This window comes from Atractosteus spatula, chromosome 17, assembly GCF_055471065.1.
Source record: "Atractosteus spatula isolate fAtrSpa1 chromosome 17, fAtrSpa1.hap1, whole genome shotgun sequence".
Lineage (NCBI taxonomy): Eukaryota > Metazoa > Chordata > Actinopteri > Semionotiformes > Lepisosteidae > Atractosteus > Atractosteus spatula.
In genome coordinates, this window is record NC_142722.1 from 10,276,677 (window position 1) to 10,386,664 (window position 109,988).

General features: G+C 40.1%; 3 protein-coding genes and 1 long non-coding RNA gene across 11 annotated transcripts; 3 read left to right on the plus strand and 1 right to left on the minus strand.

Annotated features, from left to right (window-relative positions):
* The first annotated feature begins 7,341 nt into the window (after positions 1 to 7,341).
* LOC148819066 (glutathione hydrolase 5 proenzyme-like) lies at positions 7,342 to 27,967 on the plus strand. 3 transcript variants are annotated; one of them, XM_088936008.1, is made up of 13 exons: positions 7,506 to 7,568; positions 9,720 to 14,717; positions 15,850 to 15,977; positions 17,009 to 17,104; positions 19,321 to 19,510; positions 20,004 to 20,161; positions 20,821 to 20,967; positions 21,222 to 21,352; positions 22,920 to 23,101; positions 23,544 to 23,635; positions 24,088 to 24,200; positions 24,331 to 24,441; positions 24,685 to 27,967. In XM_088936008.1, exons 3-13 carry the CDS (start codon positions 15,932 to 15,934, stop codon positions 24,829 to 24,831), a joined length of 1,413 nt encoding a protein of 470 aa, XP_088792134.1. In that variant the 5' UTR covers positions 7,506 to 7,568; positions 9,720 to 14,717; positions 15,850 to 15,931; the 3' UTR covers positions 24,832 to 27,967. The 3 variants fall into 3 exon arrangements, with proteins under 3 accessions (XP_088792132.1, XP_088792134.1, XP_088792133.1); XM_088936007.1 differs by having other exon boundaries at positions 9,720 to 13,574; positions 14,639 to 15,977; XM_088936006.1 differs by lacking the exon at positions 9,720 to 14,717 and having other exon boundaries at positions 7,342 to 7,568.
* A 358-nt stretch (positions 27,968 to 28,325) lies between these two features.
* LOC148819067 (glutathione hydrolase 1 proenzyme-like) lies at positions 28,326 to 47,235 on the minus strand. The gene is made up of 13 exons (XM_088936005.1): positions 47,118 to 47,235; positions 44,767 to 44,937; positions 42,939 to 43,069; positions 42,756 to 42,845; positions 41,853 to 42,045; positions 40,728 to 40,888; positions 39,853 to 40,002; positions 36,979 to 37,115; positions 34,538 to 34,725; positions 34,299 to 34,426; positions 33,903 to 34,015; positions 33,027 to 33,140; positions 28,326 to 31,129 (listed from the first exon to the last, which is right to left on the minus strand). Exons 2-13 carry the CDS (start codon positions 44,931 to 44,933, stop codon positions 30,983 to 30,985), a joined length of 1,719 nt encoding a protein of 572 aa, XP_088792131.1. The 5' UTR covers positions 44,934 to 44,937; positions 47,118 to 47,235; the 3' UTR covers positions 28,326 to 30,982.
* LOC148819068 (uncharacterized) lies at positions 43,103 to 44,665 on the plus strand. The gene is made up of 3 exons (XR_016094354.1): positions 43,103 to 43,132; positions 43,632 to 43,896; positions 44,579 to 44,665. It is a non-coding gene; the product is annotated as an uncharacterized LOC148819068 (long non-coding RNA).
* Positions 47,236 to 49,690: 2,455 nt separating the features above from the next.
* lrrc75bb (leucine rich repeat containing 75Bb) lies at positions 49,691 to 101,887 on the plus strand. 6 transcript variants are annotated; one of them, XM_088936011.1, is made up of 6 exons: positions 49,691 to 49,774; positions 50,259 to 50,358; positions 54,039 to 54,351; positions 65,032 to 65,160; positions 69,994 to 70,106; positions 98,082 to 101,887. In XM_088936011.1, the coding sequence occupies exons 3-6, from the start codon at positions 54,061 to 54,063 to the stop codon at positions 98,668 to 98,670; spliced, it is 1,122 nt and encodes a 373-aa protein (XP_088792137.1). In that variant the 5' UTR covers positions 49,691 to 49,774; positions 50,259 to 50,358; positions 54,039 to 54,060; the 3' UTR covers positions 98,671 to 101,887. The 6 variants fall into 6 exon arrangements, with proteins under 6 accessions (XP_088792137.1, XP_088792139.1, XP_088792138.1 ...); XM_088936013.1 differs by having other exon boundaries at positions 49,719 to 49,774; positions 50,264 to 50,358; XM_088936012.1 differs by lacking the exon at positions 49,691 to 49,774 and having other exon boundaries at positions 50,232 to 50,358.
* The last annotated feature ends 8,101 nt before the right edge of the window (positions 101,888 to 109,988 follow it).

Here is a 109,988-nt window from a genome sequence, read left to right on the forward strand (position 1 = left end):
AGAATCCTGACCTGGCTGTGCACAAGTGATCACATTACTCCCACCCTGGAGTCTTTGCACTGGCTTCCAGTCGGATTTTGTGTCGACTTGAAAATCCTCACGTTCTCTGCAAGGCTGCGCATGGCTTGGTACCTCAGTACTGCTCTTACTTCCTACTTCCCACCTCGCAATTGTCAGAATCTGGTCTCCTCTCTGTCCCCCAAGCCCGTCTACACTCTGTGGGTGGCAGGGTCTTCTCCTGCTGTGGCCCAGAGCTCTGGGAGTCTGGGGTTTTTATTTAACTGGTTCCGAGTCTGCCCCTTTACACTCCTACTGCATTCCAAATCATTGTTGAAATTCTGTTAATCCTGCTGTTTCCTCTCCTTGTGTGTGGTTTTGTTCTGTTACTGTAAAGTGCTTTGAGAAGCCACTTTTTAAAGACGCTATATAAATAAAGCAATTTTATTATTATAACAACAGTATCTGCAGTAGGGACTTAAACCCACAACCTGTCAGTCATGAATCCAAATACTTACCCAGTGTGCTAAACTGCCCCCTGATTTGAATAGAACACAGAATTATATAACTATATAAATTATATAAATTATAGAAGTCCATCACCAGAAAACGACTTCTGCCAAAGCCTATCTCAGAAGACCAGGATGTTCTACAGTTTATCATTTTATTTTTATTTATTTGTTTTATTCTTATTATTGTTATAGCAATAATTGTATTATTTACAATTAGTAGTGGTGGTGATTCTTGATACAGTAAAAGACCAATAATAAGCAGGCATCTGGGAAAACGAGTCTAAACCTGCAGTGCACATTGTTATTTTATTCCTCATTACTGCCACTAGATGTCAGCTCTCTCACGCATAAGGCTTGCTTTGTAAAATCCATTTGACACTTCTGTTGCCCTTGAAAAAGCAGCTAAATCGGTGGTGTCAGTATTTAGAAGTACTGTACTTTTTTACTTTACAGTCATGACCACTTTTTTGTCTTCAACATTTACACACACAGTTGATAGATTGACATTTTTTAATGACTGATATTTTTTTTTCTTTCTTTGAGATGATATCCTTGGGTGGCGATGTTGAAAGATCGGCAGTAAGACATCTTCAAAGGTAACTATTACTCAGCCCAGATCCATCAGTAGCATGACACTATTATTTGAATGTTTTGCTGTATTTTGAAGCCATCAGCTTGAAATGGTTTCTTGTTAGTAGTAAGAAGAAAACTAATTAGTCAGGCAGTAAGTCATTCATTTGGTGATGAAAATTAAAATTAAGAGTACTGTGCTGTTTAAGAAAACAAAAGTAGTTTTATTCACAAAACACAGGATTGAAGAATATAATAAAATTCTTTTCGTGTTTACTAGACTCCCTATAGCTTTTGACAACACCTCAAATGCAAGGACACAGCATTAATTTAAATTTTCAGCATTGCATTTAAGAGACATTACCTGTACTGATCTGGTGTGCTCTTTTAAAAAATATCAGTGACACATCTGACTTTCTCCAAGGTACCAAATGGCTTTTTTGTCAAACAACATCTTTTCGTGACTTCACTCAATTTTCTGTTTATTGACTTATGTTCATATTTTGTGTAATATTTCTGTGTTTTAAAAACTGAGCCCGAATCTAAAATTAAAAAACTGAAACCCCAGCCGACTTATTTTAAAATATCAGAAATAAACCTGCACTTGCACTTTGAACTGACATTAAAAATGGAACAATAGTGTTCCAGTAAATCCTGGCATTTTCCCACTTCATCACTTTCACAAGATAAAAGACTGTGACGAGATCTTATCTTGAAAAGATAAACATTAAGTTTTGGTTTTGTTCACCAAGCTTGTTATTGGAAAAGGGTTTATTTCCAATCACCTGCAACTCAAAGATCAAAGCAGGGACATATATACATGTAAGCACAGTATCTCTCCCCCTGATCTGAATGCTAGTGGCTGTTGCTACTAATCTGAACCAGCAATAAGGTGATAATAATAATTGCTTATATAGCACTTTTCTGGACACTCCATTCAAAGCACTTTCCAGGAAATGGGGCTGTCCTGCATCACCACCAGTGTGCAGCCCCACCTGGATGATGTGACGGCAGCCATAGTGCACCAGTACGCTCCCCACACGCCAGCTCTCAGTGGGGAGGAGAGTAGAGATTGCAGAATTTTATCACACTTGAGAAAAAGAGGCCCACCTTCTTCTGTCAATTAAATCTTTTCTGAAAATAACAGGATATTCTGGCCTGCACTATCACATTTCTTTCATCCGTGAAAGGATGGAAATTCTAGCACGTATAGAGTGATCCTTTGTGGTTTTCTCAGGGAGTTCTCGTTTTTATTCATCAAGTGATGCTTCTTCAAATACAACATTAGCATCCAACATGATTTCATAACAGACCAGCACTCCTATAGTCCTATCTTGGTTGATTGGTGGTTTTCTTGGCCTTCCATGACTGTGTTTCAGAAATAAAAAAAAAGAGTTCTGAGAAAATGCTGAGCACATACAGTATGTGCTAAAAAAAACAATATTGAGTGGGAGTTGAAAAAGAATCATATAGATTATGAGAGATTAGTGCTTAAAAAGAGCTGTGAATTTCAGCCATTGCTTGAAACGCGCAATTCATTTAGTCTCTTTCATCTCGTTTTCAAATGCCCTGTCTAAGCTAGGGCAAATTTCCACATCTATTCATTAAACAAACCCGCACTGTGACTGAAAGTGTTGTGAAATTAATTTCCCAGAGATTAATGGCACAAATGCTAGACCCTCATTTTGTGGGGTCTGGTGTGTGTTTACTGTATGTGTGGAATCAGATGGGTCCATGTGGGTGTGGGAGTGTGGGAAAGATTGAACAACAGAGGAAAAATACCAGAGAAATAACACAACGGAGACATAAAATGAATCAACAGTCCCTCAGGGTAGTGACTTGTTTTTGTATTTCTTTTACACTTTGAAGAGAAAACAAATCACAGTTTTACATCAGTGTAGTAATTGTGCAATGCAGTGCAGTAATACCCCTGCGGAACTGGTATCAGTTTTGTTTGCTTTCTTCTAAAACACGTGGTTTGTCCAGTGTCCTTATGATTTTCCTTAATCAAATTTTATTTTCAGGCTGTGAGTCTTGATGCTCAAACCTTTATTCTGTATGAAATGCAGCATATGATGACGCATCTTGCAGAGATTCTTTTGAGGAGACTGTTCTGCTACCACCATTCACACAGCTTATGTGAACTCTCAGCTTTCTTGCCATTAACTTTTTTAACTAGTTACTATTCCTGCCACTACTGTCACATTCTTTAAAACATGCAAGCTTTATCTTTCCAATGCTGCTTTTTTACTATATTGTTAGTTGTTATGTTCTTTTGCCTGTAAAAATCGGATTCAACCCAAACTACTCAGTGCATGTTTAAAGTTTTATTTGCTGTGACCCACGGGCATAAACTGAGCCATAAAAAGTTCTCAGTAGATTTGTGTGTCTGTGAGAGAAGAGGGTAATGCATTTTAATTACAAATTAAATCACGGGATTTTCTGAATCTGGTATTTTGTGGTACTATGCGTGCTATGGTTGACCTTGATTTGCAAATTCCTGGCCAAAGATCTGAATGTGTATTTTTGTCCAAAAAAGTCTGCTTTGGAAGTTGTTTTCAACGCTAGGTTAAAATATGTTGAAAATGCTGTGCTCCAGCTTAATGGAAAGACTTGAATTTGACAGCTTTGGGGAAAATTTTTCAGGAACATACTATTTATTCTTCTCACTATGTCTTCTCAAACACGTCTGCAGAGCTTGCAGTTCTATTTGATAGTCATCCTGCAGAGTTGTCCTTACTGGGTATTTAGATCACTAGATTTCAAGACCCCAAAGGTGGGTCTTTTTTAAATATTAATTTTCCTGCAAAAGCAATGAGAAAAAAATGATAAAAAAATGAAGCGCTTTCACATGAAAATGTAAAATTAACATGATATGAACCACATTTCGAACCTTAATAACTGCTAAAAAAGAACATAGCACAGTGAATGCACACTGTAAGGAAGTTGAAACTGATAATCATCAATTTTCAGGAGAATTAACTTTTAAGCAAATTCTAGGTATTAAGTGGTACCTCTTTTCACTATGGTAAAAGGTCTACTCATTGCCAGTAAGTAAGAAATAGATATTTTTCTGTCTTATAAAATATACTACAGGCAAAACAGTAAACCTGAACTTAACATGGGCTAGTCAATGCAGGACTGACCACAAAGCAAGTTTTGAAGCCCAAAAATAAAACAAACATTCTTTCTTGCCGTTGGCTGTCACCCCTTGTGATTTTCAATGGAATACTGTAATGATTGCAATCTAAGCACATAGAAAATGTTAATCGTTATCTTGCTTATCCTTGCTGCATGCGAGTATCCCTGGGTTTGGATTCGTCTGGTAACTCAATTTTCTTCTATAAAGATATGGAGCACAGCATTTTTTGGAGTAATTTTCTAAAGGCTTTTCTACGATGACCTGTCAGATGTTCTGCATGACTGACTTGTATAATATAGCCTATTTCTGGACTCATAAGTCAAAGCCTCTCAAGGTCCTCATTTTCCTTCTCCAAGAAAGTGGGTTGAAATGGGTTGTTGTGGAGGTTCTAGGAAGTTTTTAGCAGCAGTGTTTTCGCAACACATGCACTGTAATAAAAATTGTCAAGAGACAATTGTACAGACATGTGTTTCCTATCTGCTAAAAGACTACTCTGACATCTTGGAATTAACACAAGAGAATCTGAGAAGGCTCTTTAGTTCACTGAACTCAATATACAGTAGGAGCATTTTCTGTAGGAGCTTAAGTGGTTCAAAGCAATCATTTTATTAATACAAATATCAAGGCAGCACATGAGTTGAGGTTGTGAAATCTGATCAACCCTGAGAGCTGCAACGCTTTGTGGTTTTGTACGCAGCGACGTCCTCAGCCATAACATAGTATTAGAGAAATAATTTTAAGACCTCTCTACTCCTGAGAATAGTTTATTGATATCCTTCCTTGAAATGAGTGCATCGGAAAACCATCAGCTTTAAAAGACTGTGGTAAATGCTAAACATGTTATGTTGTGCCAATTATTACATCACTTAAATCAATTTCAAAGTCAAAAACAAAAAAACAAACCTGAATCTTTTATGTCTGAACAGAGAATACTATATAGTATGCTAGGGGCACTGATTCAAGTATTCAAAAGTCTCAAAAGCCAACTCAGCATGCTGCTTCAGAATCCAGATAGAAACACAGACCAGAAGACACAAGTGGAAATGAAGTGGTAGTGTATTTAAAACTAAAAACAAGGGACAATTCTTTACACGAAGGGTTGTGGAAACATAAACAGACAGATGCCTTGTATATTTCAGAAATGGCTAGATGAGATCTTTGGATCAGTAAGCTACCAGCAGCTAAACAAATAAGATGGTCAGAAAGACCTTCTTTTGTACCTTTTAAATGTTCTTAAAACCCAGCTGGTCTCGAGACTACAGTGACATATCACAAACAATATCTTTACAATGTTGAAATATTACAAAAGCTTATAATATGCCAATTCTCCTGTACATCGCCACACATCACCTAAGCAGCATAATTGTTGAACCTGTGTCATGCCTTCTTTTTATCCCTCCTTTCGTTATGTTGTTGTTTCCCAAAAAGAATTACAACACCAGGCTAAAGGGCTGGAAGATGAGAAAAATGCTATTTGAAACTCTCAAGTCTGCATTACTTTTTTAATTGTACTTGATTTAAGGTCGCCAACATGTTGAAACTGCGTTTGCACAATGCATAATACATTATACGGTATGTCAGACAAATTCATATTAACATGTTGTGATGTTAATCAGGAAATTCCCATTAAAAGGTATCTTTTGATGTTATGATTGCATCAGCTGATGATAAGATGAGATCATTTTATCAGCCATATACAATTTCTAGCATTAGGAATTTGTCTTTTCGCATACCCCAACTTGCTCTCCATGAGACACACAGACAGGGAGAGAAGCCTGGGGTCAGAGCACAGGGTCAGCCATTTATACAGCACCCCTGGAGCAGCTGGGGTTAAGGGTCTTGCTCAGGGGCCCAACGGAGTAGGATTCCTCTGCCGGCCGCAGGATACAAACCGGCAACCTTCCAGCCACAGGCGCAGATCCCTAGCCACAGAGCCACCACTCCGCCCCTGTGATGCTGTGTCTGATTAAAATTTCTAGCCAAATACTATTTTTAACGCCTCGTAAGGTTAGCTCTTTTTTCCGCATTGCCATGACAGGGAATGGTGACCCCTAAATTCAGGAACTACTTCTGCTTTGTGATATCTACGCCACCTAGCATTTACAGAGGTGCTAGGACCCTTATTCTCCTACCACAGGTTATTTTACTTCCCCGAACCACCAACACACCCACGGACCAGCCAAGACAGTATTGCAAAAATGTCCTGTTTATGCTCTAGCAGTTAAAACACCTTGTCTACCAAGTCCATGACACTTAGCTCTCACCAAAGGGAAAGCAATCCAGACCACAAGTGTCCCACAGCCCCCAGTTACCATAACAAATGCCCCCCAAACAGTGCAGTCCAGCCGTTCTGTGTTTCCTTTGGTGGTTCTTAAAAAACAAAGTGTCACTGGTGTTCCCCCCTCTACCCTGTTTGACAATGTTGGAGTTTTCCTCCTTTGCTCTCAGTCCCTGGTGCTCGAGTCAAATCTGCTCCTGGGTCCTGCTGCTGCAGTCTCCCTGCAAACCTCCATTCTTCTCCAAAGCCCGGAGTCCTCTGACTTTAATCAGATTTCTTATGTCCTTTTTCGGCTTGCTAACCCCACTCAGTGTCTCAGTCGGGGGCAGGTGTGTCACGTTCATTACAGGAGGAAGCCTGGGAAAACAATATGGGTCATCTGGGAGCTGTCTGCAGCCAGTGGTGCCCTACAACTCGTTTCGTTCCCTGCCTCCCTCTGCCCAAGGTCTGGTCCAAACTGGCACAGCACCAACAGACGTTTCCACTTTAAATTTTGGAAACTGACCAGACCTTGTGTTCCTCCATCCTTATCAATTGCCTCCTACCCCACCTTTTCCCTTCTTCATTGTTGGCACTCTGTGGCACGTGTACTGGAAATCCCAAACATATCGTACCTTGCAAAAGCTATATAAAGCTCTCGCAACACGGTGTTAAATTGAGCACAAGAACAGTTACGCATGATTTCGTAGAACAGGAATCGAAGATTTCATATCCTATAGCTATAGTTTTTTTTTTGAATGCCTCTGTAAATGTGTGTCCTGTAGATAATGCTTTAAATGCATTGCCGAGAAGGGGAGGAGTGTGTTTTTCTCCTCCTCTTTCCCTGACTGGACAGAAAATCCTCTCTAACGACTCGTATGCTTAATCAAACCTTCAAAGCAGGAGACTCCTCTCTCCCTTAAACTATGGCTAAGTCAAAGAAGCGAGTGCGCGGCTGCGTGTGTTTCGCCCTTATTTGTGTCATTGTGATTTCCATTTTACTCATTGTTTTGTTAGTGAAGAGCAACAGATGTGAATACACGCAGGCTGCTGTAGCTGCAGATTCAGAGATTTGCTCTGACGTCGGCAGGTAAAACCATGCTTAACATTGCCCTGAAACAAGTTGTTATTGTAACGTAGATTGATAATATGAGTATCCTATTGTTTTGTTAATAACATTAACGATGTTAAAGTATATATAGCACAGCACTTTTAAAGTATGTTGTTCTTGAACGTAGTGTATTAGAGGTATTTCATTTGTTTTAGCTTGTAAGATTTAATGATGCACTCTAGAATGTGGAATGTTGTTCTTGAACGTAGCTTATTAGTTATTTCATTAGTTTTAGCTTGTAAGATTTAATGATGCACTCTAGAATTAATAAACAGATAAAAAAATTGACCTGTTAATTGCAGCAGCAGGTCTGCAGAAGTCTGCATTGCGTAGCAGAATCCACGTCGAGTTTCACGTTCACCTCACACACTGTAGTCAACAACGATACTGAAAAAGCAGTTTAAGAGTTTAGCCATTTAGCCAAGTCAGGAGGCTATCGTGCCTGTACAGTAGTTAGGATTTTTAGAAATATAGTTTCTATGTGCAGACAGTACTTTGCACTGCAATTTGAACTGAACTTGAGAACTGTATGCATTTGCATTTTTAGAAGAATGAATGCATACAGTGTTCTGTTTCATCGCTCGCCGCGGTTGTAGCAAGCTGCAGCTTTTTCATTACCTTGAAGATGCTGTGGTAGACGTGCACATTATACACGAGCTCTTTTACTGTAATCAGAAGGAGATTATGTCGTTTTCCTTTGCGATCTGTTCTGGATGCAGCTGTTCCTATGATTTGTGTCTAAGAATTCTTCCTATGACTAGCTGTAGGTTTTGGTAGAAAAAGCGGTGTTCATTTTTTTTGGCAGATGTCTGTACAACATACTGTATGCACGCATTAAAGTATACCGCTACATTATCTTAAACCTGTTCCAGCATGATTTGTGAAAATGGGAAACGGGATAATACGTTTGCCATACTATCCTGGAAACCCCCATCCATTAATGTTACTTTGTAACAATTCTCTTTGGTCCAATATGTGTTGTGGGTATTCGCAGTTAAAATAACTGTAAGCCTTCCCGTCTTCAACATGCACTTAATGTAATGTATTGTGAACTTTACTGGAGGTTCAAATCTTAAGAGTCGCGTCTTGGAGAGGGGGTTGAGTACAATTACTAGAGAATTTACAGAATTACAGAGAATGAGAGCGTTGTGAACTTCGGATATCTCTGCAACAACACTGTGCCTGAAGACCGCAAGAGACAGTACCTTACCGCACGAAGAAAACTTGTACTAATGCCAGAATGACCAGGAAGAGAAATACTCAAAGCAGTTAAACAAATGTTTCGATATTGACTGTGTATTGTCATTTCATTGTGTTATCTTTTAGTGTTGAGTCCTAGATACAGGACCTTCTTGAAAACCGAAGCATAAATAGAACTTTTTTTTCCAGTTGGCTACTTTATACAAGTATATAATCTATTGCAAAGGAATCTTGTATCTGTGTCAAGAAAAAAAATGAATATAGTTTTATATAGTTGTATACAGGTATATACTGTATATAATATTGTAAGGAACTACTGTGCTGTGATATATGACATAAATTTATTTAAAAGACAAATCATTATTTAATTTCAGAGTTATATTAGCTCTTATTTTAACTATTTTAAACAGTCCCAGATGATTATTCATCTGTTCCACATCCCAGGAAAGTTTACAAAAGCCCTGCAAAACATGATCTTAAATATTTTCACTTCGCATTAGTCAGAAAAATGAAAAAAAACTCCCCTAAGTTTGTACATGACTGTACTGACCTGTACTACAGTATGTTCAGGTTTTTCAGTTGCCTATAGTAGAGACACCTGTTTGCTAGTCTTTTGCTGAGTAGGTTAAAGGCTGACTGGGCAAACATGCACAGTGGCACAGATCCAACCAGGAAAGAAACCAGGAAGGTTTCTTGACTGGACTGGTTTCTAGGCTCCCATGCCCTGGATAATTAATTTAAATATCTGTGTGTATCATTGTACTTTCCAGGTTAAATGAATGAAACAATAGCTTGGTTATTGAATTTGTGACAAATTGTGAACTGCCAAGTATCATTCATTGTTCGTGCCATGATAGCTTTATGGTCCAATTGATTTGGAAATGACAACGCGGTGTATAAATTTAACGGTCCTTGTTTTTTTTTTATCAGGTTTGGACAGAGATGTTACCTAATCCCAGAGAATGGATGTGTCAGTTTGCAGCTCAGTATTTATCACATTCTGTTCTCCCTGTCCTGATGGCTTGACTTCCAGTTTACATTCCTGTTGGCATCTTAGTGATTCCTCACCCATTGCATTTTAGACAAATGTTTTCTCATATGATTGCATAGACCAGGAGTAATCAAATACTGAACACTTCAGCCCATTCCTCTGGGGGACTGTGGGGAAAAAAAAGGTATTTATTTGTTTGATCTTGTGCCTAAAAAGGTCAGCTGGAATGGATTAGAAGGCCTTGATCACCCTGAAGAACAGAATGGGTCTGACACCGTGTCCTCAGATAAGATTTTAAGATGAATGGCTTGGGGGATAGTGTGGGCACTTTGGGATGTCTAGTGTTACACAAATACAAACACTAAAAATGATTTATTTCTCCCCCATGATTAGTCAGTCAGGTTATTCCTGTTCTGTTTTCACTTGAAACTTGTTTGAATTACCAACACCTAAAAGTCTACTCTTTGGCAAGAAATCCTCTTATCCCAAAGAGGAGCTGAGCTACTGTATAATACTTTTTATCTCAGAGGCCTCTGGAGAGAGCGCTCACTTCTCACTACAGTGAGCCACCATTACCCTGTATGAATAGATGAAAGAACAGCTCTCTACCTGCATTCTTTGTATCCCATCATGTCCCTGTTTCAAACAGCCAATCACCAGCTGCACCACACAGAGCATTGCCAAAGCATACTCTTCTTGTGTGCTCAAATCTCAACTGTGACGGCCATTACTCGGGCGAATACTACACAAGGCTAGATGGCTAGTTTAAAGGTTCAAATACAGGAGAAAAAGAGAAGGAGAAAACTTAGCTGAATGACAATGTTATCAGAAAAGAAGAGCAAGATACGGTACATCTAGGTTTGCAAGTGCGCTGTCTTACACAGAAAAGTGATTGTTCAACCAAGGCCATGGTTGATAACAGAATATATTAAGTTTCACCACTTAATGTAAATGGACAGAGTCCTGTTTAATCAATAGAGTCCCACTACAGCCCTTCAGTTTTAAGAGCCTCAGTCAGTGGTATCCTCATGTCTGAAACCCTATGTGAATCCTCGTAGCCTGAATGTTAAGCTTGCAGGTGCTGTATTGCAGGACCTCCCTGCAGAAAGCATGTGCATATTTCAGGTACAGTGCAGCCTAGGTTGTCCACTGGCAGTATGGGCACTGGTTATTTCCTTGTCTCCTTTACCAGTTGTTTTTGCTTTTACAGTAGTTCATTGTGTGATGTACTCGTGCGAGCGGAGTGGCTGCAGGCATGTGCGAGTGGATTGTGAACAGATACATTTCATGCACAAAATGAACTCTGCCGTACTAGATTTCATTCCTGTTTAGTTTTGCCTTTTGTCAAGATCTGCCAATATTGCAGATTCTTATCATTCTCCTTTTACAGTGAGATGGCCCGAAACCAGCCTAGTCCCCACTGTGTCTTACCTGCTCCCTACTCTTGCACACTCCCACCTTGTTGTCATTTTTCTTTAACCTCAGATTGCTTGAGGGGAACATTCTAGAATAGAAAAGTGGCAGAAAAGATCAGGCTTAGAAGGAGAGGTTTTGTCTGAAAAGCATCTCGAATGACCAGTAAAGTCCAAATAAAAGAGAAAAGCTGCAGTGAACTGCAAGACTGACTGGTATTCCAGGCAGAAAGAGTTGTGTTATTCGTCCTGACAGAGGTCACTTCCTGAGCCAGTTCATGTTGGAAGGCTTCTCTGGGTTTTCCAAAACAATATCGTTTTAATTTACTGCTTCTCTTTTTCTTTCCTTGTTCGCACGTGCATTGAAAGTCACGCTGGTGCATTGAGAATGGTATTTTTTTTAAAACCTAAACTGAAAATCACTTCTCTTACCAACCATACTGATGTTCTTGGTTCATTGTGTGAGCTGTTGGAGCAGGGGTGAGGGGCAGGTGGCGGCAGTGAAAAGAAAGATCTGACCACTGGTCATTTCCTGTTATGCTGGATAAGGTTTCAATAAGGTATTCATTTTGGTACTTACATCTTCCAGGGCCTGTGTTTTCTTGTGAGCATGCTTCAGTTACCTTCCAGTGTAGTAATGTGGTAATAGGGTTGTTTGCACATAGTGTGCCAAAAAAGAACAATGCTTCAGCCAGGGTTTATTTCTGATAAAATCCTTTTTCAAGGAGTTAAAACAAACAAGCTTATGAAAACAACTTTATAGTATGTTGTTCTACTGGCTTCCTCTGATTCTGTGAAAATGTTCTTTCATCAGGTTTTCTGGACATTTTCCTGCAACAATAGAAAAACTTGTCAGGTAATTGGCCTCAAGCAAGACAGTTATATTGGATTAATTCCAATAAAACAATCTGTTCATTCTGGTAAGATTTTCCAATATGTGAACAGAAGAATGTTCCACAAAGAATTCTCAAATTGTCAAGTAAAGTGACACAAGGGAGTCAAGTAATCATCAGGCTTCCGTTCTGTATTCAGATGTTTTCCCCATACAATTATCACTTACAGGTAATTCAATTATTACCTGTTAGCACCCTGTATTTTCAGATCTTGATTTTGGAATTGTCTTTTGCATTGCCTTTCTGGTTTTTGGACTTTATACTTTTTCCTTTGACTACAGCTCCTGGCTTCCTGATATTCGGCTGCCTTGTCATCTTGTCACCCGCATAGGGTCCATCTTTTGTCATTTGCGGATATCTAGCGTGACACGAGGGATCTGGGTAGCTTGTTTCAGACTCTCACAGCCCTAAACAAATAGTGACGTGCTTCTTGCCCAGTGTTGTTTCCTTCACACTGTATGAAAATGGCAGACATGTTTGGGTACTCCACACATGCCTCATCTGTTCCCAGTTTGTCTTTGGGACTGAAAGAGACTTGTTGTCCAGTCTTGTTGACTCTTCATTGACTGTCAGTCCCCACCTTGAGACAGTTGAGGCCTGCCCTCACCCAGTTTGCCTACTTGATTAGAAATAACAAGTCATCCCAAGGATTAACTTCCAGTATTCACCATCACCAGAGCCACTATCAGGATTCCTCTTGACTCTGATTTCACTGTGCTTCCTGAATTAGGAGCTTATTCAATTCCTTTCTATAAGCAATCCGTAGGGACTTTACCCAGGACTGTACTGTATACGCTTTCCCAAGAGCATCTCTCTTCATGTAGCTGAAACGATTATAGAATGTTGAGGTGTTTATTTTCTGCTTGTGAGTAACGTTCAGATGCCTGTTTTTTTTTTACCATGTATGGCTGAGATTTTCTTGTGTTACTGCTCTAGATGGAATAAAGTTATCAACCTTTAATGGGGGTTCATGAGTGAAGTTTGCGAGGGATAAACAACAGACAAGCCAGTCTCACCCAGCTGTCTGACATCCCAGTCACTACGCTATAGAAGTAACTGTTGCACAGCCTCTTCTTACATTTTTTGCAGTCATTCCACCTCCTTGCCTTGGTTATCTCCTCTCTCTGAAGGGGGAGTTGAGCCTCCTATCCTATGGCCAGGAGGCAACCAAGAGGGTTAAGCCAAAACTTATTATACTCACAGAAAGCATGTGATTCTTGGATGTTGGTATTCATCATGAAACTAAATTAAAAACTTTTTTTTCTTTTTAGCCACAGGGGTTGGATTTCCTACAAATCTGAACTTCAGAATGGATAGATAGTCCCAACACATCTGCGTAGTACTGCAAGCACACAGTTAGTTTTAAACAAGTGGCTTTTGGTTAATGTGGAGGTAATTGAAGCATACCTGTGTGTATTTGCAGTCTAACCACATATTATCCAGCAATTGCAGTATATCTGCCTGGCATATTCTGAAGCAATGTACGAAGGTGTGTATTATTATTGTAAGAGCACGGTGTGGTTAAGAAATAGAACAGATTCAAGTGTTCATAAGCCTGTAAAAGCATGACATGTAGATGGGATGCCACAGCTTGTTTCTGTAATGCTTCACGTGTTGGGGAAAAGTGCGTTGCTTTCTGAAGAATCTCTGCTCATCTTTAATCAGCTTGTCCCCCTTTCATCCTCTTCTTCTATTACCGAATATGAAATAAGATACAGAGGGTAGGCTTGGTAATAATGGCACTTTGAGGGAAATTAAAGTTTTAGTATGTTTTTATGTAGACGGAAAGTTCCTAGAAGAGGAGTGTGAATTTCAAATTGTAGAGTATTGTAGAGTAAAACAACAGCAGTTCATTTGGCTCATCTAGCCTGTTTGCCAGAAAGAGAATATCAGCTTCAACAACATTAATGCATAACTTGTTCAAGACTCCCCAATTTCAGTTTCTGAAATTTCAGTATCTGCTGGCCTTAGATTTAAACTCAACATACACCTTTTCCTGTATTTTTGAGGCTACAAATATTCCACTTAATAATAATAATTGCTTGCACTTATATAGCGCTTTTCTGGACAATTCACTCAAAGCGCTTTACAGGTAATGGGGATCCCCTCCACCAGCACCAGTGTGCAGCCCCACCTGGATGATTTAAAAAATAATCCAAAACCACTTATTTAAAAAAAAAGCTGTTGTCTTGCTTAACTTCATCCACAAGTTAAGCTCTGACTAATTTGGTGCTGTTTTTTTTAAAGATTACTTATTTTTTATTTCTGGCCTTTTTCGTCCGGGCTAAAGCTGAAAAAAACAATTGTGGCAGTGACGCATAGTGCCCTGTTTTGCTCTAGGATAGATGTAAAAGACTCTAAACTGAAAGCCAATTTTTCTGTGTGAACGTTAAGCCGTCACATTGATGTAACGTTTGGACCTGACTTGCTCTTTGTCTCTGCTCCTGCTTCAGAGTGCTGCAGGATTGTGTTTTCCTGAACTCCTTCCTCCTTCCCCTGTGTGGAACTTTGCTGGGTTTTGTGGTTATAGCCTTTGTTTACATTTGACTGCAGGAAGCTGGCATTTGAAAAAGGGCGATGAATGAAATGTTCTTGCAACGTTGCATTAGCAGAAAGCAATACAACAGTGAAGGTATGAAACTATACCTGTGACTCTACATATTACCCCAGCAAGCTTTTCTGCCTGGCACTGGTCTGCACTGTCTTTTAACCTAATATAAAAACATTATAAAGTCTCATGGCCACTGACAAGGCCAAGCACACTTGTGATTGGAGTGGATCCTTGCGCAATGGACAGGCATCTCTAAACTTCACACTAAATGAGCACAACAGATGTCATAAAGAGATAACAGACTGATACATCCTAGACCACCTTATCTGTGGTCAGCTGTAGTGCTTACTCATAGGGGTGTGCCTAAATATTTTTTTAAACGCATACAGGGAGCATTAAAACGTGCTGCATAACCTATGCTATTAGGGACTCAATTTTAACTGGCTTGCCACTAGAAGCCACTGCTTAGGGCATAGGCATTTGTAATGTAGTTCATTTGGGTGTAAATCACAGATGGGTTAATTGGTTAGATGTAACTCACATTCTCACATGGGGTTCAGGTATGTAAGGGTGTGTCACTGAGAGTTGGGCGTTTAGTAAGAGTGTGTGCATGTGTGTATTTGAGTGAATTTCCTAAGATAAAGATTCCTTCACTGTACTTTTGGAGTTTTGTAATGTGGTCAGATTACAAAACTCCTTATAATAGGTTGGGGAGGGTCTCACAAGTCCAATTTCTGATTTAGAAGAAAACTGGACTGTAAATGTGTGACATTGATGTTGGTATTAAGAGAGTAGTTAAGAAGTTAATCCTTTCATATTCCCTTGTATGTGTATGGGGGTGGGGAATACTATGGAACAAGGTCTTAATTCTGTGTTCTTTAATTAAGCAGTTAATTAAGGTCAGTGGTTCCCAGTCCTGGTCCGGGAGCTTCTTAGATCAAGCAAGGCTTAAATTATCTAATGAAGGTGGGGTGGAATGAAAACCAGTAAATGTTTGAGGAACCAGGACCACCAGGATAGGGAACCACTAATTCAGGCAATTCAGGGTCAGGTCCTCGTTTTATAACCTTTATAATCAAAGGTTGTTTATGTCAAGTGTTGTGTCTCTACTGTCTAACTGTACACCTCTCCAGTTGTGGTGCAGTTCAGTATTAACATTTGTATTCCAGACATCTGTTCCTCTGCAGGATACGTTTCTTTTATCTTCTTTCAGGAACATACTGCAGGAGGGAGGCTCAGCAGTAGATGGCGCCATTGCAGCACTGCTGTGCACATCATTGGTCAACCCACAGAGCATGGGGCTTGGTGGCGGTGCAATATTCACTGTTTTTGTAGATCCAGGTAAAGACGCAGTCAGTGCTTAAGCAACTGTATTTTTCTTGTCAAGGGCTGGAAGTACCCATTTAGGTTTAACTTTAAACCAAAAAAAATGTTTTTCTGGAACTTCAAATGAAAGATGATACCTACATGACTGTGTGACATAGTTATGCATGTCTGTAATGGCGTGCTGTGTTCTTAATGAATGAAAGGTTTTACCTTATCGGTATTATTAGCACAAATCATTTTTCATGCATGTAGGACAGCACAGGGGAGGCTGGTACTAACATATATTGTCGTGAAATTAAGTTGTGAAATAGAATAAGCAGAAGAGACTCATTGATGTATGAATATTCTAATGGACAGCCAGTTGCCATATCACCCTGCAGCTCACAACTGGCAACCCACTGCAGCTCAGCAGGTGTGAGCCTGGTCTGTACCTGGATGGGAGACCTCCTGGGAAAACTAAGGTTGCTGCTGGAAGAGGGGTTAGTGGGGCCAGCAGGGGGTGCTCACCTGATGCCCCAGTATAGTGATGGGACACTATACTGTTGCAACACTCCGTGGATAGTGAAGGGCATGACAATGCACAGAAAGGTGTCATGGCCATCCACTGCGACCAAGGAAGTCTCCAGTCGTGACGACTACTTGTACCACTGGACCCAGGCTTCTGAGGTCGAGAGAGTGGGACTGCCCCAGTGCCATGGCTTTCCCATTTCAAAAAGCTCTCCCGCACTGGTTTCTTCATGCAGCTCATTCTTCAGACAGATCATTCTGGACAACCGTCAACCATTCTGATGCACAATGGTGAAGAAAAAGAGAGCTTTAAATTCCAGTAATAAGTAAAACTGCATGCTGTTTCTGCCTGACTGCGGGTATGGTGAGGAATGTTTCAGGGTGGGGAGTGGCGGTCTGAAGAGAGATTGTCCTGCACTGCTCGTGAGATGAGCACGAGAACTCGCAGCTGCAGCACCTGCAGCACAAAAGAGTCTGGGAATCGGACCTTGCACCTCGGGGGCTCTCTAATGTTTCTGCTCTGTTTCGCTCTTCATCAGGCCACGTCAAAGTAATCAACGGCAGAGAGAGGGTCCCCAAGGTGTTTAAACGGGATTTGCTGAATGACTGCCCTCAAAATACCATACTTCTTCCAGGTACAGAGATGGCCTTCCCTTTTCACATCGGCAGATTTCACTGCTTTCAATTGATCAGATTAATACCAGTAGTGAAAGTAATAGGGACCATTCAATATGGGAAGCACTTTGGGATGAAAGGTGCTATATAAATTCATTTTGAATAGTGAGCAAGTAGATTTGAGTAGTGTTATTCTTTATTCTTTCTTATTCTTCTCAGAAATACACCAGATGTTCAGAGTTTTATATGTTAAAAATCTGTGTAAATATCCATTCAAAAAGCACTGTTAATAGTAGAGGTGAAAGTTGAAAGATGACCATGCCCTTTTTCAGTAATGAACATCACCTGGTTGCTAATGGCATGATCCAAAGCGGTCTATGAGAAAGTCGCTCAAAGAACAAAGATGTGGCTCAGTCATCGGCAGGCTGGTTTAGAGAAATCAGAGAACCCCCTCTTTGAAGGACAGGTCACGTCTGTAGAGGGGTAACTAAACTGTCCCAGAACTCTCACATCCATGTTCCATCTTTGCCAGCAGCTATATCACCCTTCAGCTCACAACTGGAAACCCACTGAAGCTTTGCAGGTATGAGCCTGGCCAGTACCTGGATGGGAGACCTCCTGGGAAAGCTAAGGTTGCTGCTGGAAGAGGTGTTAGTAGGGCCAGTAGGGGATGCTCCCCGTGTGGTCAGTGTGCATTCTAATGCCCCAATATATCAATGGGGACACTATATTGCAAAAAAGGTGCCAACCTTCAGATGAGATGTAAAACCAAGGTCCTGACGCTCTGAGGTCATTAAAAATCCCAGGGCATTTCTCGAAAAGAATAGGGGTGATAACCCCACATCCTGGCCAAATTTCCCATTGGTCTTTACCAATCTTGGCCTCCCAATAAGCCCCATGTATGAACTATCATCACTCCGATAGCTGGTGTGTGGGGAGCATACTGACGCATTTTGGCAGCCTTTGCTTCATCCAGTGGGTGCTGCACATTGGTGGTGGTGGAGGGGAGTCCCCATTACCTGTAAAGCAGTTGGAGTGGACTGTCAGGAAAAGTGTCGTACAAGTGTAAGGAATTATTATTATCATCTGCATAATTGTTTTAATAATTGCCAGGCTGCACTGGCATTAAACCTGGAAGATCCAGGAAGGAAATAACCTGATGAGCTAATCATTCTGCAGATTCTCCACCTGCTTGGAGGCTGTTCAGTGCTTACATGCTGAGAGATGAGCGCGCCATCTTCTGTTGGCCAGAGAACTCCTGCAGTGGCAGCAGAGACAAGGGTGGAGGGTTTAATTCACAGATGAATGCTCTTTTGGCACTGCAAGAATGGTGTGTGGGGATGTTGTGTCAAGCGCAGTGTTTAACCTTGTGTTGGGTCTGAACAACCAGTCTTCGCCCACTGACTAGCGCTGCACCAGAAGACTGGCAGAACACCTGTTTGCCCAGAGGCTGGCTGGGTCTGTACAGCCAGGAATGTGCTATTGCCCATGGAGGTCATACCCAGAGCTAATTTTGTAATGTTTTCACTTTGACCCCTACACCTTTCATACCGAGAATGAGCCGTTTTAAAATTTTACATAAAATCTTTTGTGTTGCGTTTCTACTGTGCACCAGCTTGTATTGATTATTATTGATTGTTGGCATGTATCCCAGTATCCCTTCTTAAGCCATTCTGGTCGATTTTCTTTTCTTTTTTCTCTGAGATTGAGTCGTCTTAAGTTAAATTTGGACATTTGAATTAATTCAGCCTTTTTCCCTTTATTGTGGAGTACCATTCATAAAAAAAAAAATTACATATACGTTTGGAGACTTCAAATTTATGTCGGTGCTAACTAATCAAGAGTGATATACTCTGTTCCTGGTCGGGTGTTTTTACTGTGATATTATGGTAATACTGGTAGGTCAAGATGGCGGCATAGTGGTACAGTGGTTAGCATTTCTGAGGCCCTGGGTTCGATTCCGGAACTGGGGTGCTGTCAGGGGTCTGTGTGTTCTCTGCTGCTGCCTTGCACCTCTAGTTTGCTGGGGACAGGCTCCAGCTCCCTCATGACCCTGCATTGGAATAAGTGGTTAGGAAACGGATAGATGGATGGTAGGAAAAGTGATTTGAGCCTCCCCCCCTTAGAATTATGAGTTGTAATGGGTTCCTCATTTTATGCTTAATTCCTCTTCATGTCCAATGGTAAGTGTTTCTTTAAATCCTGTATTTTCTTTGCTTTCCTGTTCCTTCCCAAGGGAGCCAATGGATAGGTGTACCAGGTGAGATTCAAGCCTACAAGACAGTACATGACTTGTATGGCAAATTGCCCTGGAAGACACTCTTCAAGCCTGCAATTAAACTGGCCAGAGAAGGGTTCCCACTCCCCTCCGTTCTGGATAAATACCTTTACTTCTTTCAAAAAGCTATGGTAAACTCATCGCTATGGTAAGTGATAACTGTGTGTTGACCACAATGTAATACCAAAGCCTTTTTTCTCTTTAGCCTCTGTCATACAAATAAAAGAAAATGCTTTCACAGTGTGACAGTATGCTCTTTTATTTCAGGACTATTCTATACCCATATAACACCAGTGAGGATCTGATTTTACTGATTTTCTTTTCTTTTCCTTTTTTGAGTTAAATGGTATACAAAGGCTCAATTAAAAAGAAAGAGACAGAATTCCATCAGTCGAAGGGTAGTGACACAATTTGTGACTGTGATTCCAGCTGTCATTGTAAACAAGCTTTCTGACTGCATTTATGTAGCAATTAAAAGAGTCTACATCTTCCTCAGCCACACAGAGGTTTTAAACTGTACGACCAGCATAGGGTTTGATGCCTTGTTTTATAAGAGGTTTGTTACATCTCCAAATTCAATGATAGTGTTTCTTCTCTTGTGTATATTTAAGCATTCGTTTTTTTCCTGTTTTCTTTAATAGTTCAGTGTTTTGTAAAGATAATAAGGTGTTAAAAAAAGGGGATATACTCCAGTACCCAGAACTGGCCAAAACCATGGAGATCATAGCAGACAAAGGGCCTAATGCCTTTTATGAGGGAAAACTGGCTGAAGATTTAATCCAGGACATAAAAAGTGCAGGTACTGAATTGGCTCTCTGATCTTGTCTCATGTCTAAGTTTGATTAACTTTCACCTTACCCTGAGCGAAGCCAGCTTTACTATTACTGGGAATTAATTTGTTTACCAGTAGAATAGACCAGTGCTTAGGGCAGACTTTGCTTTGGCACAAGTCAGGCTTATGTTTATTTGGATGAGGTCTTTATGTGGAAGACGCTGTCCCTAAGCCATTGTTGAACTTGTGTACACTTAACAGTGTAAACTGTGGCATCTCAATCTGCAGCTTCACCAATCCACGCCTTTGCACAGAGCCAATGCCACCATTTTTAATTGATGGATAATTGGCAATTAAGGAGCTGGTTGCACCAAGGTATTGCATTGGAGCTGATCGGAAAAAAAGGCTCCAAGACCAGTAGCCTGAACGCAAACATATTTCCTAAAACTTCAAAACTTTAAAACGTTACTTGTAGTGACTTGTAGTACACAGTATTGCCACATTCATCTCTCTTTAAGCTATCTGCTATTCAGCAACATAATTTATTGCTTTGGTCAGGTTTCTTATTAATATCTGATGTCCAAGATTTAAAATCTATCTTGCATGTGGTGTGTATCTGTAATCTTTAGGAATTTAGAACACTTCCTGGGTTTTCCATAGGCAACGGTCTTTCTTTTGTGTTGCAGGTGGAAGTTTGTCTCTTGAAGATCTGAGATCTATGCAGGCTGAGGTGAAAGATGCGTTGCCTGTTCAATTGGGTGACTACACCATGTATATACCCCCCCTGCCAGCTTCCGGTCCGCTTCTCAGCTTTATACTCAACGTCATGAAAGGTCAGGGCTTTTCAGATATTCTGTTCCACTTTCCAGTAAATTACCTTTTGGAAAGACGGGACTCTTTTACACTGTTTAATAATCATTTTCTGTTGAACCCTACAAATCAGATCTCTGTGTGTGCAGTAGAGTACATGTCCATGATTGTGGCAGAAATTGTACTGCTGAGCAGAACTGGGCTTGTGATGGGTTTAAGTGGAAAGCTGATGATACGGCTCACTCTTACCGTATGTGATCTTTTTTCTTCTGCTTAGGTTACAGTTTGCGTCCCGAGTCCATGAAAGGAGAAGAAGAAATTTGGACCTACCATCACATTATAGAGACTTTAAAATTTGCAAACGGGCTGAAGAAATATGTCAAAGACCCAGCCTTCAGTGATGGGAATGTGAGTGACATGTAATGCAAGAGTAGTTCAAATTGGGGTTGATCTCTCCCTGCCCGTAGTGAGTAGTGAAGAAGGCAGCTGGGTCTCCTTTAGACTTTTTTAGAAGGAGCTGTATGGTGGCTTGTGAGTGCTTCTCTAGTGGCTGATAGAAGATATATTAGTTTGTCTGTTGCTAACAGTATCTCTTTTTGCAATGGAGATAACGTATCTATTTTGGGACCTGGTGATCATGATTCGGTCTCCTTTAATACAAAGTTAAAAACGCAAAATGAGCTGTAGTGCCATTTAAAAAGGGGGCATTCAGATGGAAGCTCAAAGTCAAAATGCCTTTGGAGCAGGCTCTTCGTGCTCAGTACTGGCAGTGATGATGGGGTGCCAGACGTTTTCAGAGCTTCAGTCAGCGTCGTAACAAGTGGGCTGTAATTGATGTGATGTACTGCACGATTCAAGGGTGTGAGGATTCATCCTGACTTAATGAAAGCCGGCATGGATATTTATCTTGACTTCATGAAAACATTCGCGCTAATTTATTGTGGCATATAACTTGGCATGCATTGGATGCACGACGTGCTGTAACGCTTTTATAATGAAAATGGCATTGAGAAGTAAATTGTGTCACTTACCATGCAGGTTCATTCTATTAGAATTCAGTGCTGATAATCTGCGATACTCTGACCAAACCTTGCGGGAACGCAACAATAATATTTTGATTCCCTCAGTACTTAAAGACGCAACTCTTGTCAGCCCACTTTCTGTTTAATGTTATTTGTCTCCTACGCAAAGCCATTAGGTTCTCTAAAACTTTATGTCTGGTCCCAGGTTGAATAAAATTAATGCTATCACTTAAAGCAAGCTTCATTAGTTTTGTATTATGTGCCACTGAGTAACGCACAAACTGCTGCTGAGCAGAATGCCATTTTAATAACTGCTTTCAGCACAAATGAGGTCATCAGCGATATACTTGGAAATACATTTGTCCTTTGTAGTGTTGCATATTCATCAGTGTTGCACAAACACCATGGGAATTTAAGTGTTTCATGAGCTGAGGCAATTGGGTTTCATTAATTAAATCTTAAGGCTTTGGTTTAAGGGGTGTTGGGGAAATAAGTTTATTTTTTTCTAACTGGAGGTACTGCTGAAAATCTGCTCTTGATTTGTTTATGAGAAACAATGAAGACTTTAAAGGAAACCATAATAACTGAGCCCCTTAGAAGCTACAGAGCTCCTAGTTCTAGTTTTGTAAGTGTGTTCAGTGAGGCGTGGCGTACAATAATGCAGTGGTTGTGAGTGCTTTTCATTTTGAGTTAAGCCTGAATTAAGGTTAGGTCTTGGGTTAGGATAAGTCTAGGCATGGGATTAACATTAGTCCGTGTTGTTATATTCATAATGAACATAAAGAAATAAATGAGTTAGACATGAAACCTCCACGATCCTATATTGGATGCTATTCACTTTGACTCTCATCCTATAACTGTGAAGTTTGTAATGACATTTTTATGTTGACATTTGTTTCAGTGGTGTTCACCATCGTTGCCCACCATTTTGTAAATTGAATTTTGTTTTAAAGGACACATCCCATTTGGTTAGTTTGGATTTTGCTAACCAAGTCAGAGCCATGATAAAGGATGAGCCCCAGCCACTCCAGTACTACAACGTGATGCCTTCTGCAGACAGCATGGGCACCTCCCACCTGTCAGTCATAGACAAAAATGGAATGGCCGTTTCTGTGACCAGCACCATCAATCAAATGTAAGTGGCTACAGCAGTGCTCACTGCATATGTTTGGTGTGCTTTACAACATGCAGTTGCATCTAGTTTTTATTTTCTGTGCATACAAGATCAGATCACTGTACCCAAAGATCCTGGAAGATTGATGATACATTTGATAAATGATTTAACGATGACTGTAAAATTTGCAACTACATGACTTTAAAATAGTTGTAAAAAAAAGATGTCTTGGACACCACTGAGGAAAAACGTGGCTCTTTTTGGAGGTTTGATGTACAGTAGGTCATCTTCTAAAACTAATTGTAATCGTGAATTATTTTTGTAAGTACCAGAGGATTGCATTCCACTGTGCTCAGTTGTAGATGAAGCTGACTCAGCTGGACACTGGAGTTATTGGTAAAAAGAGCTTGAAAATCTTAGTTTCGTTAATTTCACACACACAAATTATTTTTTCTTCTCCTAGGTTTGGTTCAACAGTGTACTCCCCCAGAACGGGAGTGATACTCAATAATGAGCTAGCAGATTTCTGTGGGAGAGCAACTAAAATCTCTGCAGGTACTAAAAAATCGATATTTTCCTTTTCTCTTCAAACTAATTGTTCTGATTTCTGAGCTGATGGTCTGACCTGGGGAAGTTGCATGTGACTAATGGCTCTGCTGTACAAAAGGAGTATCAGATGACAGGAGGCTCAGCCCATCTACTCAGTTTGGGAGTTTGGTTGCTACTGTACAGTAGTTAAAGTTTTGACTAGCCATTTTCCTGAACGAAAAGGAAGGAAGGATACTATTTGTGTACCACCTTTTGCAGCATGACTGGATACCTGTCTCCAGACTCCGACAATCCTTTGTGTAAGGAAATGCCTTCTATTCTCAGGAGTTTCTGCTTGTGTCCTGTGGTTCATGATTCCTTGTTGTTCTTGTCTACTGGGTTGCTTTTATCAATATCTTTGGAGATCCTGAATATCTGAATCTAGTTTTCTGGTATCTGGCTGTGTCTTTGTTATTCAGGGGAGCAACCTCCTTCATCAATGGTTCCAACAGTGCTGTACTCTAAACCAGAGAAAACGGTGCTGGTGGTAGGGGGTGCTGGAGGAAGCATGATTGTCAGTAGTGTTGCATTGGTAAGTTCCCAAATCGTCCCCTGAAGTCTCAACCAGAGACGGGTGCCTCTCACATTCTCACCAATATGCCCGACACCTTTGGCACTCTGCATTACAGAAAGGTGGTTTCTGTCTGTCATCCTTCTTGCAGGCCATCATGAATCATATTTGGATGGGAAAAGACTTGAAAGATGCAATAAGTGCTCCTGTGGTGTTTGTAGACTCCTCTAACGGAGTGAACTTTGAGAAGACTTTTGACCAGGTAAATCCCCACAGACTAGAGCCTGTCCTGCTTGCTCAGTGGCAGGAAAGCAGTGCTAGTGGTACATTGCAATCCATACGGCCTCCTGCATGGTCATAATTCATTTCTAGCATAATTAGCTTCCTTGCTTGTTCTTATAAAAATGACATGTTTCCTGAAAGATTCAGTACTGTGTATTGCTTGTTGAATTTACAGTGTATGTTCAAGTATATGATGCCAGGCGGATGTTCCTTCTTTCTTTAGGCTGTGAAGGAGAAGTTGAAAGCCATGGGTCACAAAGAGGGAAAGTTACAACATTTCTTCAATGTGGTGAATGCTATATCTAAACAAGGGAGCTGCATCACAGCGGTGTCAGATGCCAGGAAGGAGGGGAAAGCAGCAGGATATTGAGACATTCCCCGCAAGAGCTGTGGTTATTGAAAATGAGCTGTGGCTATGATGTGGCCACATTGCCATCATGTTATCATTTCTGTACAAGACTGGAACAACAGTGGAGGTTGGATTTCCCCCAAAAACCACTTGAGTGTTCAGTAATGAACTTGCTGAACTTAACTGAACTTAATGACACTTTGGCCAGTATGCAGTAGCGGGCTCCACATTGCTCATTTGCCACCATGATCTTCTTCGTGAGTTGGCCTTACAACCTGCCCTAGTTTGTGGCGTATCCAGTTTCCATCACAATGCATCCACACCTTTAAAGATCTGGATGTTCCAGCTGAGCCTTTCGTTCTGTTTTAATATCTGAGTTTTATGTACAAAGCTGCAGGGCGCAGTCGTCTTCTCTTTTTTTTTTCTTTCTGTGCAACGTATCCACATTGCAGTGTTGGCTCAGTGCAGAAGTGATCTGTGCAAGACAAGCTGGAGGCATTTTCCTGTCTTGAGTGAGACGGGGGGTGTGGTAGCCGTACCGCCACCTGTTTGCTGACTTGGTATCCATTGCCTGCACCATGCCTGCTCCTCCTTCACTTCATTCTCCATCGGTGCTCCTGCTGAACATTGCATATCCCCATCTACTGGGTCAAACAAAGCTCTCCCCTTGGTGAGTTAGACACACTCGTCTTTCCCTCTGTACTACGGCACACATTCTCGGATGAGTTCCTGCAAATCTTTGTAGACAACCTTACCTGCTTCTACAGCCTCATGCTCACAGAAATCTGCATCAGCGCTCTGGGGATCCTTGGGGGGGTTGTGACGTCCTTTCGGCCAACACTATTATTTCCACAGCCAGCCATGTTAATTCCAAAGTATTAAATACACTATCTCATTATATATATATTATATATCAGCATTTTGCCAGATTGTAGAATTTGTCTGAACTACTGAAAACTTATCTAGAGCTGTCATTAAATACACGAATGGAGTGAATCCATTCCTCCTTAGCTTTTTTTTAAACTTTGCTTTTTTTTTGTTGCGCCAGCATGAGTCTGGATTAGCCAGTTGTGTGTTTTTCATCTCTTTGGCTCTCCACTAATTTCCCCATGAGTACAGAAGGGGCAGAAGGAGGAAGTGTGGGCGGACTCCTCCAACTCCTTTCCTCTCGAGCCCCTCAAGTCTTTTAACCCATCGCAGGCAGCAAAGCCCCAGCTGATTGGAGCAGGACTGCGTACCTCACTCGTAATACCTTATAGAGGTGTTTTTCATCTCTTTGGCTCTCCACTAATTTCCCCATGAGTACAGAAGGGGCAGAAGGAGGAAGTGTGGGCGGACTCCTCCAACTCCTTTCCTCTCGAGCCCCTCAAGTCTTTTAACCCATCGCAGGCAGCAAAGCCCCAGCTGATTGGAGCAGGACTGCGTACCTCACTCGTAATACCTTATAGAGGTCACTGTGAGCCAAGGTAGCCATGACCTACTGTTCCCACCTTACCAAAGATAGCCAATTGTGCTGTGTGACATGGGGAATTCCAGTCCGTCGGCTAGAAACTTAACCCAGGCTCAAACCCATGATCGCCAAGCTTGACCTGCGCTCATCTTCACTGGTTGAGCCAGTTAGATTTTTATATAATTCTTTAAATTCTTTAATTGATAGGGTGAATACACAGCCTCTAAGGCTATGCAATAGCAAAGCTCCCTACAGTCAATCTTCCCGTCTGTGGAGACTTTAGCTAGAACATCAGTATCTCAAAGTTTACATTATTGCTGTAGCATTCTGCACAGCTGGTAACTGCCTTCTGTAGTTTTATTCCTGCGGTTGTTTATACAGTAGTTTCATCTTGAAAAGATCTGCTTTAGTTTTGTACTCTTGCGTGTAGCCAGGCAACACTTCACCCTGCAGTTGTATTACCTCTCACCTGCTGGAGCTGCACAAAGAAAGTGAACTGCCCTTTACTGGAGAGGAATGATACAGTATATTCAGTCTTGGGTTGTGTCAAGGAATTTGAAGTTTAGCCATTGTAGGGAAGTGTTGATACCTGGTATCCATTTCTGTGCAGCATGAACATTAGTCTAAAACGTGTCAGTTGTGTGGTGTGTTGATTGAGCACTGAGTGAGCAGCGTGTGAAAAGGTTTCATTCTGAACGTTATGGATGGGTATTTTTATGTCTGCCACTTGTGAAATATTTGATTGTGTAAGCAACTCCCTGCATGTCTGTTGCTCTGGACCAATTAATTTGTCTTTTTGTTGTGTGTGCAAATTTACAGAATGTGAAATAATTCCACCACTTTTAGCAAGCTGTTGCAAAGCTCTACATCTGTTATTTTTATGCTTTAGAGTTGGAATCCAAAGAGCTCCTCAGAACGGGTCGGATCTTCTGCTTCTGTATAGTTCTTAAATTCGTGGCTGTTTTTATTTTTTTACATTTACGGTAGTTTCATGTGAATTAACTTTTTTCATAGAACAATGACATTTTATTCTCCAATGTTTTATTTCTGTTTTTTACATTTTTTAAACTTCGGGTTTTTAAGCCTTTACATTTATTTTTGTTTTACTATAAACACATCTCTTTTCAGTTATTATTCTTCATCAATAAGTAGTTACTCCAAGATTGCCACAAGCTATTGTAATGATCACACAGTAAGAATTTCTTCATGCGAGTACAGTATCTCTGTGTGGATGGAGATGGATATATATATATATTTTGAAGATCTAAATATGTTGATAACCTTCCAGTCTTTACACATTTTACATTTTACAGCCTTTACATCAAATTATGCAGTGAAGAACATTTACAGTACCATTTCATGTTACAGAGAGTAACTATGCTGGACAATTCACAACTCCAAGAAATATGAATAATTTACGATTGACATTTGGACATGGTCAGGCTGATCAATACCATGCTTATTTTATTTTTAAACTCTTAGAATATATCCAGATATAGAAATAAAAAATACAAATTCCCATTATCTCAGAAACCAATAATTTGCTCTCCGTCTTTCAAAGCATTGATTTGTTATCCCAGTCTTCTTGTCCAATGCAATGTTTTTCCAGCTGAATGTAATGCAGTTCCATCCACATTTACAATTTTCAACATACTGTATGCCTTGGAGAAATAAAACTTTTTTTAAAATAAAATGTGATTTATTGCATATTGCCATGTGTGGGCAGGTTCATTTTTCTCAATACTGTTTTTCTACCCACACACACAAGTGAAAATCACAATATCTAAATTGCAAAGGAACAATTAAGGGTTTATTCAATGCTGTGGAATAAACCACTGTGTTTCGGCTGTGGAGACACCAGAAGAAGGTTCCACAGCCAAAACATTGTGCTTTTTTTCTTCTCTTTTCAGCATGGAATAAACCCTTACTTGGTCCTTTGCAGCCTACGCATGCTGATGCAGCTACCTACTTGAACAATATCTAAATTGGATCTGTTGAAATACTCTTCTAAATATGGTCATACTGTATGTCTGGACAGAGCAGAGATAGACAGGCCACAGTCATGTCTGGAACATTTCAATTCAATTCAAGCTTTATTGTCCAATTTGGGTAAATTTGTTTTACAGCACACTCTCAACATAACAACACAATGACAGACAAACTACCAACCAATAGTACAGTGAGGTAGAGGGCATCACTATGACAATGAAAGAAAATTTTTTGAAATTTTGACAATGAAATAAAAGTTTATTTCTGTCTAATTACGAATGCATAGTGAAAGAAGCTTAATGATGTGAAGAGTTTGTCTTTTTGACTAAATCCCTCACATCCCTATATTCAAATTAATTCTCATAATCTTGACCACAGCAGTTAACAGGCAGGAAAAATACAAGAAGTTAAAATGGTTTGAAGTGGAGAGCAAGGGGCCAAAGAGACATACTGCTATGCCGTTAAAATGTTTTTATTTTTTATCCAGACGTGGAGGTAGTTGTCTGTGTGAAACCACTACCCCTCTGTGGAAAACAGTGTTGGTTTGTGTGAAACATTTCCCACTCGATGTGTATTTCTACAAACTCTGTTTGTTACCATTCCCAGAAGGATGCAGGTCTCAGCCTAGATAGGCTTTGAGTGCAGGAGGATGCTTCACACCATTAAAGGGTCCAAACAATGTTCCAGTTTTTACTTCAGAGCTGTGCCGTAAGAATACCTTCTTCTTAAGCTTGCAGAGGTTAAATCAAGGTTATTCCAAAGCACATACATTTTTAAACATGCACATTATTTATAGCCGAACTGTATAGTATGCTGAGCACCAAAATAAATATCCCCCTATGTATATATGTATTTTGCCGACATGTATGGATTCTGGATTATTGATTAATTGAGAATACCGGACAGACCATGATGCACTCGTGTGCGCTGGTGAGGTGATTGAACTTGTTGAGTGTTGAAGCCTGATGAGAATCAAGGAGGAGAAACAGAAAACAACTGACTTTCTGTGGCGGACTGGCCAGCTGTATAGCCAAGTCCTGTCTAGGGATGAACCAGGGAATTCCGATGTTTTATAAAACAGTCCAATCAATGGGCAATGCCAGTGTTCCCTTAAAGGAAGACATTGTATGTCCTCATATTATTTGAGAACGTGACAGTTGTGGTGTAGATGTGCTGTCCTCCTGGCAGCTTCCCAACAGGAGAGTGTAAACTCCTGGGAAATAACCTTCAGCAACTTACAAAGTTAAACTGTGGATTTACAAAATGGGTCAGAATTGTGAGTTTATTCAAGCCTTGGATGCCAATACATTCAAACTACTGTATATTTACCTTTAACAAAACAGCACTGTTCCCAACAGATCCCATTGATCCTGAGAATTGTTATAACTTACAAAAACGTAAGTATGAATTGATGAAGTATGTAAAAAATATATTAAATCTTTTTAATACTGTTAATGCATCTGTTAAATAGTTTGATGATAAAGACTAGGGTTTAAATATAAACAAAATACCTCCTCTATATGTGATTCAATAAACATGGTAGCAAAGGTATGGAAAGGGTTTAAATTCTCCCAATAGGAGCTGTTGGGAAGGGGAGAGAAATGCAACACAGGACCTTTATTTGGAAATTAAAACAATGCTAAAATCTCAAGGAAAGGCTAGGAATTGAGCCTGATTACAAATTTGAGGTATGAATTAACCATTCAGACAGTTCTGTAAAAAAATATGACACTGGAAAGCTCTGATTCAGAAGACATAAGAATTATGAAACATTATTGATCAAGTATGATTATGTGTATCATTAAATATACTGTACTGTATAAATGGCTGTTTTAAAAACCTTATTTACAGTTTTTATAAATGTCTATTTGTAAATAAAGAGAAAATAGCACACATGTAAAATACACTTTATACACAGAGCCCTGATTTTTGCACTACTTTAGAAACCTTTAAAACAAAAATGCAGCTGTATGGTTTAAATGCACACTGTACTATAAAAGATTAAAAGCCTGACTAAAAAATAGGACAGTACCTAGAAAACACTAGCGAGACATCATTGCTCAATATTAAGGTCTGTTTCCCTCATTTGAGGACGTTTGTCTGCTTCAAGATGTAGCAAATTTCAATGGTTGATACTTAAAAATTCATAAGGCATTCAGTTCTGAAACTGAACAAAACACTTGGTAAGCGCTAGAAAAGAACCAAGAGACCTGATCCAGGTAGATCTTATCAGCCTCTCAGGTACATGGATGGACAGGTCTGTTTTCTTCTCAGGAAGAAAAGGCTGGCTCAAGCAGCTCAGTAAGAGACTCAGCCTGTGGTCTATAACCCGTAACTTTTACTGTAACCTATAAAATTCTATTCTTAATCGCAGAGTGGCGTTTAGCTTTACTAGGAAGGTGGTATATTCTGAGGCAGCTGCTGATGAGGTACAGTAATGCCATGTTAGACGGCGAAGACATTACCGTGGCTACGTTTGGGCGTTCAGACATAGGGTCTAAGCGTAAATCATAATGCTACTTAGGAGTCATTGTCTTTAAAAACAAAAGCAAAAATAAATATTGAAGAATTCCCTTATACAGAAATATGTTGGACTGTTACAGATCAGAGTGTGGCAGCTTCTTAAGCGTTCTGCTTGCTCACGTTGGGAGCCGAGCTAAGACGTCCTACACAGAGGAAGACTAGAATCCAGTCAGTGCGGGAGCTTGGTATGACCATTGAGTTGTTATTTCTTCAGTACCCTGCAGGAGAGCCTCCTTTTCTGTAGTCTGATTCTGCATACAGCTTCTCTCCTTGGCGCACAATGGCCTGGACCACTGCCCCTCTGGACTTCTGCAGCTTCACCTCATGGTTCTTCTGCTCCAGTCCAGCCTGGATACTCTGGGCAAATGGAGGAATGAAAGCAATTTGATACTGTATGGTACTGATTTTTTTATATTCTGTTTTACACTTCACTGCTAGTCTTGAATGAAAAGCTTTCCTGGCAAGGGATAGAAGGTGTAAAAGAAACCTGAGAGTGTGTTCAGATAGCAGACTGTGTGAAAGCAAGGAGCAAGATGGTATTTTTTAAAGTGCTAATGAGTAAGAGCTGACATGTAGGTCCTATTGTGAGAATTAAGGCACGTTTTATGTATGTGCAGACATATATTTAGCTTTCTGTTTTCTATCATGAACAACTCAACATTTGAGTAAACATTATGAAAGCATCCCAGTTACTGTATATACAGTAGTTATTCTTACTATTTTTACTAGATTATCAGATAGATTTTCAAGTTTTTTTTAAAATGTCTTTGCATACGGAAGAATTTGCTTAAAACATTTTCACCAACTTTCAACACTGAGGTGACTTAGTACTGTTACTTTCAGTGCCTCACATTAACAAATGCTTACAGCAGTCTATAGGCTCTGTTCAATTATTTGATCTAAGAGTCTTAAAAACAGAGGTCAGACAAAAAAATGTTTAAAAATTTTAAAAAAGCATTCAGTTTATTCCATAGGAATAAACATGGATTGAAGTACTTTTTTTATTTGTATTATTTATTTGTTGTTTATCAAGTGTTTAGTTTAATAAAAAATAAGAGAATACAGAAACAAAAGAACTAGAGCATTTTAACTACTGTATTTACAACCTCGACAATAAATTTCTAAATTGTTTCGAATATGGCCCTAGATTTCTAGCAAATAGAAAATGTATCAACAATTCAAATTATTTATAAGCTTTTCCAAGCGCCGTTAATTGGTTTTATGTTCTTTATATTAATTTATACTATTTATGTGGTTGTGGAAGTTGTTCCAATAAATCTCATGGTTCTAACAGAGATGTTCTAATATTTAAGGGGACTTTTTGCTGTAACATCATCATCTCAAGAGCGCATGAGAGAATGTTGCCTGTCCAAGGTAATCCCATGGGCCAGCTGAAAGAAGGTGGGAGTTGAGCAGGCGTGGTGAAACACTGAGATGATTCAGTGCAGCGTGATTCAATTTCTGCGTGCAAAGGGCACAGCACCAGCTGAAATCCCTGGAGCCTATAGTATATCACGGCCCAGAAGCTGGTGCGCGTGGGGTGCACGTGGGCTTTGGCGCTGTGGATGGTCGAGACGAGCAGGCCCAAAAGCCTCCTACACAGATGAGAGGGCTTTCTGCATTGAAGGAGTGATCAGAGCGGGCAAAAGCACAAACCTGGCTGGGAATCTCAACCTGGGTATGATCCGTGAGCAGCTGAGGTACTGGAAAGCGTGCACACCTACTGGGTCACTACTGTAAAATGCCGAACAGCTCAGACAAGCAAACTCGCAACTTGGCCTCAGTGAGGCTCGCTCTCTCAGACGAATGTCTGAATTGTACATGTTACAGTGCAGAAGAGGTGCACTTCCAAGCCATGCAGCATCAAGTGCACAGCAACCTGAACTGCCTGACTTCCATCTCTTCAGTCCCTTGGGAAAGCGCCTGTCCTGCAGACAGTGTGCCTCCTATGGCAAAATGCAGCATGCAGTAAATTCCTGGCTGCAGGATCATCATACAGAAATTGTGCTTTGCTAGGTTCAATGCATTGGTGTTACCATGGGACGTATATCTTACTAGGCACATACTGTATAATAACATCTTTATACTGTATATGTGAGTAGAGCACTACTGCTGTACTTCTCAACAGCTGGTGAAATTGCTCCAGTAAAATGCCTGGTTTATAAATAGGTACAAAAGCAAGTCACTTTGGATAAAAGCATCAGTCAAATGAATAATGGAAGAAAAAAAGCTTTTTTTTCTCTTTGAGGATCACCTTTTCAAAGTCCTTCTCCACTTCTGTTACGTTAGGCCATAGCTGGTTGTGTGCCCTGGGCTCAGTGACTGCCTTCTTCACATCGTAGTTAAAAAACAAGGAGTTGAGGATCACCTGCACAAGAAATTAATTTCTCTCATTACTGCACGCCAAGAGTGAAATACACACAAAAACAGATTTCTGCTTTTATGCCCTAAAATACAAAGCAGCAGCTGTGCCGCTTACTTTACAGAAAGTTTCAATGATTAGGTTGCTTGTATCTGTGAAGGAAGCCTCATCATTCTTCATTTAATTGAGTGAAAAGTCTACAACTCCTATTGACATTTTTTCTTTAGTTCTGTGCAAGATGTACTGTAGACTCCACATTGCTTTATACAGTACATAACGCGCACAAAAATCTGGATTATGTGATTTCTTGGTTTTTAATTTTCATATACCGCATATTTTATTCTTTTACAGATAAAAGTATCAATTAAAAAGGAGGAGGTATAGGATAAAACTCACATCCAGGGTATATATTTCAAAATTACTATCTACTTGCAGGCTTCTCTACATTTAAACACAGGATCCTGCATGAGTTGAAACCGGTGTATATTCAATGCTTTTAGCCACTAAAGCTTCCTTTTAAAAAAATGTACTGTAGCTGGCAACGTGAGTGTAAAAGGTATTAAGATTGCCATCAATCCCCTTCCTAAATAAGTTAATGACACGGCTGGGGAGTGCTTGGTAAAAATTGGGGTCATTTCAGAAATATCTGTAATTAGGAAGAACCTCAGAACAAACAGACACTCCAAATCTTTTTTCCATGTTGCAGTATTCAGGGGCGGCGGCCTGCCTGTTTTTGTCTCACAACGCTTCAGGAGTAAACAAACTCACCAGTGCGGTTGCGGTGGTGATTTTTGTGCCCCCAGACGCACCCACCACCATTTTGACTTTGTTGTTTTGGTCAAACAGAATAGCGGGACACATGGACGACAAAGGCCGTTTACCTGTTGAAATATTTTTTTTATGAGACCCGAGCTTTTTGGGGGCAAATTTGCATATTAATTTCAAAAGGGAAGTCAACTTTTTAATCTGAAAGCCTGTTGCCTTCATTTTATTTGTTGGGAGTTAAATTTCTAAGCTTTTAGAAATTTTGTCTTTTGAAAAAAACACGGCTAAAAAAACACCTCAGCTGAAATAGAAAACCACATCTATTTAATTTATTATTACAATAGGTATCACATGGTGTTAATACAATACAATTATATCAATAGTAAGGTGCTCACTTACCTGGTCGAATGAAGTTATTTGGTGAAGGAGGAACCCCAAAGCCATTAATTATAAATGGAGAGCTGAAGTCATCCATCTCATTATTGAAGATTATGCCAGTGGACAGAGAACGAACCTTCGACCCAAAGCTATTGGAACCAAATGTAAGAAAAGCAAATTAGAAGGCTCCGTGCTACTTGTCTGTCTGTCATTGTCCAATGCCACATGAGTTGTAGAGAAAAGGAGACCTGGATCCTCACTATTGGTTAATGGTGCTGGTTGCAGACACTGCACTTCCATCTTCGGCAATAACGGAGAGATGGGCCGTGCCGTGGTCATCGGGATTGTAATATTCCGGTTCGTAATAGGGGACAGGGTGAGTGGTGTTGTCTGTGATCTTTTCCCTGATTGCTTGGGCAGTGTAATCAGAGGTCATGTTCTGGATGAGCTGCCGATAAAGAAAAGAGAGACTGGTTACAGTTAAAAGCAATCTTCAGAAGATGGAGTTTTACATGAAATGTCTCTCTCTGACAAGCAGGGAGAAGACAATCAAGCGACAACATTATCCTTATCTGCTCTAGTGAACTATCTGATTCTGCATGGGACTGTGGATATCTTGAGGCCATCAATGTCTAAGGGGGTCTATAAGCCTAATGGATGTTTACTAGGTACAGCTCCACAGTACCTGTCAAGTTTCCTCCTTTGTCATCATGCTCAAACCCTTTGTTTTTCCAATTCTTTTAGCACTGGGCTACAATCTCAAATGATTCCTGGTCCTTTAGGAATCGCCAGAGAAGCTAACAACACACAGTGCTCTCCAAAGTTATCCATATCCCCGATAAAAGGGGAATAATAAACATCAGATTTACAGATAGCGGGACGACAAAAGATTTACAGATTAGGTAATGTTTCTTGCTTAAAACTAAATGTATAATCATAATCTTAATAGTTGTATTTGTTATAATTAAGTTAAGAAAACATGAGGGTCACATTTAATTCGCTCCCCCTGTAGTATTTTGTAAATCTTCCTCTGGCAGGGATCACACGCCTCCTATAGTGCACTGTGAGGTTCCTCTACTTCAGAGGGAAATGTTGTTAACCATCCTCCATGTAAAATTGCTTCAACGCCTCAGTCTGTTTAGTTTTCGTGGGGTGAACAGCTATCTTGAGTTAAATCACAAATACGCAATTTGATTCAGGTCTGGAGATTGAGACGGCCAGGGGAGAACATCTTTTGTGTGTGCTCTTAACCAGTTCCATGTTGATTTTGGTGATGTGCTGGAATGGCAATTTTCATCCAGCGTCTTGGAACGAAGAGCTCCTGTAGGTATGATGCTAAAATGTCTTGGAATATTGGAGTTCGTCATCCCCCATGTTAACAATGGCTTCTGGGCCACAAATGCAAAACAACCGCAAATCACAGACTCCCCACCATATTGTACAGTGGGCAAGAGTGTTTTCTCATTTCTTACAGTATAAAATTAGAATTAAGTGAAACATCCAATCCATAACTCATTCTGTTATATGATGTTTCCGTGTCTATTGCATCGGGGGATATGAATAAATTTGGTTGGCACTATATTTTGCTTTAAAATGTTTTTTTCTCTCATTGTCCATTTGGTACTGTATATCAGTTGCACACTGTTGCAGATCAAATTAATCTTAATGGCAGTCCTTTGTACTAGCTATATAGCACTCGTACTTTCATTTCTTAGTTAAAGGCTAGGCCTTTAATGGCTTATAATTCTTATCTTTAAATTATCTCTAAACAGGCACTATTTTAGTCAGGGATGTTGCAGTAAGGTGGATGTTTTTTGTTTAAAGCAGTGCGTAATGTGTTATGTGTAATGTTCTCTAGCAATCCCTAAAAAGACAGTACAGAGAAGCATGTCAAAGGTGATAAAACCAATGTTTTTTGTAGAACAAGTTAGGACAAGATGTACAACATCACCTTCACAGACCTCTCCCTGCCTCTCAGATTACATAATGCTGAGATGGTGTCATAAGAAGCAAAAATATGCAGTAACACTAACAATATTTGTAGAGGTTTTTAAGGCTTTTAAAAAAATACAGAAGACAAGTGATGGTAGCCCAACCGCGGCAAAAACAACAGTGATGCTGGGTTTGCAGGTTATCATAAAAACAACATGCACACCATTACAAGCAAGAGGCCGGCGAGCCCATCTGCCCTGTTTTGTAGTTAGTAACTAACTGATCCAATGATGTCATCCAACTACTTTTTGAAGCAACCCAGGATATTGGCTTCAACAACAAGGCTAAGTAGCTTGTTCCAGGCTCCAGCAACCCTTTGAATAAAAAGGTGCCCATTATTTTTAGTTTTAAATGCACTTGAATACATGTATTTTCCACTTATGTATTTTGCTTTAAGTGTTACTGTCAATTCTGAAGAAGTCCACTGTATGGACTTTGTCAATATCTTTGAAAACGGTAAATACTTACAGTAGTCCCCTCATTAAAAAACCATTCAGTCCTTTCAGCCTGTCACTGTGGAGATTCCCTAAAGTCTAGTTACTCTTCCTTGGACTGATCCTAGAGCAGCAATATCTTCTCTATAACATGGCAACCACAGTTGTACGCAATATTCTAAACAAGGCCATAACTAGTGCATTATGTCATTGTAATATAATATCTCTTGATTTCAATTTAACTTTAAATTTTAGGAAGAGGGCTGTGTTCTTACGTCGGAAATATTGAGGTAGCGGGGATCTCCCAGTCGGCTCCTCTTGGCGTAGGCAAACCGGAAGGCTTCTAAAATGCGATGATATGTGAGAGTTTTCGTCTCTGAGGTAGAAACACTTGTACTGGTGAAGTTGTACCCTGCAAACACACAGTTACATGTTTAATTAACGTATATATATTTCCATTGGGAACTTTAAGACAGCTGAATTGTTTTTTAAACATTGGACAAAATGTTAGATGCTACTCAGAGTAGTGTTGTAGAGAACAGCCACCTCTGTAGTACTAGATTCTATCTATTTGCCCTAACATATATTACCTCTTGTAGTTACAACTACTTTTTTCTTCCCAAACAAATATCTTCAAGTTCTGGTAAAAGAAATTTAACCTAACAGCAGCTTTGGATATTTAGAACTATCTCAAATCATTTAATTGCATTACCTTAGCACTTTTCAAACCAAAAGACCCTAAAGAGTTTACTCGTAGGAGCCAACCCACTTCAATCACCTGTGTGATGTTGCGGCAGCTGGTATTAGCCAGGAGATGAGGTTAAAAAAGGTGAGCCAGAGTGAAAATTTGCCAGCACACCAGGGTTAATACAGCTCCTTCTTATGAAAAGTGAAACAGGATATTTAATAACAAAGCAGGACCTCAGTTTTTAATGTCTCATTTGAAGAATACAATCATATACAATCGTGGTCACCAACTCGGTCTTTGGTTTAGAAATTATAGTCCAGAGTGAAAAGCACCACTGCCTGATCCACTAACACTACTAACAGAGGCAACACGATCGTCTGCAGCTCATCCCTTCCGGTTGTCAGGGATAGTTCTTTCCGGACCCTATGCAGATGACACAATCCAGGGTAGAGTGAGGAAACACTGGGAAAAAGGCATGCAGGATACGGGAATGAAAAGGGGGGGGGGCGTGTCCATGGAGTGCTGGTGGTCGGGGGAGGTGTGGTCAAGGCAAACAATCCAGGGATGAGTCAAAAGGGAAATCCAAAACAGGGCAAAAGTCCAAGGCCAGGCGATCCATCCGAGACAGACAATTAAAAAGCCAGAACCGGGTCGGGACCGGCAGGGGAAATGGGAACAGGAACAGAAACTAAAAGCTTAACGGGGCCAGGCACATCCAGGTCCCGGGCTCGCATGATGCGGGAACCAAAGCAGAGCCCGGAATAGCGTCAGCGTCTGGCTTTTAAGGGGGAACTGAAAAGGAGCTGGAACAAGTAACAGGTGCGGGAGATGAAACAAACAAGGGAGGGCTGGAGAGCGCTTAAGAGGAGGGGTTGCGATCGTGACACCGGTACAGTGCTGATCAGGTCCAGGCTTGCTCACATTCAGAGATCTGGTAAAACTGGATTTAGCCTAGATTAAATCTTAAACTAAATAAACTGGGTTTCCTTCACAAAATACATCACTCATACATCAGATTTTCCAGCTGATTCTCATTTTGTGGCGCTGATATTAAGTACTGCACAGTTTCACTGCAGCAAGACACTGTCATTTTTTTTGCTCTGTGTTTTAATATTTGCTCGGTGTTTTAATATTAGAAATGTGCAAAAAAAAACATTTATGTGCCCAGCTCTTTCCTATTAGTACATCTTAATATGCAGCACTCAGAAGTGGATTAGAAAAGATGTTCCAGTGATTAATTTCTTAGACTTCGGTTCTGACTGAAACTCATGATGTCAGTCCCTGGATGTGAAGCCATGACAGGAGGTGGGGGGACTTATTGCCAATTAGTGCAAAAATCAAACCGTTCGAGCTGCAAAAGCTTCATTAGTGATGTCTTTTACAGCCGGTCTCTTCGTAAACAGCAAATTAGGAGGATTAAGCTTTTGTGTCTGAGATGTGAGGAAGGGCTGAGTGGGAGGCAGCCAAGGGAGGTCAATTAATCATTTCCAAAGGGATTCGTTTAATCCTCAGCGCCAGACACCTTGCTTCAGGGAAGACGAATGAAAGAGTTAAGCTTCAGATGCCCCACAGCTGGCATTCCCTGCTAAATAACAGGCTGCTGTGACATATGTACAGTATTGCCGGAGAAAATCAAGAACGCTTGGGAAAATACCTCATTTCCAGATCATGACTGCTCGTCCAACTAAAAGCACACGCAAACATTGGATTTCTGATAATGAATTCAATTGGTGTTACAATGTGGAGATCAACAATTTAGCCGCAGCTAGGCCATGAATCCCATCATACTAGTATGGAAACTAGTATGAAGCATGATTTTCCCAACAAACTATCAAAGTCAATGACACCAGATCCATTTTTGATCATGCTGACAGTGCTGACTGGAAGATCTGGAAACGATTTACAACAATTAGGTTTGGACTGGATTCCGACCGCTTGCAATTGAAGTAGACCAGGATTGAATTAAAAGAATGGAGTCCTTTTTGTTCTTGCACCTTAATGAGTGAAATACATTAAGGGCAGTGACAGTCACAGTTAGGTCACAGTTTCACTACAGTACGACACTGTCGTTTTTTTGTGTCATGATGCAAAAGACCTGTTTGGTGGCCACTGAATGAATTGATCAGTACAACAGGATCCAACTCAATAACAGACCAACAGACCAAAAAAAATTCTAGTAAAGGTACCAGGGCAGACACTTTTTTCAGAGTCATCTCAGCTAATTTTTTTTTTCAAAATGCAAAATATAAATTGAGGTTTATATGGGCATCCCATTGGAAATAACGGTTTTCAATTGTTGTGATCAAACAGCAGCCCAGGGAAGGAGAAGAAAGCTCTTGTATCCCAGAAAGAAGAGTGAAATGAAAGGCTGTAAAGGCTCTAAGTGACAAAGGAGTATGTTTTAAAGAAAGCTGGTTAGATACAGACAGCTCCACCTTGTCACATGGAGGTTCGTATGTACCTTGAAGTATGTTTAGTATGAGCCCTAGAACCGGGCCACTGGAGGGAGCGTTCGGGACATACATGGTGTATTCTCCCACTTTGATCTTCAGCGGTTCGAGGTTCAACTCAGGCTTGTAATTCCGGAGATCCTCCAGAGTAATGATTCCCCCTGTAACACAGCCAGGAAATCCAAGGAGCTGAATAGGATTTATGTCTGGCAGTAAGATTCCAGCTGCATGTCAGTCTCCCTAAGACCGCCCTGGTCCAAGCAGCCAGTTCTGCAATTTGCACTCGTAATAGTAGCTTATAAAATGACCAGTTAAACAGTTGTACATTTTGATTTTGTGTGCTCTGTGCTCGTTTGTGTGTGTTTCTGCTTGTTTTGATAGGCTGATCTGAATTGTTCCCTCCTGGGGTGGAGGGACTCATCCCACAGGGCTTTCAAGAGACAGAACAAAATACGCGAATGACCTCCTCTTATTTGTGACCTTTCTCATGTCCTGACGAACTAAAAGGGGACAGACGTTTTAACTAAGCTGTATCTTTTTTTGGGGGCCCAAAGCCATGTGTTCCAAATGATTTTATCACAACATGTTAATTTTAGGTCTTTTTTCATTTCTGGTTCACAAACGTGCCTAGATTTGTTCATGCACACATAAAAATGTGAATGACCACCCCATTTTTATTACTGAAGGTATTAAACATTCTCTAGTTGTGAGAGATTTCTTTGTATGTGTTGAAAAAAACATTAAGACTAGTTTTTAAAACTGAGATAAAGAAACCATAAAATCCCGTTTATTTCCCATCATCTGCCATCAGAGCAGTTTCTTACTGTGTGGGATCCTCACCACCATTTCAGTTTTCTTCCAGAAAATGAGGAGATATTTACTGTACCCGCTGAATGGATGTCCTTTACAATGTCCTTTGCCAGGGATCCATTGTAAAAAACATCAGGTCCTTCATCAGCTATTTTCTGGTAGGTGTCAGCTAATCTGGGAAATTTAATGGTGTCATTTTCCTTCAGGATGCTTTTCTCCGAGTTGCAAAATACCTCGCTGCAGGGGAAAAAAAGGAAAATAATAAAAGTCATCTTCGCAACATGCAAGACTTCCTTCTATTCTGGGAACTGCAAAGCCACTCTCCTCTCCATTTAAATAAGCACTGTACATAAAGCCATAATGCCATGTGAAAGGGAGATGCATAACGAAATCACTGCAATTCAGAAGGCTTCAAGGTCACGAGAAATTTTCAAAAGGGCAGTAAGAGGTCATCAGATTTCCCAAGGTACCTGTTACATGAAGAGGAATAAAGACGCAAATGTGCTTCCAATTCTGGCCTCAAATTCAAAAACACCAGAACATGTGGTGAAACCTGGAAATGCTGAGATAATTGCATAGTCTGTCCAGTAGACTTCTTAGGTTGAGATTAAAGAAAGTTACAAGAAGCATTAAAATTTAAACTTGAACAGAGGGTGGCACAGGGTTGCAGCATTGAACTTTGCTGCCTCGCAGTGCTGGGGCCCTGGGTTCAATTCCTGGGGTGTTATCTCTGTGGAGCTTGTATGTTCTCCCTGTGTTAGTGTGGGTTTCCTCCAGGTGCTCCTGTTTCCTCCCACAGTCCTAAGACGCACTGGTAGGTTAATTGGCTTCTGGGACAATTGGCCCTGATGTGAATGTGTGTGTGTTTCAGTCTGCGTCTGTGTGTGCCCTGTGATGGACTGTCTTCTTGTCCAGTGTGTATCCTGTCTTGCACCCATTCCTTGCCAGGATAGGCTCTGGCTCCCCTGCCTCCCTGTATTGGATAAAATGATTAGAAAATGGACGGATGGAACATGAATAGAATGATTTTTTCCTGCTGGTGGAAACGAGAGGAAACATTGAGATCAAACACTGGCCTGGCTGAAAGCGCAGGTGAATTCTGTTCCATTTCAGAGAGTCCTGTTGCTCTCCTTCTCCGTACGGCGCTGGTGACCAGAGAAAGCCCATGAGCGGAGCACGAGAGGACGCGGCGTTCACCCACCACAGCGCCGGGTCTCCTTCGATCGTCTGCCTGTTCTCGTTGATGGCGGCAGCCAGAGCTCTGCCCACCAGGAACCCGCTGCGTGCCAGGGCAATGCTGGGCTCGAACAGCTCTTTCCATTTCAACCTGCCGTGGCGCTTGTGTGCCAGCTCATACCCCCGGATTTCACCCGGAATAGCTATAGACAGCCCACCTGCCGGAGCAAAGTGGTCAAGAAAATGGTGATTAATAATAATAATGGAGATCCACACCACCACCACCTGGATGATGTGATGGCAGGCAAAGTGCTCCAGTACACTCTCCACACACCAGCTCTCAGTAGGGAGGAGAGCAGAGGGATGAAGCCATTTCATAGACGAGGAGTTCATAGATGGTTGGTAAAGGCCAGGGGGAAATTTGGCCTGTGCTCTGGGGTAACACCCCTACTCTTTTCGAGAAATGCCCTGGGATTTGTAATGACATCGGAGAATCAGGACCTCAGTTTTACATCTTATCCGAAGCACGGCACTTCTTTTATAGTATAGCGTCGCCATTTCTTTACACTTTTGGGAGGTTATTTCCAAGTAAACTACAGGCAGGCATTAGGTGCATCGTGTCTCTTCAGGACCATTTAACAGCTTTAGACTTGCCTGTATACATTGAGAGGGTGAGTGGTCTGAGACGCAGATGAACTTGGCTGAAGGAGTTCAATTCAAAATACTTTATCCATTCCTAGGGGGGCAATTTAATTTAATGACAGTCTGGCCATGGGGTTCATCAGTTAGGGACAGGGGATGCCAGCAGTGTGAACCTGCGAAATGTGAGTAAGGAGAGTTCTTAATCTTCAGTTCTGAGCTCCAGTGAATGTACAAGCACTTGCCAGGTACCCAGATGTTAGTGTCTATGAAAAAGAGGATACATTACCTTTCTGGGACAGTTGTGTGTTATTGCCAAACATGTTTTCTGTTGCATTCCTTGGTGCGGTCTCCCTGGCATCGATAACCTCTACTTGTCCTGAAAAAGTAAAGGATTCTCATCAAGGATCTGCACTGTACGGAATTAATACAGACTTTTCCTGATCCCTCTCTCTTGAACTGCAGACTCTACCTGTGGAGGCATCATATATAGTGAGGAAGAGCCCTCCTCCTATGCCCATGCTGTGAGCGTTCATGAGTCCCACGCACAGTAAAGCTGCAATCGAGGCATCCACTGCTGAGCCTTTCCTCTTCAGGATGTCTCTGAAACAGACATGGGAAAAGTAATACATGACAGGGGTCCCTTTGGAAAGTCGACCTTATTTGGTGGGGAGTAGCTGATTGACCCGAGAATGTTGTTTTTTTGCAAGTAGCAAGTGTAGCAGCGTGAGTGGGTAGTGCGGTCAGATTCAACACAACACAACCCTGTGTAAAGATGTAAAAGCAGGACATTTTCTGTTCTTAGTCTTAGTTTTCTTGTGTTCTCTGGATTGTGTTTCACTTTTTATTTTGAAGAAATCAACAGGGTTGTGCTTTTACAAATTCTGAAAGACTGAATCAAGTCCCATCATGTTGTTCTGCATTCAATCCTTAAAATATTCAGTTCTTTTGAACTGTCTGACTGTAGCATTGCTCTAAATCTGGGAATACTAGTCTAGTCAGTCTACTGAGGACCAGAGCAGCCAAAGTGGCACACTGGATTCTCAACAATACGTTACACAAAAGATCATAAATGTGTTAACCTAGAATCACTTCGCTATAACCAATTTACAGGAGTTATCCATAACTACATCCTTCTATTTTCTAACTGCTCTATCCAATACAGCGTCCTGGGGCAGCCAGAGCCTATGCCAGCAAGCAATGGGCTCAAAGGAGGATACACCCTGGATGGGCAAGTGGATCACAGGGCAGATGCAGACACAAACACTCAGCTCAAGGCCACTTGTCCCAAAAGCCAATCTACCTTCCAGTATGTGTATATGGGACCAAACATGAGCACCCAGAGAAAATTCACAAGAATATGGGGAGAACATTCAAATTCCGCACAGATAGCACACTGGGAATTAATCCCAGGGCCCCAGTGCTGCAAGGTACAGGTAGCATTGCTAAACACTGTGTTACTGCTCTGCCCTCCATAATTACACTGAAGAACAATCTAGATTATCTTTAAGATGGCATCTGAACCATTGACTCCACTTCTTACAGTAGCCTATGCTTACTGCCCCAATTATTTTCTTTGCACATCCTATTCTCAAGATGTTTGTATTCGATTTTAGCAGCGCATACCAAAGAAGTTCCAATTACTCTTTTGACAAAGGCTAGAGTGAAAAAATTAATGTGCAATCTTTTTCCAACGTTGGCAAGGCAGACCTTAATTTGGGTTTTGGGAAACCCTCAGGATTCTTTAGAAAATCTGCATCATTTTTTTTTTTCCTGTACAGGAAATTACATTCAGAGAGTGAGTCACAGAAATAATTAAATTCATCTGACTGTACTGTGGATTTTTAAATATGTTTTTAGCCGGTGGCACAGTTACAGATACATTTTTAATCTGGAAAAAAAGAATATTCACCCGTGAGACTAAAGGCTCTGCCCGTTATATTAAAAGTTATTAGACATATTAAAATCAAACTAAATCATCTTTAATGAAGAATGCATCCATTGTTCTTTTCTTATTTTATACTGGCCTTCCCCAACACTGGTCCTAGAAAGTGGCATGGTAACCAGGTAACTCAATTAATTATGCACTTAACGGTTCTTTTTTGTTCCCAGGCATCTACAGTGTCCCACTATACCTGCTTGGTTGTGGCCCTTCCAAGCATCAATTAGACCAGAACAGCTTTTACAGAGAAGGATAATTAATGGATGTGGTTGTTGAAAAAGGGTTCCGATAACAGGTAATGCAGCCGGTTCTACAGTGCCCTGGGGCATCAGTGGCACACAGAACACAAGAAACTCACCGCCCGATCTCGGAGCATTTGCCTGCATCTGCGGCCACAGCAGCATGGGTGTAGTAGCCTTCTTTGGGTGGGGCTCTTGAGTCCAGCCCATAAAAGATGCCCAGGAAGATACAGAGCACAGCCAGCAACAGCACCACCACACCGACAATGACAGACTTTCTGTTCATTTTTCTGCAGACGTAAGTTGACAGACATGTTTGTGTGAGGTAGAACTGTGAGGAAAGAAGGAACATTATCAACCCCACCACCACCTGCCCTCCCCTGGAACAACAGACATACTGTACGACATGCACTAACACTAAGAACACTAATAGAGAGCAGTCCTTGTTTCACTATGAAACGAGCATAGCTGTGGAGTTTCAACAATAACTTTGTTGTGATAGACTTGACATTTTATTTCTATAATCATCTATTGAATCCCTTTAAGCTGTTCCTTAAGAAGCAGTATCCAGTCTCAGGTGAGTTGTGCAGACTTACCTGGGAAACAGATTCCTCAGTCAGAGTTTGTTCACTGATTAGTAAGTGTTGAATGACCTGGTTCTGCCACTTATACCTTCCATTTGAGGAAACATTGTGCCTTAGTGCGTCACGTTGACCACAAAGCAATAATTTGCATGTCCAGATTTTGAAAAGACAGATAGCTTAGGCTCCTGTGGAGCTGCTGTAATTCTGGCTTCAGTTTTTCATTTTTCCTGTGTATCTTGTATCCAGGGAACAGACTAGACTAAAGTTTTGTAACTCATGAATATGCCAAAAGTCTTCAATTCCCATCTAAATATCTTACAGAAGATTCATTCTTAAAGAAGATTCAATGTGCAACCTTGAACCTAAGCTGAACATTATCTCTGTATGTCGTGCGATATGACGATGCATTGCATGATCCCCAAAAAAATCCAGCCAAAAAAATGAAGTCATTCTGACCTGATTGTGAGTTTGGTACAGTAGCAAACGTTGCTGAGGACCAAGGGTAGGTGCAACACATCCACAGAGTTCAGGACGATGAAGGGTGCCAAGGTAATTACACGCTTTCCATTGATCTCTCTCCACTCAACTGTTCAGTCAAGTAAAGTTTGTTCACCACGAAAAAGAGGCTGCCGGCTTCTGCCCAGACGTGTCTGAAGCTAGTGATGTCATAACTGCTGTCAACACTGACACTGTCTGGCCCTCATTCCCAACCCAGCTTACCAGCGGCAATTACCATTCTTAACAGGAGTGAAAAGGCGGCGTGTCTGTGCTTGTGATTTCATACAGTAACATTGAGAGCTTACGGGCAAATCATTGATTGTCACAAGTAAGCACGGGAAAGATATGCCAAATATTGCAAACTCTTAATTATGACAGCTAAAATCATTACCCAACCATTTCCTTTAAGCTAAATCTTTGTCTGTTATTCAGTTGGGTGGAAACATCTGCATCATTTGTCCCTTTGGCGCATTTTTGCAGCTGTCTTGACTATAACTTAATAATGGCACTTTTTTGGAAAAAAGTATTTTTCCAAAACACAATTTCTCTGATTTGAAACTTTCCCAAAAACAAATTCAATGGAATTCCTCTAGCCTTGTCATTCTGTATACCAAGGTCAATTCTTTAAGAAAAAAATGTATTTTGCACTTTTTAATATACAGTATAGCGTGTGAGCTCTCGTGCCAAAGGTGAAATGTTAATGTTGTGTGTCTAATGTGTACTTTGTGTTTAAATCTAGAACATAAAGCATTGTTTAACAGTCATGCCTTCTTACCCTTAATATCAATCATATAAAAGAATCAATAATCTGCAATCACTATTCCTCTTTATTAAAGATGTTTAAAGTAGGCAGACATCAAGAAATTATTTTTAACTAGCATTTTCCAGAATCAGTTTGGTTGGAGGTGACATCATAGTTCAAGTATCATTCCATCACAATTCACTGTTGCCAACACTTCTTACACAAAAGAACTCTTTGAGTAATGGTGAATTGGCTCATTAACAATGCCTGTACTGCCTTCGAGCAGGCAGTAAAATCAGCTACAATAAAAGCAAGTGCTAAAGTACTGAGTCCTTTAAATGACAAAACTGTCAAATACAGTCATATTTCTGTATGTCTTACTGATTACTACCGTCCTTGTTAAAACTCAACCAACACTTTTCCAGCTGACAATAAATCCTGTGCTAGCTCAATAACTTTTACATTATGCAGAAATACAAGATAAAACAACTCTGACTTCAGATGATTTGAGTAGCTTCCGTTTTATAACTGACATCATAATAGAGTGTGGCTTTTACAGGCTTGACAAGTTAAGATGAAGTACACTGACTTCAGACAGTAATTTAATTTCAATACAAACTGTATATATATCTATTCTGTTCCATACCTTATTATGGTAGAATCCTTTTGTTAAGCGACGGTTCTGTTACTGATCAGTGTCTCACCTCTTTCTCACACTTCCTTAGACTGTACGGAGGGTTGGGCTTCAAAGTGTATCTGCTACAATTCCATTAAACTTTAACCTTGATCGATATAAAAATAACCTTTGGCTAATACCTGGAACCTGAAGTGTTACAGAGGCAAAAAAAAGTGACACTGTAGCTTGGTTGCAAACACCAGAAGAAAATTCGAAGTAAATGTAATTCACTTTTTTGTGTGAAAATCGAATAACCTAAAAAATGAAGGTTTACCCTCACTCTCCTTTTCCCTCATTCTAAATTATTACTTTTCAGATCACTTCACAGCTTCTTATTTTCAGAAAAAGTACCAATAACGCTTTGGAATAATACACTAATGCAACTGTAACTATTTGCCATTTTCAATACCATTTTAAATGTGCTCTTTAGACCTCTCACTTACTGTAAACAGATAATGCTGATAACATATATATTGTAAACCTGGGATTATGTTTTATTGCACAGCCTAAGGAAATAGATCTTTGCCAATATCCAGCGAATTGTTGAAAAAGAGAAGATTTGTTGGCTGTTTATATATACAGTACTTAGCAATATATTTGCAATTGATTGTGTCCAAATTTGTAATCAATGTATACTGTGTGCAAATATGATTATATACAATAAGATGTGGTATTGGTCCTTCATTTTTAAACGTAGACAAAAGTCATGGAAATGCAGTTTTCTTAATTGAGGGCAAGATCCTGTTAGCTTAGATCACGGCCTCTTAGGATGTCTCTCTGTCCTTTCCTTGTAGACTAAAGGTCTTGCTCATTGGTTGAGCGTTTGGGTCAACATGTGCAACAATTAACTGAGAGCACTTTGCTCCTGGCCCTCTCTTCACTGACTGAAGGTAATTAACCTTCTCAAATACACTGAACTCTTCATTCTTTGAAAGTTAAATAATAACTGGATTACTGTAGGTTACAAAGGAACACGTAAGAGGTTTATTCCATGCTGAAAAAAAGAAGAAAGAAAACACGTTTCAGGTGTCCTTTGCAGCCTACGCATGCTGACGCAGCTACCCACCTGAATTACTGTAGGTTAGTGGGGAATAACTACCTTGCCAATTCCATACTTAAAATCAGGAAGCGGAAGATTCCAGCAAACTCTTCGGATTCTCACCTGCTATAAACCAGAGTTAAAATACTGCACTTACGTCAGCATGACGAAGTAGAAAGTGAAGGGACATAATATAATTGTGACCTTTCACGTAAACTACCTGAAATGTTTTCCCCCTTAGTTTAAGATTATTCCTTTTCTCTTTGAAGTCGATACCATAGGTAAGAAAAAAAGTCTTAGGACTAAAGGCATTTCACGTTTAAAAGATTTGCAGAACCCGCTCTTGAAAAACACACAGCAGGGACCTGGTGCTGGAGGACCACCTGTTTCTCCAGCTCCTTGTCACACACTGACCAAGGGTTAACTGGGCTCCCTCTTTGTAACCAAAGAAAAATAAATCTCCAACACAGGAATAAAAGGAGAAAAAAAAAATTAAGATTTTTTTTCTTTTACAGCGGCTAGTCCCTGGCATTATTTTCATTATTAAACACAGGAGGAGAGCCCACAAACCAGCAGCCCAATTTTATAAAGCAAATACATGTCGGACTGCAGCCTTTCCCCACTCACACCAAAGCAATGCAATGCCACCAAAATACAGTAATTAGTCTAGTCCTGTCAGTCAACACACAGCACACACTTCTCAGGTTAATGAAAAGTGCCTTTTGCTTGTTAATGAAAACTCATAAGACTGTTAAACTGATATAAAAGACCAGCTTTCACAGAATGGTACAGGGGACTTCAGTGCAGCACTTTTGTTAAATTACAGGATGTTTTTAAGGACTCATTTTCAGTTTTCTGTTCTTTTACAAAGGTACTCTATTTTGGGAGATTCAATTCTTTTTCCAGCCTTCTGTATAATGGCCTATTTTGGTAAGTAGTAGGATTAGAGCTGTTCCAACCATACATTGTAAAGAAAACATGTTGTTTTTGTTCTTTTGGTACATTTTGTACTAGCCAGTTCGAAGGTCTTAGGACATTTACTGTACTCAACAACGGATATATTGTTTCTCACTATATATAATTCTACCCACCAAAAAAGAACAGGGCCCTTTAACTGCTCTTATAAATGTTTACCTAAATGTGTATAGCATTTTCATATTTGTCTATGCTTTTACAATGTTTCTTATATTATTGTTATAAAGTATATACAGAAGTAACCACAGGTTACATACTGTACAGTAAATAGTGTACTGTGAGTCAGTCTTGTTTGGAAATTGCTTTAAAAGGATTTGCCTCGGCAATTAACACACACATACAGTATATATATAATGATTTATCAGAAAATACACTGATAGTATCAGAAGGATGATAAAACTAACTAGAAGGAAATTGTTAGATTTTTTAATTCTTACATACTTTATTTTCATGATTGCCATAATACTTTCTCTCCCTGAAGAATATTTTTTAATTGTGTTTTATTGGAGTTACTAATGATGGAGGCATCAACAACAGTGACAGATCAGTTCATCAGTGTTTTGTCTCCACTGTGGGTGATGTGCTCACCTTTGGTGGAGTTCTCTGCGCTCAGGTAAGACAATACTTGATGAGGCTCTTGTTTTCACACAGAGCCTGGGCTTAACTCCCTATGAGAGGCTGAGAAAGACAGAACATAACAGCAGTAGAGAGGTACTTTTGTAAATGCTGGGAGGCAGGGCCAATGAGCAAACTGGCCGGCTGACTCAATTTAAAGGCCACGAATGAGCAAGGAAAACTGGCTATGGAAAGAAAAAGCAAAGTTCTTTTATACGTTATTCGGTGTAGTGCATCCATTATTTCATAGCGCTTGTACCTGAGTGCACTTACTTTCCCCATTAAACACCAGTTAGCTAGCTGAAGACTTGTACAGAAAACAGGCTGTGTGCCCCCATGGAATCCTCTGACAACATCTTGTAGGCTGCTCAGTGAGGCATAGAATATTAGAACATACCAAGCACAATACTGAGTACCCGGAGAGTTACGGTTCAATCTCGCTGGTTTCTAAAAGAGTTCTTTCTCTCCCATTTACTGTGAAGCACAGGAAAAACAGAGGAAAGGGAAACAGTAAAGCATGGTGAAGCAGAGAGAGACAAGGTAAACCAGGACACAAGCAGTGAGAAGCCGTGGTACGGTAAAGTAAGTGCTCTGTAAAACTAAAATGACTTTTTGTTTTTTTTTTTTGTTCTTTTTGTCCTCTTGTTTAATTTCTGGTGCAGGCTTGTGCTTCAAAGCATTTGCGAACGAGCTGGATCTACTGCTCTTCAGGAACACATTGCTTCTGTAACATGCAAAGGTCTTCTCTCAGCTGTGCGTGTCGGGAGCTTGGCTTGATTCCGATGTGTTGGGACAGGAGCATGAGGATTGTTAACCCTCTCCATGTCCTCTTCTGATGAACACAGGACACAAACTCAAATGTAGATGCAAACTATGCCACGACCATGCTGGAGAAGAGATGCAGAACATTCCCATATATACTGGCAGTGTTCAAGAACTCAGTCTTACTGGGAAGAAGTGTGGTCTCAGATTCAAGATCTATTATGTTGAGAAATTCCAAAGTCTTGTCCGGTTCTGTATCTGGGTAATCTGCCTGACGAGGTTGTAGGAGGAGATAAATACTTGCCGAAAGTATTTTTGGCAGCAAGCAAGAAAACTATAACACGTAAACAGTAATAAAGAGACCCCCCAACCAAAGAAAACTGGACCGTTATCGTTTCAGACTTTTATGAAATGGAAAAACTAACCTTTCCGTTAAGACTCCAGAAGGAGGTTTGTGAGAGATATTGGGAGAGGCGGATTATTTATACAACCTAATGATAATGATTTTATGTTTTTGGAAGTTTGTACTTTTTTTCTTTACCCGCCTTTCTCCCTCCGTAAAAATGCAAAAGACTGATAAATCACAGCGTTTATACTCATTTCTATATGTAATACTTGAGGTTCTCAGCAATCTGTTTTTTTCTTTTTGTCTTCAGATTGCCTTTGTAGATTCATAAATAAAAAAAACAAACAGAAGTACCAAAAAAGAAGATGCAAACTAAAGCCTACTGTATGTGAAGGGAGTGAGAGGGCGTGTGTGGGCGCTCGATTCTAAGTCAGAGTCGGAGTGGCACAGACAGCTGCCTGGACTCCAGACCCGCACCCTCATGTGAAGCTAGTCTCCAGTGCCCTGGCCTGCTGAGTCAGCATGCTGACAGCATGGATAATGAAATACAGGCAGCTTCCCAGGGAGCCCCAGTGATTCCTAGGCTCCTCATCTCTATTCAACCTGAGGCTACAGCTTTAAAATCAGGGCTCCCCTCCCTTGCAGCCTTTCATATCCTGCTTGTGTGCAACACAATCCATCATATCACCACCATTCTTATATAACCGACTAGGCAAGTGGCGTAACCTATAAACATTCTTATGATGCGCCTTTGTTAAAGTCTAATCCACCTAATTACAAGCCTTAAGCACAAGCCCCATCGTTTTGAAGTGTCACAGATATGAACGTTTTTCTTCATGCACAGCCTGGCTTCTGTGCAACTCCCTGTGCACGCACGCACACACACACACTACAAAGGGCTTTGAAATCTGGTTTTGCTTAGAAGTGCAATTTTTTCCCCATGCAAAGTCAAGTCAAAAGCAGTAGCTTGGAGTTAAGAAGAGATTAGGTGGTTACCAATAAATAAGCCTGCTTGCCTTGAGTGAAAAGGAACAATATTTAGTATTCATGAAGACACTTGTTTCCTTGTTTTTGCACCATCTGTCAGCACTGCAGAGCTTTCCACTGTACCAGAATCTCTCTAATGTCACTGTAATGAAAATAAGCAGGCCCCGCATGTCATAAATTATATGACATGCAATTATATTAAAAGGGAAATGCTGGGTGTTCTTTGGTACCACCCTATTATTAAGTCCTACATTTTTTTATCACAGATTTTAAAGATTAAGAGGTAATAAAACTGAATATATAGTATTTACTGGACAGCAATGCTTAATGCATCCTGTTTTATACATAAAGTGTAGTATTTCCTGGTGTAGTGAGAGTCTAATTCTATGTATGTCTTCCTGTAGTATACTTTAGGATCTGAAAGTCTGCTTTTCCATATTAAGAGGAGCAAGTAGAAAAGAGAGAAGTTTCTACTCATAAGACAGTCCTGGGATATAGTGCACAAATTGCATGATGTATTGCAAAGCAGGTAGGGACAAGCTTAATTAACTGATGTACATAAGTAATCCCAGAACCCTACACCTAGGGCACGTCTGATGAAGATTGTGCCTCATGCTATTTATTTATCCAATATCAGAGAGGCGGGAGGACATGTGCAGGCTACCTCAGAGGTACAGCTGAAGGACTGAAAGCACTATAGACAGACTGGCTTTCGATAATAACGTCTTGACTTCCTGTCTTGACTTTTTGTTTTACTTTCTCTTCCAAAAGATGTGATTTTGCAAAAGCCTTTTTGTACTTCTTAAGGGAGCTCGACCGTATTTTATTCCTCTCTACATTCAAATGATCTGCTACACTTCATGATATTGTAAGGCTTGTTCACTGTTTACAACCTACAGTACCTGCAAAAGTCTCGGAAAAAATAGAACAGGGGGAAAAGGGTATCGTGTCCTGTCATTTATACAATTTATAACCCTGCGAACACACGTGTCTGAAAATCAAAGACAGAAACGGATAATGCTGCTCCGTTTTTCATACAGTGGCCTACCATTTCATTTACTGTACAACCCGCTTCAAATGATCACTTTAGCTTTGAGACAATGTTTCAAATCAAACGGAAGACAACTGCAGCAATCCCGTCGGTGTATTTTATAACAAGCGACGTTGTTTTTCACAAACAGATCGCACGGGGGGCGTGGTGTGTGGGATACATTAAAGGTAGTGCACATACACAGTTGCTCAAACACGAAATGGTATCCATCCGTGTCTTGAACGAGGATGCATCCCAGATAGACTGATTGCATCAAGGCGAGTCGGCAGTCCGGGTTAGTATCAGAGCACTAAAGGGAAAATGTTTTTCACAATTCTAAAGAGTAAACCTATGCAGCTTTCTGGCTTGTTGAGACCGATTTAAAACGCTGAAATCACTGTAGAAAATGAGAACACGGTGCTCTGAACTGAAGCCCTGATTTCACTCTCACGTCCAGCCTCATTACCTACCAACACCGTGGGTTTTCAGTTACCAGACAACACAGCGACTCAGTGCAATTGAACTTAATTACCTGAAGGCTTTCATGCATTCTGAACGCAGCACACGAAACGAAATGCTACAAGAAGACAATACGTGTATGCATATTGGTAGGGCCACTAAGATGATCAAAAACACCAGAATACTAGGAAGGAAAGCAGGCAGGCGGCGCGGGGCATTCCTTTATAAACAGACACGCAGGCAGAACCCGGTCTGATTGGACAGGCACTACTAGACTCGTGTGGTGCGTGCTGTCAGACACAAACAGTGTTGTAAAGGGACATCTACGGAATACAGTAGCAGTGCACATCCACTCGGGAGAAGCAACAAAACCGATAGCGGACCACTGAAAATGTTTGCAGGCTGGAAGGCAGCGATGTCTTGAATGCTTAAGAAGCCTGTTCTTTTCCGTGCATGCTCCTTAAACAACATTTTTTCGAGTTCAGAAAATTAAATGTCATGCACTGCAAAAGAATAAAGGACGTGTGAGGCTGTCAAGTTTTCCTCCCTCTGGGTGGGTTGCACAGGAATATTCAGTAAAGGTCTCTGGTTGAATTTTTATCATACATATTCTGTCATACAAAGAGAGCTCGCTGTTAAACTCACTTTAATTATTATTTTTTTTCTATTTCCTGGCAGTCAATACCGTAGCAGGGAAAGAATGGGTTCTAGACTAAGCAGACAGAGTAGTCTGGACGAGGACACGAAATTCTCCAAGAGGAGACGCCAGCAGCGCGAGACGCCCGGGGAAGCCGGCAGGAGTGGACGCCGAGCCAAGGGAGACATTCTGTTTACATCCCTGATCCTGAAAACCGACAAACTGCCGGGGATGCTGAGGAAGACGAACCCGAGCCCGTATATGAGGAGGGTGGGATGGATCCGCGACATTCAGGCGCTTCTTCGGGAATACAAGGTGGAGCAGGCGGCCGACGTCCTAAAATTACTGAGAAAGGTAAAAAAAAGATCGAGCAGCCGGCGTAGTGTTAACATGCTTTCCCAAGGACTCTTATCTACACGTAGTGACAATAGGAAACACGTTGTTATCTCTATAACCTCTCCTGTCATCGCTCTTCTCAGTCGTAGCGACTTTGACATATTTCTGCACGTACAGTAAGTAATACCCGTGCAAAGCTTCAACGGGACATCTTTATCTTTTAAACAAACATGAGTTTGATTTAGATTCAGCCTTGCACTTTAACCGAAAACCTCCGGTCTTTATGTCTCGCCGGCAGCCGGTGCAAATTAAACCGACATATTGATGTTTTCTCTGTCCGTGAACGCGTATCTCTCATTTGTTAGAAGTCCTTACTTTTCGGGCTGGCGGCTCGATGACCACAGGTTGTTTTGCTGTGGAAGCAGCAGTGCAAATTGAACTTTGAAAACAAGACATTCTAAAAGGAATTAAAACCGTCAGCTTAACCCAAAAGTGAATTTAATTGCTTAAGTCTGAGGAGAGCACACTCATTCACAATGAGAAGCCGTGCGACACACTGGCGCTGCGTCGACAGTATACAAGAGGACGAGAGGAGCGTCACAAAAGTTATAAAACGTGCACTTCAGAACCCAGTAAATTAACTCTACTATAAGAACTCCAGTTATAGCCCACGTATTTGGCAATTCCATGCGGTTTCTATATATAGGGAAAATATGAGCCAGTCACCGTACTTGAAAAGAATATCATATTTCTCATTGGATTGCAGAAGTGTGTCTTAAGAATGTACATGTGGTTGCAGTTTCTTTAATGTCAGCAACGTTTATGCAGAAAAGTTTTCAAACGTCATGTAAGAAGGTTTTTTTTTTACAATACAAATACTACGTAGTGATTGGAGGGGGGGGGGAAGACGAGGGTTTGTAAATTAATCTGAATACCTCGAACATAGCACTGTATGCGTATTCTGATTGTTTCCTGGCAAAGAACTCGTGCAACTCATGAACTTAGATGAGTAGTGATTCTTACGATGGAAGAATAGTTACCTTAAGAATGTTCTGGGGTGTGACAGACTAAAATGAGCATTGTTGTCATCTCATGCAGCTATGAACATTACTACAAGTCGTAACAACAGCAATATTCAGTAAGACGCCTGCTATGCATCTCTCCTAATTGTTTCAAAGCTTTCCACTCATGTTATTATAAAGGTCCTCAGTTTGGCCACAACCAGGGCACTGTAAAAAGAGCCACACAGAAGGAGAGTAATAAGAGTGCTCTGAGCTGTACTGCAGTAGGAATTCTGAGCTGCACTCCAACATGGAGCACATTCTAGAAATCACACTGTTTACAACGGGGGACCTGTTGTGACGGAATATGGCACCAGCTACCAGGCAGAGGGACAGAAGCTCGCTGATCTTGGCAGTAAAGCAAGGAGAGCCGTTGTTAGGCTCAAGGTCCGATATCTTACCCCCCAAGGCAGTGATATTAATATCACAGACACTTATACAGTACACGCAGTGGTGCCTTTTCATTTCTCGTGGAAGTGAAATAAAACTAGGTTATCCAGCAAAGACCCAAACCAGCTGATGTGCGCTGGGATGAGTCGGAGACAATGGATAGGAAGTGTCTCGGCGCTGTTTGCAAACAGAGAGTGCTGAAGCAGCGCGGTGCTCCAGGGCTCTGTTTTTTCCTTTCAGAAAAGGGGTGAAATACTCAACGGGTGCTTCTATGTTTCGTACCACTTACCTTAAAATTGGTTTTCCCTTTGGGGTGGTTTTGAGCTGAGTGTTTTCCACTGACACTGTGGCAGAGTGGGTATACACAACAGGGGAGGTGGATGGAAAACCAGTCGGTATTGCCGAATTTAGGCATCCACATTCACCTCTTGTTTGGCAGTACAGTATGGAACAGGCCTGTACTGTGCCGTCCTTAACTTGAAGACTCTTTGCTCAGTTAAAATTCCTGTGAGAAAGAGCAGTATCTTCAAAGTGCTGTTTGCTCTTAGGGAGTATCAGAGTTTGAGATTTATGCAACAGCTTATATTAATGAGTTGCTGCAAGGGATTCCTACTAATCCCAAATGTGGAGATTAATGTACACCACATTTTTAATGGGGGGATTTGACCTTGAAATAATACACAGAGTTACAGATGCACTTGTTGATTAGGAAACTTTTCCTATCCTCAGAGGCTGTCATCAGAAGATTTGCACAAATTCTTTTTCTACAGAACTTGCGTTCTCTGCAAATTGACTAACTTTAATTTACATGTTTCAATGCACAGCATCCCCTAACCTGTTACTGACAGTGCACCGAAAGGTAATGGCACAGATGTTTTTATTAATTTATTTCTCCAAATAATTCTACGATAATTTGAGTCTCAACGCAATTTCATTTCGTTCAGTTTTTCAGTAAATTTCCATTTTCAGTTTTCTAATTTCAGTTCTGTTGTTTTCATTTGCCCGGGAGAAGTGTTAGTCTGTCTCAGTCCAAAAAAACAGTATAAGCACAATGTGCTGACTTGCCTGCCAGTTATTAACTGTCAATTAAATTGTTGATAAAACTTAACATGCATAAAGGGTATAATTGTGCTGCCCTTTCTGTATAATTAATAGAGGAAATGAAGGTAAATTAGAAACCTGGCACGGATAATTTTTAGCTTGATACAGCTCTGCCAATAATATCTTCTACGAATCTTCTTTCAAAGTGCTGTAGTACTGTAAGAGGGTGTCACAAAGGGCTCGTACTCTCACCCCTGTATCCTCAGCAAATGGGGAGAAACTGGAACCTGACACATCTCCAGCTCACTGTGCCTAATGCATTTATTACAGCTTGGCCTCTCTGTTAGTCCCCTGATGCTACTCAGACTCACTCCTGCTTAATGGGGTTCTTGTGTAATACCAGAGGGACTGGAGGAGACGACTGGAAAGAAGAAACCCGATGGTCACTGACACTGCCACAATTATTATTATTATTATTATTATTATTATTATAATTATCATTATTATTATTATCATTATTATTAATAATAAGGTAGAATTTGACCTGGAAATAACGGATGTGGGCATTTTGAAAATGATTTGAAATTATTGATTAAATGTTAATCTGAATAATTATTGGTATTTCTCTTCAATGAGAGGCACAGAGAGATATAAAAAGGGTAAAAATCAGAGATCTACACTTCATAGTTTCACTGGAAGATTTTGTCAACAACCCTCTCAGGTCTTGTCTAGCAGTCTTCCAATAAAGAATCAAAGAAGGTTCTCTGGCTTTTGGCTTACAAAAATCCACAATTTTCAAAAAGATGGTAATGGATATTTAATAAAGGGAGTTATTTGTAGTTAAGGGCTTCCATTTAAACCAACAGAGTTTGCAGGTTGATTCTGGGCATCGCTTATTTCACATCAGTTTACAATACCATAGATTAGTGATTTACTGTAGGTAGACAATATAATATTATACTATTAGAAATAGTATAATATTATAATATTAGATAATATTACGGTATGTTATCTAGATAGTATTGCAATCTTGTGACTTTGAGCAACCTCAGAAGGGGGCCATACTGTCTCAGATTACAGTATATTAAGGTTTGAAGAATACCTATTACTTAAAAGGAACATAATATTAAATTAATTAAATTCTTTACTTACAGCATTCCTTCAAAGATGTGTGCGGCTAAATGAACACAGTTAGGTTATCAAAATAATTCACGTATTTCATGACCAATATGCTGTGAGACAGAGCGTGCCTAGCATATTGATAATTCTGATACATTTGAAGATCGCTACTGGGCGCCCTTCATGTCATGAGCTGTTTATCCCTAATTCTGTTGACACTATAATTGTTTTCTGTTTTTGTCCCCCCAAAAAACATTACTCTTTTACCACCATATAGAATTTCTAGCTTTGAATGCAACTTTGATTTTGTCAAAAAATGCTCTTGATATTTCTGCAGGCAGCACCAAATGGTAGTTCATAGCGCAGCTCAAGTTAGTGATCTTTTAGTGCAGAATTTAATGGCTTCTCACATGCAGCTCAATTTTATGAGCCAGACCTCCAGCTGTCCAATCCAGTACCTGTTGGTATGTGAAATGATCCCCAATTTCTAATGACTGAACACTTCTCGAAAATATTTTGCTTTAGACAACCCTGTAAAAAAAGAGTTTTAGGCACAACATATCTATCCCATCCTTATTGAAGGTTAGTAAGGTTTAATTCTAAAGTAACAGGTAGGTAAAGAAATATAGAGCAATTGTTTAACATTCTGTGCATAATTCTTTATAAAAAGGTTTAGGAAAGTACTGTATATAGTAAGTAGTTTTGGGGATCAAGCAAGTTAATAGTAGATAAAGAGAAAAATGAGATGTACTGCATATTAATAATATGTTTACATATAGTACACATTGATTTAAATTGTGCTTTCAGTTTTATTTATCTTTAGGATTTCTAATAAAAGTCTATCAGGGATATATATAATTCATATAAATTATATATACAGTTTGGCAGATGTAGTACACAGTCGTGATGAGCAGTTTACCAGCATCCTGACCTGTATATTATACAGTAACAATGACTGCTGAGCTGCAAGTATGTGTTGCTTAACCTCGGAAGACAGAAAAGAAAAAAGCTGTACATGAGTGATAAAAGGAGATTCTTTCTAGAAGCAACCTTGTTTCCTTGGATGTAAAACCACCCAAGGACTGAAGCATCTGTGCTTTTCATACACTGTGTTGCAGTGCTTGAGGCTCCTGCTCAGAAACTGGACTAGGATTTTTCCCACAAAGTAACTTTATACGGCATTCTAGAAACCCCACCAAATATGCTGGAACTGTGCATTTAAAATAGGATATAGAGGGTGGGTGGAGTCCTATTAATGCCTTTTATACATTTTATGCCTTCTCAGTCCTAGTTTTTGCCTGCTTCACCAGCAATGGCCAAGGGTACTGTGACCAAGACCCCTTAATGCAACAGGATAGAAGTTCGTACAGGACATCACTGTAATGAAAGACCAGCTTCACAGCTGCTGTTGGTGTCCCCAGGCTTCTGCATGAATATTCTACAGTGCCCTGGCAACACAGGGTGATCGAGAGGAGCCAGTCACTTATCTTAGTCACCTTGTGCTTCGCAAGCAAAAACAGACACAGAATTGCTTCTCCACACCTTGAGCAGCAGTAACTGTGATGCAGCTAGCAGAGCAATTAGTAATTACCCCATCGGTTAATACTGTACATTGGAGTCGTTTCTCTTGGCCTATTTGTGAGGTGTTGACCATTCCAGAAAAAATCAATAGGGATCCTGTAGGTTTCTTTCAGTGGCATCACAGTGGGAGACAGGAGACTGAAACCAGAGTGCTTCCTTTGTTTGTACTCTTAGAAAATAAGAGCAAACGCCCTGAAGATGAAAGACCAGAATGGTTCTTAAATAGGGTGATTGCATTAACATGAAAATAAAGACGTTAATGAAAATTAATGTGCGGTATCTTAGAAATCTTCAGTTTATCCAAGAAAATGATTCCAGAAGAGACTGTCTGCTTTTCTAACTCTCTTTCACCCCCTATAAACCTTACTCCCTCCTGCTGAGCACTGCTGTAATGGATCGAATATGTGTGCGGTGCCAGCAATAAAATGCAACAAAACAAATGACTTTTTCCATCAGAGCACTTAGGTTACAAGGTCCATATCTTTACGGAGGATATCAGATTTTATTTTAATGACAAAAGAGAACAGCCTTTCTGTCAGTGTACATGCAAAACAGTGTTCAGGATGGTGGTTACTGGAGTTGGAAATTGAAGGCATGTTGTGTGGGTTTCCCTTCTTAAAAGCTTTTTGTTTTGTGTATCCATCTGTCCTAATGAGTGTGTACAATTATCTGAATGCTTAGTGAGTTCGTTAGAGCTGACGTGTAAGTGGAGTTAAGGACAGGAGTTCTGCCAGACTTTGGAATTGTTATAAGCTGCCTGTTTACTTTGACAGCCGAGTTTCTCCTGAATTTTGTTGGCTAGTCTAGTTGCAAAGCATTTTTTGGATAACGATGGATTTGCTGTTAGTTTCAGCAAATAAATGACAGGACACACTGCTCTCGGAATATCGATAAGCACAGGGCACCCAACGGCTCATTTGCGGTGGGATGTAAATTAAGTGGTTCCCTGCTTCACTCATCTTTATTGACTTTGTTTGATTAAGTCACAGGTTTATATTTTCACGTCAGCTAATACAGACAATCATGCCATTTGTTACTTAAGCCTTTGGCTTGCTTTGGCTAGCAACATCCACCCAAGGAAAACGTTTGCATTTGACACACAATACGTGCCTGATTGTTCTGCTGTGGGTTAAAAAAAAAAACATAAAACAGACAATACTACAAGAACTACATGCACAGATGTTTTAACATTAGCATTCACTGAAACAAAATGAGAAGGTTAGAACATTAGAACAGAGATGTGTCATGTATACGGTATGTACTGCAAAATGTAGTTGTCTAAATGACAGCAGCAAATGTAAAGCTATTTTTTTTATTTCAAGAATAGATGCTAGATGAGATGGTGTAAGAAAAAGGTTTATTCCTTTCCTTAAAACATTAATCATTTTTTTAAATGGAATTTAATTATATACAGTAAAGGAGGATCGCGGTGTACAAACAATGTATTTAATGGATTCAGTAATGGCAATATTCATTTGATCAGATGAATTCAAACGTCTAAATATAATCTCAGTCTGGTGCCAGAGTTATTTTAGCCTTTTAAAGCGACCACGTAGAATTGGCTTAAGCGAAGCATGATGAACCTGTCATTGTACAAAGGCCCTTATCCAACAGCACGTGGAACCAAAATACAAGCCAGGGACTTTGAATTCTCTGATTACTTCACCGGACTTAATGTGGGTTGCTGAAGTACACAAAACAAAGCCAGTGATTTATTTTTATATCCCTGTAGAATGGCCAGCGTTGGAGGCCTCTAAAAAAGGAATGCTTGACTTTCTTCTTCTATTTTTACCCTTGTTCTTTGAGGAAGCGAGACAGGAATCTAGGACCTCTGCCTTCATAACGAAGTCGTGCATTGTAATTATCCAACTCTGGTGTCCAACTGCTCTGATCTCTAATGATCCCTGGGAATCATTACAGAGCCATACAGGCCTGCCTCTTCAGACAGGCAGAGCCACATTTTAATGAAGCTCTTCTTAGAAGGGGGTTAGTTTAGGGGCTGCCAGTCCACTACAGAAAGCGAGAAACAACATTCAGAATGATCTCCACGTTTATTCCAGGAAATCTGATAGAAAGCGTACGAAGCCAATTTAGAAAGGAGTGATTGCAGTGGTCATGAACTGACATTAATCATGATGGTTAGGAATAATTGTTGAAATGTTCCCAGAAGTCACTTCCTTTGATATATGTATTTTTTTTGCCTTAAACAAGTATGTTTTACTGTCTTTAGATAAATGTTGTATATGTTCAAACTGATATTGTTTATCAGGTCACTCAGCTGTAGATGAAAGATTTCTTTTATGTGTGGATGATGGGTGGATGCACCACTTTTTGGAAAGGTGAATTTCTTAAACTTATCATTTTAAATGCATCATAACAGGACAAGAGCTGCATGGAATCTGCAAGGACTATTTAAAAAGAAAGATCAATGTTCAGATGCCTATTAAGTGGTTTTCATACTGTGGAGCATTAGCCCCGTGATGAGAGATTTTGTGAATGCTGTGTTAATAGGTATTGAAAACTATAGAATACCTTCATGCAAAGACTATTACTGAGAGTATTACAGAGAAAATACTGCGGTATGAGAAACTGTCTTTTATCTATTAAATTATATAGCGGGCAGACAACAGCAGGGTCCCGGGTTCGAATCTCACAATGAGAGGTCTGTATGATCTCCCAATGTTTTCTCCTGCTGTTCGGATTTCCTCCCACATTCCAATGATATGCCGAGGTTAATTGGTATCTCCGTTTGCCCCCTCATACACAGTACATACAGAATGTGAATGTGTTCCCTGTGATGTACTGGCATCCCGGCCAGGATGCAGTCCTGCCTGGCACCACTAACCAGTGGAGATAAGGCTGTAACTGCAAGAGGGTAGAGCCCAACCTGACAATTTCACTGCGTGAGGCCTGTCAAATCTCAATTAACGCGCCGAGTCAGTTAATACTGTATAAAGGGGTAACGTGCTTAATATTTTACTGTTGGGGGTTTACTTGCCTTGGCCATAAGGAATGAACCAGGGAGACTCCTGCATGGGTGAAGATGAGATGGAAGGAGTGCTGTGAGAAAATATGTGCTATATCAGCCTCAGCAGAAGAAATAATTACAGTAGATGTAAGAGAGAAGAAGAGTCAGATACAGTAACAATTTGACCTTTGTTTAACAATTTCATTTGTGGCAACCTCTGTTACCCCCATAAACTAGTAATAACAAATTTTAAACTATTGAAAACAAAATAAACAATTGAGTTCCAGCTCAAGTTAAAATGCAAACAGGCATAATTTCACATTCTCGTTACGTGCTTTGAAAGAAGACAGGCTACATATTGTTGCTCAGATTTGTGATATGAAACAGTTGTCCTTTACGCATTGATTTTTCCTTAAATAACCTTTGCCCCAGTACGAAGCTCATTTGATTGATTAAATTATTGTGCTGTGTGGTGTAGCGTTTCCAAAGATTGCTGCTGATAAAAACACATGCTCACAGCATTGTGGAGAGGGACATCAAGACAACATTATCCAGACCAGCTGAAACGAAATGGAAGTACGTTCACTGTTGATGAAAGAATGGACTTTTTATAACCAAGAGCATGAGGACGGCATACAAGCTAAATAAACCAGGTCATGCTCTAAGAATGGGTTTTCTGATGCTACCCAGTCATGCTCACGAAGACTGAATTATCCCTATTGGCATTTAAACATGAGGTACAGAGGCCTCTACCTTTTGAAAAGGATGTAGGTTGACAGTAAATGATTTTTACAGGACTGCAAAACTCTGCTTGTCTCCCTTGTGCTGTCGTTCTGATTTGTGAAAAACATGGTCGTCTCCAGGGCAAGGTGGTGTTGGTCGCTGATGGCTATGGATTTATATGTCAAGTTTGGGGCCTGGCAAAAAATATTGACAATCCTGTTCACTGACAAATTACAGCACCTGACTGCATCTGCCAAAATGAAGTTTTATCACATTTTAGGTGATACAAACTCTGCACAGTTTTATTCCTTGCATAGTGAGCATTGAAATAATATGATCATTCATAACTGGAGCATATTCTTAAAGGTCCTGTCAGGAAACTGACGAAATTCATTGTGCTATAATATGCTATGCAATTCAGGATAGCATAATCAGGATGCTCATTAACATTTGTCATCAGCAGTGTTGATCAGCACGGGTTGTGCTGTGTAAGTAGGAGTACAGACTGGTATAGTCACGACTGGAACCAATACAAACTATAAAATATGCTTTGACCCATTTGGGAATGCTTTCCAATTCCTCTTATAATGCCTGGGCATGCTTGCATGTGTCTTTGCTGTTCTGTAGAGCCTAGATGTCACATGGTATCCCAGCTCATCCCTCAGATCTTCAATGGGGCTCAAGTCTAGCGAGTCCAGGCGTACTGTATCTGTCCTGTTTGCATCTTGCATGCAAGCCATAAGCAACAAAAGAGTGTGTGTTGTCCTGCTGATATGTGGTCATGCCATAGATGTTCCTGATAATAGATTAATTCTTAGATTGTGAGCCGTAGACATTTGAGGTAATATGTGTACTTCATTAAGAATTGCTTAATGGACAAAAATGGATAAAGGGTAAATTGTCTGATGTAATAAGCGGAGTACCTCAGGAATCTGTTTTAGGACCACTGGTCTTCTTAATTGTATCACTTGCAGGCAGCAGAAACATTAATTGCAATTATAATAAGTGAAACACCAAGACTGTAGAGGCTTACATGTGAGAAAAACTGTGATGTTCACATAAGCACAATCACTTTAAACTTTTACACACTGGGGGGGATACAAAATGTGAACAGAATTAATAGGATAATTAGTTAAAAGCGTAGAATTTAAATCTAAGAAATGTTAAATTAAAATTGTTGAATGCTCTAGTAAAACGTTATTTGGTCACCAAGATACAAAAAATATTTCCATTCTTAGATCAATCTAGCAAACAGCAGCTAGGTACATTCTTGGATTTTCCAGGTTTTTCTTACACTGACAGGCAAAACAAATTGCACCTTTTAAGTCTTGAATGGGGAAGGCTATGATTGAACCTGATTCAAGCATTCAAAGGCAGTGCCTTTAAAGGCTTTAACAAGGTCATTTAGCAATATTTAATTCGCATTGATCAAATTCTTCAAAAACCTGGTCATAACAACCCAATGTGAGCTGTGCAAGAGCTGTCAGTATGAAGTCTTATAGTAGCTAATGCATCACGTTTATCAACCTGTTATAATTGGCACATTGTCAGATGTGCCATGTCATTAACATTATTTGCTCCTCTCTAAATATCCATAAGCTAAAAAAATGCTTGCACTACGACTTGAGGATCTATCAAGATTAACTTGCACTAGCTCAAAATAAAAAGCTTGCCATTTCAATAGAGGACTGCCACAGAATTGTGCTCCTGGAGAGAGAAGGAAATACACTGAACGAAGAGAGGACAGTACTGTATGTGTTTTTATTAAAACTAGCTCAGTTGTCGGGCAATAAAATTCCTTTTTCTGTCTTTCAGGACTTGGGTTTAGAAGGCACATCTCTAAATGATATCCTCTACAAGAATGCTGCCTTTCTTAATCTGGTTGACCCTATTTCTCACGAGTTGTTACTGAGCCTTGCTCGCGATATACAGTGCCCTAAGAAGGTAAGTCTGTAATGAAGAAGAAGCATCATTACGTGCTTCTCATAAGCTATAAGCGGATGGAATTATCCTGTAGTTGTCAGAGCTCTGTATAGACTAGAGCAGATTTGATACACCAGTACAATTAAGTGATACCATAAAACTGGAAAACAGCCATTTTAAGTCTGATTTAAGTCTTTAAAGACCTCACTAGAGTGGATATTGGAATTGCATATTAGAATCATATTTCTAACCAAGTACGTTCCCAGTGTCCCCAGTGCGGATTCTCATTTAACACTGCCTTTATTGCCAGACAAAACCGCAATTTTTCAACACTGTCTTACAGTCAGGGATTCATTAAATGACACACTAATTAAAGCCTGTGAGATGTTTCCACCCTGTTGCTGTTAAAAAAAAAAATCATCTACTGTATATCCACCCAGCCTGACAGGTTCATGCCTTGACAAAACACATCCCACTGTCACTTTCAAGGCCAAGTTAATTCCCAGAATGCCAAAAACCCACTGCCTTCCAAAGCTCTTGGTGACAGCTTATCTATTTTTAACTAGTGATGGCCCATTGCTGAAAGGGTCGCTCTGAGTCAACTGCTCCTGTCCACTTGTGGATTTGACAACACTTAGTGTATCGTGCCTGTTTATTGAAACAGTATGACACGTCCTTTGTTAGCCCTTCACTTTGCTCCTGTCATCAACACACGAGGTCTGGTCCTAGAGGATTTGGGGAGGGCCCCATATTGTTAATTCATTTGAAAGAAGTAAAATCCACAGCAAGAAAAAAAGGCAAAGTCCATTGGATTAATTGATTTTTAGTTTTAGTGACATACGAAAGTGCTGAGTGCATTTCCCATAGTGGTGTGCTGCCACAAGAAGAAAGCCAATGCGATTCTGGTCCTTTCACTCTGAAAACATAAGTAGAATTGCACACAGGTAGAGGCTTATTGACCCATCATTTTTGTTTGGGTGTCAATAGGTCATCCATCTCTGCCATTTCTTGACTCATCCCAAATCTGCACATTTTGCGAAGGTTTTCATTGGCTGAGCAGAAACTCAAATTGACTTTCGGAGCCAGCATGACTCTCTTTCTAATGTTCGGCTCGGCTCCGGCATCAATGGCAAGTTGCGGTCACTCCAAAGAGCGGCTTGCTGGATTAAATGGCACATCAGGGGAACTCCAGCTGGAGCTCGCTGACTCGGGGTCTGGGCTGTTGCCACATGCCATGGCCTGCAGTAACCTCTCGCAGCCTGGCAGCAAGTCAGGAACTCTGATACTCTTGCTGATCTAGATTTCCAGAGCTCTTGAATTGCTGGTTACATTACTCCGAACACTTGCAGGGATCAGTTTTAAGAGAATCGCTAGAAGACCTTAGAGTGTGGACTGAGATTCTAGATGTGCACTTCTTTTGATAACCCACAGCCACCACGATCTGCTGAGCAGTGGTGTAGTCTGTTATATTATTCCTTCAAAGCTGCTGCATCTGGGCCTTCACTCCAGCATTATCTGTGTGGAGTTTGCATTTTGATGTATTTTTCTTGTTTCGTTTATGACTAAATGTCTGAGTTCAGAAATTGAAAGGTGCAGGCCCTTTGCTGCCGGATTAGGCTTTTAACCACCTACTGACCTCTAAGGATACAGTTATGTAAAATAGTTGCATGGAGTGATGGATTGCTCAGTCTAAAAAAACACTTTTTTAAAAGGTGTGCAGTCTTAAAGATCCTTATAAACAGCTCAGGAGCTCAGATGAAAAGCTCCTGCTTAAGCTAGTTAAGTGGTTTTCACGTAGAACCAGCTTTTAAGACTCACATGGTGAAGCACAACACATCAGACCACCATGAGAATCCCTGGGCTTCCATTGTATACTTTTCTAAATGAGCTCTCCCCCCAGCTCCCTGTTCCCTGCTCAAGCCTGCTGTACCGTCCTGTGCAGTGCCTCCCTGTCTAAGCCTAAGCCTTATTTATCTAATTAGCTGCCTCGTGAAGAATTGTCGTTCCGTCTCGGGGAGACAGTTGTGTAACGGAGAGAGGCTTGTGCTCGCAGGCCTGTGAGTGGGTGGTTAATGCTAATGTAATGGCAGTCCTCCTCTGCTTTGACAATCAAACCACTGAAGCAGCAACAGAGAGACATTAGCATATTTTTTTCATTTTCTGAAGTCGCAACACGATAGCTGACTGACATGTAAATAAGAGCACTGGAGGAAGAAGATCAACGCATTCATTTGTGTGACAAGATACCCCAGCTCTAGGGGGCAAGTCTGGCTTTTATTAATGAGTTAATACTCTCAGTCCCCTCTGTTAGAACCCTTTTGGAATAGGTCTTTAAAACTGGTTTTGGCTTACTGAAATGCAGTAATACGGTATATATACAAAAATTCTCACTTAAAGGGTAAAAAACTTGTTTTTCTAAACACTGGGTCACTTTTGTTAATTTTCTTTTGATCAATTTTCATATGTTCATCGATCACAATAAATGTATGTTCCTGCTGTAGGAGTGGTTTATCCCCAGATTGCACAGTAGGAAGAAACATTAATCATTATCAGTATCTGAAGTTTTTCCATATTGTATTTTGTGCGTTTAAATGTCCTTTTGTAATATAAATAATATTATTTATTGAAAATGCCTAAGAAATGAAAATAACCAATATAAAAATTTTTAAAGTAATTTTGTTTTAAATACAGAAGCCTCTATTGTACATTATTTAATATTAGTAAGATTTTAAAGAATCTGCAAAGTTAGATGTCTGTAATGTATATACTGAGCATCATTAGAAAATTATGTATCAGGATATTAATATTGGATATTAAGTGTTTATGGGCCATTTGGATTAACTGATAATTTATATGTGACTGATATAATCAAGTTATTTTAAGTGTTGCATGAGCACTAAATCGTGTCATTGGTGCGAGGGTTGATAAAGCACAAGTGATGAGGTGATTTAGCCTGTTCAGTGTCAGGCGTGGTGAAAATCAAGTAACAAAGCACAGAGAGGAAACAATGTGCCCCGCTTGTCAAGAGCATGCCTTTGTGCTGATACAGGGCACTGACACTTGCAGTGTTGGGTGTTCAAACCCAGCAGCTTCTAATCTGGCAAAATGTTATAGTCACACACAGTTTGTGAAAGATAGCCCACGATCTGGGAGACCATAAATCACAACATCTCCCGTTATTTATCCCAGTGGGGACAGTCTGGGCAGGAGTGTCTAGTTGCCACAGAACTTCACATGAAGTGATTGAAGGCAACTAGACTGCACAGCAACTAATAGATCATGAACCAGGTACTAACTTGTTGCCCCTCTTGTGGGTTCACTCTCGTGTGACAACCTTCCAGCAGGGCAACGCACGTATTCAAGCTGCTTATGTGAAATGAACAGCCCTTTTGTGAGATGAGAATGTGACAACAGTGCTGAGGAAACACTGCTCAATTGACCTGAGACCCACTGAGCTTTAGTGCGATAAGATGGGATGATAAGTGGCTTCTAAGGCTTAGAGTTCAGGGAACGGGCACATGGTTATCCAAGCTACAAGAGATCCCACAAAACAGCATCTGTAATCCGGTGTAAAGCAAGATTAAGAAATGTTAATCTGTGTAATGAGTTTACTTTATCTGTTCAATAAAATGTCAGTTCATCTGCTACGAAAAATATGTTGCCATTTTCCTCACAATATCCTGGTGAGTTTGTTGCACATTTCATTTTATGACCAATATGTATATATACTGTATAAACACAAGCAAAGGGCTGAAACTGTTCAGATTTTAAGGTATCGGGGGAAATGAGCATGAATGGTTAATTGTTACGATGTACTGGTAGTTTTATTAAATTGCCTTGGTTGGGTGGTGTTGTTCATGGTAATTCGATTTAGTTTGCTCGGCTAAATTCAATCCCTTTAAAGAATGCGACAGATAGGAAGAAGGCTAAATTGTATTTTATTGTGTTGTGTAGTAATTGCTTTTAGGCTACAGAGTTCTAAAAAAAGAAAAGGGCTAGAGAAAACACATCTTTTCATGGATCATATTAAAGCCTCTTTCCTGTTTGTTTTGAAGAGAATAAGTTAGAGCTTTGGACAGGAATTTATTATGGTGGCGTCTTAAGCTCGACAGACATGATGAAATGAGGACCATGACATTTAAAAGTGTAGCCAATCCGAAACGTGGGAAAGGACATGATTTATTCAAAGCTAGGGTGCGATCTGAAGGCCACTACATATTTGTGATCCAGTGTGATAAAGCAATGGGTCAGTTTCCTGAGCACTACAGGCAATAATGGCAAGGAACCAGCTCTTTAATAAGATCTTTTGTCTGCAATAAGAGTTTTGGGCATGCAGTATAAGTGCAATACTGTATATTAATGAATGTAATAATTTCTAACAAGGCTCAATTTGTATCTCGAATGGAAATAAACTTTTGATCACAATAGTTAACTTTGAAAACTCCTAGGTTTGTGTCTGCGTACTTATACTGTATTCTAAATTATATCTTAAACGGATTTCTATTTTTAATGAAATTGTTAATGGGTAGGCATGGTGGCACAGTTGTTAGCATTGCTGCCTCTCAGAGCTGGGGCCCTGGGTTCAATTCTGGACCTAGAGTGCTATCTGTATGGAGTTTGTACGTTCTCCCAGCGTTTGCATGGGTTTCCTCCTACAGTCAAAGGCCATGCTGGTTGGAGAGTTGCCCCTGCTGTGAGTTGATGCATCTGTGTGTGCCTTTGATGGGCTGGCGTCCCGTCCATGTTGTGCTTTGCCTTCCTGAATTAGAAGAAGTCAAGAAATGGATGGATGAGCAAAACCACGAACAATAGTTTTTTTTTTTATCTAACCACTGGTCTCGGCTTTTCTTGCAGGAGCTGGACCCCTCGAAGTCCTCCGATAAGATATGCCGACAGCTGATTTACCATCTGACCCCTCACTCCAAGTGGCTCCGTCAGAGCATGCCGCGCAGGAAGTCACAAGCGTGGTGAGCGCATAATCCCTTCTTTTATTAGATCAGCTCCCCGTGAGTCAAGACTACTGGCCAAAAGAATAACCAGGAGGTGTGCTTATTTATAGAACCTCTGTCTGAGTCCAAAACTTGTTTCTCCATCTCTCCTAAAGAGCAGATTGCCGTGCAGGTGGGTGATGCCGATCTTAATGACTTTTGACGCAAGGTGCTTTACATAGAGTCATGCCCTGCGTTAGTCCAAGCGGGGTTAAAGGAAGGATAAGTTAAATGCTTGGCAGCAAATGTAGTAAACATTTTCTGTGACAATGTTTATTAACAGTACCAGCAAGCCATCTCAGTGACAAAGTGACTTACGTGTTGTGAGTTGGCGTCTAGGACATTTTTTTTCCAGTACAGGAAAGAAAACTAAACTAAACATAACTAAAGGTATGCTTTTTTAACTGTTTTTAAATTTAAGGGAAAATTTAAAGGAAGGTATAATATGTATACATGTCTCTCGGTTATAGACTCTTTAAGTTTTGTGTGTAGTTCCTCCAGTGTACTGCATATTACTGCTGACAAGACAACTCTAGGGAGAATATCACAAAGCATACTCAATTTTTGGGGGGTTTTGTGCTCTAAGCAGTCTTACATTAAAAGAAGTCTTTATACCAGTGTAAGAATATATATAGCTGGGTTTAGTATTTTTAGTTAAAAATCAGTTTCTCCCTCAAGTGATAATACTTCAAGAGTACAATTATAATATCTCATCAATTTTATGGATGTGCATTAATCCTCATACAAAGAAAAGAGGTTTACTTGGTAATTTCAGAATACATCCAGAAAACATTAGCATAGAATCTACAAAAGAGCTGAGTTTCATCATTTCTTTAAAGATAATAAGGTAGGTGCAATCGCTGTTGGTTACAGTCAAATAAATGCACTGGAGAGCATTTGTAGATAAACAATGACTATTACCTGCAGAGGTTTCCTCTCTGAATCTGCCAGCTTATTATGATTTTAATTCTGTGATTGTACAAGCATTTTCAGTGTTGAAGTTGCTGGCTAAATCAGCCAATATAAATGTGGACTCTTCTCTCCTGTAAGTTAATAACTTGTTGATCTAGTTTGCTTTATGGGTCCCTAGATACAGGGGTTGGCGAGCACTGCCTGAATATAGTTATAAATATAAGACAAACATGCCGCACTCCGACATTATTCCCTCTACATTATGACTCTCATTTTCTCTCAAAACGACAGAAGTCCAGTACCACTACAGTAGAGAAATAAAATTGAAGTACAGTAACTGCTCCTTGTATGAGCTTCATTTGCTCCTCAAAAACTGCTTGTATGCTGAAAACTCATGAAACAGAAATTGGATTTCCGTTATTTTCCACATTGCAAACTCTGTGATTCCAGAACTCAAAAATGTTCTTTCCAACACCAACGCTTCACGTTAATATAGCACAGAACAGTACCTAAGTGTGATTATTCCTGGCTAATTATTTGACTAACATGCTTAAAGTCATTGGCTGATGCACAAACGACAGGCAGGGAAACAGTAACACTCCAACTCATTTAGGGTACAGTACAGCAGTAACATCATGGCAGTTCTTAGCGACCGCATAAACATTAGACTCACCCAAGAAGATGTGAGAAAAGTAGAATCTCAACAACGCTTTGTGGGAGCCCAGCTCGTAAGAGTGAAAATCTGCTTTTTAAATGAAAACAATAGGCAGGAATTACCATATTAGTTCTCATATAAATGAAAACTCATGTAGCAAGCGATTACTGTACAAAGGACGTCTTGTTAAATTTACCTTGAGACTAGTGGTTAGCAGGGAAAAATTACTTTGAGTGTTTGAGGAACTAAGGAACATAGTTCCCTGTCTCCTTGTGAACAGCATTGTGTGTGAAAGTTGCCAAGCACACTTCCCTCAGAAAGCAAACCACATGTAATCAAGCAGGTTTCACAAAGGTCATCCTCCAGTAGCTCTGTACATAAATGACATCTTGAAAGCACTTCAACAAGGGTGGGAAATAAAGGCTTTAAAAAAAGTTTAGTTTTATAGTGCTAATCAAAACTAATAAACTTTCGCTTAACAGACTGGTCTTATCTCAGCATAACATGTATAAAAAATCATGCCCTGCTGTTTGCAGTATTTAAAGCAGTAGAGGCCAAAGGCACTGTGACTTTTTTAGTTCAAAGGTCCTTCGTGTCTCTTCTCAGGATTTAGTCATGTGTCAGATAGGTTTACAGTACGATCTGAGTTGGTGTGCCTTTAGGCATCAGTCAGTGGCAGTGTGTTGAAACGGGAAACAACCATTTTCACCTTTATGTAGCAGCTAGGCTGCAGGAATTATTATCTGATAATGGGGGCCATCATATAATTCAGTCAAGTAAAGGGGATTACAGAATTCGTAAGCAGTAAGAATTCGTTCAGAACCAGGAGACTGAGGAAGGGGAGAAAGTAGATGAAGGGCAGGCTGGCTCTGATGTTTCTGAATATCAGTTTTCCTGTGGTACTGTGTCCAACATGTTTACATACATTGATGGAAAAGTGATACCTGAGTTCCTCCAGTTAAATAAGTGTAACAGTGTGTAATTATCTAGTGTTCCTACACAGTTGTATGAGTGGGAATATTGTCAACTTTCTGTGTGAACCTCTGTTAGGTCATGAGTGAAGCTCAAGGCCAGGCTGTCTTTATGTCAGTTGTATTTTGTGACCTGCTTTGTTTTACCTGCAGAGATTTTCTCGGTGTCACGACGGTTAATTTTAATTTGGCAGGCTTCTGTCAGGGTTTTTTTTTGCATGTCTTTCACATTAGCTGTCTTGTTGAGCGTATATAGTGAGCTACAGGAAAGACTACAGGAATGAACTGTGCGTACTTGTCCACTGTGAGATCTAGAGCTTACTGGATTCAGGTTTGTTCTGTGCAAACACAAGGCACCGTCTAATTAGAATTCTTTCAGTGCAAATGGAGAACTGAACTGGGGGTCAATTCATGTTACTGTGGCATTCTAGTCCGTGTTTCTTTGATCTCTCTGGTACAGAGGCTTATTTGAAAATTAAAAGTGAAATGCAGAGAAGCCTGTTGCATTAACTAATGTGTTGCCATTGGTTACTGAAGCAGACAGACTGAAGATTCTGGATCTTTCTCCTATGAAGTTTGAATGTGCAGTTGAGGGGTTAGGGGTGGAGGGGGGGGGGCAGTTGGCCCTGGAAACGGTAAATTATTCAGCTGGAGTGACTGCAGCTTTGATCTGCAGAAAGATTCAGTCTTACGATAACACGTTTAATCGTTATTAAAACGTTCTTAATCCACAGAATTCTCATGTTTTCCTAATTTCCTAATTTCCTAATTTCACCGCAGGCGTGCAGGAAGCAGGAGAAGAGATATATTCAGAGAGAAGATGGCTCTGTCTTATTCGTTTTGTCTTTTGAAACATGGCTTCCTTGGTCTGATTTCTTTGACATGTACAGTAAGCAGGAGCTCCCTTCTCTCTGCGCCTGGTTTTTTCTTTCAAAACCACCAGTGGAACAGTTTCCTGTTTGAAGGCCCAAGTCAATGTAGTGATTAATATCTTGCAGACATTCTTCCAGTTGCTACATGGCTCGTAGAACTACTGCAGTAATTACAGGAACACGCAATGTATCATTTATCATTGCAATGCGATGCACATGGCACTCTGTCCTCACACTGAACTGAAAGCTTTTGGCATCAGTTCAACAGCGCAGTCTCATCAAACCTTGGCTGTCACGAATAAAAGAATAACCTTTTTTCACTCGCTATCATGTATGTGAGATTTAGGGATTTTCTTTAGATCTAGAAATTCTCCCTGGGAGGAAAACAAATATATAAATCATTAAACTGGTGCACACCATGCATTTCTTAAAAGCCTAGATGCAGCTTTCAAAGGAGAAAGAACCTGAGTACTTCTTTTGTCTTGGTTCATCACAAATAGGCTCTTCAAATAGACACTATTTCCAGTGCAAAGCTACCCATAAGTTAAGAAATTGATCAAATTGATATAGTTGGAAATAATCATATTTGAATAAAGAAAGACTTGCACAAAACCAGCAGTTATTAAGAAAATATAACAAAAGAGCAAGAAAATGTCTAAAAGAATTCAGATCCACTTTTCACTTATAAGACACAAAAATTAATTGACCACTAATAAAAAAAATACAGTGCGAGTATGAAGCTTGTGGCGCAAAGATTGAAAATGCCATTGTTTTTAAGAACGGCTCTCTTTAACCTCTCTCTCATACAAATAAAAGAAAACACACAAACTTCCACACAAAATTTGAAATTTCTTTCAAATTGATCTGAAAGAATGAAATCAGTCAAGTCTCGCTATTAATTCCGAGCCAGTTTAATGGTAAAATGTAGTTCAGTTTAATGCCACAATCAGTTCAGTTCAAAACTATAGCTTGACTTTTGTATCAGTCTGGAGCTAGAAATTACATACTAGTGGACATCATATGTGGAAGAACAAGAACCACAAAATTAGCTATGCTCACACAACTGAAAATTACAGTCTGACGAGCTCAGGGTGGTTGTAATCATAAAGGAGAGCTTAGATCTACCCTACCACCTAGCAAGGAGACATTTTAACAACTGTCTTTGCTCCTTGTTCTGTATCTAAAAGGATATTTGACTGTCAGTAATGCCAGAGCAGTACTGAGAACATTGTCTGTGTTCCTGGAGATATTCAGAGAAATCTGTTCAGTCACATACACTGCTATTGGGTATCCCATTAATAATATTCAATTACACAGAGACAGATGTATTGCCAGACTCTGGTCTGACTGACACTTGGTAAAGTGGCAGTCTTGAAACCTTCCCTGGCAGACATGAACACAAGAATCAGGAAATATAGCTGTCTGAATCTATGGATATTAACTTTTCCTGGAAATTGTGGTTTCCCTCACTCCAAAGTTGTTATAGTGAGCAGGTTACTTAGCAAACCCTTCATATGGCTTAAATGTTTACAGACTTAAAATCTCAGAATATATATTACATTTCAAGAAATTGTAACTGAGGAAAATAGTATGTTTATTATACATCTGCTCGTGCTATTTGCTTTTCCTTTAAAATCTAGAATAGGTCACTAAAACATTGTTATGATAACATGGTGCACTACCACTATGCAGCAACCGGATTGCTTTACTTAAGATGTTAAGACGGAAAAGATGTTTCCAGGTAACGGTTAAATGTGGGCACCCTATGCCTTTTGAAATAATACATTCTGTTGTGTACATCTGCCCTCTCCCTTTTGGCAGTTGTTTGTTTTTACTTTGTTGCTGGGTGACACTAGCAAAAAAACGACAACAGATAAACAGAACAAGCATAAATATATACTCTAACTATACTGTAGCTGGCCATTTCTTATCTACTACTATTAATAATAAACTTCATTTTTTATAGCGCCTTGACGTGTTAAAAACAAATCCATAAGAAATAAGAATAATTTAGTACTTATTATATTTAAGAGCCCGTTGAGCATCCCCTGGATACTCCTGGCATCTCATAGCTCTAATGATATTTTAAACCAAACCCAAGTCTAGTGACATGGTAGCAGAGGCACAGATTGCAGGATTTGTGTTTACCTACAGTAGGTGCACTGCAATTCGATTGCCAGGGTCTTAAGAATTTGGAGGCTGCAGTCCAGTTTTGTGCATTAAGGACTGAGACACCCCTGGCAGCTGTGTACAGTGGCGTTGAGGCTACGTGAGAACTTTGTACTTGAAATGACCTGAAGTCTGCTGCGGCACTGAACTTATGTGTTGCATTATGAAGTTTACGGACCAGCTTGAATTGTAGGTTTCACTCCATCTCAAATTCTGCTTTCCATACACGGTGTAAGACAATTTAGTTGTTTTTTCCCCCCCCATGGCTTACATGAATAAATTGAAGAGTGCACAGTCCGAACACATCACTGGTTCTGCTGAGCACCTGAAATGAATACCAGCCTAAGCCAGGTTTGGGAAATGGAATAGCGTCTTCTTCTCAGGTCTTCTTGCTGTGCATGTGCTTTCCAGCTCATCCCTTTTACAGTCCTCACATGTCCTTTTACTGTCCTGCAGTCCTAGCCTTGCTTGGTTTCTGATATGTGAATTTGGCCTGGCAGCAGACTATCGTATTATCAGGCGGCAAAAAGCCTGACCTACATTCGTCGTACTTTTAATTCAGGCTGGCTGGCCAGCCGCAGGATGCATTAGGTTGCTTTTTTTTCCCCTCTCATGCATGTGTTTGCTGAAGACCACATCCCGTGACTCCTATGTCTCCTTACCAGAAGAGAGCCGATTCAGGCCCGAGAGACCGACGGCGTTCAGTAGGCCAGGTTAGGTTTCATCTAATGCAGCATGTCAGCTCCCCTGTCTCCTTGTGACATTTCGCTCTGACTCAGTATGTGAAATCAGTTCAAGTGTCCTGAAGAAAAATCTGGGAAGTGCTATTCCCAGTTTAAGCAAGCATCTTGCTTTGGGCATCAGTGTTTTGCTCTGAAAGTGTTAAAAATGAAACGGACTTCCTTGTAAAACAGTGTTACAATCCAAATTCTTTCAGACACACTTTTATTCTTTTACTGTCTATTTAGTAGCACAGTTACTAAGTAAAGCACAAATTCAAAGACCACTTACTTAAAAAGAGCTTCTTAAATACCAGATTTAATTGCCTGCTGCAAGCTCTGGTATAGGCTGATGGCATATCTCATATCCAGTGCTGCAAAAGCTATAGTAGTTACTGCAATGTAAAAAGATCACGTGTAATTGATATAAAGAGGACAGAGCTGGACTGTACCTTTCTGAACAGAAATTCTTATTAGATCTTGTCTCATTCATTGACTTTACATTATATGCAAGAAGGGATTCCTATTGTAGCTGCCATTATCGTCTTTCACACTTCAGTTCTTTAAAGTCTTATCTTCTAGAAAACCAGCTCTCCTGCACCTTTTACCAACCATCTTACCAACAATCAAATAAAAGACGTAAGTCATGTATGGTAGAAACAATAACTGTATGGTCTTCTTGTTATTCAGTCGGTTCATTATTTTCCAATAATCAGCATGTCTGTAGTCTGAACTGTCTGTAAATACTCACATTTGAACGTTCCTGATTCAGTTTAAACTTATGTTTATCTGTTAAGTCAATTTTCTCTCTGTTTGGGGGTGGAGACATCTTTATGTGATGACTTTCAATGAATGAACTCTTTGCTTTTCCTATATTATATGGTTTTGACCATGATGTGAGCATGCTCTTTATCATTATTTAGTGAGACTGAGACGGACACAAATTACTGTTACATTACTACAAAAAGGTGATTATTATTAAATCAAATACTCATGTGTTCTTAATATATTTAATTTTCTGGAGTGTTAATCTATTGCAGCTGCCCTATTAGCTATAGCAGGCTAAAAGCAAAACTCTAAATTGCTAGGCACTCAGATGTGTGGGACAGTTAACAAGTTTAAGTGAGCAATTTCATAGAACCACTTAAGATTAAAAGGTTATTGTTTTAGTCTAGTAATTTTATTCTAGTAACAATTATCTAAAATAGTACAGATAAAAAAAAATGGGAAAGCCAGTTTATGAAAAAGGAACTGCGTTTCAGTTGGTTGCAGAAATGTGACATTTGTCTTGACATTTTGTGGATGAACGCCTCTTTTCAAGGGTGAAGCATTTTGGAAATTTAGAGTCGCCACTTTTTTCCCGTTACTCCGACCTGGTTTTGGAACAGCCAGTTGCGTGTTTGGTCTCACCTCGCAAGCTCACCTGGGAGAGAGCGCGGAGAGCTCATTCTCCGAACTCCTCCTACAGCTCGTACAGCTCAACAGGCCACAGGCAGCGCCGTCCTGTACCAGAGGCTCAGCCCTGTTTGAAGGAGAGGCCCCTATGCCTCTTGGCTAGCACCATGACCCAGGCTCGAACCCACGCCCCCTGGATCGGAGACCTCACGAGTTCTCGAGCGAGCATCTTTAACTGCTGATTCGCTCTCGCCTCGAAGTTATTGTTATAATGCCTTAATTGCTTCCTTACTTAACCTTCTTACATACACTGACTGCATGGTGCATCAATAGCCCGCCATGTTGTGGAAGCTGATACTCTGGCTTCTTTCAGGAAACAGCTGGATGAGATCAATCTACTATTCACTACCTGCAGCAGCCATATCACTCTGCAACTCAACCACTGGCAACCCACTGAAGCTAAGCAGGTGTGAGCCTGGTCAGTACCTGGATGGGAGTCCTGGGGAAAAACTAAGGTTGCTGCTGGAAGAGGTGTTAGTGGGGCCAGCAGAGGGCGCTCACCCTGCAGTCCATGTGGGTCCTAATGCCCCAGTATAGTGATGGGGACACTATACTGTAAACAGGCGCCGTCCTTCGGATGAGACGTAAAACCGAGGTCCTGACTCTCTGTGGTCATTAAAAATCCCAGGGCATTTCTCGAAAAGAGTAGGGGTGTAACCCCGGCGTCCTGGCCAAATTTCCCATTGGCCCTTACCAATCATGGCCTCCTAATAATCCCCATCTATGAATTGGCTTCATTACTCTGCTCTCCTCCCCACTGATAGCTGATGTGTGGTGAGCGTTTTGGCGCACTATGGCTGCCGTCGGTGGTGGTGGAGGGGAGTCCCCATTACCTGTAAAGCGCTTTGAGTGGAGTGTCCAGAAAAGCGCTATATAAGTGTAAGCAATTATTATTATTATTATTATTATTATTATTATTAATACCACCTGGTCTAGATGGGACGAATGGCCTTCTCTAGTTTGTAACCTTTTCCGTGTTCTTGTGTAAAGCCCATTCCAGTATCCTTCTCAATGCAAAAATCATTACAGGCTGTCAATAGTGAGAACAGAATTGGAAATGTTTTTGCAGGTTATATAAGATCTAAAAAAATTCAATAGGCGTTTCATCAATGCCCAGTGTCAAAGAGACCTGCCATTTATTTCTTTACTGCCTGTACAAAAAATTCTGTCGACGAATATTTTTGACAGCCACCTAATACTGCACTTTATTTCAAGTCGCATTTTGTAATAGCGCACAAATTTAGCAGTTCAGTTTCATTAATCACAAATGCTATCTCCATTGCTACCTTTCTCCTGTCCTTACATGTTATTAAATGAGTGGTTTCCCTGCAGTTGGTACTTAGTGTGCCACATGTCTTATAAAGTAAATCAAATCAGTCTTAATGCACTTTCATCTAAGCCTTGATAAGAGACTTAACTTTCAGTCAGGATCTTATAGCGATTAAGATCGCTCTTGTGTGCAGCAGAATTAAAGCAAAACACAAATTGTGCTGTGACAAGAACAACCCAATGTTTTGTTTTGTTTTGATGAAGAAGAGATCCAGTCACAAGGTCAACTGAGTGACTGTCAGTGATAAGACTGTGTTCTATGATGAGGTTCACCCAGCGAGAGTTCTGGCTTTCTAGAGAAAGGGATAGGTACTCGCACAAGAAATTCAGTGGTGCCGACTGGAGCTGCACACAGGAATTTGGTGTAGTGTTGTGCTGGGTTTTTCACCTTTGCAAAGGTTTCACGATCAATGAGAGCTTTCTCTCTTACTTGTTTGGTGTCTTCCAAAGACCGGCCTGTGTGTAAATAGATCAGTCAGCATCATTGAATTTCTAGAGTGAGTTACAGGTTCAAAACACCTTAATAAGGCACAAGTAACCTACCTGGGCACTGAATAATGGGAGAAAAGGAGTGGTGTTCTCAATATTCTAATAACAGGGTTGAATGACAACCTTTCATTTCTAAACTCTTTTTATGCGCTTATGCTTACTAATGCCCTAGCATTAATGTTTGATGCAATACACTACATAAGTATACAGCAACATATTTTATACACAATATTGATATGTTTGTGCTTTATTTGGTATTTCAACATAAGATGATTATAGTATAGAAGTATAGATGTCATGTTTTTATTGAAACACGTACTGTAAGACATCACTATACCATAGAGTATATTTATGATCTATTCAGCTCATGAACAGTACAAAAGTATGTAAAGTAATAGTTTGTTCTAAAATCTTACATATAGTATTAAAACATATATATTTACTGAAAAATTAGATTGGTTATTTTGTATTCATAATAATGTTGCTCTAGTCGATAACAGTACTACTCTGGACACATTGTGCCCTTTAAATGCTAATTCTTATTCTGAAAGAAGAACGAGCAAACCTGGCAATTTATTGACTTGAAGAAATTCTCCCTTTTCATTAATAATATCCTCTACTTCATAAATATTTATCAAATAAATTTTACACTTCATAATTTTGTAGAATTTCAACATGATGCTCCTACATATATTTGAATTTTTTTATAGATCACTGAAAATGGATTATTAATGCACAAGTTCTATCTGTCAGCCTTTGTATCCTTGTGATACCACAGGATATTAAAGAAGGTCACTGAACAGCGACTGCATTCACACAGATATGGATTCCGATGGCTGGGTTACCTCCATCTGCAGGGTTATCTGTGTCTGCTGAGATGCTAATCTCACCCATGCCTTCAAACACTCCATCAGAAAATCATTTACTCAACAGATCCCTGGGCCACTTCTCACTCAGGTGTGTTTTCCCCATTCAAAGAGGTGATAGAAATCCCAGCACTGTGCAATCAGCAGAGCTTGCAGTGCCTTTAAAATGTAACATTTTACTACACAGCATGGCTTTGCATTGACTTCATTTCAGAGGATTTTACATCCCTTCGGAGGATGTGATGAAAGCTTGAAAAGTGGAAGTCTGGACACATGGGAAAAGACGCTTAATGACAAGTCACAATTTTAGTTGAGACTGAATATTTGCTTTTTGCAAAACTGGTTTTGATTATGAATACTGATGGTCCACATTGCATTAACATGCAAAAACTTGCTGTAGCTATATCATTTTTCAAAGGTTCATCTGGCCAACAAACATCATTTCTAAAATGAGGGGGCCTTCCAGTGTGTGTGATTACTGTGGTGGATCACCAGTCATGAGATGAATGACTGGCAAATGCAGTCCCTACGCAAGTCTAGGACTTTGCTCACTTTCTCAATCATGACATTTAGAGTCCACAACCAAAGCAGCATGTGCAGCCATGACATAGATTATATGTATGCAGCACAAAACCAAGCACATAAAGGACCAACCACAAACACAGCTGTAACTTGGCCTTTTGAATTTTTCATGAAAGCACGGATCATTGCTACTTATACCACAGGACTGGAGGGGGAATACTGGACTGTGTGCAATGAGCTGTCAAACCGGATGGAGACAGGTATACCTCTTATCTGTTAAGACTACATGTCCTGCAGTTCCCTTGGCCTTGGCCATTGTGAAATCAGGCACATAAGAGGCCAAGGAACAGCGAGTGAAGAGCCTAAAACACCTTCTCCTCAACAGATGTTTTGCCTTAAAGACCAAAGCAACGAGAGTCCAATTCCAGCAAGAAGAATACATTAAACTTTGCAAAGTTGAAAATGAGTACAGAGAAATGTTATTTTCATGCTCCTTGGGCTTTACGTCACCGTAACTGAACAAACCCGGGGGATTTTTTTTTTAATGTCTCAGCTCAAATACAAGAAACCTGCATAGAAGCATAATTATTACCCATGAATACTGCATGATCATTGCCCTCGCTTTCGTGCTGAAGTCGAGTGGCACGGCTCAATGAGGCAGTGAGCTCTGAAGACCCGAAAAGCACTTGGCAGTTCCATAATTGCTTGCTTGTGAGCAGGGAATTGCAGCAGATTCATTTTTTTTTTTTGGCCGCCCTTGTTGTCCCCTTGAGGATAATGTTTAGGAGTTTGTTGTCTGTGCAGTGTTTCTGTTAATTGGCATTCGCTGACTGCACAGCATAAGAAATGTAGGTAAATGTGTCTGGATCTCAGCTATCGCCATTTATTGGTCAGGCATTGTAAAGTTCAATGCTGATAAAGAGCATTGTGTGCCAGGTGTACAATGTCAATTGACAAGCCAGGGAAGCTGTTTGTTACTCCACATAGTGTACATCATTGTGAAATACTCTTTTGGGGCATCATGGAAGCATCCCAAGCTTCCTGACCTATTGATTGTACATGCTATGATACTACAGCTACAGGGAATAGCATTAGAAATATGACACTAAAATTGACTACAATGGTTGTATGGAAGTTTTGTATGAGCACAAAATATTGACTTTCTCGACTGATAGATGACCCACAAAAAGGCTCTTGTCAGTTAGTAAACATAAAGTGATGCCTAGGTAGGTGGCTGATTGAAACTAAAATAAACTAGTGATTTTTTTTTACTGCTGATTCATTATGTCAAATTGTGCTGACCTAACTTTTGAGGCAAAACCTTGCAATTTTCACACACAATTCTAAACCTCATCCACTAAGGAAGCATTAGGTTGATTTTTGAAAGAAAGCAGTGTAAAACCAATTGAATGGTAATCAATTATGCTACTAGCATGTCCCTACAATTATGCTACTAGATCAGGTCCGCAGCCCTACAATCAAGAGCCTTCCAAAAGGGGTTCTCTTTCCGAATGAGCACTGTGTCCAGACATAAATACAGTATTTTCAAATGAATGCAATATCCAAATTCTATGTTATGAAATAGCATAAGAGTAGTGTTTCCCTTGCAAGAAGAAACAAACAAACATAAAGATATTCATTTTATTGTGTATATTAAGCCTCTGTATTTGAGCTTGCAGCTTGGAGGTGCTCATTGCTATCAGGGCAGTCTGAGTGCCAACACTGAGTGTCATCTCTTGGACAGACATGGCATGAACAGTGTAGGTACTGAACAGCTGCTCTGCAAGGCAGATGGCTCCAGAAACACTCCTGGGCTGTACCCATTGTGCATATTAATGAGGCGAAGTATGCCTTGCATGGCTTCTCTCTTAGAGGATCCAGGGGACAGAGGGAATGTCTGACATGCACAGTGCTCACAGGGGTCACTGTTTGAAGCCGCCTTAAACAATACGCTGTTTTTCTGCACACAGTACACATAGCCAACGATCAGGACTATTTTGAGTAGGGTGCACCTGGTTTCTGTGCAAAAGCAACATGCGCTTCTCTTTGGAGAGCTGAAAGAATGCTGTTAAAAAAGAAAGGTATTGTATCTCGAACTGCAGAAGGTGTATTTTCATCCTGTGCCATGCACTTCTCACAGTCTGCCTGGCAGCTCCTTTGTATTGAGACCGTACTTTGCAATGGCCTCTGATTTAATTGCACTGATAGGGTTTCTTTCATGATGCACTAAGATGTCAGAACACTCTTTCGCTGTTTATTGCAGTTATTTTATTGTAGTTTATTTGGTAGCTTTTGATACTGACACTTTCATTTTCTTTGTGCAAGTTGTAAAACAATTAGGACACGTTCATATTGTATAATACGTATCATATTGCATTCTTTTGTCAAGTACAGGCTTTTTATAGGGTGGGTGAATGGATCATAAAACACCATAAAACACAAGTAATAATTTTAAAATTGTATACCCTCAGCTTTATCATATAATCTTTTGTAGTTTTATGTGGACTGTAGACAACAAGTTACTTGGAGAAGATACTGTTTCACAGTGCAACTACTTCCTTTGGGAACCCAAAGGAGGTCTTGTTCAGGTGTGTGGGAAACCTGTCCCAGCATGCTTGTGACATTTATGATGTGACAATGCCCCTGAGCTGCTCCCTGAAAAATTGGCAGCAGATCAGAGCTCCTGGTATTTAAAGGATGGTGTGTCTGCAACATTTCATTCTATCTCAGCTTTAATGACCCAAATTGACTTATCAGTGCCTGAACACTTTGTTGCCACTGCACATAGAGTCCATTTCTGCCTGGTATGATGCTCCCTAAAACATTTTGTAATATCTCTGGAAGTGTATACATTAGAAGCCTGGTTTATGGCTTAATGGCACCAATTTCTGCCATCTCCTAAGGTGCTGCTGCTTTAAAGAAACCCAGAAAACCTGCAGACACACTGGCCCTTCTGGACCAGGACTGTCCATTACTGTGAACATTTGGGATTGAAGCACTTCTTGTATTAAGCTGAAGTTCATTTTTCTCCTGCCGACACATACAGAGCATCCTAAAGGCCTTTGAAACCTTCCATAGTTCCACAACCCTGCACAGAATTGCAAACTTTTTAATGCAGTTTTTTACATTCAAGTCTGCGCAGTCAGAGACGAATAGCAACACATGCATGAGCAGTTTCTTTCTGCCTTTTGCAGAGTAGGAATATAAACAAGCCCATCAAAAAAAATTAAACCACTCTACAGCTTTGAAGTGGAGCTCAGTTTTAACCCCTTCAAAGCAAATCTGTGTGTACTCATTCAAGAAAACATTACTGCTGTGCATTTGGGCTGTTGCTGTTCAATCTTTTTAAAAGATTTTGTGTAACTTTAAAGCATGAAATCCTGAAAAAGAAAAAAATCAAAAAGGTTAAAAGCTGCCATTGGCCTAATTATGCAAGTGGACAAATCGCTTACTAATATATAATATAGAGAGAGTGGTGTGCCTATAGAGAAAATAGGGACCATCATTATAGGCTTTTCCTTCTGTTTACAGTTTAACAGGTTTAAAATAAGTAAATTATATATGGGAAGACTGCTTAAACATTGTTTAAGTATTGTTACAGGAGACAAAACGGATAAAAAATTATTTATTCATATATGCCTGCTTAGTAATGTAAAATAAATGCATCTTTACCATTACAAAACAGAAACAAGTCCAATTTTGTTTTTTTAAATACATAACTTATATACTGTATCTTCAGAAATGTTTTGTAATGCTAACTCAATCTCCTTTTACAAAAACAAAAACAAAACAAAAAATGGTTACTCATTGATATATGGTATAACTAAAGCCTGAAAATGTGCCTTATTTAAACCAGCTTATATCTGTTTTAACCTATTTAGAGCTCTTTCTCACTTTCAAGCAATCCTGGTGCTCTGTAAGTTAAGTGATATTTGTTAGAATTCACTCCAGTTTGCTGCATTTCCATATAACATATTTAATCCCATAAGGGGGACACAAGAGTTAAATAATGTAACTGAAGATGCTAACTAGATTATAAAATCTATAAAAACATGTGAAAGGGCACAGCATTCTTAAACATTAAAAATATTATTGCTGATACCAATCAGAAATGGATGTGAATTATATATGGCCATGGAAATAAGGCTCCTGTTGCGCTACAGTCTGAGCCATGTCAGGTTTTCCTAGTTACAGGCTTGTACAGTATCTCACCCTGCAACAGGAGATAGATGGTACTTTATTCTGAGCATATTTGCAAAGAAGGACATGTGAAGTTAAACTGATACAGAAAATATCTACAGTACATGTATTTGATTTGTGTTGTGTGATTGCACTACCAGTTACACCAGTGCCAAAAGCTGCCATTGGTACCACATGAAATTGATCAAAAAGCTACGGAGCAGGATTCTGACTTGCATCCTTGTAATGCTGTATGTAAATATGGGCCTGCAAAGCCTGTCCTTCTGCCCTTTTCTGCAAGGCCAACCCCTGTAAACTAACTCGTGCACAGGATTGCTAGAGTTAAATGGCAGACAGCCCCATACCATTCCAGTCACTCGTCTTGTGCCGGCAGTAGTCCAGCTACTGCTAATTAATGCACACTGACACATGTCTGAATGTGTCAAAACTCGGTGTAATAAATGAGTGTGCTCAGAATACCATCACTGACGGCACCGTAAAAGCTCTTGCATGCTTTTCTGCATCCTGTTTTGGCTTTTGGGCCGATATCAAAGTTTTTTTTTTTAATTTTTGGTCCTAACAAGGTACCTTAAATAGACTCGTGCTTTAAACAGAGGTATTTTTATTTTAGTTATTTAATTTGAATGTCTGAGTTGGAGGTCTTGCACGTTTTTGACATGTCCCGCATCAAGACACAAAAAATCATCTCATTTTAATTAGGACTTATTATAACTTAAGTAAAAGCAACCTAGATATGGACCCTGTGGTTTATAGTAGCTGTAAAACGTGACCATTTCTGTAGTTACACACACACTTCTACATCCTGCGTAAAAAGTGCGAAAGACCGTCCTTGGGAGAAAGCATTCTTGCAAGGGCGTTGACTGGCTCTTTGCTTTCTTTCCTTGGACAGATTGCGCGCTGCAGTCACAGACAGGAGAGTGACTGATTGAAAGCACAAGCTGTAGAGGTGACTGCGTCCCGGGCATACTCGTAATGTAAAGCAGTAAAAAAAAAAAGAAAGTTGTTGTTTTTTTTTACAAGGAAGGAGGACTTTGTTCATCCCTGGGAGACACTCGGCCAGAGAATTGGCCTTTATTTCTTTATTACTAAGATGAGTCAGCATGAGCCAGGAGTTGAGGACTGGGGCTCCAGGGATGGTGTTTTTTGGGAAACGGGGAGGCAGGATGTTAACAGCAATTGTTTTGAAATGTTAGTATTAATCAGCAGATGTGGTAATTGCAGAGGTTGTCACAGCCGAGTGCCGGGTTTATAGTGAAAATTGCTTTCCGTCTCACAGAGTAGCTGTATCAAGTCCCTTGGACCATGAACTTCCAATTTCGTTTTTTGGAGGGGGAGAGGGCTCCCTAGAGAAGACACTCTGTTTGGAAAGTTTCTTTTTTTTTACTGTTTTTCTGACATTTACTGAAGGCTGTGTGTGAATCACTTGATCAAGGCTTTGGGCTGTCTCGGAGCAGGCTTGTTAGTTTTACGTATGAGCCAAACTTTCACAGGAGAAAGCTAACTGTGACTCTAATCAGTGTTTTGTGAATGCCAGTTCAGACTTCATTTCTTAAGATATTGACATTTGTGTTACATGGAGTATGACCGAAACAAGTTGTTTTTTCAAGGTCCGGATCACTGTTACTTTGACCGCGGATTGAAGAGAAACTCCAGTGTCTCTGAGACTTCAGAAAAAGGCTGCTTCACTCTTCTGCTTTTCTCAGTAAGGACACTGTCTTAAACCTACAGGAATATCAGCAGCAGAAACTCAAAATGGCAGATATGGTTAATGAAAAACCGGTTGGGTCCAGAGAAAAAGTTTCTTTCTGGAAATGAGACTTGCTGAAAGAATGTGACACAGTTTAAGAATAGTAAAATCAGTAGGATACTGTAGATATGAAGTCAGTGCAAAATGGATGGTAACAAATTAAACAGTTTCTGCTTAAAGTACAGAACAAATAAATCAAAAGTCAAGTTAATAAAAAGCCACAAATGGAACAGCAAATGGTTAAAAAAATAAACTAGGACAAATACAAAGGAAAAGCAAAAAGCACTTTATAAAATAATTTAAAACATCTATTTAAGGAAAAGTAGTTTGCTGAATTGCAAGCACAAGAAAAATGATTTGGGAAGAGAGAAATTAAAAGGAATATTGCAGTGGAGACTGAAATAAATATTAAAAAGTTCTTTCATTACTACAATAGCAAGCTAACCATTAGTGATGAAGCAAATTATCACTACAACAATGCAAAATTCTAGACAATGAACAGAAAATGGCAGATGTACTCATGAAGTATTTCACTCAGGGGTTCACTAAGGAAGTACATTAAAGACTTTCAGCATAGTAAAGACAGAAAGTATTAGAAACATTTAAGATAAAGATAAACCTCCAGGGTGAACTGGTGTTTTCTACTCAAGAAAATGAGATTTTCTTCAGAAGACATTGACACTACTTTTCTAGCAATTGCTCAAGGCAGAGGGTTGTAACCAGGGACTGGAGGGTTGCTAATCTCATCCATGACTGAATCATGTTCGTGCAGACCAAGATGTCTGACTTCTATTACATGTAAGGTTATTGAAACAATCGTTAAAGCTAAATCGCCTATATGGAAATCAGATATGGCTTTAGGAAAAGTAGGTCTCACCTGACCACACAGAGCATATGCTTTTATTTTTTTCCTCATAAACCAGACTATTTGTATTGTGTGAATTCAACAAAGTAATACGGCAGGAGGCAGGTCAGTGAACCCCGCAGAACCCTGTTGATTGACACTGGCGCCTCATCGCAAAGGGTCAGGAAATTGGGGTGCCCGCTCAGAAAGTAAGGTTGTTGAGCTTTTTATATGGAGCATGAAACCCTTGGGAGGGACGAGCAGATAGCAGAAGGCTGCTTCAGTACAAAAACTTATTAAAAACCCTTTTTTGTTACCCAAGATGAGATTCTTGGCTTCCTTGATGGAAAAAAAAGACAAAAAGCAAAAGTAATAAAAGGGAGAGTAAAAGGAGGGGATTGATTGAATGAGAGTCTCTAATAGAATAGGTTCCCAGCTGGCAGTGCTCTATTAGGTTCACGTTAGGGGTAAATGAGGACATGCTTCTTGACATTGTGGTGTATAGAGGAGGGATCACAATAAGGGCTCTTGTGGCATGTTTGCATCGAATTCTGAAATTTCAGCTACGCCTTCATCATTAGGAAATGACAGGCTAAAGCAGCATAAGAAATAATTGTTTTAATGTAACACAGAAGAGAAGAGATCACTTTATTGGCCATATACAATTTCTTGCATTTGGAATTTCTTTTTCACATATTCCAGCTTGCTCTCCATGAGACACACAGGTACACAGACAGGGAGAGAAGCTTGGGGTCAGAGCGCAGGGTCAGCCATTTACACGGCGCCCCTGGAGCACTTGGGGTTAAGGGCCTTGCTCAGAGGCCCAACGGAGTTGGATTCCTCTGCCGGCTGCAGGATTTGAACCAGCAACCTTCCAGCCACAGGCGCAGATCCTTAGCCACAGAGGCACCGCTCCAGCCTCAAACAGAAGACTGTGCACTATGTGCTTTTGCAAATACAGAATATTATTCACTGCTAGACCTGCCATGCCAGAACCTCTCATATCTCATGTTGGGTCAGTGTTGCACACAGGATGTAGGTGGAGAATGTTCTGCCTACTATTTACAAAGAACTGAGCAATTCCAGGGCCTGTTGCTTCATGCAAATAGGAAACATCTGGTCTTCATTCCCAAGCCTGGCCTGACGAGACATTCAACTGCATATTAACTTTGGGGATTTAAAACATTAAATGGCAATTGTCATTATAATATGGTATGTAATAAATTACATGTTCCACAGAAGGTGAAATGGTATCAGGTCATTTCACATTTTAATGCATTGATTAGGCTTTACTTTTCTTCTGTGTTAAGTGAATATTTGTACTGAGGGGTGCAATATTTCTGCTCTATAAAAACTGTCCAGAAACCATTATGTCTTCATTTAAAATTCTGTAGTTTAAAATTCCTCTACTCCAAGATAAAATGGCAAACCAGGGAATGTATCTCTGGGCCCAATCACAAATAATATGCTTTTATCTTGAAAGCTATGATTCTAAATGGCTTTGAAGAATATCTATTCCTGATCAGGGTTACGTTTCAAAATATTAAGAACAGTTACTTTTGTCCAGTTTCCTGACAGGTCATCTTCAAGGTCAAACGGCTACCATGCTTGTAAGTTTTTTGCTACTGTATTTGTAACGTTTAGGTAATTGTTGGTACTTGAGTGTTCATGTGTGTGTGCAACTGTGCTTGAAAGTGTTTTTGAATAAGACTGTAGTCTTTCCAAGATCACTATGATTGTGAGAGCTAAAGCTACACCACACTATGCAGTTACAGTGCAAGCAATGTTCTCCTGCTAATAAGTAAATTGAATTAGCCCTTTTGTCACCTTTCCTAAGACGATGCAGGCATTATGGGACCTGCTAATGTGGCTGGAATATATTTAGCACACTATGTCGGGAATGCATAGCCCCCCATTGCTAAGTGCATGAAGCATAGAGGGCTTCTAGGACAAATGTGTGAAGGTGATTATCCCGTTTTAGTGACTCCAAGCACATCATTGGAGGGTCGGGTAAGAGTAGCAGCAAGGAAGCTATCTTTCAGATTTCAAGTTTTTGTCAAAAGAAGACTAAAATGATTTTTTTTCCTGAAAAGGATTAGCACTGTTTCGATGGCATCAGCCAAGCAATAGTCTCTAGAGTAAAGCAAAATTCAGAATAGTATTGAAGTATTCAAGGCACACACGAATAATAAATATATACAGTATACTTTACTATACATGCACAGCAGGGTGTGTGCTTCATGTTACAATCACTTGGGTAAGTGCATTAGATGAATATGTCATTAAGAAACTTAGATCTTAGGTATTGCCGTAGCTGTTGCTGATATTAAGTTTTTATCTTGCAACAAAAACTACATTGGGAATTAAATTTGGACTTTGGACATTTAAATCCCCCCCACAATGATTTTATCTGAAAATACCTATTTCTGGGAAAAAAAGAATGTTTTCCAAAGAGTGTATTGGCTAAGGTTCAGCTTCTGATAAGACTGAATCTCGTTTTCAGGTTTAAAAAAGATTTCCTGGATTACAACACACAGAGTTTATTTAGGTACCAGATTGTTCTTAGATAAAAACCACCTGGAGTGCTTATCTCTTACTGAAGTATCAGAACAGAACTCTGTGAAGAAAATAGTATTTCAGAGTATAAATTAGAGAAAAAAGCAAGCCATGGCTTCTTCTAAGACGTTTGTAAGACTGGCATTTGACTTTGTTTAGAAATAATCCTACACGTTTCTTTTGCCTTTAGATTTGAGGTTGAGGAAAATGTTGCACTTTTAGAACAGTTGATTTTACCAGAACATTCTCACATTCAGTACATTTTCTTTTTAATTCTCTGCTACCTCTTTAATGAATCCAGACATCCTTTGAAATTACATCATCTTACATAACGTAATTATAGTATTTTATAGAGACTTTTTGTCGTTAATTAACAGCATACACTCCAGTCAGTGTCAGTCCTGTTGAAAATCTAGTTGTTAGATTTATGGAACTAAAGATTGACTTTAATTGGAGTTCACAATGCCAGACTAATTTATAATCATTGTCTCAGAAACTTTAATCTTTACTGCTACCCCAGAAAAAATATTTTAAGGATCGTGGGCCTAATGTATGTATCCATCCATATTCATTATTTCTGCTCTTATTTTTAAGTTATTTCGGATTGTTTGTAAGCCTTCCCTAAAGCATATCTGGAAATATGCTTCCAGGAAATTATTAACTTATTGTTAATAAGTAGATACATATATTTAAATAAGGAAAGAGATGTTGTTTAGAACTGTGAAAAGCAATTTCCCATATTGTTATGCAGGTATTGTCATGGAATATACATGTACTGTATGAATATAGAAATCTGTCAAAATCCAGAAGTAACAGGTGAAACAGGTATAACAGGAATGTCAGTATTTGCGACAGCTGTGAGAGAAGTTGTAAAAGACATTTTACAGTTTAATCAGAATCCACATTTCACTTTAGACCTTGTAATTAATGTGAGTGGACACTGCATGTCTTTTGCTCAGAAATAAAAAACTGTGTGTAAGGCAGGTAGTAAAACAATCTAGCAAACTTTTTTTTTAAGCGAATATTGCTTGCTGATGCAACGAAAAACAACAGAAACTGTATACAGTGTTACAAGACCTCAGAGTTTTGCTTCATTGTATTTTACTTGATCTGGAATTTCCCTGAGATAGAACCAAGCACAGGGACACTTTAAATTCAGATATGCTATATTATTTTGCCTGGATTGAGATCAAAGCCTTCTGGCCAAATGAGTTAGTTAATTACACAGAGTATAATTCCTTTCAAAGATAAGATTTTAATTTCGTCTTGCTTGTAATTGTGAGTTTAGGGTTATACTAAATCCCCTGGTTGGCTGTTTCACAATTCCTAAGCAATAATTGCACTTGGAAATGTTGTAATCCTGTGTTTCACATTAGCACAAAATTCCGTAAATTGGGGTTATTTTTCTTTCGTAACCCAAATTTTTCAAAGGCAGTACTGACTTCTTATTTTTCTGCCAAATTACAAACATATTTTATTCACTTCACCGTTCCTCATCCAGTTTACTGTAATATAGACTTGTGCAATCTGGCACCTACTATATCATAAAAAAATATATTTTAAGACCATAAAGTGACCATGGATGGGGTGTTGGGCTCTGTAAATGGTCTTTCTGTGCTGCTGAGAGAATAGTGTCCTTGAATAGAGACTGGGAAACCCAGAAGCTTATGTTTTTCTAAAAAGACTTACTATAAACTATACCTTTTCAAACATTTTGGCCTTAATAAAAAGAGAGATGTAAAATGAGTATGCAGTTACCATTTTGTAATAACATTGCCGGTCTCAGAACTGCTGCAACAGGGAACAGTGGAAATAACGTACTGTACTGTGCAGTGATGCCCTCAAGATCTGCAGCAATTTTAACCCAGAAGCATATTGTTTTTTACAAGGATTTTCATAATTAAAAAATGTCATTGAAGCTTTAATCCAAATCAGCTTACAGTGTTGAGGAGGTCAGCTGTAATTGTTTATTAATCAATTTGACGAATGTCTTTATCCAAAGCAACTTACATTTCTACCCGCTTTTACAGCTGGTATTTTGCTGAAGCATCACATCACTTTCGAAAGCGCTGTACGCAATTCAGGGCACACACAGACACAAATTCACACACGCTCACACCAGGGCCACTTTTTTTTTTTTTTACAGAGGCCCGTTAGTCAACCGGTATGTCTTTGGACTGTCGGAGAAAACCGGAGCGTTCGGAAGAAACCCATGTGAACATGGGGAGAACATGCAAACTCCATTCAGATAGCACCCCTGGAATTAAACCCAGGGCCCCAGCACTGTGAGGCAGCAATGTTAACCACTGCATCACCACACTGCCTTTTTACCGAAGTAATCTGAGTGAACTATCTTGCTAAAAAACTAGAATAGCAGTGTCCACCCACATTTTAACTCACAAATGTCCCGTCCAGAGTCCAGAGCCCTAATTAACCATACTACTTCACACTAATGTGCTTCAACAACTGCAGCTGCTGCCAAGTCACTTACAGTACACTTTGTTTTTTCCCCTTCCCAGTAAACACGGCACAAGTTTGCCTTTCAATTCTTTTACAAACAAGCTGGTGATCTGACTCGTTATTTTCCAGCAAAACATTAACCTTGAGTGTCATGGCCTGAAAACTGAGGAAGTTCACAGCTTGACTTTGCAGTTTAACTAGTTATATCTGTTCTCAGTTTTTTTTTTAAAGCTCTCACCAGATGGAATTTTAAAATATTTTTTAAAGAATTTAAATAACAGGAACAATTCAATTTCATTTCTCAGAAAAATAAGAAGATTCAAGAAACTGTCCAAAACATCAAAAAAAACTTGCTTCTAAGGAAAACATTACAGATGACATCTGATATTATTACCAGACACATCCACCATGGAGATGGGGAACTGTGATAGCAATAGCAAATAGAAACCACAGTAAAATTTGACTTGGAGATGAGTCAGTTTTTACCATCTGACTATCTGACTTTTTATCATCGTAGTGGAGACTTTTAGCGTCTTTCCTGGTGTTTTCAGTGCTGGGAGGAGACAGTGGAAAGGACACTGCAGGATCTATACAGTTGTGGTATAATGAACTCTATTTAACTGGACAGCATAATTCTCTCTTTCAACTAAAGGTCTTTATTATTATTTGGGCGTTTCTGTTGGGTTTGAAAAATAGACTTTAAATATGTGATCAATCTTAAAAATCTTTGCTATAAAACATCCAGTTGTGATCCAACGGCTTAAGGCTGTGATTTGGTTCTGCTGCCATTTTTTAAGTTGATGCTGCAACGCTCAAGAATACCGAAGGCCAGGAAACCTGGCTGGTCGTGTTTGTGCGTCTCTGCAAATCTCCACACCATCCTCCTGTGTCTCCTGCCACGCAGGCAGGCCAGGGAGGTTACAAGGCCTAAGAATCCTTGTAAAAGAGTACAGTATATCTCCACACCATCCTCCTGTACAGTGTGGGAACTTGCTGGGCCCTGCATGTGCCTTCTGAAGGGGTAGTTAGAGCTAGCTAGGTTCTGAGGAGTCATTTTCCTCCCATCTGGAGAGATGTATGAGAAAAGGTAACTGGACAGGGAACAGCAGAGCTGGCTGTGGGGAAACAGAAGGATAAGGCGCCTGCTTGCGGTACTGAAAGTATAAATAGCTCCACTGTACTTGATGAAGCAGAACAGAGAAGCCTCCTCCATCTGCATAAGTATCTATAAAAAGTGAACATCCAGGAAATGCCCTGAGCTCCAGACGTGTGGCTCCAGACGGCATTGATCTCACAGTCATGTTACTGGCCGCGAAAGCACAGAGAGACCCTGAGCTTAAGCGCAAGCACATACAGTATCGATCACACAAGGCAAGCTGGGTGGGGGTGGGAGTGGAAGAGGTCGAAGGCGACGTGTGTCAGCGAGCAGTGATGAAGTGAATTCCGGATCAGCTGAAAGGGGAAGAGAGATTGCATTGCAGGGAGAGGAAGCAAGTCAGTAATTGCCGGTGCTTTCAACACCACGCACCATTTCAGGCCTAACTTATTGACAGTAGATTGAAATTTCTGAAAATTTCCGAGAATGTGTTTTACACATTTATCTGAAAAATATGCAGAGGCTACATGTCTTTTAACACATGCTACTACTTACTGTGCAACTCACAAGGAGTCTTTAAATTTCTCTTTTAACATTAAAATTGACTCAGTAGCTGGTACACACTGATTTTTTGTCTTTGCCCGGTAATATTCCTTCATTTACACACGATGTAATAATATGCACAGCTAGTGGTCCCGAATTGCTTTTTTTCTACTTCAGATCTTATTATGCATTTGCATGTATTATGGAACTGTCATTCCCCACCCACCCCCCACCCCAAGCAATTTAATCGTCAATGATGGATATTTGCGTTGGCTCATTGTCTAATATTCCTTTCAGACATATGCCAGTTTGTGCTCTCAGTAGCAAACGCAGTGGTTGGATTAACTGTAAAAAAAAAATTCAGACCATGTAGAAAGCAGCAGCAAATGTTTGTAGAGTGCAGAAGAAAATCTAAATATTCTAAACCCTGCAAAGAAAACCAAAGCTCTACCTAGAGGCTGGCTGTGACAGAGGGCATTAATGGAGGCCCACTCCTAAAAATCAATAGCATTATAAATCTTGGCACCAGTGAGCTAAAGGCACTTTCCTGGCAGAGGAAGAGAGCAGCCAGTGGCAGGTAAAATGACCACAAGGATGGGATTTATGAGGTTGCTGTAAATGCTGTAGTTTTGGGGCAGGAGGAAGTGTGAATTCAGGCAATCCCTCCAATGGATTTTGCTGTAAAATAATAATGTCTGTTTGATGTTAAAACTTTTCAGGCTGTCCCACTCAATGTCTGAAATGATCTTCAAAGAAGGAGAGAAATAAACATAGAGCAGAAAACACCTGGCAGCCATCACGGTGTGAGATGTTAGTTTTGAGAACTCAATTTTAGTCTGGTTATTGCTTGTTTTTGTTGTTCGTCCCTTCAGGCATTAATTACAGTGACAAGCAGTATGAAATGCAATAAGATACAGTAGGGAAAAATGTGCTGTGTAATTACCTTTCTAACAAGATATAGGTTGCAGTATCTCTGCACAATAAACTACATATTGGGGGAAAAAAACCAAAAAATTGAAAACTGTGACTAGAGTCTCTAGAGGTTTTAACTAGTCACCCCTTTATGAATTTTTGCTCACTCTTATGATTTTCTTTCAGTCCTGGTCACTGTTATCTTGTTTGTAAATCAAACTGCAATCTATCATGATATTTCCTGTCTAGCTCTGCTGACGTATTGCTAGTCTACAAAGCTGATATTAGGTATCTGCCCTGAGTGACCTTTTTCCTTTCGTGTGATTGATGAACAAGGCACTTGCTTTCTTTTGGGTGTCAGCTGTTTGTGACCCCTCATCCAAAACCTAAAGACTCACTGAACAACAGACACCTCATACCACAGCCCCTGAGATTTTCGAGATGTGAACCAGTGACACCGGTACTCAATCCCCTGGTTCCCAGGTCACATTTGGAGCCCCTGCTGCTGGAGACCCACTCTTTTGGTGTGGCAGGAATCTCCGCTGGCTGGCTCCAAGGACAGAAGTGCCCATAAGCCATCGCGATCACGTTCCGGTGGGCAGACAGCTGCACTTGTCACGTTGGTGCCATCAATGGAATTATAACATAAATTATAATAAAGAAACTTGGGAGGAAGGTTAAATCCTAATCTTGTATACATAGGCAATTGGAAGTACAGTATACAAGACTTGCATCCGGGATTTGCTTACGGGTATCTCACCCACAAAACTCCCCCCATTTACACCCTGTAGCAAACTGCTAGCTTACTCCTCACAATTGGGGGATGGGCTGGATAGACTGCCATTCCCTTAGCTAGGAGTGCCCCAACAAGTATTTTATACCTATTTCACTCTCTCTTGCATTCATTAGGGGTTATCTGAACTCCTGAACTGATGTTACTAAGCCTAATGTCCATCAGTTACTGGGGTGACTTTATCAGGGGAGAGTGTGACACGGCTCTGTGGTGCAGAGCCTGAAAGAGAAGGTGATGTCACCTCTCTGGCCCCTAGACAGTGCTGAATTCTCCCAAGACATGAGACCTGGTTTCTGGCTAGGCATATCTCGCCACCCACAGGTCTGCTAGCACGGTGTACCTCACCACTGCCTGGGGAATGGGACTGTGTGGTTCCGAGGACAGAGGGGGGCCTCAGCAGCTGCAATCAGATCCTAGCAGGGTACTGCTCACTCACTCCAGCTTGGTTCAAGTCCAGGTTGTTTTATTTGATGTGGTGTGATAGATGAGTCAAGAGCATGTCATCGTGTTCATCTGCCTTTGGAGAACAGTGCCAAGTCAAGTGTTCTCACATACTGAGAGAAAATAAAACTAAGAAAAACACCCTCCTGGAAGGAGACTCAAGGTTAGTTACTATATTAGGCCTTTTGATATTTCTGCTTTTCTTTCCAAAAATAAGCTTAGAGGGCAACAACAGAGCTGCTTTATAGCTTACAACAAATATTTTCAATGGAAACAGAAAAATCATTAAACAGCCTCCTATCAAAAACACTTCATTTTATTTAATTCTAACCAGTCTAATTATGATAGTGCCTATGTAAGGCCTCCAGCATGGCGTAGTCAGTAAAGGTGCTCACCCAAGTCAACCTCCGCAATTACAGGTTCAAGTCTGGGTCATGTCACTAGCTGACCGTGACTGTAACTCCACCGGTGGTGATGCACAATTGACTGATTGCTGCTGAGAGTTGGGTAGAGTTAGCTAGGCAGGAATCTCTTGACTAAGTGACTCAGAGACCCCTGCAGTTTCCTGGGTACCTTTGGGCTTGGGGTTTTGTCATCTACTCCAATCAGCAATGAACTGAGGAGTGAGGGGCACTTACATTTTTCTCACCTCTGCGCACCTTGAAGACTCCTGCATAGGTGGTGACACTCCATAGAAGAAATTTAGTTTCTGGAAACTCAAGAAAAAGGAGCAAATTGTTCTGAGCTGTAGCCAGTTAACATGTTTGAATCTCCCTATTTGAAAGGTTAGTGGTGATGTGATATATGTCTTAACCTACCCTTAAAAAGTCTTGTGATCTTTCCGTTACACAGAAATGAATGGAAAATATGTATTCATGTTTGCATAATGGTTACAGAAATCAAAACAATCCTGTTTCCCTGCCACTGAGGTTTCAGACAATTACAACTTTTATTATTTTAGCAGTAATCTGAGCACATGTCCATTGCAACTTCACCCAGTGTGACCATTCTCCCAAGACCCAGTGAGTTCAAGACTTTGTTTTCAGTAGTACAAATAGCGTTTCCTTCATTACTAAACAAGACTTGGCAGTATGAAACATTGGAAGTGCTCCAGACTAAGGGGAATGATACCCAAATAAAAACAGATTAAAACCCAGTCAACAGACCTCAGATGCTATTATTTATCAAACACTTGGACATCTCGCTGACTTTCTGTCCCCCAGTTCCGATTTTCTAGTTACTGTCCTGTTGCATGTACAAGACTCAGGGCAAAAACCTGTTGTACAGCAACCTATGCATTTGAGAAAGAGAAAACTCCTGTTCTGGAGGCTCAAGGACAAAATCAAAGCTCATTCGACTTGCATGACATCTCACACTCCCTTGTTTTGTTTTCCAATTTTCAGTCTTAAAACCACCTTGCAGAAGAAGCTCTCCAATGACTCGGTCGATCTGTCCGGCATTCCCCTTTCGAGCAGAGACGTCCACCGGGTGGCGTACTACCTCCAAAACAACGGAGACGCTGTGGCCTCAGTCGATCTGAGCTTCACCGAGCTGCACGACGAGAACCTCCGCCTCCTGCTGCCCTTCCTGGGCTCCCTGCCCAAGCTCACCAACCTGGCGCTGAATGGCAATCGCCTGACCACTGCCATCGTCAAAGACCTGACCGAGACCATGAAGGAACCCAAGAAGTTCCCCAGCCTGGCCTGGATCGACATGGGCAACAACGTGGACATCTTCACCATGCCCCAGCCTCTGCTGGTAGCCCTGCGCAGACGCTGCAGTCTCAAGAGTAGCTTGCCCACCATCTACGAGTACACCGAGGGCCAGCCCTATGACTACCACATGGAAACCTCCATCGAGGAGGCCAGTCACTATGAAGAAGAAGAGGAGGAGGACGAGGAGGAAGAGGAGGACAAGCTGGAATTGGAGCCTTGGGTACTGACAGAAAAGAGCGTCTCCCAGGGCTTTATGCTACACTACTGTGAGAGGTGATTTCAGGTGACTAACTCAAGTAGGTTCCCCTCAGTTTTTAAGTTACCCCACGTTGGTTGCCTACTTTGGCAAGTATGAGTTAATACCATACATTTGAAAGCTTGTCCCAACACAGCACCCATACTTCACATCCAGATAACTCAATACGGTATAGTCACCTACCGCGTGGTTGACGGGGCTCCTGGAAGCAAAGCGAGGTTTCATTGGAGGGTGGAGACTTTGAGAAGGTGCTCCCTTTCCTCTGGAAAGTCAGGTGAAGAAAAGCCTGAGAACTTTAGGGTGAAGCTCCAGTGTGAACAGAAGGATCAGAAGGTTCGATGTGAGAACAGCATAGTAGCTGGATTTAGTTGTGCATCAGAGACTAAACAATTTCTACCACCAGAACTGAGCCCGTCTCTTGTCAGTTTGGTCTAGCAGGACATTGTGTGTGTGTTAATCTCTCAACAACAGACGTGAAACAAGCTCAACAGACTATACAGCTGCCAAGTCACGTGAATTACGCAAACTGCAGAGTCAAGGCTTTTTTTCCCCACTTGTACTAGCCCTAGAAATGTCAATGATGGTGCAAATATATACAGTAGTATGGTATGGTTTGCTGATAGCCTTTTCTTATGAAGTCACACTAAACAATGCAATCAAAAAATACTGCAGGATCTAAATGAAGGATAACATCTATCATCGAAGGCATTTTTTTGCTTAAAGTTGTAGAATCCTATAGTCTATTTCACATTTCTTTAGAATAAGATATAAAGTCCAGGCATTTTGAAAGATTGTTGAAGTTGGGTGAAATCTGGGGCCATGAACTAAGAGAAGAACTAATTATATAAATGTAACATTTTGTTTAAGAACCTCCTATTAAACTACCAATTTATAGTGATTAGCATAATACTTATTTCATTCATTTTTACAATTATTTACGAGTAAATCATTATTTACAGGCAAATTGAGAATGTAAAAAAATGTTGGTAACAAAAAAAAATGTTCTAAGGCACAGATTTAAGATTTAAATGTATTTTTCCAGCCTCCACCTCGATTGAAATATCTGGTACAGCCCTGCATTGCTTATGATCTATTATCCATGACACAGTTTTAACTGGGATTAGCCATGCTTCTAGTTATGAGCGACAGTACTTAAGTTTCCTTTCTATTACGTATGCCAACTTTATTGCAAAAGTGTCCTACGTTTTTTTTTTCTTTTGATACAGTGCATGATAAAAAAAATCTAAGATACAAGAAAAGATCAAATCAGAAAGGAATGAAATCCTCACTCGTTACAGCTGCCAGCCGTACAGGCTGACATGCTCAAGTAGGTCTTATTTAAGACAAACTTCCGCACCAGTGAAACCCCAAATCCTGGCGGTTTTTCTTTGAAGGTATTGTTAATTATGAGACTGAGCCTGTGTCATCGCTCACAGCTGCTCATCCAGAGAGGGCTGCTGAGGGTCTGATTGTCTTGCGGTGCCTGTGTGAAACCCAGTGAGGATGGACTGTGCCAACCGATGAGACAACCTCAGAATGTAAATGTGCACTCCGTGTCTTACTGCACTGAAAGACAAACCAAATACCATCACTGTGAGCCCACGTTAAAGGAAACACAATTTAATACCGTACTTTACAGAGCATCAGAAAAAGAAAATACAAGCGCAGGGCCTTTTTTTTCTTTCTTAATAAAACGTCCTCCTAGATAAGCATAATAAACTGGAAACATGTTTACCAGATGTGTATTAGGCTAAAATCCTTATCTCCAAATCCCAGAAATGTAGCATCATGCAAAAAATTCTCTAGTACAAGCGAATGAAAGAAGGGAAAAAAATAGGCTATACAATTTTGTGTGTGTGCACATGTGTGTAGATTTGAGTATCTTATAGCCTTTTGTGTGAGGTATTGTTATTCATGCGTTTGAAATGTGCTGTAAGGAATATATTTCATTGTATTTTATGGCTGAACTGTATGGTTGTATTTAAAAAAAAAAGTTGATGAGACTGTTAAATTGGAGTAAACTTGAGTCACTAAGCTGAAGAAATCTAATTATTGCTTGCCATTTACTGCACAGTTTCAGTAGGGTAGCAGTAAGATATGTGTTCTGAGGCTTTCTGTTGTCTTCTAGATATCAGCTGCTCTATAGTTTGCACTACCTCAGGTATTTTACAGCCTGTTGGTGCTTAGTGTGAGTCACGTTGTTTGGTTATTTCTTTTATAGTTTTGCAAATCCTTGTTCAAGTTTAAATGTTGTTTTCGTTTGCCCTATAAATTGGTATCTGGTGCAAACTTCAGATATACGAAGAGGAGCTCAGACCTGCTAAACACTACTTTGAATTTGTGTTGATCCACGGCTAAGGCGTTGAGCTCTGCACCTTAGGAGACTCATGCTTGGACGGTATATGGTAGTAAACTCATCAGTGTGAACTCTGAACCTTCGTATTCATGCTGAGTACGAAAGAAGCTTTAAGAAACGCATTTGTGCTACAAAAAAACCATCACAATGAATGATGCAAAAAGAAAGATAACACTTTGAACTTCCATTTTGGGGTTGTAAAATGCCAGGATGAAATGTCCACCAATTGTGGCTACATTAATCATAGTTTTAATATATACAGATAACTAGCAATCATACTCATGATACATGCTAATAATATCTATTGTATGTGTTAAGAAACTATGACTCTATTGGCATAATATAGACAGTACTGTTATGTGATCCTTTTTGATAACTAACCAAAAGGTGTTAAAATACATTAGCAATGTGACAGCAGTCTTATACTCTAATGACAATGTAGCATTACAAATAGCGTCTTCAGATATTTAAACTCTCCTACAAGGTACTGACAAGCAGCAGAGCGGAGAGAGATTGGAAGAATGAAGTACAGATTGCAAGTGACACCTAACAAATGGAGCACACCGGCAGGCAATGCACTCTCCTGCCAAACTGTGAAGACTGAAACATTGTAATTATCAAACACATGGAGTAAAATGCAAAAACTCAGTCCTTTGCGTCTCTAAAACGGGAGAGGCCCAAAACACACTGATTTCAGCGGTTTCTGTTTCCGACTGTGGGACGCAGGGAAGAGCCAATACTGGCCCTATTTGTATGTTGTGGTTTTTTTTTAACGGTACCAGGATACCAATTTTGTGCACGTCAGCCATTACTCACTGTGTACATGTACTGAAACTAAACAAGACATGTTTGTAGCTTGTTCAATAAATAATTTAAACCGTGGTGTGCTATTCATTTATGTGCATCATACTATTAAACAAATAAATTGTAAACTTCAAGGTGCAAAACAACATCTTCGAGTACTGAAGAACCACAGCTGTTCTAACTCCCACTACACACAAAACCAGCTCTTGCAAACACCCTAGTGGTGGGTGTGCAATCATGTGGAGAGTTTATTTTAAAATAAGCACAGATCTTATATTGTTCTTAAGTGGTATTTACAGCAGATATAAAGTCACCCCCAAGTAGAGTTAACCTTAAGACCTTTCTCACTTGGTAACAAGCTTTGACAAACATGACACTGCCTCAGCCATGACCCTCACAGACTAAATCTGGATGGATGAATTTTGACCTCGGCTCTATAAGTTTCAGATTCCTAGAACTGTGAGCAGTAGGCCAAAAAAGTTAGAAATTGCTTTCAGTGTTTAACTTTAAACCGCAAACTAGCACTAATTAATGTCATCATAAAAAAAATAAACACTGCGGTTCTGATGCCCCTCTTCTGGTAAATGCAGGAATTGGAAAGGATTAAGAATTAAAAAAATACTGTGTGCGTAAAAGATCAGTGTTATTTCGCAAGGGGTGTCATCTCCTCTAATGGTCAAAACTCCAGTAACATGGGAAAAGGCACTGGACTGGATCAAACAGTAAGTCTGAGACAGATTCAAAGTTTCTGGTTTTGCTCCTGTCCATGCAGGCATTACACACTCTATTTCCAAAATAGAAACATGCCAAGAAACCCTAGCAGTTTACCACTGCCTATTGTATGCATTTGCTTTATCTGTGTATCAACCTGTATTTCTACAACACCAAGTTCTGCATCACTGAATTGGACGTGGTGTGAGTTGGCACAGCTAGCATGGCACAGGGTTCTCTTTTCCTCACAGTTCGGGTGTCTTCTTTGGCAGTGGACCCGCAAAAGGCTTCACAGCCAAAATGTTGCGTTTCTTTTCTTCTCTTTTCCAGCATAGAATAAGCCCTCACTCGTTCCTTTGCAGCCCACGACGGCTGCCACAGCTACATACTTGAACTACTTCTTTACTGTAGAATTACTTAGCACTTTCAGAAATCTTTGGAGAAAACTTTGGAATCGAAGCCACTTTATGACCACATAGACTTTAGACTATCAACACCAGCCAGAAATGGAATTGTGATGTTGTCTTTAAAGTCGACGAATTCCATACAGAGATAGTTCACAAGCTGCGCTCTCTTGCTGTGGAGACAGTGCATTGTACCCCACCTTTTTACAAGGCCAGCCTTGTAAAAAGGTGTTGTTGCATCCTGCTGGGCTACTCTTCAGATGGCGAGCAGGGCCCTGCAGGAAGCAGGTTAGAGGCAGCGACACTGCTCGTGTTCGAGAATGATAATGTGGCCTTTTCAGCAGCTAGCCCCGACCGTGCCACAATGAAAAGGTCACCGTAGCCCCAGTAGCACCACTGGCGATGAACACCCCCCCCACACACCACAAACTTCAGCCCCAAAGTGGCTGGCGAACCAGGAAAGCTCGACAAGCTCTGCATTTGTAGAGCTGATCTGAAATCCTTAGGACCTCTGTAGAATTATCTGCTGTATCACCTTCAAACTGCACCATAAAGTACAGCATATCGAGGGTTTTGCAACAACTTCCTTCAGAAGGTATTCCACCCACCTGAACAAGAAACTACCCGAGGAAATGAAACCATTGTGAAGACTGCAAGAGAAACGATACAAAAATGTTTTACACGGACAATATAACTATATCCCTGCAGAGGTAAACCGATGTAGATTAGCTATAGCTCAACAACAACAAATTAAACAAACCATCTATTAATCCCTTCAATGATAACAGTAACAACAACAACAACTTCTACTTATAAAGGGCCTTTCCCAACCCAAGGACACTGTACATAGTGGTAAAGGAAGAACAAAACAATACAATGTAAAAGAATAAAATTAAAACAAACAGAATAAACCGTAATAAGACAGTGACCCTAGTAAAAAGGTGAGTTTTAAATTCAGATTTGAAGAGAGTGAAACCATTTGTCTCTCCTTCCATAGCAATGGAGCAGCGAAAGAGCCATGCTGTAGCCCGAGTTGTCCATTTTAGCACAGGTAAACGATTCACAAGCACCATCTAGTGGCAGTGCAAGGATTCGTTTCCTTTTACTTTTTAATTTGCATTCCAAACACCTTTGCTTTTCGAATTCAATCGAACACAGAAACCCAAAGGATACTCCTTGTGGTTCATGTAACTTAGATTGAAACATTTTATAACAAAATTTACAACAACAGATCTGGCACGGACATGTATCTCACAAACCAGATATTTTGCCAGTTTTGCTTGTAACAGGCTTCGGGGTTTCTCTTCGACGATTCGATTCTGCTTCATAATAATAATTAATAATAATAATAATAATTAATAATTGCTTACACTTATATAGAGCTTTTCTGGACACTCCACTCAAAGCGCTTTACAGGTAATGGGGACTCCCCTCCACCACCAACGGAAGCCATAGTGCACCAGAACGCTCACCCCACATCAGCTCTCAGTGGGGAGGAGAGCAGAGTAATGAAGCCAATTCATAGAGGGGGATTATTAGGAGGCCATGATTGGTAAAGGCCAATGGGAAATTTGGCCAGGACGTCGGGGTTACACCCCTACTCTTTTCGAGAAACGCCCTGGGATTTTTAATGACCTCGGTTTTACGTCTCATCCGAAGGACGGCGCTTGTTTACGGTATAGTGTCCCCGTCACTATACTGGGGCATTAGGACCCACATGGACCGCAGGGTGAGCGCCCCCTGCTGGCCCCACTAACACCTCTTCCAGCAGCAACCTTAGTTTTTCCCTGGAGGTCTCCCATCCAGGTACTGACCAGGCTCACACCTGCTTAGCTTCAGTGGGTTGCCAGTTTCAGTTTGGTCTTTGTTGCTACCTACTCAGTTTTCATTTAGTTTTTTTTTTCCTTCAGCTTCTTTTATCTATGAATGAAGACTGCAAAACCTCTTTAAAATCTATGGAGAACAGGCTGAAAACTGCTTATACATGTACAGTTTATGCAGACATACATGTGTGAATACAGATGCATGCATATGAAGTCTGAGGTCTGTATCCCATTATATTTTCTTTTCTTGCTTGGAGTTCAAGAGCACAACCTTCAGCTCTGGTTCAAATCTTGGGCAAACACATGGGGTTGCAAGGATTCGCCATGCAAGGTCATGTTAATATCAGGTTCATCAAGTTTTTGTCAGGCACTCATATAAACATTTTCCTATTTCGCAAAACCCTGAATAACTGGAGCCCTAAGACTTATAGATAAAACTGATATTTCAAGAGCAAACCAAAGTGATGACATACAGTACAAATAAATCATAAAAATTATATACCCTCTTCAAACATGTCTTTTCTGAACTCTTGCTAGTAAAATTGGCAGAAGTATTATCCTTCAGACATGACTTTTATGGAACCAGTTAACAACAGTTAAGGCCAAAGTTCCAATGAGATGACAGCACTTCCCCGGTCTTTGGGTAGGTTATTCGTAAACCACCCTTATAAAGAAAATAAAACCCAGACATACGGTAAAAAAAAAAATTAAAGGAATAATATTTCACAGAGGCTAAGTCATCCATCAGAAAAAAAGGAATCTAAATTTGAAAGCTACTTAATATTACGCATATGTTCGGGGTCAGCGGCCGCAAGCATAGGGATTTTATCATGTTTGTAACAAGCCAGCGTTCCCACGTTAGTCCAATTATTTGTTCCATTCCTCTCTAATATTTTCATAAACAGATACAGCTGGGTGACCACACAGCAAAGTCTTATTTCATTTTCAAGTCACATTCTGCAGCCACTCTCTAATGCCATGTCCTGTTGTGAGCACTAAGTTTAATTCCCCCAGTATGCCTCCTTTCCCTTTGTTTCTCTGGAAACTTAGCAGATCAGTCACATCTCATTGCCTAATTAAAGTTCCTAATTAAAACCATGTTGTTCTCTTTTGCCTATCAACAAAGTCCTGGCTCATAGGGGAATGGTATCCAAAACCTCTCCTGCCATGATACTTGTACATAATTGGCAACAATAATATATTTACTGAAAACAAAACAAAGCTTAAGAAAATGAAAAAAGGCAATACAGAACACATGTATAAAGTTGTTAAGTTCTTAAGTTGTTAAGATGGGTATCCAGGAGAACACTGATGAAATGCCTTTGAAGATAAGCAGCCAGGGGGACACTGCTGCTGTTTCTTTGCTAAAAAACAGGGAGCAGACACAGACTTCTCTTTTCCCTCCCAATCAAAAGCATTTTGGGTCCTTCCACTCAAAAAACAGAGACGCATTTGAAGTTCAGTCTGAATGTGGTTACTGTTGTTGAGATAGATGCTATTAGCGGCATACTAATTTAGACTTGGTAGTCTACAAGACAGCTGAACCAAACAGAAACACAAAGAGGAAACACTGACTGAAGAGCTGGATAAGAAACAAACTTGCTGGCGTCAGGAAAAGGTTCAGGATTTCAACACTTGTCTTTAGGACTTTGCTTTCGTAAACTCTTCATATTCCTTGGTGAGCACGCGCAAGCCTAGATGAGGTACTTTTAATGCCCCGGCAGAACTGGACACGCAACACAACACTAGCCCTGTCTTTTCTTATAAAATATAATCATCTGCATTTTTAAGCTACATTGCATAAGTCAGGATATTGCAGAGGAATCCTACTCCACTGGGCCCCTGAGCAAGGCCCTTAACCCCAACTGCTCCAGAGGTGCTGTATAAATGGCTGACCCTGCGCTCTGACCCCAAGCTTCTCTCCCTGTCTATGTCTGTGTGTCTCATGGAGAGCAAGTCAGGGCATGCGAAAAGAAATTCCTAATACAAGAAATTGTATATGGCCAATAAAGTGATCTTATCTTATCCTGTAGTATATACTGGGCACACAGTAATAATATTAATAAGACCTGAGGGCTGATGGAAATTTAAAAAAACTCTTTCATAGGAATTTGTCAAACAAGTTCTTTGGAAGCAGAAATGCCTTCATCGATTCAAATAATGCTTTTAAAAGGGACTGTTCTGAAAAAAAAAGCCGCTTGCTAGATGCTAATGCTTTCAATTTTCAAGGTATTTTTTAAATTGTGTCTTACACTTCCAAGATGTGCTGAAAACGGTAAAGTCAGCAAACTAATTGCTCCTTAATAGTCTTAAAACTATAATTCAAGGCCAACGGAAGGTGCTTAATCCCTGAAGGCACACATTCTGTATCAGAAAAACCAACCCTGACATGAACATTTTTATAGATGGTTTTGGAACAAGGAAAAAGAACTGGCAGGCCAAGCTCACATGCTGAGACCTGCTGGGCAGCTGAGATGTTCTGCATTGAAAAATAAAAAACTACCCCCAGGGAGATGACTGGTTGACATCAGCAATTGAACAGGATTAATGACTTATGAACGTGTAGGAACCAGGGCAGGGGGATCTAGGGCACTCGTCTGTGCAATTCAGCTGAAGCACATTTAGTATATCGTCACGGGTCTCATCGGCTTGCTTAGGGTCACAGCACAAGCCCATCCAAGATGACGTTCGTGCGCTTTACCTGCTATTGTTTATTTTAATTACCTGAACTGATCTAATTATTGGAATAAGAATTCAAATAGTTATTTTATTTAGGACTTAATGGGCTGCTAAATGAAAAATAGCCATAAAAACTGCAGAACTGCAGCTCTTAAGCACTGAATAGCAACTTAATGGGGGAAAAAACATCCCCGAATTTAGTGCTCGGTGCTCTAAGTATTCCATAATGTTAGCCATAGCTACCAGGCTACTTACCTTAAAATATGAGCTTAGGTAATGCTTAATATCTCTATACAATTAGTAAGGTGTGTGTGCTAGTTTATTATGCTACCTTAAAACAATTTACATATTTATCACTTAATATCTATAAGAAGGAATATCCCAGACCCTCAATCTAGCCTTGGCCACCCAAAATCTCTAAAGACTAGGAAGAGCACTTTCAGTTCACGCAGGAGGTGCAGAATTCTGGACTGACTGAAGCATTTTATTACCTTAAGATGTACCCCAGTAAGCAAGTCATTAGAGCAGAGTAATCCTGATGCAATGCAGATGTATATCAGTATTTCAGCTTCGCATAGGCAAAACTGAGCATTGTCTTGCAAGTGGAAGAAAGATACCATTGGGATGTTCCTAACACATGCCAAGTCGTTTACACATTATTACTCTTCATCTTTATCCTCCTGTAAGCCTTTAGTAGAAAAATTGTTTTATAAACTGGGAACACTCAGTTTTCACTTTACTTTGTAATCGCAAGGTGATGGATGGTCGAATAAGATCAATCACTTCCAAGTGTTATCTCTGGTGCATTTTTGATAGCTTTTTGGCCACAATTCACCTTTTTGGGCAACAGACAACAGACCTTTTGTTTCAGCATGTCAGTACAACCACGCCTTTCAAAGAGAACAATAAATCTACAATAAGAATTTGTCAGCAAATTTGTCAGCAAATGACGGGATGCAGCTAACCAGTTTGGCAAGGAAGTGGAACTCATCTTTAAAGAATGGAAAACTTAAGAGCAAATTACTTCAAATTTCTTCAACAAGGAGCTCTTTGTATTCAGTACAGGCACCTGCACAGAAAGAAAGGTGGTGTTCTCAGACTAGTTTATGAACCAATAAAACATACGAGCTGGTTGATCTGCATTGTATCATACAGCACTGAAAGAGGTCATGCCACTAGAAACTTCTACAACTGCAGAATTGACTTTTGTTACTTCTTATTAGAGCACTGATTAAAAAAAATTTCAATTAATGGTTAGTAGATTTAGGATATGTTAATACATTGGGATATGTCAACCTACTACATTGAAATGGCACCTGGTCATATACTAGGAGGGATAAAGGTGTATTTTGCCTTCATTTTTCTATTACAGTAATCCTCCACCTACAACAATCTATTCAGATCTTTTTTTTAGGCACCACTCAGTAAATCCTCAAAAACTTTAGTGTTTGTCTGATAAGATGCAATGCCCGAACTAACTTTGACAGAGAACTGCTTGATTCATGAGCCTCTTTTCAACACGGTGACTTTATCCAGCCACCTCAGAAAGCCGTCCAGTTCTTCTTAAGTGCACAATGTAAGAAACTTCTTGTCACTGGCAAATCTACAGTATAAACCGCTCAAATGCACTCAGTCAGTACGAACCCACATAAAAAGCATATGTGATCTAGTATTTTGGAGAACTCATCTGGTAATGCAAGTCAGGACATCTATCCCCAAACATGCTCCTGGAATTTTAAGACAGGTATTTTGTCTGAATAAGATCCAATATTTTTTTTAAAAGAATTATCCAATGCAACAATGAACTTTAACTTAAAAAAATTTCAAAAAGGAAAAAACAGAATCTCAGTGTGCTAATGCGTCATTAAGCGAGATTGAACTTGTATGAACAACACATCTTCTGGAGTTCTTCAGGTGGAACAAAAAAAACCAAAACAAATCGTTTAGGTTTCCCTATTTCACATCATTTGCAGGGAAAAAAAACAATTGGGGCATTGAGAAAGATTCACAAAAACAAAGTTAATGTTAAAACTAAAATTTAGTCTTGATAAACATCTTGTAACACAAAAGCCAAATACCAAGGGAGCAAAGGACTGAAAACAGAATCCAAGTTAATTTATATACTCCATGTGGTATTCAACCCACTGAGAAAGGTCAAATTTTCGAATAAAAGAGCCACTTCACGTCATCCACATAAAATTACAAAGGCTTCATTCTTACCACACCATTACATTTGTATTTCACCCTGCATCTGAATATCTACATAACTTCCTAAAATAAAGCACAACTGGCAGCTCGCCTGATCTTGCAAGAGCAGAAACCTTCTCAAAGTTTCTCACTATTCATTTAAGGGAGGACAAAATGCCATGGTAAAAAAACTAAATTATTTTAACTATTAGTGATCATTTCAGAAAAACTATTGCTTGTGTAATCGCTCATGAACGGCGATATATATAACCCAATACCACGCTTTAAATCTAGTGCCATATAAATCTCGTGACATACACTGGAACTCTAAAGTCTAAAGAGAATGAGAAACAAGCTCTAATCTAAATCCAGATT

What these genes read in the sequence shown, in the direction of transcription:
- LOC148819066 (XM_088936006.1), top strand. Translation starts at nt 7,405, where the DNA reads ATGGCTAAGTCAAAGAAGCGAGTGCGCGGCTGCGTGTGTTTCGCCCTT. An exon ending in AAATACCATACTTCTTCCAG is followed by an intron (nt 17,105 to 19,320) that starts GTACAGAGATGG and finishes TTCCTTCCCAAG; the next exon opens with GGAGCCAATGGATAGGTGTA. An exon ending in CCAGGACATAAAAAGTGCAG is followed by an intron (nt 20,162 to 20,820) that starts GTACTGAATTGG and finishes TTTGTGTTGCAG; the next exon opens with GTGGAAGTTTGTCTCTTGAA.
- LOC148819067 (XM_088936005.1), bottom strand. Translation starts at nt 44,933, where the DNA reads ATGAACAGAAAGTCTGTCATTGTCGGTGTGGTGGTGCTGTTGCTGGCT. An exon ending in GAAGGAGACCCGGCGCTGTG is followed by an intron (nt 40,889 to 41,852) that starts GTGGGTGAACGC and finishes TTTCCCCTGCAG; the next exon opens with CGAGGTATTTTGCAACTCGG. An exon ending in AAAGGACATCCATTCAGCGG is followed by an intron (nt 40,003 to 40,727) that starts GTACAGTAAATA and finishes GCTGTGTTACAG; the next exon opens with GGGGAATCATTACTCTGGAG.
- lrrc75bb (XM_088936011.1), top strand. Translation starts at nt 54,061, where the DNA reads ATGGGTTCTAGACTAAGCAGACAGAGTAGTCTGGACGAGGACACGAAA. An exon ending in TCCTAAAATTACTGAGAAAG is followed by an intron (nt 54,352 to 65,031) that starts GTAAAAAAAAGA and finishes TCTGTCTTTCAG; the next exon opens with GACTTGGGTTTAGAAGGCAC. An exon ending in CGCAGGAAGTCACAAGCGTG is followed by an intron (nt 70,107 to 98,081) that starts GTGAGCGCATAA and finishes TCCAATTTTCAG; the next exon opens with TCTTAAAACCACCTTGCAGA.